General features: G+C 35.5%; 9 protein-coding genes and 2 long non-coding RNA genes across 68 annotated transcripts; 5 read left to right on the top strand and 6 right to left on the bottom strand.

Annotated features, from left to right (window-relative positions):
- Nucleotides 1–953: 953 nt before the first annotated feature.
- On the top strand, nt 954–5658 carry LOC104906473 (uncharacterized). The gene is made up of 4 exons (XM_010695230.4): nt 954–1271; nt 1401–1560; nt 3417–3581; nt 4328–5658. The coding sequence occupies exons 1-4, from the start codon at nt 1084–1086 to the stop codon at nt 5294–5296; spliced, it is 1482 nt and encodes a 493-aa protein (XP_010693532.2). The 5' UTR covers nt 954–1083; the 3' UTR covers nt 5297–5658.
- A 7558-nt stretch (nt 5659–13216) lies between these two features.
- On the top strand, nt 13217–14482 carry LOC104906508 (uncharacterized). Its single transcript, XM_010695274.2, has one exon. The coding sequence runs from the start codon at nt 13217–13219 to the stop codon at nt 14480–14482; it is 1266 nt and encodes a 421-aa protein (XP_010693576.2).
- A 376-nt stretch (nt 14483–14858) lies between these two features.
- On the bottom strand, nt 14859–22827 carry LOC104906470 (protein phosphatase inhibitor 2). 6 transcript variants are annotated; one of them, XM_048640179.2, is made up of 7 exons: nt 22443–22827; nt 21565–21617; nt 20941–21014; nt 18625–18737; nt 18195–18371; nt 16965–17101; nt 15901–16873 (listed from the first exon to the last, which is right to left on the bottom strand). In XM_048640179.2, the coding sequence occupies exons 3-7, from the start codon at nt 20946–20948 to the stop codon at nt 16667–16669; spliced, it is 642 nt and encodes a 213-aa protein (XP_048496136.2). In that variant the 5' UTR covers nt 20949–21014; nt 21565–21617; nt 22443–22827; the 3' UTR covers nt 15901–16666. The 6 variants fall into 6 exon arrangements, with proteins under 6 accessions (XP_010693529.2, XP_048496136.2, XP_048496134.2 ...); XM_048640177.2 differs by having other exon boundaries at nt 18625–18743; nt 22443–22824; XM_048640178.2 differs by lacking the exon at nt 21565–21617 and having other exon boundaries at nt 22443–22825.
- A 4502-nt stretch (nt 22828–27329) lies between these two features.
- LOC104906469 (60S ribosomal protein L24) lies at nt 27330–29349 on the top strand. The gene is made up of 5 exons (XM_010695226.4): nt 27330–27482; nt 28408–28483; nt 28582–28683; nt 28803–28951; nt 29041–29349. The coding sequence occupies exons 1-5, from the start codon at nt 27472–27474 to the stop codon at nt 29189–29191; spliced, it is 489 nt and encodes a 162-aa protein (XP_010693528.1). The 5' UTR covers nt 27330–27471; the 3' UTR covers nt 29192–29349.
- A 781-nt stretch (nt 29350–30130) lies between these two features.
- LOC104906468 (uncharacterized) lies at nt 30131–38638 on the bottom strand. 2 transcript variants are annotated; one of them, XM_010695224.4, is made up of 4 exons: nt 38526–38638; nt 31593–31771; nt 31210–31383; nt 30131–30664 (listed from the first exon to the last, which is right to left on the bottom strand). In XM_010695224.4, the coding sequence occupies exons 3-4, from the start codon at nt 31363–31365 to the stop codon at nt 30440–30442; spliced, it is 381 nt and encodes a 126-aa protein (XP_010693526.1). In that variant the 5' UTR covers nt 31366–31383; nt 31593–31771; nt 38526–38638; the 3' UTR covers nt 30131–30439. The 2 variants fall into 2 exon arrangements, with proteins under 2 accessions (XP_010693526.1, XP_019107913.1); XM_019252368.3 differs by having other exon boundaries at nt 31542–31771; nt 38526–38637.
- Nucleotides 38639–50198: 11560 nt separating this feature from the next.
- LOC104906467 (uncharacterized) lies at nt 50199–53958 on the bottom strand. The gene is made up of 5 exons (XM_010695223.4): nt 52797–53958; nt 51821–51973; nt 51619–51666; nt 51344–51533; nt 50199–50960 (listed from the first exon to the last, which is right to left on the bottom strand). The coding sequence occupies exons 1-5, from the start codon at nt 52881–52883 to the stop codon at nt 50512–50514; spliced, it is 927 nt and encodes a 308-aa protein (XP_010693525.1). The 5' UTR covers nt 52884–53958; the 3' UTR covers nt 50199–50511.
- Nucleotides 53959–59571: 5613 nt separating this feature from the next.
- LOC130590885 (uncharacterized) lies at nt 59572–64282 on the bottom strand. Its single transcript, XR_008968641.1, has 2 exons — nt 63120–64282; nt 59572–62197 (listed from the first exon to the last, which is right to left on the bottom strand). It is a non-coding gene; the product is annotated as an uncharacterized LOC130590885 (long non-coding RNA).
- A 4344-nt stretch (nt 64283–68626) lies between these two features.
- LOC104906466 (membrane steroid-binding protein 1) lies at nt 68627–72672 on the bottom strand. Its single transcript, XM_010695222.4, has 2 exons — nt 72176–72672; nt 68627–69231 (listed from the first exon to the last, which is right to left on the bottom strand). Exons 1-2 carry the CDS (start codon nt 72481–72483, stop codon nt 68856–68858), a joined length of 684 nt encoding a protein of 227 aa, XP_010693524.2. The 5' UTR covers nt 72484–72672; the 3' UTR covers nt 68627–68855.
- A 10167-nt stretch (nt 72673–82839) lies between these two features.
- On the top strand, nt 82840–99782 carry LOC104906465 (uncharacterized). Of its 50 annotated transcripts, none has more exons than XR_008968669.1 (6): nt 82847–85474; nt 86249–96202; nt 96291–96378; nt 96469–96537; nt 96928–97000; nt 97404–98970. It is a non-coding gene; the product is annotated as an uncharacterized LOC104906465 (long non-coding RNA). The 50 variants fall into 50 exon arrangements; XR_008968664.1 differs by having other exon boundaries at nt 82848–85474; nt 96469–96547; XR_008968682.1 differs by having other exon boundaries at nt 82850–85474; nt 86249–97000; nt 97404–97522; ... (1 more) ...; nt 98195–98257; nt 98431–98970.
- A 13281-nt stretch (nt 99783–113063) lies between these two features.
- On the top strand, nt 113064–117189 carry LOC104906463 (hypothetical protein). Its single transcript, XM_010695220.4, has 4 exons — nt 113064–113557; nt 115090–115268; nt 116262–116580; nt 116891–117189. Exons 1-4 carry the CDS (start codon nt 113141–113143, stop codon nt 116969–116971), a joined length of 996 nt encoding a protein of 331 aa, XP_010693522.2. The 5' UTR covers nt 113064–113140; the 3' UTR covers nt 116972–117189.
- Nucleotides 117190–124544: 7355 nt separating this feature from the next.
- On the bottom strand, nt 124545–127301 carry LOC104906462 (hypothetical protein). 3 transcript variants are annotated; one of them, XM_048640184.2, is made up of 2 exons: nt 127213–127301; nt 124545–125153 (listed from the first exon to the last, which is right to left on the bottom strand). In XM_048640184.2, the coding sequence occupies exon 2, from the start codon at nt 125129–125131 to the stop codon at nt 124664–124666; it is 468 nt and encodes a 155-aa protein (XP_048496141.2). In that variant the 5' UTR covers nt 125132–125153; nt 127213–127301; the 3' UTR covers nt 124545–124663. The 3 variants fall into 3 exon arrangements, with proteins under 3 accessions (XP_048496141.2, XP_048496140.2, XP_057249546.1); XM_048640183.2 differs by lacking the exon at nt 127213–127301 and adding an exon at nt 127055–127206; XM_057393563.1 differs by lacking the exon at nt 127213–127301 and adding an exon at nt 125559–127048.
- Between the last annotated feature and the right edge of the window lie 4008 nt (nt 127302–131309).

Genomic DNA, 131309 nt, shown 5'->3' on the forward strand with positions numbered 1-131309 from the left:
TCTAAAATCTATTTCGTCTTACCTTTACAAAATAAAATGTATCTTACCACATATATTCACCAAAACATTAGAAAAAAATAACCAGGCAAAATTTTTATTGGAATCATCTTATTATGTATTTCCATATAAGAAAACAATTCATAAAATTTTCAAAAGTGAAATTGAAAATAATTGAGTAAATATGTTTATTGAAAAGCGTGAAAAGCTAAATTTGTGTAAAACATATGTTTAGGAAAGAAAAAATCTTTGTCTAGTTAGTAATTTAATCGACATATAAAACCACTAGAGTCCAATTTATCATAGTTTATTATTATACTAGTAATTTATGCACTCGATGTATGTCTTATTTTTTAAAACGTAATTCTAGTTTTTTTGGGCATAAGCAAGGATACAATTCGAACATTAGACATGTTTTTTTGGCTAGTTAAATTTCGTTGGTTAAGCCTATATTGCTTAACATGTTAACTCGACTTTTATTTTAATTTAATTTATAGTTTCTTTAAGGTTTTTAAAATTAAAACTGATTAGCGATAAAAGAATGTTATGTAGATTTATTTAGGATTTCTTATATTTTTGTCAGCAAAGTATTTTGTGTTAATTGAATCATTCACTTTGTTAATTGATTCTATTTTCCTGTAATTCTTAATTGGGCATTGATTGATCAAATATTTGATTAATATAATTTAGTTTTTTTTTACTTTTTTTTCAGCATGAACGTAGTGAGTCTTGTGCCTCGTAAAAAAAGAGGGGGAAATTGCGATCTTTCTTGTAAAGGGCGAGAAATTGAGAATCGAACCGCCTTTCAAAAAAGTATAAAGAGTTTCTTACAATCACTAGGCCAATCTTAATTCTCAATCCCATAGTATAATTACATTGATCAATTATCAATGTATAGTGGCTTAACTATCTAATCGGTTTACGATCGAGGGGCCGAATAAAAAAACACACAATAACTTGAGTTAAAAGAAGCTGTATTGATAGAAGAAGCTGTTATCTTTACTGTAAACGCAGAAGAAGAGAAATCGAGGAGCATAGGAAAATCGAATTGGGGAAATTGAGAAGCAGCAACATTAACAAATAACAATGGCGTTGAAGTTTTTGAACAAGAAAGGATGGCATACAGGAAGTCTTCGAAACATAGAGAATGTTTGGAAGGCAGAGCAAAAACACGAAGCTGAAGAGCGCAAGTTAGACGAGCTTCGCAAGCAGATTCATGAGGAGAGAGAACGCGATGAATTTCGCCTTCTTCAAGAGCAAGCTGGACTCACACCGTATTAATTTCCTCTTTTACTCGATTATTATTGCAATTTCCCATATCTTATGCTTCTATTGCTAAATTAGGGTTAGGGTTAGGGTTAGGGTTTTTATTTGATTTATGATTTCTGTTGTTGCTGTTGTAGGAGGCAGGAAAGGTTGGAATTTCTCTATGATTCTGGATTGGCAGTTGGAAAAACCATTTCTGATGGATTTAAGGCACTTGAATCGCACCCTAGTGCTGATAATTCCGCATCGGCTTCGGTATCGGCCTCGGCCTCAGCCTCAGCACCCTCCTCGTCAAATGTGAGCTCTTTTTTCATTGATGGTGCTTAATCAGTTTATATCTAGCGAAGTTGGGTTTTGTTTTTTTTGTCTTTTAAGGAAGGTTTTGCTGTTTCGTTTGATGTGCATTTAAATTAATCCAATATGTTGAGATTGATAGTTACTTGATCATTTGCTGTTCTTTACATTGAAAGTAAAAGCTAGATCATCTGTTGCTGTATTTCTTTGCTATAGACAAAATCCATTTAATTAGACATGTAATCAGTCCACAAGTTAGATTGTTGAGCTGAGAAACTTCATGGGGTTTAGAGATTACCCGTTGCTGAAATCTAGATTGTTTTTTCTATGAAGTCTGACCTGCTTCCTGAGTTAAGATGAAATGAGAAAGGTAGGAAAGTCTTTATGAGGAAATGAGCAACATAAGTACTAATTTCTTCAGCTTCTTGGTCCAATGTTGGGATCGTGTCATTTATATGATAGTAACTATTGGTTTGATCGTGCAACCAGTTGAGAGAATTTGAATAACTTGAAGATATAATTCATTCTGCTAAGTGTAGAAGAGTATCTCTGAACTTGTGCATTTTTTGAGGAGATTGACCAGATTGTTATGTTGGACGAGTTTAAGATTACACTGGACTGGTAGAGAATAAGACAGGCAAGAAATGATTCACATATATATCACTGAACTCGAACTGTTGTATATCATCATAACATGTATACAATTGTCGCACTTTTGGTGATGTTTTGAAGTTGGAGGGTATTGGGAAGTTTGTATCTGGTCGGTTGTTGTGAGGGTAAAGATCGAATTGTAAACTATAGAAAATGATGAGGACTTTAGACTTATGCTTATGCACATGCCCCCATGGTGATGGTTCCACAGAGGTGTGTGCTACTAATGCTTATGACAGAATGTAATGTTAATCCATTTAATTGATTTACCATGATTGTGGTATTTGGGCCTGCCATGATGGTGGTAGATATCCAAGGAATTGGTGCGGGTGTGAAAGGAAGAATATAAGAGGTAATTGGATTGTTTATCCACGTTATTTATGGACTATCGTGATTCATGACGCAATTATTGGAGCGAAGGGACAATCAGTTGTGTAAGCAAACATCTTAAATTGATACTTGTGTGCTGACCATATAGCAACTCTCTCTCATATGATACTGCTCAGGGACCCAGACATAGACTACGTGGAACCATTTAAAATTTGAAAATCTGAAGTTTTATGTGGGACTTTGCTTGGATTCATCATCCTAGGGTCTAGGGGAGTTGTGTCTATGTGAAAGTCTACAAGAGGCAGGATTTTTCCCCTATTGGTGCTCTGATGGGGTGCGCAAGACAAGCTTGTAGTTAATTTGGTTTTTCCTATTGTTCTCTTTCTTGAAATTTCATTGTATCTTATGCTTTCTTGGAATCTTGGTGATGAGACTCTTGCATTTTATGTTCTGTCCTCCATCTGTTTGGAAGAGCAAGGAAGTTGTCCATGGGATCTCCTAGAATGCCTTTGAAAAATTTCAAGTAATTTTATCTCATGTTGGAAGTATTCTTTGTCCTTCTTTCCCTACCAACTCATATCTTATCTCTTGTTGTGTATTTGCTGTTGTGTCCTCTAATCATATTTTGTGGTGCATCATGCATGTTGTTCTGAAACTTGAAAGTCTGATTTAGTTGTTGCTGCATAATGCTTTTTAAGTATTCGATTTCTTACCATGATTGCTTCAACTGTGTAATGGATACTATTTCTGTTATCAATGCATTGCTGCTGTGTTGAGGATAGCTTGCTCCTTTTCTAACTCCCTCCCCCTTTGTGCTTCTGGTGAGATTTGCTGCTGTTTCTGATTAAAGCTCACACATTGGACCCTTAATATTGCAGCAATCAGCTGTTCCTGGAGCTCTATTTGAAGATAAACCGCAGTCTGCCAATGATGCTTGGAGAAAACTCCATTCAGACCCACTGCTGATGATTCGGCAAAGGGAGCAAGAAGCTCTGGCTCGAATAAAGAATAATCCAGTAAAGATGGCTATGATTCGTAAATCAGTAAGCTCTTCCACGTTAAATTGTCATGCTTGTTTTTACTATATGTCTTACAGTCATATACTCGTATGGAAGGTTTGAGTCTGTGTGATTGCTGGTCTGCTAGCCTGTAGCACATCTAGATTAAGTTTCTTGTACTGAAGCTGTGTAATTATTACAGCAATAGTAGAATCAGGATTTTATCATTGTCCTCAGCTTTGTGAAAGTTGGTATATGCACTATACAGCCAGGGACAGGGTTGCATTGGGTGTTATTGTTTTGACTTGATGAGTAGTAAAACTATTTCTTGCCTAGATGCTAGTAAATTTTTCCTGTGTATTAAACTCTGAATTACTTCTTCTTTTGCAAGTATAATAGAACGCTTATCACTTGTCAGTGAGGTTCAGCTAGCAAGTAGCAATAATTGATGATCAGTCACATGTCCTCTTTCGCAGTTCTAATGATTGGTTTGTTGGATTATGTTACTGCACATGATTGATGTCAAGACTTGGTTTGTTTTTCTAATTTTGTTACCCATGATGCAGCAAACGCATCTTTTTGTTCCTTTTTTTCTCTTTTTTTTTGTTTTAGGGCTGGAGGTTTTGGGGGGGGGGGGGGGGGGGGGGGGGGGAAGGGTTGCAGTGTGGGACATTACTTTGCTGTTTCACAATTGCAAGGGCTTCAATTACCTAGCTATATGTTCAGCACTCTGAAAGGAAGTAGTTTCTGTGCAAATATATGACATTCTAACATGAAATTTCTTGTTTCAGGTTGAAACAAAGAATAAACATGACGAATCTCATGCTGGGGAGCGCAAAAAGGTGAAATCAAAACATAGAAAGCACTTGTCCAGACATCAATCTGATTCCGAAACTGATAGTCATGAAGAGAGAGAAAGGAAAAAGAAGGTGAAGCGCAAAAAGAAAGAGTGTGGCTCTAACACGGAAAGTGATGGTGATGAAAAGGGGGAAAGGAAAAGGAGGGTGAAGAACAAAAAGAAAGAGGATGTAAATTCTGAGGAGGACTCTAGAGACAGAAGTAGACATCATAGACATACCCACAGAGATAATGAAAGTGAGAAGCAGCAACGCAGTAGTCCTATAAAGCAAAAACCAGACAGAAATAAAGATTATGAACGAACCCAGAGAGGATTTGAGAAATCAAAGCATGAGGAGTATCGCTCAGACCGTCATATTGACAGATCTCCTCACAAAGATAATGAAAGTGAGAAGCAGCAACACGGTAGTCCTATAAAGCAAAAACCAGACAGAAATAAAGATTATGAACGAACCCAGAGAGGATATGAGAAATCAAAGCATGAGGAGTACCGCTCAGACCGTCATATTGACAAATCTCCTCACAAAGATAATGGGATGTCAAATCAAGGTAGTGATTCTAAGCATACTGCTCTGCCACCTAGGCCAGATTCATACAGACGCCGAGGTAGGGCTACTCAACTCTCTGAAGAAGAGAGGGCTGCTAGGTTGAGAGAGATGCAAATGGATGCTGAGAAACATGAAGAGCAACGGTGGCAAAGATTGAAGAAGGCTGATGCGGATGATGCACGTGAAGCTAGCCAAGCAGGTAATTCTCGGGGAAGGTCGTTCCTGCATTCTGTTCAGAAGAGTGTCTATGGTGCTGAGAAAGGTGGGAGCTCGACAATAGAGGAAAGTGTTCGCCGTCGTTCCCATTTTCTTCAGGGAAGGACGGCTGATGAGGGTAATGCTTTCCGGAGATGATGGGTTTTGTACTAGTGGTTTTCTCCACGAAGGGCCTGCATCTAACCACAAGGATCAAACCATATTTCCCACAAAGAAGCTTAAAATGAAGGCTATATGAGTTTGTTTGGCTGTTGAATCTAATGATCACAATTCTTCTCGTACATAAGATAGTACTCTTCAAGTCAAATGGATACTTTGTTCTTTTTCAGTTGTGTTATGTTGGCTTTTGGTGGTATCTATATATATAGTCCACTTTGACCATCTTGTATGATTTATATTTTATACGCAAAGAAAAACATAGTCACTTGAGATCTTGTTGTTAAATTTTGTAAGAAACATCAACTTTTTTTTACTTATCCATAATTATATGTATTAATTCACGAAGAAAGAGAGTACAATAGCTGAGAGTAGATGACAGCCGAGACGATAATGTTGTATGATAAAATATCGTATTCTCAAATTTCCAAAAGATTCAAAACTTCTGGTACTAGTAACAATCATTGATCCTGTTTAAAAAAACATTTGATATGGCTAGTCCTTTCCCTTTCAACTTTTGATAGATATCCACAAACCACAATCATAGGGAGGCCATGGCCTACTGTCGCACCCCCCTTGACTCCACCATTGATTAAAGAAGTTGGAGCCTATTTCTGTCTTTCACCACAAAGAGATCATACAACACTTGATTCATACTTCCTCCGTTTCGTTTTAAATGCAACAAATGAGTATTATTTGTGAAATATAAAATATTCACTTATTGCATTTAAAACGAAATGGAGGAAGTATATTATATATATATATATATATATATATATATATGAGTCGGGATCCGGTGAGAATAAGAAGTTATGTGAGAATAGATATATATGTGAGAATAAATCACAATAAAAAGTGAAGGGTTGTGATTTGCCTAAATGTTTAACAAAACCCCACATCTCTCACTAAAATCTGAAAACTCACGTTTCTCATCATCGATCAATTGCAATCGAAAATTCGAAGCTTTCTCTCTCATCAAAATTCATCCATCAATTGTTTCTCCAAATCATCCATTCATACTACTTTTGATGCTACTCAATTGTTACTTTCTTCAATCATGAGGTACGAAATTCTCAAATTAAACAAATTTTGATAGAAATTAATTGTTTGATCGAAATTTTTATTATGATATATTAATTAGAAACAATGAAATTTGTTGTCTTAATATTCTGTCATGACTAATCGTGGCACTTATGTTGCCATCTCTGATATTTCTTGTGCTGATACTCTCTATCCTAGGCTGAAATTCTTGTTGATTTTGTCCACTTTAGTTGAACTAATTATTAGTCTAATTGTCAATTTTTGTGCTTGTAATTGAAAAAATGACAAACTGAATGCTGCTTTTTTGTATAATGTAGGTCGATTATTGATGTGTTATTCAATTTCGAGTTTTTATTATGATATATTACCAACAATGAAATTTGTATTTTGTTTGGTGAATTGGTTTATTATACAAACTTATCTCACTTGAACTCTCTACCAGTCTACCTTTAGTTATTGTTGATATTGTGAAGTCAGGTGAAAGGATTTTGTCATGTCAGTAAAGTTTCCACTTGGTTAGAGCAAGGTGTCAAGATTTAAAACTTTGTTAACTTCTGAAGCAAAACCAAACTTGAAATAATGAGTTAGCTTAACAAAGATTAAGAAATTACTCTTCTTCTGCCATTTCCTCTTTTCTATATTTTTTAAAATTTTTCCTTTCTGCTCCTGGTTTTAGGTGACTTCAATTGTCCAAGTTGCTGAGACATTCTTGGCATGCTACTACAAAAATTTCCTCAAGGGAATTGGTGCAGTGGCATGTAGATGATATGCATTATTAACTTGCAAGTCCATTGTAGGAAGTCGTTCAATTTCAATAGGCTCATTATCTTCAAATTATTCTGGGAGTGAATCGAGTTTGCTAGATGAAAGTTCAATTGTTAGCCACTTGCAATTTGCTTCTGTTTCTTCATATAACAAGAGACAGTATTTTGGTAAGTTTTTGTTTATTTATTGCTTATTATTTTATTATCTGTTTCATGTGTTGTTCTGCCATATAAGGTATCAGCATGCTTATAGTAGTATAGATACTTTATACTTTTGGAGTTTTGGGTTAGACCAATGACCATGCCTTATCTCAGTGCTGCTCGAGCGTAGTTTTTGTTTTGGGTAGATCAATGAACCATCCTCCCATTCCTAATTGTCTGTAACAAAATTTATAAGAAAAATATGGGCTCTGTGTTTCCAAAATCAGAAAGTGAGCATGCTAGTGAAGTGAAAGGCTAGCTGAAAATTAGTTTTAGAGATAGAGGTTGATGGCATCATCGATGGCTTGAATGTACATTAGAGATGGTTTCAATGTACATTCACTGATGGCTTCAATGTACATCAAAGGGTATAGTCTCAAGGTTTCACAAAGTGCAGCATGTAGATACACTAACTTATGACGTGAATGTCTATAAATACTTCTCGTTGTTGGCCATCGATGGACTTGTCTAGTTTGTTATGCTGCCATCCTCACTCTCTGACCAAATACCTTCCATTCTATAGTGTATTTTTTCAAGAATATGTCTGCAAGTCTGCATTTGTTTGGCCGAATAGTAGGCATTTGTCCTTCCCCGTAATATATTCAAAAACCAGAAACGAAAGTTTGACAACTGACTTCTAGAGACTGTCATGGCAAAGGCTCTGGCTATGAGCACATAGTTTTAGAGATGGAAATCAGAGTTGTAGGCACAGCTGTAGGCCTAAAATTGCTGAATGTGTTGATTGATGTGGCATAATAACTACTTTTTCTATAACTATAGTCAGTGTTGCTACAACTCTAACCAATACTTGATATAACTCTTATCAAAATGTTGCAACTTGATAGCTTGTTAGCTCAATTGGTGAGTGTTTTGTGTGCAAATACACAAAAATGTGGGTTCAACTCCCACACAAGCTCTTATTATTTTCATGAACCTGTTTAGTTTTTAGGATGTTTCTAATTTTTCTCATAAGCCTTATTTGATGCTACGGTAAAAGAATAAAAAAATGACGACATTAGATTGAGTCACAGTATGATTTTCAACTCTATTCTTAATGTACATAAGTGCTATTGTACAACATGTTCTGCTCTACGTCTTGGCTCTAACTTCTAATAATTGTCATTTTATAACCTATGTGGGAATCGAACCCACATCTTGCGCATAGCACATGCTCTTCCATTTGAGCTAATAGGTTTTAAAGTACAAGTAAAAAGCATAGGCAGGTGCTTATAGGGTACTTGCATGTGATCTCCACTATTGACAATCAATGGGATACTTTGATATTTTCATGGATTATGTATACAAAAGCTTTTGAAATAACCTGATTGAAACTCTTTAATATGTCTAATTTTATTATAACTATGACATTATTCAAAGATTCTCTAATATGTGCATATGTTGCTCTCTTCATCATTGAAACCAAATTGATTTTGCACCCAAAATCCAAACTACATCCATCAAGTAAATAAATGATACTCCATAGCATATCAATATGAATATACTGGACTTCGCGCAAGCACAAATATATGTCCTATAAGTTTTGATTTTCATATATACTAAACCCTACAAACAAACCAATTAATAACTAAGTTTACAAAATGCTCACAGACCAATCACACCAATTTTAATCCAAAAGCAGATAGTACGCATTATCAAGCCCTAAGTATAAAAGTATTAGATCAAGCATGGTGTATACAAACATGGATGCCATTCAAGGCATAGTATGATCTTCAGTACTATAGCGAGTTAACAACTAAGTGAACTTGGATGTTGAGTTTAAGATTGCTAGGAGATTCTGAAAGCATTTCTCATAGGCATGAATTATGTAAAAACATTAAACGTCAGATCAAACATTAAACTCCTTCCTCCATTCACAAAAAATTTCTTCTGTATTTTGAATAAGTCAATCTGTATAAATACCAATACATCATATTTAGCTAGCTAAAAGCTAAAGACACACATATTTGAAAGCCATATACCAATACATCACATGTACATCAAATCTTTACCACACATACATCATAGGTACACTATAAGTACATTGAATCTCATATATGAGAAATTTCAAACAACATTAAACCATTGTAATTTTCAGCAATAAAAGACTCAAAAGCACCTATATATTTTCTTATAGTGTTGCTCCATCGACAATTCAGTAATCCTAGGCATAAACTATAGTAAAAATCTAGAGCCACCAACCTCATGTTGAAGAATATAGTAAAAATCTATGCTTGTCTTGGAAGTCTATGTAACATTGTTCCATCACTATTGTATCATGTAACTTTACCTCTCATGTATTTATTTTTTTTTACTATGAAAAATGTATGTATACATCAGTAGTAATTTAAAAGTACATCAGTGATGGCTTAAAAGTACATCAATGATAGCTTAAAAGTACATCACCTATTAGAAATATTTAGTTTTAAAAGTTTATATGCCATTACCCATAAGTTTACATGTTAAGTGGATGCAATTTATATGCCATTACCCATAAGTTTATAGAAGGCATTCCCATTCTTGTTCTAATTCACTCAATTCTACAGTACTTTCTCCTTCTCCATACTTTCCCCCTTCTTCAACAACTCTCTTAATTCTACAGTTGTAGTAAGCTTCACAGTCTACAACTGCACTACAAATAGAACATTAGCATAGCAGGCACCGTGCACCATAGGAAGACAGACAAAACATATCTAAAGCACCTAATGACAATGGACAAAAGATCCGAAGTTTCATTCCAGCAGGTTCATTCCAGTAGGTTAATTGCGGAAACTTAGATGTTGTCCGCTTGGGTACAAGCATTGCCCAAAAAGCTCCCAAAATTCTTTGGTTTAGAGGGTAGAACTCTAGTAAACTCAGTGGTTCTAGGCAAGCGAACTTCCTAACTTCTGGTTGAAGTTAGAACCTCTCTACTCCCTATAGATTATAACTTCTCATTCCTTCCATTTTATCAATCAAACAACCCAACACTTTGGTAGTGTCCAACAAGTACAAAATCCTACAACTTTATCATGTCAGCCAGATAACCACTTATCTTCCAATACACAGATGTATCAATACCCATAGGCATAGCCAACTAGTAATTGAACCTATCTCATATATCCAAAGAATACCCCAGATCCAAAATGCCACCAAAATTTTATTGAATTTGTAAAAATTTGTACTGCATTGGACTTCCACATTGCATTGGACTTCTACGATGCGTTTCAATGTGTATACATCATGAATATACATCATGAATTGCCTAAAAGCACATCACAAGTTCCCTACAAGTACATCAAAATGAAAATAACTACAAATTTCAAAAGAGACAATGTAATCATACTTACAATTCTCAATTTCAAAAGTCAAACCAATTTATTAAAATCCTCCATCTAATTCCAGCATCGGCAACAACTGTATTTCACACTTAAAACACAAGAATTTCAAAATACATAGACAGAAATGATGCAGGAAGAAAAAACAGAAGATGAAAATCCACTGTTACCCTTAGAATTAGAACATCAAAAACAGCAGCAACAGCAACTAAGTCTAATTAAGGATGTCAATCATGAATCAAAGAAACTATGGAGTATTGTCGGGCCTGGCTGAAATTAAGCATAAATCCAAGAAATTTTCTTCCATGAAGAAAAACCAAACAAAAATTAAGCTTAAAAAATACTACATCATGTTACGAAAACCAAAACCCTAAAATTCAACAAATAACTGAAAAATTAAGCTTCAAAATTCCAAAAAATTACCACTTCAAATCATTTTCGAGCTTCAATGGAGAATTTGGAATCTTGTTCGAGCTTTAATTGAAGATAAATTACTAGTTCTGGATGTTGTTGAAGCTTAAATTGTGGATGAAAATGGCAAGCTACTAAAGGTCGGTAACAAAATTTGACGTTTTTTGGGGATTTAATGGTTTTTTTTTTTTTTTGGATTAATGAAATTCCTAGTTGCTACAGTAGGTCGCTGGAGGAAAGTTAGGAAACACGCTGTTTTCTTTGATTAATGAAAGCCGTTGGATGAGAGTAATCTGAGGGTAGAGATCTATTCTCATATAATTAAGTATTCTCACATAATCATAGTATTCTCACATGAGCCCAAATCTATATATATATATATATATATATATATATATATATATATAAAAGTCCAAATGAGGCAATGAATGACCACCAAGTCCAACACTATCGCGGAAAAGGTAGAATTATGGAAGATCGCCAACGTAACTTGTCATGTTTGGAGTTCATATATTTGCGTTTCATCAAAACCTGGGTCTAACATACATACCTGTTCGTTTATGTATGTGAAGACCATATTAGGGCTGGTAACCTTCTCTCATCATGTTTTTATTTACGTAAAATTAGGTATACGCTGACATTTGAGTCCTCTCATACTCGTATGTAGGATGAGTCTCTATGTAAATTTTGTTTAATGTGTACCGTGGAATGAACCAAATTGCTACCTTGAACATGTGCATTATAAATAATATCTCGAAATCCAGCACAAAAAGATGATCCATAGGACACATGAAGTTCACAATTCATTACATTTTTCTGCAAAGTACTTCTATTTTACAATGTAAAATGAATCTCCAGAAACAAACCACAATACATTCATGTGAACCACTTCTATAATTGCATTTGATGCAAAAGACCCCTATTAAGCAACTTATGTGCCTAAACAACTAAACTAAACCACATAACTGTGTTGATAAATATGTTAACCCTTCTTCTGCTGCTTATGAGCACTCTCGGCCTTGTCTTGAACAGAATCTTCTGCCTAACTCACAATTCCGATCACATCCAATTATACATTCGTCGATGATTCGGAACTCCTGCTTTGATCTCCATCAGAATGTTTAACTTTCTTCAACACCAAAAGTGGCTTCTTCATGGTGACCCTATTGTAAATGTATATGATTCCTGTAATAGTTAATACTAGTCTTCTATCTACGCGATGCGTGCGTCGATTGTTTGGGTCTATTCTTAATAAATTTCATTAAAATATAATTATAAGAGTGATTTATAATTATTGTTATACAAACTACTATAATCTATAAAGTGTCTAGAAATTAGATAAACATTTAGATGTAAAGTTTTGTAGTCAAATTAAATTTGTAATTTTATTTATTGAGTAACTATTTTTCTCATATGTCAAGTTACTTTGTTATTTATTTAGTTTATTATTGGAATTTTGACTCATTTTCAAATTAGAAAAGGATATAATTGTACAAAATCTGAATATCCAATTAAATACTTCCTCCATTTAGAAATAGTTGCACCATTTCTATTTTGTGCACTACTCACATCTTACCCTTAGATTGTCTTTGGAATTTATATTTTAGGAAAAACATAGTCATGTGGGATCTTGTTAGATTTGTCTCGATGTATATTTTATTAAAATAAAATTTTTATAATTTGTACTTATTGATAATTAAAGATATTAATGGTTGAAATTATACATCAGCATGCGTGAAAGTTAGAAATTGTGCAACTATTTCTAAACGGAGGAAGTATATATTTAGCTAAGGACAAAAAAGACATTTAATTAAGGGACACCATAGCTCCCCATTGACTTATATAATAGAGATGTAGTCAATAAATTTTTGGACATCAACAAAAAAAACTATCAACTGGAAATTCATACCACATCCATATAAAAAGAGGCATCACTTTTGAGCATTATCCCAATGTCCCGAATCTAGTTGTACTTGAATAAGGTTTGCTAAGGAACTAATACACATTACATACTCCATATTACTATTCCTAAATCCTATTTCTACTCGATATAGGAATCCTAAATCTACTTTTACTCGGTTCCTAAGTAACATGACACAAACTCATCTGCTAATGCTATAAATAATACACTCATGTTTCTTAACTCATAGATTCATGTTATATCACACATTATGGCAGACGACATGAGTGATATAATTCCTTGCGAAATTGCAAGAAAAATTGCAGTTGAGCATCTTGATAATCTAGACGACGTAGAAAGTTTGTCACTTGTTTGTTCTTCTTGGAGATCTGAAACTAGCGACATTAATTATACCAACTTCTTCCCCTCCAAAAACACCCAACTTCCATGGTTAATGCTGGCTGATTCACCCTCTAGTTTATTCCGACGATTTTACAACCTCTCTAAACGCATGTTTCTTAAGATTGATATACCACCATTCGAGCACGACCTCAACCACAACCTCAACCACAACCACGACCACGACCACCGCAGGTTTTTCTCTTCAAAAGGATGGGTTATTACTGTCACCAGGAAACAAGCTCTTATTAGCTTTTTTGATCCTTTCACTACTACTCTCATCAAACCACCTAGTATCCCAATACTTTGCTTTCAACGCGGTCAATCGTGGAATAACCGTTCTTATTTACATAGTTTTTCCAAATTCATATTCTCAGATAATGCAAGATCATCTTCTTCCTCCTCATCCTCTGATTTCCAGGTTGCTGTGATTTACGATATATATGAACATATCGCTTTTTGGAGATCAGGTCAACAACAATGGATGAAACCTACTTTTGAAGTTAATAATATTGAGGATGTCTGTTTTTTTAAGGGAGAGTTTTACTCCATTGATTATCGTTCAGAAGTTATAGCCTATGGAAGTGAGTTACCAACGAGTCTACCACGAACTATTGCATATTTAGACTCAGTAGGTATTGAAAGTTGCTCTTGCGTTATCCTCAAAACATGGTTTTACATAGTACCTTTCAACCAAAATGAAAGCACATTGTTGATAGTACAAAGGAAGATGTGTAATAAGCCCAACAAAGACGACATGTCTAATATTAATACCAATAATAATAATCCCAAACGATGGTGGGTGGAATCCATCAGCTTAATTGAGCTCAATGTTGACAATGGCGAAACCAAACTTATCGACAATATAGGAAATCGGGCATTATTTGTTGGTTTAAACTCAACTTTCTTTGTAGAGGTTGAAGATGAGGCATTCTCAGGAAAGGATAAACGTTGTTGTAGAGCTAATTCAATTTATTTTACTGATGGAAAATTTGGGGGGAATCACAGGCGTGCTGGGGAAACAGATTTGCGTATATTTTGCTTGAAAGAAGGTAAAATGGTTGAACCATATTATGAAGGTCCTTCTCGATACAACTGTGTCAATCCACCTGTATGGGTGGAGCTTCCTCATCAGTAAATTCTTTTTTTTAACTGTTGGATGATAGTAGAATTACTGAACTACTACTAGAACAATTAACTATACTGTATTTTCTTTATTTTATTTTATGGAATGGACTATTATTATTATTATTATTATTATTATTATTGTTCTTGTTGTTGTTGCAGCAATTTACCTAGTGACTCTTAATTATATAGTAAACAAATAGATAAACGTATTCTAGGAATTGGAGTTTTATGGTGTTCTTTGATCGACAAATTCATGAAGAGTAGAAATTCCTAAGAAGTCCCACTTTTCACAAAATGGACGAAATTAATCACCAAACATTCAGCAATTCCTAAATATACAATTACATGGGATAAAAAAAAGTTCCAATAATTTTGCACTCCCTACATTTGATCAAACAAGCACTTAGTTACTTGATAGTTTTGGGGAAATAAGGTTACAAACCACCAAAAACCAAAAGTTTCTTACTCAATGGTGTTGTTTGTAGTTTAGCTAGTTCTCTTCATGAGATAGGGATTGACTAGCTATTATCCATGTACATGTAAAAAAAACATGTCAGTGCACTGGAAGGTGAGAATTTATCCACTTCTAGTAATGCATGTCCTTAGGTAATATTACAGGTGATCTACAAACAGCAATACAGCAGCATCGCATCAGCAATAGTCTATTCGACCAAACTCCAAATCTGAATTGGCTTAATTCTTGCAAGCTCCTAAATTCCATTATCAGGAGGATGGTTCGCACTTGCACTTGGCTCGCCTTCATGAATGGCAATAGCTTTCACTCCGGGACTCAGTGATGACGAGTCATTCTTCATGCCACTGTTTCTATCCTCATCAAACTCTTCCTCCATGAAAGAACCCTTGCGACGAAGCTCCTTCACTTTTAGAAACTCATCATAATGGGCCCGTCTGTGCTCTTTAAAACTCAAACTCCTATCTGAATCTGGCAATCACAGAATTAAACGTATAGATTAACTCAAACAATGGAACAGCTTTTCCATAACTTGCAAGAAACACTGGATGGTAGAGGATTATCCTGGTGAGTGGTGACTGGTGTAGTGGAAGAAGCTAAACAGTAAATTATGCGAAGATGTGTGATCAATCATCAAAGACACTTGCAGCCATTAGTTTTTTTTTTTGTTAATGACAAAGTCTCTACAATATCTCTCCAGAAAAAAAAAATGGTAAAAGTGGAACATACCATCAAAGATTGAAACAAATAGTGTAGGATAGTTTGGAAAAAAAAACATAGTCTTGAACAATTCCAACCATCTAATACCCCCACTCATCTATGATATATTGACATGAGAAGTCTTTCCCTTTAACTTTTGATGGATAACTACAATCACAGGGAAGGTATTAGAACACAAACATGGAAACTTGAACAATTTCAAACATCTAATACCAATTCCCTTTCAACTTTCAATGGATATCCACAATTATAGGGAGGCATGGCCTATTGTAGCACTCCCTTTATTCCACCATTGTTTAAAGAAGTTGGAGCCCATTTCACCAGAAAGAGATATTATATAATAGTTTAAGACCTGAAGTGATTCAAAAATGAAACCAATGAAGCAATGACCACCAGGTCCAACACTATTGTGGAAAAACTAGAATTGTCCAATACCTGCCAACATAACTTGCCATGTTTAGGGCTCATATAATGGCATTTCAGGAAAACCTAGGTTTAACACACCTGTTCGTATGTCTGTTAAGACCATATTAGGACTAGTAACCTTCTAACATCTCAGCTTTATTTACGTAAAACTTACGTATCTGATGACATTTCAGTTGTCTCATACTCGTATTTGTATTCTGGTACCCCTGAGGAAGCCACCATCAGTGCACTTGATTTTGGTCTTTGTCTTTATATCCTTTCTTCACATTATAAGTGGAAACTTAGTAAACACCTATGTTACACCGACACCTTCATTTACCTCAAAAATCACGTGTGGTGTCCGACACGACACTTCACTTGGATACTTCATTCTAAACTAAGAACTTGAATTTTTCTACAACATAACCGAGTCGGATATCTGGACACCCGTAGCCAAGTTGACACTTAATCCGTGTCTGACTAATATAGGTAAGCACACAAGCTATATGCCAATGTAATCTCCGATACCTGATAGATTGGCCGAGTTGCCCACTTTTCCAGGTCCATGAAAGTCTTTATCGTAAAGAATTAGCATGATTAACACGCCCCCCCCCCCCCACCCCCCCAAAAAAAAAAAAAAAACACCCCACCCAAAAAAGTAAAAAAAAAGCTTCTGATGCAGGTAGGGGCACAAAGAATGAGTGTCAAAACGAGACTAGATTTCTGAACTGCTATTGACAGCTTCAGTTGAAATTTGAGAACATTAGTTTTTGTGTCAACACTCCTAACCATTGATCCGAATTCCTGCAGCAGATATTAAGGAAAATATTGATCCTGGTATAGAATTCCTCTTCCACAATAGACATGTTTGAGGAGAAAGTACTAGCAATCTCACAGGATTCTTTTTCCAAATAAGGCCAATATACCAAAAGCCAAGGGCCCTTTCGATGTCACGAAAAGTCTGCTCCCCAGAAGCTAGAAGAAATTTTATGACCGTTCTAGCCACAAGTTCTGGTTTCCAGATTTCATAATCTGAATTAGCAAAAGTAGCAACAAAGTTACCATCCAAACATATGCATGCAATTGTTGACTTAGAGAAAAACGACCCAAAAATTTAATGAGGTCTAACAAACTCAGTGGCGTATCCAGGATTGAGCCCCGTGGGTTCAAAGTTGTTCGAAAAAAAATTTAAAAATTATTCTTATTCTAAATTACTCTTACATATTATTATATTATAATTTTTAAGGAAAAAGCTATAAGAAGCCCTAAGGGCTGCATATAAGAAGCTAAAAATGGAAAAAGTATGCATTAACTGATCATTTATTGAATCGACTAATGCATAATTTTGTCACAAATTCACAACTTATTTCCATTTAAGGTGATATATTTGTACACCTAATTCAAGGCATTCAATCCTATTATGTACTTCTTCTCCTCTACTTATTCTGTACTCTAAGCAATCTTGTACTAGCATACTGCCCTTAAAAAAATCATACTTAGGGAGTTAATTCATTCGTTATTGTATCAATAATTCAACTCTGAAAAGAAAAAAATGGAAAAAAGAGCAAGTGACAAAACATGAGTTGTAGTTATGGGTAGCAACTAGCCAGACTATTAGGTATGTTTGCTGTAGTAACACGTATTGTAATAAAACAAGAGACAATATGGGAAAAACAAAACATCCCTTAACAGTTTCGAACCTGTGACCTTGAAAGAGTTACTTTAACATGCCACGAGAAGTTACCGCTGAGCCAAGCTGCAGTATCAATACTACAGGACGCATCTTTTTTATATAAGCCTATTTCAGTTTCTTTTAGTTTCTCATTTACGCCCAGTTTTTTGGCCAGATCCTGGTGGGTTTAGTTGAACCCACGATGGATCTGCCACTGAACAAACTCCATGTAAGCCAAAGAAGTAAATTATATCTAGTAATGAAACAAGATATAGTAGCATGACTCATGTCAATAGATGAGTAGTAATTAATACATTCAAGATATCAATGAGAAACTAGCTGGAACTTCTAATAATGTGCAGACTAAAATGACTAGATTTCATAATAAGGACTAGCAAAAAGTAACAACCGTGATACAAACAAAGAAACGTGAGAGTGAGTAAGAAATATTACCTTCATCATCCTGCTCCATAACATCTCCTTCATCCTCAGACGAGGTCCAGCCACCAGATCCGTTAGCTTTCTTGCCACTAGAAGAAGCTACATCGTCCAAGGCATGGCGTATGGCATCAGCATGCTCAGCATCAGCAATACACTCGTCAAAGGCACTACGTATAGGAGACAGAGAACCTAAACAAGTCAAACAGATACAGAACTGATTCAGAACAAGAGACAAAAAAAATAAGACCAGTTATAGCAAAGGTCAATTCAAGATGCTTAGAGACCACAAAAGGTGGACGAATGAAATAGAACAAGTGATCTTTGTCAAGCATTTCTTTGGCTCAGTGATCTTTTGCCTTCGGGTTTATTTTTAGGGTAAAATAGAACAGTTTGTCTTCAATCATAGGGTGATATATAACAAGTATAAATTTAAGATACTTACCATCATCTTCAATCATAGGGTGATATGGCGTCTTTGGCTCAGTGATCTTTTGCCTTACGGGTTTATTTTTCTCGATGTCTCCCAAGTTAGTCTCATCCCACCTTACACGTCCTCTGTTCCTGGAAAGAGTGCATACCTTAAAATATGTGATGCTTACATAATAATATAATTTTTGTAAATTTATTTATTAAGCCCTTATACTTGGGACAGTTTGTTCGGTAGACTTTGAAATTCACATCCTACTCTTTTAGTACTAGTTTTTTTATGTTCTGAGCTTTTGTAATATTTCCAGTCAATTTCTCTCTTCCTCTATCCTCCCATCTAATCCATTGTAGCAGGCACCCCTACCCTTAACCTCATAGACCTTAATGTCCTCTAACTTCAACCATTCTAAAACCTTACAGTCACCATCTAACCCCCAACCATCCAAACTGTTGAACAACATATTCTTCCTCTAATTGATTTCAATATCTTTTCTTTTTGTCTCACTAATCTACAATTTTTAAGAATTAGCTTTGTGAAGCATTTCATTCCCCGTGGATCTCTAATTTTAATGAAGAAAATTGTAATTCCAACTTGATTTGATTTCCAAACTTTTCCAGCTGTTCTTAGATTTTTATTTGTAATTGCACATTGAAGTTAAACAATGCCATCAATTTAGCATCAAAGCAACAGTGTCTTTTCATTTTGTCAGTGTCAATTGCTGCTTGTTAATACTCCACGTGGCGAACTCCATCTTTTTTTTTTTACATGAGAGTTGTTTATTTGGATGCATAATCAAAGCCGTTCTCTAAACAGCTTAATGCTGGAACTTTCTTTTTGCTTATGAGATTAAGTGTTTTGGTAAAAAACAACGAAGCTTCGCTTCTTGTGGACTATGACCATAAGCATATTTTGTCATGGGCCATGATAGGAGGGGGTGGGTGCCATTGTCTGTTGGCTTATTGTATGCAGAGACAAGGGACAATTTGATGCAAAAGTTGATTGAAGGTTATGTGATTGGTCGAGCTTGAAAAGGGTATCACACAATTCACAAAGTTTTGATCAACCAAAAAAGTTGCCAAAAGCAAGAGGGTGCAGTGGTCCATGCTGATTTTCTACTTTGTTCTTTATATAATCACTAATTACTATAACAAGTAAAAATCAGATCAAAAAGACAAATTGCATAAGCAGAGTGACAAACTAACCACGGGCAAACAGGTAATCCAGTTTTTTGGGTCAGAACAATAGCGACCTAAGCAATTATCCATGAATTTCATCTAGTACTAAGACTCACTTATATTTGTGTTTGATTATTGTCTACTTGTTTTAATTAAAAAAAGAACTTTTCGTCCCTTGGCCTTTACTTACCAAGGGATCAGATTCTTTACTCACCAACGGATCAGATTATTATTTGATCATTTGGTTGCATACAGAACAATTCACCAGAAATTTGCACTTCTAATGAAGTTCCATTTCCTAGGGAGATTGCAAACTGTTTGGTTGATTGTAGGAAGTTGTAATTCCTGTAGGAACTTCTATTCACCTAGGAGGACTAGGTAAATAACTTCCTATGTTTGTTAACCAAACAACTTGACATCTTTTGAATTCCTAGTAATTTACATTTCCTATGTGATTCAGCGCCAACCAAACGACCAATAAGTCAGTTCTCACTTCCATGCTTCAAGGCCTTCAGGCTTCACATCAATTTTGTTCCTTGGCACAAAGCACATGCATAGGGAAAGAAAAAAAAATGACAGCAGTATTGCAACTCCGCAATGAACTCTATGTTTCTCTTATTGTCTGCAGTTTCCTTAATTATCTTCGAATGCCTTTTGTCCTTAGCTAATAAGGACCAAGGGTTAGATAAACACAGCTCTCACTTTCATGACTACTAACAGCATTGTGGTACACTGTAGCAAAACACACGCACATAGCACAAGGGAGCACTAAAAAAATACTTAGTCCTCTGATTTTGCCACAAGGGAACACATACACCTTCTTACAAAACCAGGTTTACGTTTATCATATCCCTCATTAATCTAATAATCTCCCTCACCATCTTATCCAAATCCCTTAATCTGCAAACTACTACATAAAGTAGGCAATCAGTTGACCATAACTACACAATGCCAAATATTATGTTACAGTGAATACTCAAACGACAAACCCAAAATCTCCTTTAACCAGCTACATTTCCCTCCTCCTTATACAGAACTACAAGAGGCTGACCAGATATTTATAAGAAACATACGAGCAGTACAAATTTTTAAGTTTAGATATGAACAATGATATGTCACTAACTTAACTGAAAGAATAAAGAGTTTAGAGACATACTTCATCATTCCACACCACCAATCTTCTTGAAATGTTGGCACAACGCAAAGCAGGCAACCAGCAGCTAACTTCCTCTGGGAGACACACAGAATCAGTTATATTACCAATTTTGACAGGAGTGGATTCAGCTCAAATTTAATTTTAGCTTTTTTTCTTACAGGTAATGTCAAAAAAAGGACAGAAATGACACATTTAAATGTCAAAATGCAATACATCAAACAAGTCATACTTGCAAAACACATCAAACAAGTATATATAATGTGCCTTTTTGGTGCTATATGTACATAATATGTAATAGAAACAAGATATAAGTCATATAACAAAACTCCCAAGTCCCCAACCCAGAACAAGAAGTAACTTGCCAACTTAACATTTTCAAAACTCCTGCACATGGTCTTACATTTTAAAAAAAAAAGAAAAAAGTACAGAATTCCAAAGAAAAGCGATATGCGTTTACAAGACTTGTCACACACACAGTGGTAAATCAGAGAACTTGCAGATGGTGGGTCACTACCGAATAATGAATATCGACCACTTGTAACCAATCCATGAATTTTTTTTGAAAAAAATTACTTCAAAAAAATATCATACCCAAAACTAATTCATATTACAATAGACTAGTACCTAAAAAATTGTTACAATTGCGCTCGAAGAGTTCTACATGTTTTGATATTGATCTGTAATATCATTCACATTTCACGCCAACTTTCAAAAATCAAATCTCTTTGTAGAGAAGCAACAACACAATCATTTAACATTGGATCTCCCATCTAGGATTTAGAGTATGTATTGTTTTAGTAAATCTATTTGTAATATTCTGCTGTGTTTTCATTCTAAAATTTATACTAGAGTTTGAAATAGATTTAGCAAGCCAATTTATTCAAAATATTCAATCAATTCTTATATCAAACAATATACAACTCGTTGTCAGTTGTTACTAACAAACCAACAATGCAAAAATCTAATTAAATCAATACTCAATTAGCAAACAATTCGAATTAGAAAACTTAATTATGTACAACTCATCACCAATTCTTAAAGCTCGGAACTTGATAAATTGATTCAGGAATAAAAAAAAAATAACAACCAATTAACCATGAACAACAACTTAGAAACAAGCAATTAACATTATGATTTAGGAATTTAGATTAAAATTACAAATACCTAATTCGAATTTTTGAGTCAACTCTACAACTAAAAATCAATTCTTAAAGATTGGATATCGATAAATTGAGTAAGGATAACAAATTAACAACCAATTAACGTTAAGATTACATTACCTAATTCGAAATTTAGGTATTTAGTATTCACGCATGCATCAGTCTTATACATTCAATTGAATTAGGTCAATGAGATTCAAGTACGAACAATTGAAAAAATCATCAAGTTTTTTTTAATATTGGATCGATTAAATTGTCTTAATCATTTTAATTGAAGATTCGACAAATTAAATGCCCAAAAATCTAATAAAAAAAACGTAGAAAAAGGAAAGACGAAATTACCTGAGAAATGATTTTTTGAAACAGTTTAACCGAAATGACCTCGATAAGATTTGTTCTACAGATTGTGGGTTAAGGGAGAAGAGAATAGATGTAGTGATGTTTAATGTTTTCTCTTCGGATTTGTACGTTTGGCCCTAAACCATCCCTTCTATGTTCTTCTAAAGTTCACCTTTATTCTTTTGCTCTTTCTTATTAGTTCTAAAGTTGACCCATATTTATCAAAAGAAAAAATAGATGATATTTTTGCTTTATGTAGTTGTTTTGATGACTTTGTTTGGTCGTTTACTCGTTTGTTATGTGTAGTTGTAATTGCTTAGATCATGTCTTGGCTCACCTTCGGATATGGGGGTATTCGGTATCGTGTTTGGGATGACGATTTTCTTTTGGATGTTGCTATGATCTAATTATATAATTTTTCTTTTTGTGGGTTTCTCTTAAAAAAAAAACAATCAAAATAGTTAATTGATTGACTTTTATTTTTTAAAGCTAACATAACTTCATGGCGCGTTAAAGTCTCGAGCCAAACCCGAACTCGAGTCCAATCCTCTCGAGGCGAGCTTTAACCGAGTCGAACTCGAATAGTTTATGAGCTACGCATGCTCATTAGCACCCCTACCTATGTGTACTTGATAATAGGAGCTTTTAGGCTATTTTCTGAGTCTTCTAGTCTGAAGACTGAGAAAGTATACTCCCATACCCGATATGGGAGTACTTTTCACATATCATTTACTTGATATGATTAAATGTAGTCCAAATATGATTTAATAGTCCAAATATGATTTAATAGCTAACTGATATGATAAGATAGTGTTAAGATATGATATAAGATTTCAACTAACAAGCCCCCAAAAAAACATATGAAAAAAAATTATAATTTTTTAATGTTACTTTTGTCATAAAAATTAAATAAATGCCATGGTATTGTCACATACCGGGTATGGGAATATCATTGCTCTCTAAAGACTAATGTTCAAAAATCTTTTTTTTATTGATGTGCGATGGATGATAATGATATCTTGCGAATTCATAATGTTTATGAGATAAGGAGAGATTCACTTGGATAATTGGGTGTTCCCATTTATTCTAAACGAATCTAAACTGCTTAATGTAATAGCTTGGTGGAGAAAATGACAGTTAAAATAAGAGTGTGGATTACAAGAAACGTCTCTTATTTTGGAAGAGTGCACCTTGTGAATGTTGTACTTATGAGCATACATGATTATTGGGCTCCGATTTTCATATTGCTTAGTAAAGTTATTAAAGACATAGATAGTGTGTGTAGAGCTTATATGTGGTATGGAAATTATTTCTCCTTTAAAGGTGGATATGTAGCCTGGAATGCGAGATATGCAATAATAAGAGTACATGAGAATGGGGGTTTATAGATGTTTTTTTTTATCCATATGAGTCACGAAGGCAGTACAAAGTACAAAGAAGGGGAGGGGGAATCGAACCTGTGACCTAGTTCACATCACCTTAATCTTAACCACTAGGCCAAGACATTCTTGGTGGGTTTATAGATGTTAAGAATTGAAACAAAGCAAGCTTGGGTAAACATGTGCAGGCAATAACAACAAGAAAGATGGTATTTGGGTAAGACGAGTACATTCAGTGTACATAAAAGCGGAGGATTGGTGGGATTATCATCCTACTAGTTGGAGTAGTTGGTATTGAAAAAGAATATGTGAGGTGAAGGAGTAAATGAAGCAACACTAAAGTAGACAATAAATTCAATAAATCAAAAGATATTTTATTGTATAAGATGTTCTGAATAAAATGGTAGTGTTAAGACAACCTTTGCAATGGGAATCAAAATTACTATATCTGAAACAGGCTCAATATGAAAAAATTTAAACTCATGAATTAGTTGGCCATGAGAGGAAGACTCCACACCGCTGTTAAGGTACTAGTTTATAACAGTACTGCTTTTACAGAGTGTTGGATTTGTGGTATGAAAATTGGAACTTAAGAACATCTCATGTTTACATGCTGCTACAGAAAGCAAAGTATGATCAAGATTAAGGAATGGATGGCAATTGATTCCCCCGATGGAGGATTTGTATGGATTGGTTAGATGGATTTCAAATTGCAGGAAGTCTAAATTTCAACGAGCACCTTATAATACAACCATTGCAGGGGCGGTGTATGGAGTTTGGAAAGCAATTACTAGTGGAAAAATGAAGAAGGGTTGCGCTGAAAAAGGCCTGTAGGGCTGCGCTTTTTGACAGCAGCCCTTTCAGTAGCAGCCCTTCACTTTTTAAGTAGGGCTGCGCTAGAAAAGCGCAGCCCTTCACAACGAAGGGCTGCGCTAGAAAAGTGCAGCCCTTCACAACGAAGGGCTGCGCTAGAAAAGTGCAGCCCTTCACAACGAAGGGCTGCGCTTTTTAGGTAAAAGCGCAACCCTTCTAAGCTTGAAGAGCTGCGCTTTTACCTAAAAAGCGCAGCCCTTCCTACCCAAAAAAAAAAAAAAAAAAAATTCGACATTTTTTTACTCATAATCTCACATTTTCTGAAATTAAACAGAAGAGAAGAGAAACGAAAATGAAAATACTAAACCCAAAACAAAAAAAAGAACGAAACGAAAATGAAAAAAAAGAACAAAAACTAGTATACAAAAGAGAAGAAATTATAGATCTGAAAATACAAGAACATTAATCAAAACAAAGATGAAAATACAAGAACATTAATCAAAACAAAGAGAAGTATATAAGAACATTAATCAAAACAAAGAGAAGTATACAAGAACATTAATCAAAACAAATATACAATAACATTAATCAAAACAAATATACAAGAACATTAATCAAAACAAATATACAAGAACATTATAGATCTGAATATACAAGAACTACCTCCACACATTAACCTAATATGTTTAAATACATAAAAAAAAACCTAATACATAATTAAGGAAAAAAAAAATTCGGAAATACTTAAAATGCCTATTTGGAGGCTTAAACGAACTCGGATGGCTTAAAAAGCCTAAACGTCACGGCGTAGCGATGTGTTTGACTCGTTGGCCCGTTCCGCTTCCGAAAAGGTATCACAATAGGCAATCGGACTCCGTCGGCATGATTAGTGCAAATCATTTCAGGCTTTTTGTCGCAAGTTTCTGGGAGTTTTTGAGAGAGAAGAGAGGATGAGAGAGAAGGAGGAGAGGGAGGAGGGACGTGAGAGAAGGAGGAAAAAGAATAATGAGGGACGTGAGAGAGGATAGAGAATGAGGGATAATATATTTGACGAATCCCGCTTAATATTTGAAGCCCGCGAACTTTTTTATTTCAAATTTTTTCAGGAAGGGATGCGCTTTTTTAAAAAGCGCAGCCCTGAGAGGAAATAGAATCATCAGATTCATGTTTGCAACATTTAGTTAGATGGATAAGAGATAATGTTAGAGGAAGGATCTTCATTGTTTTGTCCAAAAAGGTGCCTATGAGAAATTTAGATTGGTTTTACTCTTTAAGTTAGAATGATTGTGTTTTGATAGCGTATGATTGTTTGTTTGCTTGGCTAGGATTGAAAGGGTCCAACCTAATTGGTTTTTTCCTCCATAGTTTGGATTAGGCTGTGAATTTGGTTGGTGTTAATATATATATTTCTCAATTGCTTAGAAAAAATTAAATTCATTGTTTCATCGCTTATTCAATTGTATCCTTTTTTATACTCGATTGAGCTAGTTACTTGTACAATATTTATTTACATATCTAAAGATATGATATCATCTTTTGGAGTAATTCACATGAAAAATAAAAATATTTAATTTCTTATGAGTGATAACTCGTTTTTCCATGAACAATTTAGTTCCTAAAAACAGTTGTGGAAAAAGTTAACCTCATAAGCATTATACTTTTATTTTTTCATTTAAATTAAAGATTAATTGGTGCCACACGCGAGTTCATAGTAACTAGGCATTAGAAATGTTATTTTCGAATAATCCAACAGACCCGAGACAAACTTCTAGTTTGGGAAAATACGTCCTGATGAATATCGGATATTCGAGATTTTGGATTGGATATCCAATAACAAAAGAAGATAATTTCTTTTAAAAAAAAAACTCGAAAAAAAAATTCAGGCATGATCAGATCACCAAATGTTCACATATCCTATTATTAAACCGAATATTTTTTTTATTTTTTGATCGAGTATCCAAAAAATTCCCAACGCTTCAAATATTTTTGGATACTCGAAAATTAAATTTCCGCATCAAAAAATTCTCGAATACCCCGATATGTATACTCAAACATCAAAAATAGGAAAGAATATCCGACTTACCATATCGGATTGACCAGAACACATAATCAATCGGTTCAAGTATTTACAAACACCCCAACTAGTCAATAGTCATGATGCTATACGCAAAGGCACGTTAAATCGACATCATAACAAAAGGGAACAACTATTCCAAAATACTCAATATATTTATTGAAATTTAATTAAAGAAAAATCACCATTATTAATCAAGTTTAACCACCAGATTCAAATGCTGCATCCCAATTCTACTAATTCAAGATCATTCTTATTTTTTCTTGACCTACATTTTTAACCGCATGAATTAAATACATAAATAATCTATGTTAGTTTTCACTATAACCATCTTGTATTATATATACTTGATGATAAAATTGCTGACACATTATCAAAATTCATTTCTTATTATACTTGAATTAACGATACTTATATTCAAGTTTTTCATTAACAAACGTGCAAAATAAAAATAACATAAGTAAGATAAATTTGGGAGAAATTAGAAATATGAATTACTAACATAAAAACCATCCCAATTCCCAATTTCCCACCCTATCCTACGAAAACAACAACAGAAAAGGCCAGTGAAGAAAATAGGTTTTACTTGTGAGGTGGACATAAAGCCCATGTACCAATATACTGTTTCCTATATTTAGAGCCCAATACTAACTTAGGGTTTTTACGCGTTATAAGTTATAACCACCTCACAATTCATACGCATATTTGGCTCTTTTAGGGTTTCTCAAATCACAGCGGAGATTTCTCATCAGCAGCAACAGCAACAATGGTTCTCAAGTAAGTCTCTTTCTCTCTCTTCTTTCATCTAGTATTCTTGGTATGAAATTCACGATTTTATTTGGAAATGAGTACTTAATAATCTGTTAGTTTGTTTTTTCTCATCATTCATGAAATAAAAACTTTGATTTTATATTTTCGCGTATTGTTTTTGGATTTTTGTATGACGATGATGATGAACTTTGGAGTTGATAATGTTTTTTAGCCGACGATTATGTATGATGCAGGAAGTTAGGGTTTTTTCGCTTTTGTATATTAATAATTAGGGTTTGTCATGTTCAATATCTTTATCATTGTTAGATTTTTCACTTTATTTTTAGAAGTTATTGAATGACCTAAAAGAAGTTCGTATAAGAAGGTGAATTTTTACTTTGTTGAATGTTATGCACATTGACTGTTTTAGATCTTGGTGGTAGAACATGCCATTAATCTCTAGAATAGGTTGAAGGTTAAATGAAGGGAATTTGCATTCCGATTGATTAGGTTTTTGAGTATTTTAGGGTGTTAAGGCGGATCTTCAGCTATATATATGTTAAAAGTATGAAAAACCTTTTGTTATTGTTTGAAGTTGATTGGATAAGCGGTTCGAGTTATTACACGGCTCAGTTTTGTGCTTTTAGTGAATCTACATCACTTTGATTGAGGGTTTCCACATTTTTGAGTATAGATTGGGTGTATTGGCTGAGCAAGATTGTTTGATCTCCTATAATGTGTTATTTTTGAGAATACAGAGTATCTGCTCTTTTACTCTGCTTGTCTATTGATTGTCTTCGTTTGATAGAAATGATTTGCTTGAAGTTGATTTTTGAAAGGGGCACTTTGCTCCTGTTCTGATAGGATTGATAGATAAGATTAGAGCTTATTGCAACTTGGGGAATTTTGGATTATTGATATTTTCTTTGGTGCTTTATTCTTTGCTTGGCAGGACTGAACTTTGCCGTTTCAGTGGCGCCAAGATATATCCAGGTAGGGGTATCAGATTTGTTCGTGGAGATTCTCAGGTAAGCTTAGTCTGATCACTTTTATTATTTCATATCTTGGCTGGCTTTCTTTTATAGAACATGTCAATCTAACTAGTGATTTGATATGGCAATTGAAGGTTTTCCTCTTTGTTAACTCAAAATGTAAGAGGTATTTCCACAATCGCCTCAAGCCAGCAAAGCTTTGCTGGACTGCTGTCTACCGGAAGCAGCACAAGAAGGTCAGTTCATAAATTTATTTTTCTTTTCTCCATGTGATGTTTGAATATGATCAAGTGTTTGCTTGTATCTAGTATCAAGTAGTATAGCTCCTCAGTTTTTGACTCTGTTTCATTTGTAGGACATTTCTGCTGAAGCTGTGAAGAAAAGAAGAAGAGCGACCAAGAAGCCATACTCAAGGTCTATTGTTGGAGTAACTTTGGAAGTCATTCAGAAGAAGAGAAGTGAAAAGCCAGAAGTTAGAGATGCTGCCAGAGAGGCTGCCCTTCGGTTAGCTTTATACTTGTGTTTTGATCTTTTCATACTTTATTAGTATTAGCTTAGAAGTTGATGTGTATTATGCTCTCCTATTTTGTTAGTGAAATCAAGGAAAGGATCAAGAAAACGAAGGATGAGAAGAAGGCTAAGAAAGCCGAGGTTTCAGCCAAGGCACAGAAGTCGAGCAAGGGTCCATCAAAGGGAGCAGCACCTAAAGGCCCCAAGCTTGGAGGTGGAGGTGGAAAGCGATAAATTCATCTTACCTAGTGCTACCGTTGCATTTAGTTGAGGACAGTGCAATTTTGGGTTTTTATATGTTGGGAAGTAGACGTTTCTTATTTGCTACAGATATCTATGTATTTCCAGGATTATTTTGGTTATGCGAGATACAAATCTTTATTTTTATCTAAGCTGTGTGTTATGTACTTGGGTGATTTCGTTGGCGATTATTATTTTTGGTGCCTCACTAATTCTTCTGTTAGTTACCTCTCAAGGCATGCAGGCCTTTACTTAGGTTAAAAACCCTTTGCAACTCTTGTCCACTCAAATTGGATCATTTAAGTTGCATTGCCCATCCCATTCAAATTCACTTTGATTTAAGGCTGTTCTGGAGGAAACTATATACTCTGTTAATTTGTTGATTTAAAATATTTTAAGCATCATCATAGGTCGATTGTTATTGTCCGTGGGCATGGGCGCATGGTGGTAAAAGTGTCTACTGCCCACTTAAATACCATATTCATCAGAACAAAATTCTCATGTTTCAGGACTGTTGCTTTTTTGAGTGGTTTTTAGGTCTGGTACATGGTGTTTGAAGCTGCATGATTTGTAGCAAGTATTACCATCATATTGTTCTATGCAGTGAGTACGGGCATGTAATATTGGCCTTGGTGCATGCTCTTCTCCGGATGATGACCACATTCTCCACATCTGCACGTTTATGGCACTGATCATTGTTGATACCGTATTGGGTGCTTATCAGGGTGCTGAGCTGCTGACTGCTGAGGACTAATAAAAACAAGCACAAATGTGTGGGTTCAAGATACCATAGACAACGTTATCCTCTCCCAGTACCCTCTTATCTAGTCAATGATGAACCACAGTCCATAGGTCCACAACGCACAAGTTGTTATACGTGAATACGTGATTGACCTCACTCTATGCAAAATTTGTATAGTGTGTACCGTGGAATGAACCAAATCGCAACCTTGAATATGTGCATTATAATTAACTTCTTGAAATCCAGCACAAAAAGATGATCTCCCTTAGGGCTTAGGACACATGAAGTTCACAATTCATTACATTTTTCTGCAAAGAACTTCTATTTTCTTTACCATGTGAAACGAATCTCCAGAAACAAACCATATTACCTTCATGTAAAGTAAACCACCACTATAATACGTCTATAACATTGCATTTCAGGCAAAAGACCCCTATTAAGCAACTTTTGTGCCTAAACGACTAATAAACTAAAACCAGATAACTGTGTTGATAAATATGTTACGCCTTCTTGCTGCTGCTTATAAGTGCTCTCGGCCTAGTCTTGAACAAAATCTTCTGCCTAACAATTCCGATCACATCCAACTCCATGTTCGTCGATGATTCGGAGCTCCTGCTTTGATCTCCATCAGAATGTTTCACTTTCTTCAGCACCAAAAGTGGTTTCTTCAATGTGACCTTTGATCCTGTTAATTCGTGGTACCCTATTGTAAACGTGTATGATTCCTGTAATAGACGGAATCAATAATTATCAACAAATACAAGAAACTATCAACTAAAATAAATTCATAAAACATCCATATAAAAAGGGCATCCAACTCATTACACATACGATCACTTCTGATTTTGGTTCCATTCTAATCAAACTTACTTCTTCCGTAACAAAATAGATATTACACTTTTTCAGGAAACAATCTCTCTATATCTGTCTCCTATTACATGGGTCCCTTTTTTTCTTTCTCTACTTCTCAAAAAATTGCCTAGAAAAGTGTATTTTTAAAGGTGTAACATCTTTGTTAAGGAGAAATTATTTATAATAGCTAGAAACATAGCCATCGAGCGATTTCACCTTCCAAAGTGCCCAAATTATACCTATGTAAACTTAAGTTATAACTAAACATGGAAATTGACCTATTATTTAGGGACGGAGGGAGTATCATTTGAGAACGTGCCATTATATCGAATTGATCACTAGAGTATAATCAAAGAAACAAATCAAAACATTATATCTTAAATAAGAAGAAAATGCAAGAATGTGTTGAAAAGGCTACCTGAGAGGAAGGACGGCAAATTCGACCGATTTCGAGGTTTTGAAGATTGTTCTGAACTTCCTCAGATTGAGCTTCAATAACACCTTGCAACTCTATGATTGCCCATTCTTTACAATTCTTTTCCCCACACCTGCATTTCACCTCTATTGGTCCCATTTTTCCTCACTTCTATTTCTTCAAAGAACAAAAAAACAAAGCTTATATTAAAACCAAGAATCAACTCTACAATAATTCCAGAAGAATGAGAGAAAATTTATGTTAAGTAGTATCGATTTGTTCCGATTGAAATTGATATAATCAATTTTTGTTTAGAGGGGAAAGTGAAGTATTACTTGAAGGAGAAAATAGGAGAGAGAGATAAGAAGAGAGGTCGACGACCACACCTGCAATCTCTAATAATTGGCGGCAAAAATTTACTTTTGCGCGCGCTTTTATGCTTGGACCTTAATCGAAACGATGTCGAATTGAGAAAGGTAGATTTTATGAAGTTTGAGTTTTGTCCTTTCTTTTTCAATTGCAACCTTTTGATTATCGTTTACCAAAACTTGGCAAAAAATAAAACCTTTGTTGTGAGAAATAGAGAGAGAAGTTATGCAAATATATCAGAGAGTATTGTATTGCATTGATGTGAAGAACTGATTTCTTACATCGGTATTTATAGGCAAAATTATACTGTTTTTAACATTACATTTTCAACGATTTCTGCGCAGACGAAACTTTCCTAACATGCAGTAAATGCATGGCATGACATTCACTATGCTTGAACAGTGAAATTTTCCAATTCACTGTTTCTCAACACTCCCCCTTGAATGTCCATTTATAATTCATAATAGACGTTATCTTATTAAGAATCTTTGTTAGGAAAAATCCTGTGGAATAATCCTAACTAGGGAAAGAGTATAACTATTATGTATCTTATATGCTTAAAATCAACTGCCTCATTAAAAACCTTGTCAGGAAAAACCCGTGGGATAAAAACCTGATCGAAGGGAAAAAGAGTGCAGCGCATATAATACTCCCCCTGAATTAGCATACATCACGAAGATGATGCCATTTTTCGACTAATTTTCAAATTCTTCGCCGGAAGGGATTTGGTGAATAAATCTGCAAGATTCTCACATGATTGGATTTGTCGAATGTTGATCGTCCCTTCCTTTTGGAGGTCATGAGTGAAGAAGAGCTTTGGTGATAAATGTTTAGTTCTGTCTCCTTTGATGTACCCTTCGCTTACTTGGGTGATGCATGCAGTATTGTCTTCGTAGATGATAGTTGGATTTGTTGTTATTGTTTCCATCCCGCATTCTTCTTGGATATTCTTGATCATTGACCTTAGCCATACACATTCCCTTCCAGCTTCATAAAGAGCAATTAATTCTGCATGATTTGATGATGTGGCCGTCAAAGTCTGCTTTGTAGATTTCCAAGATATTGCAGTACCTCCATAAGTGAATACATATCCGGATTGAGACTTAGCCTTTTGTGGGTCTGAGAGGTAGCCAGCATCTGCATATCCAATGAGTGACGCATTGGGTCTTGACTGATAGAATAATCCGAGATCTTGTGTTCCTCGAAGATAACGTAATAAGTGTCTGACTCCATTCCAATGTCTCTTGGTTGGTGCATTGCTGTATCTAGCTAACAAGTTTACTGAAAAAGCTATGTCAGGTCGAGTATTGTTAGCCAAGTACATTAAAGCACCAATTGCACTTAGATATGGTACTTCAGGACCAAGAATCTCCTCGTTTTCTTCTCGTGGTCTGAATGGATCATCTTTCTCATTCAGGGAACGCACTACCATTGGAGAACTTATTGGGTGGGCTTTGTCCATGAAAAACGTTTCAGGATTTTTTCTGTATAGTTTGATTGATGGACAAAAATCCCATTTCTTAGATGTTCCATTTGCAGGCCAAGGCAAAATTTTGTCTTCCCGAGATCTTTCATCTCAAATTCTTTCATCAAGTATTTTGCAGTCGCTTCAAGTTCTCTAGGAGTTCCGATAATGTTCAAATCATCGACATATACAGCAATGATCGCGAATCCTGATTTAGATCGCTTAATGAAAACACAGGGACTGATTTGATTATTTTTGAATCCTTCTTTCAATAGGTATTCACTAAGACGATTATACCACATTCTTCCAGATTGTTTTAACCCATAGAGTGATTTTCTCAATTTTATTGAGAACATCTCTTTGGGCATGCAATTTTCTGGTAGTTTTAGTCCTTCAGGAACTTTCATATAAATATCTGTGTCAAGTGAGCCATACAAATATGCGGTCACTACATCCATCAATCTCATTTGCAATCCTTTCGAAACTGATAAACTTACCAGAAATCTTAGTGTAGTTGCATCGACTACTGGAGAATATGTCTCATCATAATCAATCCCTGGCATTTGCGAGAAGCCTTGGGCTACTAATCTTGCCTTATATCTAGTAACCTCATTTTTCTCATTTCGTTTTCTCACGAATACCCATTTGTACCCAACTGGTTTTACACCTTTTGGTATTTGGGTTATTTGACCGAATACTTCACGTTTTTCAAGTGATCTCAATTCTGCTTGAATTGCCTCTTTCCATTTTGGCCAATCTTTTCTACGGCGACATTCATCAACTGTATTTGGCTCTACATCATTTTCATCGTATGTCATTTCAACCGCTATCGAGTAAGCAAAAATTTCATTCAAGACAACATCTTTTCGATTCCATTGTCTCTTTGTAGAAACATAATTAATTGAAGTTTCATTGTTGTCTACGCTTTCATGTTCCTTTTCTTCTGGAACACGTTTCTCTTCATTTTTGTTTTCATCATGCTCTGTTGGGAGATTTATATTAATTTCGTTCGTTGTCTCCCCTTGCCTTTTCATTTTTCTCGGTTTTAAATCTTTAGAACCGGGTGGTCTGCCACGTTTTCGACGTGCTATTGACTCATTTTCAATTGCCTTATTGTCATTAGGAATTTCAATCCGTTCCGGAGCATTCGCAGCAGGTACATGTGACTTTGTCACTTTCTTAGAATCTGTGAATGCATCTGGCAATTGGTTTGCAATACTTTGCAGATGAACAATTTTCTTGACTTCTTGTTCACATGAATTTGTTCTTGGGTCCAGAAACGACATTTGCGATGCGTTCCATGTAATTTCCGATTTTATATTTTGTGGGTCCACTTTCTCTCCCCCTAAGGATGGGAATACCGACTCATTAAAATGACAGTCGGCAAATCGAGCCGTAAATAGATCACCAGTTGTTGGCTCTAAATATTTGATAATTGATGGAGATTCAAATCCAACATATATTCCCATCCTTCTTTGTGGACCCATTTTAGTACGTTGGGGAGGAGCAATAGGTACATGTACAGCGCACCCAAAAATTCTCAAATGTGAGATATTCGGTTCTCGACCAGATACTAATTGTAATGGTGAGAATTTGTGATAGGCTGTCGGCCTTAATCTTATCAATGTTGCCGCATGTAATATAGCATGACCCCAAGTAGTAGATGGCAATTTTGACCTCATTATTAATGGTCTTGCAATTAATTGTAGTCTTTTGATTAATGATTCAGCAAGACCATTTTGTGTATGTACATGAGGTACAGGGTGCTCAACAATAATCCCAATAGACATGCAATAGTCATTAAATGTTTGGGATGTAAATTCCCCAGCATTGTCTAATCTTATTTTCTTTATTGTATGATCTGGGAATTGAGTTCTTAATCGAATTATTTGAGCCAAAAGTTTTGCAAATGCAACATTTCTGCTTGACAGAAGGCTCACATGTGACCATCGAGTAGAGGCATCAATTAATACCATGAAATAACGAAATGGTCCACATGCAGGATGAATAGGCCCACAAATATCTCCTTGAATTCTTTCTAAAAACATTGGAGATTCAGTGGCAATCTTATTTATAGATGGCCTGATTATCAATTTGCCAAGTGAGCATGCAGAGCATGTTAATTCATTTGACCGAGGAATTTTGACATTCTTTATAGAGTGTCCATTTGAGTTTTCAATGATTCTATGCATCATTCCTGTGCCAGGATGGCCTAATCGGTCATGCCATAGAGTAAATGATTTTCTATTATCTAACTTCTGGTTAGATATCATATTAATTTCAATCGGACGTATATCTATGCGATATAGTCCCGAGGAAATTGCTGGCAATTTTTCATAGATGTATTTCTTGCCGTTTTTCTCTGCCGTTAGGCATATGAATTCCTCTTTGTTCACTGTCATTGTTTCCAAATGGTAACCATTCTGACGTACATCTTTGAAACTTATGAGGTTCCTTCGAGATTTACTCGAATATAATGCGTCATTAATTATCAATTTTGTCCCATTTGGAAATATAATGCAAGCTTTTCCAGAGCCTTCAATTAGCTTGGCTGTCCCAGAAATTGTACTAACATTTGCTTGGAATATTGTAAGTTTTAAAAATACTCTTTATTTTTCAATATGGTGTGTGTTGTCCCACTGTCCAGGAGACATTGTTCTTTAGTTCCAACTTCTGATGAATTCATATCTTCATAAATAATAAATACGATGATTAGTATAAGAAAAATACGTATTTTTATTAATAATAAAGGAACAAATACATGAAAGTGGATATTGAAGCAGTTGAAATAAACTAAGCACATTAATCGATTGTGATCTAAACAAACTTATTTTCAACTTCAGCATCATCCATAAAAAAATCTGAAACATCAAGGCTGGGCATGGATGTAGTGGCTTCATTAACAAAGTTTGCTTCAGCATTTTTTCCTTTGTTTTTTATTGAAGCTTGATATAGATCTACCAAATGTTTGGCAGTACGACATGTGCGGCCCCAGTGCCCCGGTCATGCCACATCTATGGCAAGTATCATTTCCTTTATAGGACGTCTGCCTTGATTTCCAGATGATTGTCCCCAATTTTTATCAGAATGTTTAAAATTATTATTTCTTGGGGAAAATCGGCCTCTTCCACGTCCACGCCCTCGGCCACGGTAATTACCACGTCCTCTCCCACGACCGTTGTAATTACCGCGTCCACCACTATGTATAGCATTTGCTTCTGGTGGATTAGAGCTTTCTATTGCATTTATCTCATGAGTGGCTGAAGACCCCGTAGGTCTAAGATTATGATTTTTCAGCAAAAGATCATTATTTTGTTCAGCCACAAGTAGTACTGAGATTAGCTCAGAGTACTTTTTGAAAGCTCTGAACCTGTATTGTTCTGCCAATATGATATTAGAGGCGTGGAAAGTGGAGAGCGTTTTGTTTATCATTTGCTCTTCTGTGATGGGATGATCACAATATCTTAACAATGATACAATTCTAAACAATGTTGAATTGTAATCACTGACCGTTTTAAAATCCTGGAACCTCAGATTGGTCCAGTCATAATGTGCCTTTGGGAGAAGCACATTTTTGTGATGCCCATATCTTTCATTTAGGCTATCCCATAGTTCTTTTGGATCATCCACAAGTAGATATTCACTTTTTAAACTTTCATGTAAATGATGTCTTAGGAGGACTAAGGCTTTTGCCTTTTCTTGTACAGTCGCAATTTTAACTGATGCGGCTGTTGTAGTTGCATCCCCTTGTTGGGTTGTCACATCTTTAATTGTATGTTCCAGTCCTTGGGCCTTTAAATTCATTTGGGCGTCCACCGTCCATTCTAAAAACTTTTGCCCAGATAGATCTAGTATGTTAAATTGTCTTTTCACTAGATCTCCCATTCTTTTGACTACAAATAGGTAAATATTTGAAATTAGTAATGATGATAAATCACATATATATTATTATCTCCCCCTGATTTATATCATTATTATTATAGATAAATAATACAAACAAAAAAAAACTAAAATAGCGTACAACAATAATGAAGCTAAGCAAAAAAAACAAGAAAATACCAAAAATAGAAACAAAATACAACAAGTGAATAAACAAAAAAACTTCCTAAAATGCACTTAAAGACAAAAAAAATTGATATTCATGTGCATTTTTCGCCATTCTTCCGGGGGAAATTTTTTTTTTTTGTCTCCTATTTATGTATTAGGAGATATATCATTAATGCCATGAGGAGGAAAAAGAAACCGGCTATAAGAAATAAGTAGAGTTTTATTTTCCTAAAATCCTCTTCAAAAGAGGAAGATGAGGGTGGAGGACGGTTGTCGTCGGCGTTAAACATGGTGGCCGGAAGGTTGAGGAAGAAGGAAAAAAATTTGTGGGTTTAGAGAAAAAAAATCGGAAGAAGATAAGGGATATGTGGTGAAAATGGGGATGGTAATCCGCTTTTATAGAGGGTTATCCCTAACTGTGCAGTTCATATACAGTTAAAAAATATACAACGCAATAAAATTCTAATATTGACAAATATATATTAGAGCATGCTAGTAAATTGGTAATATAATATATGTAACTATAAATGCAAAAAAAAGTAGAAGATTAGAGACAATAATATATAATAATGTTCTGAATGCTTGTTCCCTGCATACATACGACATTATTGCACATATAAGACATAATAATGCTATCATTTCACTAGGCCGTCCATATAGGTGGCAATAAAAAAAATTAACCTGTCCATATAGGCGGTTTAAGAGCAGATAAAATAACGTAAATAAAATGTCCTTGCCCTCCATGAAGGTGGCGTTAAAATTATTTGTTTTCTGCGTTAGTAGTATGGTGACGTTTACTACTAGTTTCTTCCTGTTCATCTCTATCTCTTTTATTACTGGGCGGAGGTTGATTTTCAGCTGGTTGTATAGGAGGGTTATTATTGGTGTTGGGAACAGGGGTTTGTGGGTTTTCTCTGGTATGAGTATTTGTACCGTTGTTACGGTTACTGGGTCGGGGCTGTATTACAGTTCCCCTCGCTGGGTTGGTAGTGAATGGCACATTGTTTCGCTCTATCCAAAATAAATACCCGAGACAGAGACATTGTGTAAAACAATGTTAATCCCGTTACTTTGTTGGTCCATGTTCGGGTAGTAAAAGGGTTGGGCTTGGAGAAAAAAATTTAAACTTAAAAACAAAATGGATGTAAAAATTTTAAAGATACCTTAAAAAAAATTTCCGGTAGAACACTCGTGCTGATAACGTGTTGTGAGAAATAGAGAGAGAAGTTATGCAAATATATCAGAGAGTATTGTATTGCATTGATGTGAAGAACTGATTTCTTACATCGGTATTTATAGGCAAAATTATACTATTTTTAACATTACATTTTCAACGATTTCTGCGCAGACGAAACTTTCCTAACATGCAGTAAATGCATGGCATGACATTCACTATGCTTGAACAGTGAAATTTTCCAATTCACTGTTTCTCAACAACCTTTTGATTATCAGGATTGTCAACACACGTAAAACTGTAAAAGAATTAATATGCCGAAGGTATACATCGACACTAATCTCATACTTGTCAGTTTCTTTTTATATACCGGAGAGTGATAACTTATTTGCAGTCTATTAGATGGATGGACATAATTGTATCAGACTAATAAATTAGTATCAATTTTGACTTATCAACTCAGGTGAGTCTTTCTCTAGGAAGGATAGGGTTTCAGTGTGAGTAGACTTGGGCATGGGCCAGGCCCGCGGGCTTGGGGAAATGGCGGGATGGGCCCAAGCCCGTGAGTGGCGGGTCGGGACTGAAATTTTCAGATTTTGTCCATGGCTCGGTCCACGCCCGTCGGCTCGTGCCTCCTACGGGTTGGCCCGTGTTTTATGTTGTTTTTTTTGGATTTTTGACAGTTTTAGGCTAAAAAACAAAGGAAAAGAGTGTTCGACCCGCGGGCCATCTAGACGGGTCCGTGCCGCTGCGGGCTTGAAATGAAATTTCTTGAACGTGACATGTCCGTGGTCCACGTAGCGGACAACGGGTCGGGCCCGACTTGAGCGGGCTCGTGCCGGCCCGACCCGCGTGCTAGCCCTACCCATGCCCACCTCTAAGTGTGAGTCTCGACAGCCAACCTCGTTAATCTCTCTTGGGATCTGGATCAGTCTTAATGGCTGATCATTTGATTGATTGTGTCTCGAGTATGAAAAATAACGGAAGATGAAGATTTGGTGGTGGAATTGGGAGGAATTCAAGAGGAGTCAACAAATGAGTCGATTAATCTTGCGTTGGTAGGAAAAGTGATTACTTGTAGATCATTTAATTTTAATTTGAAGCCCTAATGAAAACGTTGAATCAAATATGGACAATCTCAAAAGGTGCACTCTTCCACCAAATTGAGAATAGACATTTTGTTATCCAAATTGACCTTGGAATTCTGATAATAATTTAGTGATGTTAGAGGAAATCGAAGGTAGTGTACAACCATCAAATATAGCCCTAAATCGATGCCCGTTTTGGCTTCGACTGTATAATTTCCCATTGAATAACATATTGGAGAAATTTGTGAGGGTAATTGGAGACAATATTGGGGTTGTTCTTGAAGTGGAGTCTGATGGTGTGGCATGGGACATGTCGGCTAGGTTTAAAGTTTTGATCGACGTAACAAAACCACTTCGTCGAATTCAAAAAATCAAAACGAAGGAAGGAGGGGTGGTAATGGTGGAGATCAAGTATGAAAGATTGTCCGTGTTTACGATGATTGTGGGGGGTGATAGGACATATAGAGTGCGACTGCCAAGAGGAAAAAGAGGAAGGTAATAACGTTGAAAAACAATGGGGTACTAAGTTACGTGCTTCGCCGCATAAGGGTAGAGTTAAGATGTCGGATGAAATGAAAGCTTTCTTGCGATGAAACACCTATCCTTTGGGGGCACCTCTAAGCAGGGAGGGGGTGGGTCAAGCAGAGGATAAGTACGTAAGTGGAGGAGTAGAGAAGAGAGTGACCCTTAATGATGCTCAAAAGAGTTCAATGATGGAGGGATATGTTGATGTCCAGCCTCGTTCAGAAGAGGCCTTGATTCAGTTTTAGACTACAAAAGAACCAACATCCTCTCTCTCAGGTGTTGTGGAGAGAGAGATAGACCAAAATAATATTAGGCCCGTTGCGAACCACGTTGAGCAGCCTAGTGGAGAAAGTGAAGCGAGGAGTGTGAAAGTAGTGGCTGGGAGTATAGTATTAGGGGATGTAGGGAAGAAAATGAGTACTGAAGGCCTTGAGGGAGAGGGGGATGGAAAGAATAAGGGGGAAGATGGTATGATAGTGAAGCGGAAAGAGAAGCTAGGGGTAGTAGAGGTGGTAGGGCGCAATAATAATTTTGGTATTGAAATGACAGATTAGGGGGGTTAGTGTTTAGAGGCGAAAGTGGAGGAAATTTCCCCGAGATAAACCAAGGGTTTTGGCACAAGAGAAGGAGGAGAGTGGAGTGGGAAAAAATGGCAATGGTGACAGAAAGGAGGAGGGTGGTCTTGTCGTAGTGAAGAAACGAGTTGTGGATACGGCTGAGTATGAATTGGCGAGCCCCACCTCCTGGGCCCTCGATGACCAATGATGTACATCCTTTCATGGAATTATAGGGGCTTAGGGAATGTTCCTGCAATAAATGCGTTGAAACGCATAGTACAACTTGGACATCCCCAAATGGTGTTCTTATCTGAAACAAGGCTAAAGGTGGGTGAGATGGACAAATAAAACAAAAAATAAAAATGAAAAACATGGTAGCAGTGGACTGTGTGGGAAAAGAAAGGAAAAGGAGAGGAGGGCTTGCTTTGCTATGGGGAGACATGGTGGAGGTTTGCGTGACGTCTTATTCGACGAACCATATTGATGTGTGGCTTAATTCTAGTTAGTATGAGAAGTGACGATTCACAGGTGTGTATGGACATCCGGAGGAAGATCAAAAGTAGAGGTGATCATTTTGGCCCGGCCCGCTGGCCCGGCCCGTTTTTGGGCCGGGTTTTGGGCAGAATTTTTCGGCCCGCGGGCCGGGCCCGACCCGGTCGTTTTTTTTTTGTTTTTGGGCGGGCTTTGGGCAAGCTAAAAACGCCTTTTTAGTCTATTTTTTGGCCCGGCCCGTTTTGGCCCGCAAAAGCCCGGCCCGAAATAGCGGGCTTTGGACACAAAAATTCGGCCCGAACTTAGGCCAGGCCCGGCCCGGTCAATGGGCAATTTTTTTTGGCCCCGGCCCGGCCCGAACACGGCCCGGCCCGAACCCGGCCCGGCCCGAACACGGCCCGGCCCGAACCCGGCCCGGCCCGGCCCATGATCACCTCATATCAAAAGTATAAAACCGGCTTATTGTTAGCACAACTTCAAGAAGATCAACATGAACCATGACTTTGTGGAGGGATTTCAATTTGATGATGATGTCTAGTGAAAAAAAAGGTGGCAAGGATTTTTGGGTTGAACATGCAGAAATCCTAAGACAAGCTGTAGAGAATGCAATTTCGAAGATTTGGGTTACATTGGGCATGAATTTATACTTGGAAAAACAATAGAGGGGGTGAGTATAATATTCAAGAACGACTTGATAGATTTTTTGCTACTCCAATGTGGCGGCAACAATTTTCGCAGGTTCGTTTGTTACTCATTTGTCCAAACGTAAGTCGGATCATCTTTCGATCTTGTTGTGTTTAAAAGGCAATGTTGAAGCGAAAAAGAGGAGGAAAATATGTAGATTATTTCGTTTTGAAGAGATGGGGTTGGGGGATGAAAATTATGGAGACATTGTTGGTAGTGCGTGGAGAGGAGGAGGTGATCTTTGCTCAAAAATTTCCCACACCTCTTGAAACATGAGTGCTTGGGGGCGCAAGAAATTCGAATATTCATGAAGGAGATGGCAGACTGTAGAAAGAGGATGGAGCAACTCACGACAGAAGATCAATTTGAGGAGGTTATTGCTCAAATGAAAGCCCTTGATGACAGGATAAATGAACTCTTGTGACTTATAAGAAAAATGGATAATAGTTGAATCCCCTCTTGTGAAACATATATATAAAAAATTAAGCAAAATACATAATAATTATATTGGTTTTGACAAATTTTGTGTCGCTAATAAAGAAAAGTTTCGTTCAAAGTCCTCATTTTGGACAGATTTTGGATAACTAGCTTTTCAACTTTCATCCTTCACAATGCATGTGAAGATTTCATCAAATGACATGAATCCTGTCATATTCCTCTGCTTCTTTTCACTCGTCACACTTTGACTTTTCACGTTTGTCGATGCATTATTTTGACTATTAGTATCCTTAATTGTGTATTAGATGATATAAAAATATGATTTTATGAAAATATAAATTGAGACGAATCCAACAACATATTACATTATAACATTTTATTTTATTTAATAGTAAATAATGCATGGTCATCGGTCACTGATGTTAAGGAAAATTGTGATGCTAATTTTAGGTGGTGGCAAGTTGGACATGATGTTGTGGAGTAGAACTTACAACATCTGAGATTCTGAGTAGAACTGACAACATAATCACTTTAGACATTTTCTCCTAATAGATTTAGTTATGTTTTATTAATGTCTAAAATGTCTAAAATAAAAAAAAAAAAGATGAGAGAGAAAGCTAGAAAGAGGAAGAGAGAAAAAAGGCGATTGAAACCCCCAAAGCCCCCCCGAGAAACCCTAGTTCTTCAGAAAAAGCCTCTTCAGAATTTGGTCATCTCCCTTTTCTGCTGTAAATTAAGAACTTCTTCTCAGTTCTTTTGTCTCTATTGTCATCTCAATAGTACGGTTCTCCTTTCGTGTTGGGTAATTTATCCAATTGGTTTGCTTAAGGCTATTAAAGTTTCTGCTAGTAGCAGTAATAATCATCTTCTACCCTATAATTGTAGGGTTAGCGTGCAATTAGAGTGCTTTTCTATAGCTTTTAATGATGATTTACAGCCTGGCTGTGGTTATTTGGCTCTAATTTCAGTTGAGCTAGGGTTTTCTCTTAGAATTGGGGGTTTTTATTGGAAATCAGTATTTGGGGCATTTAATGTGTGGCAGGTGAGTGGAGTGAAGGGTGAGTTTAGGAGGGTCTCCTCTGTGTTGTCATTCATTGCGGGTGGCTGTTTCCCCTTAAATCATTTGGTTTTTTGGCGTGCTGCTCATCAAGTCTTCAGAATTTATGCTCAGACCGAAAACCTAGCATTAATGGTGATGGTAAGTGTCTTTGGTAAATTTTGTGTTAAGATCCTTCCTTTAGTTCGTTTGCAAAGGAGGTTCTATATAAAGGAGTTAACGGTATGTGTTTTTTCATCATCCTTTTCAGTTTTCTCTTTTCAAGTTCTAGTATTTAAGACTATTATCTCTCCGTCCTCTTTAGTTTCTCTTAAATTGTTTTGGTTAGCTTTTATGAGTATGAATTTTAAAGAGGCTGTTCTGGAGTCAGGAAACTCTAAGGGAACTGAGGACTCTTCTTTGGTTTCCCCTAGAGTACTTGATGACAGTTCACCCTCAAAGAGACTGGTTTCTGAAGGTATTGCTGGGTCTGTCTCTCAAGACCCTCCCTTTGATGCTGCCTTTCCTAAGGCAGTGGTTGTGGATGAGCTTGCTCAAGTACAGCAAGACATCAAAGAACTTACTAAATCCTGTTTGATTGGTAACATGTTAGGTGAACCTCTTGATGTTCGTACTATTATTTCACGTACAAAATCTGAATGGAAATTTGTGCATGGTGATATTGATTTTTTAGAGATGGGAAATCATTGGATTCTTCTTAAATTTGCTAACCCTAATGATTTGGCTTTAGTGTGGGCTGATAGACCTTGGCATGTCCAAGGTGACTTGTTTGTTCTTCAGGCATGGCGCCCTAACTTTGACCCTTTCTTGGAAGAAATTAAGTGGGTTGACCTTTGGGTTCGCATCCCTAGGTTTCCCACTGAACTCTTGAATGTAGAGTCTCTTTCAAATCTATTTGCAGCTAATAATGTGGGTGTGTTGGTTAAGTTGGATGCTAATTCTCTTTTGAGAAATAAAATCAGATTTGCTAGAGCCTGTATTCGTGTTGATATTACTGAACCCCTGCTTGAATATGCTGAATTGTCTCGAGCTGATGGTAAGAAATGTGGTTATGTGATTTGGTATGAAGATTTTAGTGTGGGTTGTTCTTTTTGTGGTTTTGAGGATCACTCTATTGATGCTTGTCCTTTACTTCATGCTCCTAAGAAGGAGGTTACTGTATCTCTTTTGAAAAGTCCAAAGCAAAAGTGCTTAGCTGAGATGATATCTCTGGCTTCTAGGCAAGTTCACCTTGCTACCAGGGCTGTGGAAGCCAATGTGGTGCAAGCTAAGCCTAAGTCAGTGCATAGAAATCATGGTTCTCATTCTGTCCCTAAAAAGTATGGTGGCTTTGCTAAGTCTATTTCAAAAGTGGCAAAGAAAAAAGAGGTTGGTATTAAGTTTAAAGAAACAGACAATTATTTTAATACTTCTGTTGCTCCAGTGCATGGTAAAGGTAAAGGCAAAGCAATTGTGTTTGCCTCTGCCCCAGTATGGGTCTGATAGTGTTTCTGATGATGATTCTGAAAAGTTGGCTTCCCCTCCTATTTTGCCCTCCTCTGAAGGTTTTCAGGCAGCCTTATTAGAGTATCCTGTTTCTAAGGTTGGTGAGGGTGTAGGTGCTGTTTTTGCTCCACCCTTGGCTGCTGACAGTGGCTTGTCTCCTGTCCCTTTGCAAGTTCTTTATCCAGGTGAGTTTGTGCAGCATAATCAATTTGGTCCTCTGATGCATGTGGAGGACCAGTCATATGGATTTGCTATGTTTGAGTCTGATATTGAAAATGATACTATGATTCTTCCTGAGGATGAGAAAGCTGGTGCTGTATTTACTGCTATCCATGAGTCTTCTTTCCACTCTATTGATTCAGCAAGTTCTATTGTCAAGCATATCAATGCCTTGGGTGTTGAGCAGGAGCTCCCTATGGAACCCACCTCTCTTTCAAGTGCCGCCAAGAGGAGAAAAGGCAATAATGAGGATGACAGTGCCTCTTCAGTTCTGAAGAAAACTAGAGCTTATATGTCTGTTTGCGTGGGTATAATTTTTTGGGATGACTATTTCTAATGTTTTTATATTGAGGGTTAGCTGGTTCAATAGGGAGTTTTTAGATCATTTTGCATTAGCTGTAATCGAAGTTTTTTGGTTTGTAATTATTTCAGGTTCTGTAATGCTATGGGAACCCTCTCCTCTAATGTTCTGGTGGTTGATATGGCATTGGAGGGCTGGTTTCCCATACTTAGTAGGTTGCTCCCCTATTTTTGTTCCCTCTGTCATCCAGGTGTTTGATTTCCTAAAGCAGGTTCTTCTTATTTATGTTTCAATGCTGTTCAATCTAAGTATTCAAGGTTATGGCAATCTGCCTTGTGTGAATTCAGTTTTTGGGAAGTTTCTTTATTTGGCTTCTATTTTTATAATCCTGACTATTAATCGAGGCTGTGACGTGGGTAGTTTTTTATGTATTTTTGTAAGATTGGTTGGCGATTATTTCTCTTTAGCTTGGTATGGCTTATGTAGTTATGATTTTTCACAAGATAAGTTGCGAGTTTTTTTTGCTAGCAGGTTTCTGCCTGCCTCCCCTGCCCGAAAGAGCGAGGGCGTCCTGCCTCTCAGTTCACCTCCTGCATCCTAACTACAAAGATTATAATTAGTTTCCCATGTCTTGGTTCCTTTTCTGGTAATGAGCTGAAAGACTTGTCTCTGGTTGAGGTCAAGTGGTTGGCTATCATTATTCGCTACCATTTATGCTGGCAGCTAGTTGCAAAGAATAAGTATGGAAGGTTTATGTTAATAATATATTTATGAATTTTAGTTTTTGGAATATCCGAGGTTGTAAACGTCATTTAGCAATGGAAGAGGTTAAGGACTTTAGTATAGCTAACCATACTCATGTAATGATGTTATGTGAAACGAAAATACAACTCCCTCCTGGGGAAGGGACATTGCGCCATTGTGGGTATCAACATGGTGATTTTATCCCTTCCTTAGGTTTAGCAGGGGGAATGTGGTTAATGTGGAAAGATAACCCTAGCAATCCGTTCTCTTTATCTATTCTCTTCAAATCTGAAAGATTTATTGCGTGTAATATTGATATTTTATCAATGGATTGTAAATTTGTGGCAATTTTTATCTATGCCCCCCCAAATCATACTCTCAAACAGCAATTTTGGAGGAGTTAAAGTTGTTTTTATTATCTCTATCTTCTCCCTTTATTATTTTGGGTGATTTTAATGAATTAAGTGCCCAAGCTGATAAATTAGGAGGCTCACCTTTTAGATTTTCTAGACTCTCTATTATGAATTCTCTTTTCTCTGATATTGATTGTCTTGAACTCCCCTTTGAAGGGAATTCGTATACTTGGCGGAAAAAAGTACACGGCCCGAATAATATTTTTGAGCGTATAGATAAAGGAGTTGTAAGTCTTGATTGGTTGAATCTTTTCCCTAATTCGAAACTTTTTAACCATATTTTCACTTCATCCGACCATTGCCAAGTATCTTTGAGTATAAAGTGTAGTAATGGTAGAAAAGCTCCTCCGTTCAAATTTAACAAACTATGGACCACTCGCAAGGACTTTGACTGTTTAATCAAGAAAACATGGTGTACCCGGTTCTCGGGTTCACATATGTATTGTTTGATTAAGAAATGTAAACTACTCAAAAGTAGGGCTAAGACATGGGCTACTACGCGTTTTGGTAATATATTTAGACAACTTAGAAGTGTGGAATCTAGGCTAAAATCTATTCAATGTGATCTAGTTCAGAATGGAGATTGTCCTATTCTTATTGCTAGACAAGAAAATTTTTTAGCAAAACAGGTTAAGCTCTTACATTTTCAAGACGTTTTCTGGAAAGTAAAAGCTAAATCAAATCATATAAAATTTAGTGATGCTAATACCAAATACTATCATTCGTGTGCTACTATAAGACGGAATCGTAACCTTGTAAACTCTATTGTAGGGCCCCAAGGGGAAATATTCACTCATCCTCTTCGTATAGAGGAATGTATATCTAGTGCTTTTAAACAACGCTTTATGTCCAATTCTAGGTGCTCTTTCGATAGATAATGATTCAGTACTGGAAGAAATTATCTCTCTTGAAGATAATGAGTTCCTATGCCGAGAAGTCTCTTTGATGATATTAAAGAAGCACTTTTGATTTAGCTCCTGATAAATCTCCAGACCGGACGGGTTTCCCCTTTCTTCTTCCAGAAGTATTGGTCTCTTGTAGGAAACTCATTGTCCGAGCTGTTAAAGCTTTTTTCCATTCAGGCAAAATCCTAAAAGAGAATAAACCACACTTTCATAACGCTTATCCCGAAAATTGATAATCCATCGAACCCAAACCATTTTAGACCTATTAGTTTGTGCTCAACGATTTACAAAATAATCTCCAAGATCATGGCTAATAGATTGAAAGTTGTGATGGGAAAAATTATTCACCCCTTACAAGGTGCCTTTGTTCCTGAAAGGTTGATCCAGGATAATGTGCTTCTAGCTCATGAAGTTTTCCATTCTTTTAAAAACAAAAAAGGAGCAACTGGTTGGTTAGCAATCAAGTTGGATATGGAAAAAGCTTATGATCGATTAGAATGGAATTTTGTGTTTGCTACTCTAGAAAAACTGGGATTTTGTTCAAAATGGATAGAATGGATTAAACAATGTATAACAACAGTAACTTTTTCAGTTTTGGTGAATGGGATTCTTGGGGAGTCTTTCTCTCCTCAAAGGGGTATCCGACAAGGCGACCCTCTTTCCCCATATTTATTTATTTTATGTGCTGAAATGCTAGCTCGTCAGTTACAGCAAGCCAGTCTTGGGGGATCGAGATCTATTGGGGTTACTTTAGGACATTCTAGAATTAAAATTCCTTTTCTAACCTTTGCTGACGATACAATGATTTTTGCTAAAGCGTCTGAGGATAGCTGTCGTATAATTAGAGATATTCTAGATAAATATTGTGTAATGTCAGGCCAGCTTGTCAATTTTCATAAATCTGCTTTTCAATGCACCCAAAATGTTTCAGAAATTGTGTCTAGGAATTTCTCGGAAATTTTACAGATGGAAAAGTCTTTTTCTCTTGGGAAATATCTGGGCTGCCCTATAATTGACACCAAAGTAAAAATGCTCCTTTGCAGATATTCAAGAGAAGGTCTTCTCAGTTGTCCAAATGGAGAGTAACTCTCTCTCCAAGCAGGGAGAACAGTCCTAATTCAATCTAATCTAGCAACCAAAGCAAATTACCAAATGCAGAGCTTCTCTTTGCCTCCTACAGTCCTATCATCGCTTGATAAGTGTTATAGGAATTTTTTTTGGAATAAAGCATCGGATGTCAAGTCTCAAATTTGATAGGTTGGGATAAGATTGTTTACCCAAAAATTGGGGGATTAGGGCTAAGGAAAGCTAAGACTAATAATAATGCTTTGCAGTTTAAGCTTCTTTGGAAAATAATAGATGCTCCGGAAAATCTTTGGGTGAAATTAGTGACGAGAAAATATCTTAAGAATGATGATCTATTTCAATATAAGCTTAAGGCTAATGTTTCTTGGCAGTGGAGGAAGCTGATGGGCCTGCGTAGTTGTTTTAAAAAGGGTTGAGGTGGATAGTTGGAGATGGTGAGAAAATTTCCTTTTGGTTTGACAACTGGATTTTTCCCCATCCGATTTCGGAAATTTGTTCTATTCCCAGGGGTACTGAGCAGTTTAAAGTTAGCCAGTTCATTTCTCAAGAAGGCAGATGGGATAAAGGTCTTTTGAGTAGGTATGTTCCCCCTGATATATGTGTACGTATTGCTGATTACTATTTACCTAGTAACAGAATGCAAGATAAAAGGGTGTGGGGTCTATCCCCGGATGGATGTTATACTGTCAGATCAGGAGTGGACCTAATTCAGGGTTTACATCTAAACTCAGTTGAAACGTGTTCTTTCCAGTGGATATGGCAACTCACGGTCCCTCCTAAGATTAAATTTTTCCTCTGGAAAATTGCCAGAATGGTCTTCCTACGAAGAAAAGGCTTGAGATTAGTAAGGTCTTCTTACCTTTGGAATGTTGTTTTTGTAATTTTCATTCGGAAGATGCAGCTCATCTCTTTTCTAATTGCCCCTTTGTAATAGATGTGTTTGAGGATTGCATGACATCTGGAATTGGGCCCCCCTCTGTCATTGGGAGGGACGTGGCTTTTATGGATCACTTACAGCATCTCAAATCTACTTTCTCATTGCAGCAGCTGGGTTATATTACTATTGTCTGGTGGTTTATCTGGTATACTCGAAATGGGTGGTTTTCCGTCAAGAGTTGTCCTCTCCTGTAAAGGCGAGCTTGATGATCAGAAACTATGTTAAAAATCTTAATATGGAAAGGAAGGAGACTTCAGTTATTGATACGGCTCTTAGTTTGTCTGGTAAGCATTGTATTGGTAAAGCTATTAGAGATAAGGTTGCTTGGTCCCCGCCGCCTGCAGGGTACTATAAAGTTAATTTTGATGGCTCTAAACTTTCGTCTGGTCAGGCTTCTTTTGGTTTTGTTATCCGAGATGGCGATGGTCATGTTAGTCTCTGTGGGGCTGGTTGTTTAGATACTTCGGATTCTATTCTTATGGCTGAGGCTAAAGGTATGCGAGAAGCCATTAGAGGGGCAAAATCTTTGGGTATCTCTAAATTTGTTCTTGAAGGTGATAACTTGGTGGTGATTAATGCAATAAGAAAGATTTGGAAAGTTCCTTGGAATATCTATTCCATTATTCTAGATGCAGATAAGGATATTTCGGGTTTTGATGATGTTCTAATTCGTCATGATTTCAGGGAAGCTAATGCGGCGGCGGACTGGATGGCTCATCGGGGTCATGCAACGGTTAACACAACTTATTGGTTTGATGTTCCTGATTTACCCTTTGCTTTAATCATCCGGAAGGATGCTTTAGGGTGGCCCAAATCTTGGGATCCACCCTAGTCTTTTCTTTCTTTGTTAAAAAAAAAAAAAAAAAAAAAAAAATTGTAATAGCTTATTTTATTGTCTTTGATGTAGTTGAATCAGAACATACCAAACCAAAGGGCTTGGGTTCAAGGATTCTTAAGCTTCTATTCACTCATTTACAGAACAATTAACATCAGATACATCCCCTCAAAAACAAAAAAACATCAGATACATCTATTACAGAAGTTTATTGCAGTTAATACACACCTGATATCAGGTACATCTATTAGACTATTACAACATAGTTACTGTTTGATATATTGTCATTATTCATTAACATGTTACAAGAGAATGAAAGAAGTTACATCCTAAGTTCTAACTAGTGTTACTTGGAAAATTTAATGATCAAAGGAACGAAACCAAACCAAAGATCCTATTCTTTCAAATGAAAGATCTTCCTTACATTTTCTTTCCTCCACATTGTATTATACCTAAGTGTTTGAAAGCTCGAAGTAGCAACCTCTTAAACGCCCAAAGAACTGTTGCCAGTGAGAGTTTTTATCGCAAAATCGATGCATGGATCATCGAACAAATCCACAAAACCCGGGCATTCCTGGCCTTCTTCCTTTGGCTTACTCTCAGTAATGCTCATATTGCTGCACTCTAGTGGGAATGGCTCCAGATGATAAGGCCTTGTAACGCTTCTGGACTCCCAATCTTCATTCTTTACAAGGGAATCAGAAGGCATACAAGACTGCTTGTTGGAGTTTATACCATTGTCTTTGCATATGTTGACAGCAAACTTAGGCTTCTTGTTGCTGTTATTAGTCCAGGTGTCTGACAGTTTTTCTCCAAGAAGGGATCCAATGGCTGGAGCAGAAAGATAGACTGTTTTAGCTCCATCCTTTTCCTTGAGCATTGAATCTATGATTTCTGATAGATTCGGAATGCTGAGTCCGCTGCTGTCTTCACCTGCAACACCAAAGCAAACATTTGATTATTCACCACATTTTGATTGTTTTATGCACAATTTGTAAGCTAGAGGTGGCCACTGGCTGGGCCGGGTCAAGAAGTTACATGATTGCAATAGACACTAAGCTTAGTAAGCTATGTTATGCAGGTAGATGGGTCACTGAAAAATTTGGCGCAAAATTAATTGGGTTAAACAGGTTGGGTCAACATTGGCCAGGCGGACCAGGTGGTGAGCTAGAAGCTCGACCGTGGAATGGTACAGGCCAGGATGTGCCCAGGCCTGACCTACGTGACCCGATCCCAAACTGGCCCTGGTGGCTCAGGTTGACCTGGCCCTGTGGCCACCTCTAGCAGCCAATTTTTTTCTTATTTTAATAGCATACAGTGATCTGGATCAAGTATAAAGAAAGGAGTGGAATCTCTTCTCCTCCTTTGTCTAGAAGTACTTCTCCCTCCTTTCGAAGATCTACTGATCGTTTTCTTCTCTATCTCCTCCGAGTCTTTAGCTCCGGCTCTTTCTCTCTCAGGTTTGCTCTTGTCTTTTTTCAGTCCTTGAGCAGCAGTTTCACATAACTAGTACAGAAATGTGAAATCTGTAAGTGTTGACTGCAACATCTAGTAGCACCATAGCAATAAGTTTTCCAAGGGAGAAAATTACCTTTTTGCCTCCATTCGACTTGATCGATTTCTTCTTTTTTGGTACATCCTTTCTCAACAGCAAAGAATCAACACAATTAATATACTTACAAATATAAGTAACAATAAAATCTACTCTAATCCAGAACTTAATGGTACTCCCTAATAAACATACATCAATATCGTATATTGTGGACATCAAAGTTGCTAATTAGCATACTTACAGTATGCTGAATAGAAATCATTTCCGTGCTGTCGCTGTCTAAGCCTTTCGGTTTGTTCTTGGTTACATGCTTTCCTAACTTTCCTGATAGAAGATATCGATCAATGTCCTTTAGAGACCGGAATATATACCCATTTACAGGATCAGTGTAGTACTGAAAAATGAAAAGATGCTTACATTAGATTTTGCTGATGAACTCAGGAGCCCAGTAAAAGGCAAAATAGAATATACTAGTCCATAGACCTACAAAATGTGCCTCTAATCTTCTCAATATGAGATAAGATGATTATGATCATGCTAAAACAGTAACTTGCTAATTTACCCAAACAAAAATAGACATGAAACACTGAAAGTAACAATTTACATATGTTAGAATCACTAAACCTTTTTCTGTACTCCATTTGTTCCATATTGGCTTACATAGTTTCTATTTTGGTGTCCAAGACACATTTTTGACCATCTATATCTTTAATCATGTATGAATAAAAGCGAACATTGAGACAAATTCAACAAGATAACCCGAATTTCTATGCTTCGTTCTAAGTACCAGTAATTTCTTGGACTAATTACACTTGAACAACAAAGAATCATGAGAGAAACAGAGATACAAAATGTCAGTCAAGTGATCCTGGTCTAAATGTTATGTAACTAGTTTAGTGGCTTAATTACTATTCCATTACACCACATATTCATTTAATTTACTATATATCAGTTCTTCTAAAACACATTATCCATTTCAATGCTGGAATACTATTAATCATCATCTAAACTCTATTGCATGCAGCTATTAGTTCTCACTAATCCTGTAAAAAAAACTATCTTTATATCAACAAAAAAAACACCCATAAAATAAATGAAGCATTAATGCATGTATCTAAAATAACTAAATCTAACAACAACAAAAAAAATGGTCACATATTATAAGCATTGAAATTAACAAGAACTTAAAAAATGGAGATTTAGAATTTAAAGTTTACTCTATCTTTTTTGCCACTTTTTCTAACTCTGATCTCAATCTTCCATCCTTCTGGCAGCCATTCTTCACTCCTAATCTGTTCTCCCATAATTTCTTTGTTTTTTTCTTGGATAAATTTACAATAAACTCACTCACTAAATCACTTAAATCTCATAAATTTCTTCCCACTTTTATGCTTATTTCTGTCTAAAACTTAGGAACACCGCTAAAAACTCAAGTTTGTTTAACTCAAAAAATTCCACTTACTTACTCACTCACTCTCTTTAGTTCACTCACTTTGATCAGGTGCCCTGTTTGTTTTTTTCCTTTTTATAGTATTTTTTTTGTTTGTTTTAGTGACAGATAATTGAGCAGTTTTATAGAACACCAAGAGAGTTGATATCACACGTGGATGGTACCAAACTCTTAGTACCAGATCACACAGAATATCTCTCACTCACTACCCCACGAATGTTGTGCATATGTGAGTTGTCCCACATTGAAGAAAGTATCACAATATAAGCGAGAGGAGCTACTCCTATTATTGCCAATTAATTTTAGTATGGAACCTCCTTTAAACTTGTATATATATGGACCGAAATCTCCTTCTCCGTACTGAATTGTCTTAGACGACTTCCAGTTATATCAAATTTATCATACTCTTTCTCTTTTTATCAAAATTCTTTTGTCAAAGAAAATAAAGAGTTTAAGTTCCAAGGAAAGACAAGAGCATCGTTGCTCCACTATCTTTTGCAACTTCTTTCTCTCGTGTTCCTCGCTCGATCAATATAATCTCATCAACTCAGGGGTGCGCCAAAGTTTGTGTATTATGTCTTGCTTGCCAATTGTCGTGTTTGATTTCTTCAACCATAATGCCTTCCTTAAACGTGTCTTATGTGACCCATTTCTTTTTCTATTAGTACTTTCTAATAGACTAATATATAATAATATATATTTTTTGACTTCCTTTTGGGAATTTATGGTAAGATGAATAAATATCCTTTGGACTGCCCTCGCACAGGGCTACTCCCCCAGAGGCCTAGTACTTAACCAGAGGGAGTTGTTCATCTTACCACATGCTTAGATCAACTGACAAGGGAGTTGTTCTAGCTTAACCAAAGGTTTCGGCTTCGAGCTTTGAAAACGCAGCCGTGTGTGCTGGAATAGCTTTCCCCTATTGGGGCCTGACCCGGCTCGAATCCGGATTAGTCGGATCCAAAAATAGATTTCGAAAAACTGCATAGGATTCACAAAAAAAAGTAAATAAAAACCGAGGGAGTAATATGTTCGTCTTCTTAAACATTATTAGTAGCCTTGTAGTCATTTGATGAACAGAAATGTGATTTATCAATACGTTGTCTTCAATTTGCATATATATGCACACATTATAGCAGTAGGCCATCTCAACTGTTTGCACAAGTTGCAAATGCGCATATAGAGATATAGTAGTTTCCTAATTCAGCTCAACAACAGTAACAGGCACTACAGTCTACAATTAGGATTTGGACCATAGTGTTAGGTGAATAGGCGAGGATTAGTTCACTTGTAGCTGTCTTATCAAAGGAAAAAAGAAAGCTATTACATGTTACATGAAAGGGTAATTAAAGAAGCTTAACTTGAGATGGATATTTTTTAGAAAAGTGAATTTTGGAGTTTCTTGTATATGGTTTAACTAGAGGTCGATAATACTTTCTCTGTTTCTAAATAAGTGCAAGGCTTCTTGTTTTCACGTTTGCCAATGCATTATTTTAACCATTAATATTTTCGATTATCAATAAGTAAAAATTATAAAAAGTTGATATAAAAAAAATTCACATTTAGACGAATCTAACAAGATCCCACATGACTATGTTTTCCCTAAAATTTAAATCACCAAAGCTAATTAAAGTTTAATTAAACTGTGAATAGTAAACACTATGCAAATACTGCACTTATTTAATTATGGAGGAAGTAGTTCATTGCTTTTTTGAGGATAGGAAAATAATTTTTTGTGACAACAATTCCAAACAAAAAAAGCAACATAAACACACACAACTTACTCCAGCTCATTTCGATCTCCTTCCTAGCTAAAATGATAGGTAGTAGGCTGGTTGTACCACGTTTATATTCTAAAAGAAAACGCGTCAAAAAACATTTTTCCTATTTCTCCAACCTTTTTTCTGTAAGGAATTCATAATTGTATTTTCTCTTGAAAATGCAATTGTTTCTATAGAAATTGTTTTTTCATGGAAAATCTTTCTTAGATTAGCAAATCGATAAAGTCGGTTTAACACTAGTTACGTTCAATTTTATTATAGGTTCATTTTCATATTAAGCCAATTTTAGCTCTCGTTTCAACTAATATTTAAAATTCAATATGTAAATTGAGTTCAAGACCCTACATTTTCAGACAAATTTGATATATTGATGATAAAAATTTGCAATGCAAGGCTTTATAATGGCACTTGTAAAAGTGAGCCATTTGTTTTAAAGAAAGTAAATGTCTAACATATTTTTTTTTTTAATTTATTTCATTTCATAAAAAACTCAAATTAGAGTTATGAGCAACATCAAAACACCAAGACTACACACCCCTACTATCATGACAAAGATAACCAACATCTACATCCAAACAATTCCAAAACGACAACAACCCCGAAATAACATGAGCACTAGAACAAGATAAACAACACACTCCTACCAATTCCATACACAAGCAACAACACCCAACATTAACGACCACCACAAAGCTAGGAAGCTCAGGACAACATAAATGAAACATCTAAGAGCTCAAAAAACCCATAAAATATTTTTAATGACATGAACACCATACTAGCTAGCCACTAGGATATCTCTTACTAGTTACTACACCCTCTCTTTACTACTTGGACCCCATTTCTCTTCTCCATTATATGATGGAACTCAGGATGATGAAGAATTTGAGATTGATCATTCTTCTCCAAGTTATGATGGAGTCCTAAATGGCGAAGTAATTGACATTGATTTTTCTTCTTTGTCCGATGAAAAGGAGAACTTGGCACAACATTACTCGAATTTGATTCAAACAACAAAAATTGAACCATTACTAACATCATCCGCGGAAACTACATTCTAAACATTTCCATTAGCACAAAGAAACCTTATTTCTATCATCAGAATATGATTTTTCATTGATATAAACATCTCATTTGCAGATAAAAGGATATTGGCATCGCTATCTAAACCAACACACTCCAACAACCTCTCTGGAATTGGAGACACCTTCTCATTGGTACTACTAACATTAATAATATGATCACTGCTCAACAAAGCAATATAATCACAAGAGACATTTTGCTCCTTAACATATCCACCCTCACCCTCTAACTCAAAACTGGAACCAATTTGCAGATTTTCCCACTTCAGTAAAGCACCCACTTCTAACTTGAACTCACTATCATGAGAGAAAGATAAAGTTCCTCTACCAAACATAACAAAAGACTCCAATAAACAGACTCTTTGAGTGACTCCAACAACAACAACATCAGGTTGCTTCAACTCCTCTTGAGCAACTTGAAGAAAGACATTGACAAAATTCCTCCAAGGATTAGCAACAATCATGACAGGGACAAAAATTGAATACAAAACACCATTAATCTCAACACTTAGCTTCAAATACCAACCCCATCTATTAAAACCAGATTGAATTTTCCACCAAAGATGACCACGTCGCGTCGTTTAGAGTATTTGAATTCAATCAACTTTGAGCAACCATTTAGGATATGGGAAACCATTCAATTAACTTGATCGGATAATTAGTCCACCTTTTTTTATTCTTAAAGAACTCACCAATTTTTTTTTTGAAAAAACCATTGCTTAACTCCATTGAAAAACCTTACCTTGGATTTGAATTCTCATACTTAAACTCCAAATTGACCAGCCTCTCAAAAATGTCCACGGAAATACCACGTGAAATCCCCCAACAGCAACCCAACCACTCCAAAGAAGGGGAATTATGATAGTTACGCCTTGAGAATTTTGATTTAAATTCTAATTGGAGAAAACTAATTGAGAGAGGAATTTTGGAAATTGAAATAAGAAAGAGAAACTAGCTTAGGGAAGGGAGTGAAAAAGATGAAACGAAAAGCATCGGGAAGGGATGTTGACCCTGCGTCAGCGCACGCCCGAAGAGAGAAGCGCGGTCGTCACCGTCTCAAGGGAAGCCGGAAGGTTTAGGGTTTTGATAGGGAGTCTAAAAGGAGGAGATGAAGCTGAAAAGACACGGGTTCGTTCTCTTATATGGTCCTAAATGTCTAACATGTTAGTCACTTTACTACTATATTGAAATGACGGTAACATGTGAGAGTTTAATTGACATATTAGAGATGGAAGAGGAGGATAATTGACATGAACTATAAATTTAACGAGTTACTCAACCTATTATCAATTGATTATAACATGAAATTCTACCAATATTGTACGTGATGAAATTTCCTCCATCAAGTTATCCGAATGGGAGGTCTCATAAGTAGGGGTGAAAGTTCGGTGTACGGTTTGGATTAGGGCCTAATCCAATCCGATCCGAACAAAATTTGGATTTTAATTTTCCAATCTGAATCCAAACCAATTTGAGTTTGAATCCGATCCAATCCAATCCGAATTTTCATACTCTAAATTGGATCCGATCCGAAAATCCGATTTTTTTAAAACTCTAGTTTCTCGATGAAATAAATCAAGCACAACGGTAGCCTAGTAGATTTAGGAAATGAGGAATTAAGTTTTGTTAGGATTCTAGGGGAAGGGTGGAAGTGCTACGCCTACTAAGCTATGGACTATGCTTCTTTTTAGAAAAAAAATAGTTAAGCACTTAAGCCCAATCAAGATACATAATACAAGACATATTAGTATTTGGTTATATTGGATTTTTGGATCCAATTACCCTCAATCCAATCCGATCCGAAGATCCAAATTTTCCAAAAATCTTAATCCGAATCCAATCCGAACACATTTCAAATCCGAATTACTAATTCGGATTGGATTGGATTGGATTTTGGATTTTATCCGAATAACTTTCACCCCTACTCATAAGCTTGTTACCAATTCCAAAAAGGGAGGCCCCATCAATTTGAATACTTGTAGATGAAAAGGATTTGAATGTCTTTGTGGAGCACAATTAATAAAACTATATGATCAACGTACATTTATATGCGAACTAATTAATTACACCCTTGTACAAAGAATCTTCCGGGAATACAAGAATACCACACATAACCCAGTCATGCATGTTTGTATTTTATACATAAGAACGTATGAATATTAAAGAAAATAACTAGACAGCAAATCAGCCAAAAATTGCAACACTACTTAACATTGTTGCTTTAACACTAAATTTTCGCTACATAAAGCTGCAAATAAACTGTTGTTGAAGATCGATCATGATCCATGAGTCCATGACCATCAACTTTCATTAAACAAAAAGTAGCAATCAAGGATCCGTTTGCATTGGTAGGGCGTAAAACGTTTTCAGTGTAAAATGATTTTCATGGAAAATAATTTACAATGAAAAACACAATTCCAAAATTAGTTTTCCATTGCTTGGTTCCATGTAAGAAAAATAATGAAAGTGAAAGAAATATGAAAGGGAAAGTAAGGAGGTAGTGAGAGGAGTGTATAAGAGCGACAAGAAAAACAGTTTTCCCTTCATTTTGAAGGGAAAATGGTTTTCTATCATTGAGAGTGTAATTTTACTCCAAGGGAAAATAATTTTACACTCCTTTGCCAACCAAACAATGTAGAACTGAAAATAGAGGAAAACAATTTTCAAGAAAACGTTTTACGCCCTATCAAATGGAGCCCAACTTTCAAGTTTTCTTATCAATTGTGAAGCGGATTTGGACCTCCTGGGATCGATCTCCTACGCGAAACTGTATGCAATCTATGCTCATTGTTCATGAAATTATCGCGGTTGCCTCTCGAAAAATGCAGGAGCAATACTAATATGAATGTAAATGTGAAAGTGTAAATCAATGAAGTTTTTTGTTTTATCATGGAGGCAATCAGGAAGAAGCTAGGAAGGAGAATGTTTTGGAAATTAGGAAGATTAGTAAATTAATGCATGCTTTTGTAGGCTGTTATATAAGATTTGTTGCGTTACGTTGTCGTCAAATTGGACTGAATGCATTATTAGTACACGTAGTAAGTTGTTAATTTAATGAAATACTTATGTAGAACCATATCATAAGGTACATGCATGAATGCATGATTGATGCTTTCTTGGAGGATAAATGATTGATCTAAGTTTTTCCCATCAATCAAATGTTTGACTTTAATTCATTAAAGTACTATATATTATAGACGAATTAGAATTGAGTTTGCAATTTTGAATTTGTCAACAACGATTATGTACGAGCTAAATACTAACCAGCTTTTGTTTCTTACTCGAATAGTGCATAATACTAGCTAGCTATCTTCGTTTTGATTCGAATTAGAGATAGATCAACACGAACTCATGAATTAATGATTACTTACATTTAAAAGATGGTATTGTGTGAGACTCGTCTGACAAACCATTTTCGTCGGACGTCACACACAGAAAACAACTGACAGAATTTACACAACAACTGAAAGAATACAAGAATCAACTGAAAAAATACAATAATCAACTGAAAACATTAAAAAATCAAAGAAAAACAAAATCCACCGAAAACAAATACACTATTACCAAATAAACACACCAACTGAAAACAAATACACCATTACCAAAAGAAAGGTAGTAATATGTAAATACCAAATAAGCTAGAAGCTAAATACTAAACAACTTAAACACATAAAAAATCACATGAATCATTAAACAAACCAAATAAACAAATTAAGCAATTCAATAACAATCTGAAAGAATTTACACACCAACTGAAAAAATACAAGAATCAACTGAAAGAATACAATAATCAACTTAAAACATCAAAAAATCAAAGAAAAACAAAATCAACAATACCAAATGAAAGATAGAAATGTCTAAATGAAAGAAAAACAACATCAAATGAAAGCAAAACATATGTGAATGATACAAAACAACAATTAAAACACACCAAAAAAAATATGTAAATGAAACAAAGACAGCATCAACTGAAACAAAAACATAATAAAATGAAAGAAATACATATCTAAATGAAACAACAAAACAAATAAAATGAAAAACAACATAAACACTACGAAATGATAAAACAACAATACCACCTGAAAAAACACTTAATTAAATGAAATCAATACAGCTACTAATGACAACAACATCCATCACAATCAAAGCAAAAAAATTAACAAAGTAAACAGACAAAAAAACAAATGAAAAAAAGCCCGCGCGCGTTAAGTTGGGCTCAGCCCGTCCGACGGAACCTATTGAATCAGACGGTCTGACCCAATAGTTTCACAACATTTAAATTAGATTATACCAAATAACTCATCATCAAAACATAATTTAAATTTCAATTAACATAATGAACCATTTGTTTGCCACCTCCCCCAGCAAGCATATCTATTTTGAGAAACTTGCACATATTAAGCTTGTGATCATTGTAGTCCTTACTAGACATAATTTATCGCGCTTACTACGTAACATGTCATGTTTTTTTTTGAAAATAAGAGTTTCAAATGACCACAAATACATACATATAGTGTAAGATAAGAAGAAATAGAGTTTGGGTTACAATAATAAACTTTAGCATAGTAATAAGTCGATTATAAGTTTTAATATATATTCTGAAAATTTATGACTTTTGTAACATCGGAAAGTATTTGAAAAATACTTCAAAACAAGATTCATTTATAATAAACTTATCCAAAGAAAGATTCATTTATAGAAGAAATATTTACAATAGTATTGTATTAAAGTAGCACATGAGATCGCAACATTTGGCGTCCTTATTAAATGTCATTTCTCGCGTTTATTAATTGAGTATCATGTTATTATTTTTAAAAATAAATAAAGTTTTAAATTACTAAAAATACATATATATAGTTTGAAATGTGAAAAATAGAGTTTCTTTACATATATATTGGGGACTATAAGGGTGATGTTCAAGTATTTAATACCATATAAAAAGGAACATGATGAAGATGACATCTCAAGTCCAAAACATGAACCGGTGTTCCATTTTTTTTCCAAGTACTTTTTGTTAAAAATTATGTCATGTTCAAGTCCAGAAAATTCCAAACAAGTATTTTTCTAGTATATCCTCGCTTAAACACTGGTATTAGTTGGCATAATCCTTATTATTATCTGTTCAAAAGAAGTTTATACTTTAAGACAAATCATGAAGATGTCAAAGTACATACGTGTCGTTGTCTGGCAGTTGTTATAGAAAATATTGTAAATATGGGTGGTTACAAGTCTTATGTGCTTGGACTTTCGTATATGTTACTTCTTATTCTATGAAAAAAAACATCTAATCAAGCTTTAAACTCCAATTAGAAATGAATCAAGCTAATCAGGTTACAATTTAAATGCCACCTAAAGGACAAAATTGTGCATTGAGATTATCTTACTATTAGATTGAGTTATTTTCTATTGTGTGACACATAGAGTTTGCTTCCTTTCCATTTTCAAATCATTGGAAAGTCAATTGATGGTTTTGTCTAGATGTAAGAAGTTTTTTTTTTTTTTTTTGACAGGTATGTAAGAAGTTAATTGTTTAAGATTTTTCAAATTTAAACTTCATTTTCATCTAAAGTGGCACAAATGTATACTAGTATATGTTTCACAATAATCTATTATTATTTTAGAGATATAATTCTCTTTGATGAATATTATTTTGTATATACTATACATTATATTTTCTATTACCTAGTGTTTTTTGATATCGACCGTGGTCCTTTATTATCATAAATTTACTAGGGAACTCAAATCAATCTATTTAAATTGCAAGTTTGAGGTCATGTGAGCAATGCTCAAACACATAAAAATTAGAGTCTATTTTAATCTTTGATAGATGCTAATAGAGGTGGTCATTGGATACACAAAACAAAACCCAATCTTGAACTAACCTTCAAGAAAATCGGAGAGGACCGGACCGTCAGATGATTGGGCCTGAACCAGAACCAGACCGAAACCGCACAAACATAAGGGTTCTCGTGGCCCAATTGATGGCGGAAGAAATCGGCCCGACTCTAGCCCCGAAACAGACCGTGAACCGCACTCAACGCGAAACGCATCGTAAACCGTCCTCAACCTTGAATCGAACCGTTAAACCAGTTCTAAATATGCATAAAAGTTCTTCAACTCGGCCTACTTATTAATAACACTAGCGTACATGGAAGGTATCGAAAATTACTTATTGTAAATACTAGTGCATGTGCAATTAAAATTTAAAAATCAAAATACTTTTCCATTTACAAAAATATATTGGACCAGTGAACCAAATCTGAACCGGACCGAGCCCTGAACTGGTTCAGGTTTGAGAAGATCCAACCCTGAAAGGAATTTTAGGCGCAATCAATCAATAAAAGAAGAAAATAAAGTGCTAGGTGCTGCGTCTTGCCTTATGTGCGTAAGACCGAAACTCAAAGGAATTGACGGGCCTGCACAAGGATGGAAACCTGAACTGGACCGGATCGATCAGCTAATTGGCCCGGATTCAACCCAGCCCGACCCGTGTCCATGTTTAGATGCTAATAGTACCATATATACAACTTTGTTAAGGTATTAGTACTAGAATTATCATTGGAATTGATAAAGAATATATGTGAATAAACCTACAAGGAGAAAAGTTAATATATTCTCTATTAGGAACATTTTCTAGTACTAAAGAATACCAAATTTTGGTTCTTTATTGTATACATAGGTGCTACTACAAGATTTTTGGTATTATGAATCTTTCATATGTATTTTGAATCTTGTAATAGTACTATAAGATCTTTCAATTGGTACTCTAACTATTGGTGATTAGGCCTTTCTCAAGATGATCTATCCTAGCCATCAGTAGTTCATTACAACTCTTTGTTGAATCCTATGGCTAAAATACTTTGCTCTCATATCTGATTCACTCATACTTTAACCATTATATTGGTTCAGAGATCTCTACAGTAAACAACTCTCAGGTCAATAATTGAAGTTGTATAAAGATGCATAGAACGAACTGTCTCATATACAGAACAAAAACTGATAAAAATAGATAACATATGTCAGAATGTGAACATATATTAAACAACCCAGAAAGAGCAAAAACATTGACTTGTATTTGTATACTCTATCAACATACATACTGTAACATCAAGACAAAAACTGGTAAATTTTCTATAAAAACTTAGCAAATTGATGAAAACCCAATCAATTATGAAGTGGGTTAGGCCCAGTTGGAGTAGAATTATGTGTGACAGCATGAAGTGTTTTTACCTCAGTTTCATTTACTTCCTTTGAGCTACCAAACTTTACATAGTTTTGAGTCTGATCAGATGATTGAAGCAGAAATTTTCTTGCAGATCTTTCGATTTGATAGGAAGTTCGCTGATCGAAAAAGAGCGAAAACAAGATCAATGAACTGCCAAGAATCACTAAAACAACCCAAAGTTTTGTACTAAAAGAACAACTTTGAGTTGACATGTTGAAGTACCAAAAACTTTGGTTAAAAACACAGGAATTTGGCTTATAACTTTATAAGTATTATGTTTATTCTCTATGTTAGAATTTTGGTAGGAGATTAATAAACCAAAACATCAATGGTAAATACTATAGGTCTAAAGGTATGTCATTTAGTGTAAGAAAGAGACAGCCGCAGGTCTCATTCTCATAATTCATATGCATATGGTCCCATGTATTGATTGAAGAGTCTGACAAATTGTCAAAGATGATAAATTGGGTTGATTAAGTGATTATCCATAAAACAATTAGAAAAGGATTTGAGTTTAAGCTTGGAATTATTAGAGACTTAGAGTTTTAAGCTATTGGGATTTCTGGGAATCAATGGGTGATGAAGTTGTCAAATTGCTGATTTTTGATTTGAAAATTCAAAGTTTACAGATAGAATTTTTTGTTAGAAGGGAGCTTTTAAAACATTTAGGTTGTGAGGAGAGAGCCCAAAATAATAATTGTGAACCACTACCTAATAAGTAATAATATCATATACTTCCTCCGCTCCACGAATAATACAACACGTGAGTTTTCAAGGTCTTCGATGCACAACTTGAACCATAAATATTAAAATATATTTAATTATTTATTAACAAAAAAAATTCGAAAAAAATACACATTGACATGAATTCAACAAGATTTCACATGACTATGATATTATAAATATAGCGGTGGAAAGTCGTGGTAAAAAAATTAATGACATATTTAAAAAAAAGTAAGAAGAAATTCTCTTAAATGCCCTTGTACGCGCATATATCCAGAGGCTCATTACAAGTTAGACACCCCGCAACCCCCTTCTTCTCTTAAATCCCGAGTAAATACTTAGGTAGGATTTAAACTCTAGACTTTATTAGAGAAGATGGAAAAGTTTAGCACTTGAGCCAATTCCAATTTTTAGGGTGAAGACATTGTTTGATAGCAATTTGCTATTCAACCCAATTGCAAATCCTTCAAGATTGAGTAACCTAAGTACCACTAAAAAACTAAGACAACACTAGAAAACATTTTTGCAGAGATTAGAGGGGTTGTGCGTGAGAAATCATGCAGGTCTTGTTATCTTTCATAGTGCCTATCTTCAAAGTGATGGAACCCTACAGAGAAATTGAATAAGATTTTTTTGTTGCATTATAAGAGCAAAACAAGGGAAAAAAAAGATTGGTGTGACGATGCCTTAACTCGCACGAATTGTCCTTTTGTCCACAAATAAATGGCGGGTATACTATTTTACTCGTAGTAAGTCCTACGTAACACTATCTTATAATAACATTATGATAATACCATATTACGTTGTTTCCTAAAAAAGATTACTTTATAAGTATAAAGGGTCACTCTATAAGAAAAAAAGAGTTATTATATACGATTTTTTCATGATATACCTACGACAATTTTTTTTATTAACTATATAACCCGACTTTTCAAAATTCAATATATACCTTTTAGTTAGTAAAAATACATACATATAATGCCTTTTATGACTAACAGTGGTTAACACTCGCCTTGACAAAGCCAAATCGTCCAATTGCATAGAAAGAAGATCAGATGTGACGAGAACTCATCCAATGCGGTTTTGTTTTCTCAGTTAGACAATATGTCGTTCTCAGCAGTAGTTAATTAATCATACCCTTGAATATTGTTACATAATTAAGTTAAATACTTTTGAAGAAAGGTCACCAGAGTTTTGAGTGTCCATAAAAGAGGGACAATCAGAAAAGCCATGATAATCAGGGAAAAGTGGTCATCAGGAAAAGTATGGATGCCACGAGAGATCATTAATGAGTGTCATGGGAGACGATTGTCCCCAACATAAAGTGGCATAACAAAATTTGAGTGTCATGGGAGACGATTGTCCCCCAAGAGAAGGTGACCGCCATATATCATAAGGGAACGTGTACGACCAACATAATAGAAATACTGCAAGATCCGTCTTTCACTTTGATTTATCATGTTTCATGAATTTTAAGTATATTTCATAATAAAATTTGGGTTGGGAGTGGTGCGAGCTCGACTAGTTGGTTTCCACCTGTCGTGGGTTGTTTGAAAGTTAATTTTGATGCACATGTGAGTGGTAATGGGGAGGTTGGTATGGGTGTTGTTATGCGGAATAGTGATGGCAAAGTGGTGTTCTTAGCTACTAATCGTGTCGCGGCAAAATGTGAGGTGATGTTGGCTGAAGCTATGGTTGTTAGATATGTTGTGGAGGTGTATGCTCGATTCGGTTATGATAATTTGGTTTTTGAAGGTGACGCAAGCACGATTGTCAATACAATGAAGAACAAAGTTGTTGGTGTGGCCCCTATTTTTCGAGTCTATGATGATATTTCTAGTGTAGTTGGGAACTTTGCTTGTTTTTCTTTTTCTCATGTTAAACGAGCGGGTAATGTTGTTGCCCACCTGTTAGCTCGTGTGGAGTGTCCTAGTAACATGGAGATTGTATGGTTTGGTTTCTTTCCCCTAAGTATCACTACTTTGGTGGACATTGATTTAATATAAGTTCCCTAGCTTTTCCACTAAAAATAACATCTACAACCGATCTGACTTAGTTTATTTTTATTAAAGACTTGATTTCATTTTATTTCAATAATTTAAAGGAGTAATTAAGTTTTATGATAACCTTAAATATAAACTTTAAACAATTTTTTTTTGATAAGTAAACTTTAAGCAATTTAATTAGCTTATTAATGTTAATCAAGTTTAACTTTTAAGGATATTACAAAAAGATTCACATTTAGTCATTAATTCCTATTAACCATTAAACAATACTATTAAGCATTAACCTTTTAATAAACTTATCTCTATTATATAAAGGAAGGGGGGCAATGGTGTCCTCTTTTGAAATGCCTATTTTGCCCCCCTTCCCTTTCTAAATTATAAAAGGAATGTCAAAATCAAAATCGACACTCAAGAAAAACTACCGAAAATTAATTTACAACACTCACTCACAAATCACTTAAAAGAAGAAACTTTACAAATCACTCATACAATTGACAAAATCACGTAATAAAAATTACGCAAGTCACTCAAATAATCAGGAAACTTTATTAAAACTTAAAATTAATATACAAACTAAAACTAATAACCTAGAACGTCAATGCATACAAAAACATTTACAAAAATTTACTTACAAATCAGTACTGTACTTAATTAAAAAAATCAACTAAAAAATTATAATATTAGAAATCATAAATAAATTCAATAAAATTTCTATTATGTTTATAGAATTTAACTTTGAAAAGTAAAAATAAAAACTAAAAGAATGGTGAGAGACTGAAGTGACATAAACTAAACCAATTAAATTTTGCATCTAAAAACAATTATACTTCGCATGTTTAATGTTCAAATTTTGACTTTTATGCCGAAGAAAATCGAGTTTTTGTTTCGAAAAAAATTCAAGCACGCATCGCGTGCAAAAAATTCTAGTTTGATATGTTATGTCACTGGAGTTGTTGCCCTACCGCCATTGATGCTACTAAGCATAAAGAAGATTTGCAAATACCGACATTTTGTGTATATTTTTAAAAATTGAAGGATATATGGTGAATATTGAGAAGTTGGAGGGTATATGATGAAAAAAATTATCGGAGATATATGGTGAAAAAACCACTTAATATAAACGGATCACTTTATATCTTAAATTGAACACCTTTATCTTAAGACTAATTCTACTATAATTGAATCCTTTTAGGGAATAAGTTATCATCATCTCACCATAAATAATTAGTAAACCGGTCTTATACTACTATGAGCTAAGAATCAAAATCTAAATTTCTTTACTTCTATGTAGAGGTGGCATGGATCGCGCTAGCACGCGGGTCGGCACGGTGTGGGCCTGGGCCGGCCTTAGCCCGCTCAAGGCCCGACCAGGCCCGCCGCCCACTATATGGGTCGTGGACCTACCACGGTCAAGAAATTTTATTTTTGGCCCATCCCACCGTTAGCCCGCCTATATGGCCCGTGGGCCGGCCCACGGACTGAATGTCCCTTTTCTTTGTTTTTTAGTCTAAATTCCAAAAAAAAAAACATAAAGTGCAGGTCAGGCACGGGCCGGGCCGTGGACAAAATCTGAAAATTTCAGGCTTGGCACGACCCGACATTCATGGACTCGAGCCCAACCCGTTGGTGCCAAAGCCCACAGGCCAAGCCGTGAAAAGGCCTGACCCGTATCCAGGTTTACTTCTACGTTATCTATGAAAAAGTTAATAGTGATCTTAGAGCTTGTTTGGTTAACATTCAAATGCATGTGAAATTAAAATTTCTAGGAAGTAAATATATGTGTTGTTTGATTGGTAAAAACATGGGAAACAGAACTCTCTAGGAAGTTCTATTTCCTAAAAAATGGAGGAAATACTTATTTAGGTCCGCCTAAGTAAGTGGAAATTCTCATGGGAAATAAAATTTCCCATGTTCAACGAAACAAAAAAATGTACTTCATAGAAAAAAAAAATTCATATGCAATGCAAATTCATAAAAAGTTATACTTCCCAATTTCAACCAAACAAGCCCAACCAAACAATCCCATTTAAAGATGGAGGGGGTGTTAAACAAATCCCTAAACCATAAACATACTCCAAACATTGTCAGGGTTTTGACAAGCAGGACCTTTGTTTTTTCCTGACAGAAAACGTTTAATTTCAGTGGATGATATGATGAGACAGAATACTCATTTTTTCCTCTGACAGAAAACATTTTATGGCCCAAGATGAATCACAAATGACAAAAACGAGAGAGGTTACGGACTTACGGGGCTAACCCAACTTTGGCGACTTGTACGAAAGTTGCCTTCAATTATAAATGACAACTCACGCAGCTAATAAAGTCTTTGGGGGCCAAACCCCAAATTATGATGACGGCATAATCAGGCAAACACAAACTTAATTTCTAGTTGAAAAATAGCCCCGAACAAAAGATTATCTCGGACCTACACCGCCTTTTCTAGGATCCTTTTTTTTTCTCTAAAGCATCACCAGCACACGAATTGCAAAAATCTTTTTACATGATTTGTGGCTAACTCTTTTAGATTTAATTGGTACTTGTCTTACCGCCAAATCGTCTGATCCAACGACTTTGTCAAAGTCATAAGGTTAATACATGCAGGCTAGGCCGGGTTAGACGAAGCCACAACCAACCAGCAAGGTGACCAAGCTACCTAGGCAGAAAAGTGACCAGAAGTGAGCAAGTTGGCTGAAAAACAGACCTATTGTGACACTGCCCTTTCAATTCAGTCATCAAACAGATAGCATATCAGCCATAGCATATGATGAAGAGGAAATGACGAATGAGATAATTTCAGCTGTATTCCCAATCATAATTATTCAATGGAGTCCACACGAGCATATGTTCATTTACAATAACACTTGAAGTAAATAAGTTCTTGTGTGAAGGACCCAATCATGACAGCATTCCACACAGTATTAACACCATTCCTAAAATGCACCCCTTCCCATGGCTTTATGCTCCATTAAAAACTGGATTTTCAAAACTCGGTACATGGCTAAAGACGTACATTTACTCCTCTTTTTTCTCTGCATCAGTAAGAGATGTTTCTGCAGTCTCTGCTATTGGCTTCTCTAAGGGGCTGTCTTCTGGCTTTTCTGATGGTGGGTGTTCTTCCTGCTTTGGAGCCTCTCTGTCAGTAGCTTCAACGGTTTCGTTAGGAGAGGACTCATCAGTTGCTGGAACATCCTTTGTCTTAAGAGTTCCAACCTTCACATATTTACTCATGAACTTGTATTCCCAATCCTGTAATGCCTCGAGCTCGAAAGGACCAAGGCCAGAGATATCCCCCGTCAAATCGTTATCTTCAAAGGACATCTTTGCTAGAGCTCTGCTGGCATCCTTGCCAGCAAACAATGCATAGGGTCCACCTGGACCATAGAACATCCTGAAACAGACATGGCAGTGGTTCCAAATGTTAGCAAACTTTTGAGTTGGTTCCATAAGTTTCTGGAACTACACAAACATTGATAGTTGCATAAACATGTTTTATGAAGAGGAAGCTAGTATTCGGTAAGTATAAAATAGGAGGTCTCACAGGTGAATCACAATGAAGTCAGGCTAAAGTTACCTAGAGAACATGAAGGTATCTGTCCAGTAAAGTGGAATTGGAATAACTTGAAAAAACATTCGGAAACAGTCACCAGCAAATTGTTTATAAAACCACAAACAGCTAGACAAAACAAGCAAATTCCAAAAGCAAAGCAGCAGGAAGATCTAAAAGTAGCACTATGTCGTGCAATTTGTCATTGATTAAGGTGTAAAATCATAGAATTGGTAAACTCTGATACATGAGATACAAGAAAATCATGTCTTCCTTTAAAGGTCAGGCATCCAAAATATATAAGTTCAGTTCAGAAACAAAATGACGCATGGAAATGAAAGCTCCCTTTCTGCATTTAGGAAAATTGCACCAGCCTACCTTCAGCTGGAGGAAAAGGGTTAATATTCTCGGCCTAGAATACAAATGACTATCAGGAAGCTGAACAAACTTCAAACTTCCCATACACCAATATTTGTCCAATGATGAGTACACAAGGCAACAGATCCCTCATGACCACTCTAAGAGTATGTACAATGGGGCTCTCCAACTAGCTCTCCAACTAGCTCTCCAAGGAGAGAGAAAATGGAGAGCCACCTCTTACCTAACAATGGGGCTCTTGGGTGTGTCTTGGGTGTCTCTCCATGGAGACACTTTGCCAAAGGGCTCTTGGGGGAGATACCATTTGGGTTGATGGAGAGATGGCTCTCCAATATGTGGGACCCACTTTTTATTGTAATTACTTCAATTCTTTTTTCTTCATGCAACCATTTAATGATCTTTTCTATAAAAATTAAAAAAAGATGGTAATAATTATTATGCCAACAAGTATAATTTTCCTTTATCTATAAAATGAGCCTAATATTGGATATTTAAAAATTAGTTTTTCATGTTGTAGGTTAATTCTTCATTCCATGCCAAATTTATGAAAATTAAATATTAGCACTCATAATTATATTGTTTTTTAAAAATTCTACTTTGCTTAAATTATGAAAAAGATTAATTTGTAATTATATTTAATTTATATGAATAACATAGGCTATGTTCAGTCTACCTTATTTTTGCTTATTTCAGATCTAATCAGATCAGAAAAAATAAGTTCAGATCAGATCAGTTCAGATCATGTTTATATTTAAAAATCATTATATCTTTCATTACATATTAGTAAAAATTATAATAATTGAATATTAATAAAGTACTCATTGAGACGAATCAAACAAGATCCCACATGACTATATTTTTTTCTTATGTATTGAGAAAAATCTAAAAGATAAGATCTTGTAATCAGATCAGTTCAGATCAGATCAGATCAGAAAAAATAAGTTCAGATCAGATCAGATAAGTTCAGATCAGAAAATTTCAGGTGAACTAAATATAGCCTTAATTTATATAACTTTGATCATAATATGAAATGAGGTTCATTTATTGACATGGGGACCACAAAATAATGAAAAGTTGAATGGAGAACTCTTTAAAAGGTTTTATTGTTGTTGGGTGTTTTTAGACATGGCTCTTGAGAGTAGCTTGAAGAGAGAGAATAGGAGAGAGAGTGTGGAGAGCTAGTTGGAGAGACACCAACCACTGTACATGCTCTAACTTGCAAAACCACTTCCAGTAACAATCAAACCGGTTAAGGACACAACATAGATGCCAATTGCAACTAACATGATTGCAATATGATGTTTATAAGTTCAGCGAACACAAATATTATAATGGAACATGAAACAACATTGGCGCCACTGATGGGACAGGGGAGGTTAAAACTATACAGCTTACCCCTGCCAGGCAAAGAAAGAAGACTATATTAGGATCACCGCAAAGATCACAATAAGAGAAACTGCATATGCAACAGCATGATCCAGCACTATAACATATAACGTTGTCTTTGTTGCAGCTCTAGAAGAAACATATTACTCAACTCAGTGCACTTGTGTTGTACATGGGTAAGTGTTCAAGTGTTTGACTCACCTATTCTACTAAGATATTTCATGATTTTGACCCATAAATGAATTGTCAAAGTGTAGATATCCATGTCGGAATGTTGAGGATCCGACACGGGTACTTGAGCCAAAATGAAGGATCCAAGTGATAACATGTATGAGAGTTTAGAGCGATAAAAATTCGCAGCTCATAAAAATCAAATGACAGATAGCAGATCAATCAGAAGCCGAAAACATCATAGCATGATAAAACACTTTTCAATGGTGTGAATGTTCCGCGGCAGGATCAAACACTATTTCTTTCCCTCTTGCTCCTGGAATAATGTTCAAATGCTATTCTGATTCCCAATTCTTTTATACAACCATGTGATACTGATATATCAACAACAGCAAAAATAATAATAGTAATAATAAGTATATCAACAATAGAAATCAGATGAAGGCTAAGAAAAACACAAGGAAAAGCACACTTTACAAAAAGTCATGTTACACTCCCCAGTCCTCAGATGGAGAACCCCTAATTATCCCTTTACCCAAAATCCAAAAAGGTGCAGCTTTACACCATTTAAGCACAAATTAACTCCATACACTGATTCAACCAATACAAAGTAACACAATTTACACACACCTAAACCCTAACTCATCCCAATTAGCATCAAAAGGTAATCCACCCCCAAAAAATTCAATTAACCCAACAAATCTTCAAAGTTCAAAACTTTAATTAGTCATAAGATCACCTTCAATCAAACCCTAAAATCTTCCAACAGTAAAATTTGACCCAATACAGTAAATATTAAAACCCAGAAAATAAAAATAAAATCCAAAAGAAAAGACATAAAATTGAACAAAACCTGCTCTGAGAAACATCATAGATCTGACCCTTGATAGCCATAAGCAAGGGTTTCTTGGGATCAGAACCATCATAGTTTTTCAATTCATCCTCAGTAATTTCACCCAACTGAACTGGAGGAGGCAACGGCTCAATTTCTTCCATAGACCTAGGATGTTGATGATTCTGAGAAGGAGATGATCCAAACAACCCAGAAACCATATGGTAGAAAGCTAAACTTAGAGCAATTACAGTGAAGAACGTTGCAGGAGAAAGACCTGTATATGCTGTTATGGCTTCCTTAAATGTTTCCCATAGTTCTAAAGCCATTTTTTTGTTGATGAAATTTCTCTTGTTGAGAATGAAAGGGTCTTTGAAAGCTCTGTGTTTCTAGTTCAGCAATTCAACTTATGGAAGTGATGAGAGAGAGAGATAAATATCGGGAGTTGGTAGGAGTGATGAATGTTGAATTGTTGATGTATTGGGGAGAAAAAAGGTAGATACATTTTTGGTACTTGGGCTTGATTTCGCAGTATTCTATGTTCTTTTTGTGCAGAAAGTGCTACTAGCCTATTACTAGTATGAATTTCTTTTTCTTGATTTTGTGTCCCTAGTAGCCCGTCTTTGACTTGCACCCTAGCCCAACAAGATTGAGAGTTTTCTTTTACAAGTACACCAACTCAATGGTTTGAGATGGCAATAAAGCTTGTTACTTTTGACTTCATTTTAGTCCAGTTCAATTCATTTTAGTTTTGGACGTATTATGTTCACATCTTTTTATGTTTTTATTTGAAAAAATGAGTAACCTCTAATAAGTTTAGATCAGTAAAAATAAGTAAGTTTTAATAAGTTCAAATTAGTAAAAATAAAATATAACACTTTATAAAATAAGTTTATATAAGGAACATAAGGTCTAAAGTTTAATAAAGTTCAAATAAACAAAAAAAATTCTCTAAAAATTCCAGTTCAATTTATTTCAGTTGAATTCAATTCAGTCCAACAAAAAATGGCTTAAAGCAGGATGGTCTAAAACATGGTACGACCTTGCATAATTTTGGAATGCATGGCTCTGATACCATGTCAAAGGACCAACTCAGCCAAAAGCTTAAAGGGTTCTTACGTGACAAAAAGGTTACGGGTTCGAATCTCATCCACCCCTCCTTTCTCAGTGGAATATTTAACGCCAGGTATGAGGGAGGCATGTGCTGCATCCACACTTCAAGACCAAAGGGCTCTTGCGTGAGGGGGCGTGATAGAGTATAGATCTATTCCTGAGGCCTCAACCATAAGCTTAAGCTTTTGGCTGAGTTGGTCCTCTGACATGGTATCAGAGCCAGCGTGACAAAAAAAGGTACGGGTTCGAATCTCATCCACCCCTCCTTTCTCAGTGGAATATTTAACGCCAAGTATGAGGGAGGCATGTGCTGCATCCACACTTCAAGCCCAAAGGGCTCTTGCGTGAGGGGGCATGATAGAGTATAGATCTATTCCTGGGGTCTCAACCATAAGCTTAAGCTTTTGGTTGAGTTGGTCCTCTGTGAGGCCCCAGGAATAGATCTATACTCTATCAGAAGCCTTAAAAGGCACTTGGTTTGATCAATCTTAAAATGTAGACTAATGCTTAAAGCTAGTCTTCTAGCACGTAACATGTTGTGGTAGAATTAATATCATTTGATGTAAATACAAAAGTATGTAATTAAAAATATATTTACTTATTATTGTTTATTACTTAACGTGTACATGAAATATATGTATATATTATATATATACTTCATTTAACTTTTATCGGTTGTAATGTTTTGACTTTTATAATATATATGTTTATTAACTTTGTCTAGGAAGGTCTGGCTCATATAGTACAAAATTTTTGTTTTCAAAAATAATTTTAATTGAAGTTTTCTTTTTTTCTTCTTCTAATAATGAATTAAAAATGAATAGTGTCAAAATTAAAGTATAGCCGTTATTTAAAAATGAGGACATTATTAAAAAGATTATTGAACTTATCTCAATGTATATTTACAATATACAAACCTTTCAATAATACACTATTAGGTCATCAAAACTCTTAAAAGTCAAAGTTGATAAAATATTAGAATTTTAGTATAAACTAAAACAAAAGCCATTAAAGTTTTCTTTTACATGTGAAACTTCCCTCCTAAATTTGTCCTTTTGAAATCCCTCATGAATGAATCAACCATTAATAAATGAGTACATAAAAAATGTAAATAAGGGGGTTTAATAAGTTGCTTTTTTAATTATTATTTTGGTCTTGGTGATTCCCCGAATTAGTAGTTATAATTATCAAACACTAGTCTTATGTGCACGTTGTATGTTCGTAGAATGTAACTGATGTTATGCATATTTTCTAGGGATCGATAGATCTTTTTTCCCAATCGGAGGACTATAGTTTGTATTTTTTTTTAAGTAGGAGGTATATTAGTAAAAAAGGTGGACATCAAAATTCTCAATAGTTCTCATATATAATAGAGATATTATTATTTATAAATTCTTTTTGATTGATTTTATTAGCTTTTTGTAATTGTTTGTCTTGTGATAAATTAAAAAATGGACATTATGACAAGATAAGTTGTTTAGGGAGTTGGAGATAAAAAAAGTAACAATTTTAACAGAATTGGGGTAAGGAGAATGTTATTACCTAATAGCTTAAGTATTAGAGATCAAAAAACTTGTCTCTGTCTTTATACTTACATGTAATTGTAAAACTTAATTTTGTTTTACTTTCAAATATTAAACATTGAAATTACATTGGATTGATGGTTAAACTCATTTCATTTTAAAGGTCATGTGTTTGATTACTAGTAGCTACACATTGTTTATATTTTTGTTGAAATCATAAACATATGTATTAGAAGCTACACATTTTAAAGGTCATGTGTTTGATTACTAGTAGCTACACATTGTTTATATTTTTGTTGAAATCATAAACATATGTATTAGAAGCTTGATAATAGTGTCACGTAGCACCGTTTCTTTAATGGAAACGCCTTTTTATATATTTGTATGGATATAAATAGAAGTTTCCATTTTTCTATCAATGCATTAAAATGGCGATGATGGCTCGAGAATTATCTAGTAAAAAAAAACTCAAATAGACTTGATCCACATCAATTTTAGTGGACCTAATGTGATACCACATGTAATTATTGGTGGAAAATAGTGTCTATGAAAAAGAGCACTAACTTAGAAAATAACAAATATAAAATAGGAGTAATTGTGGGTTGTGTAGAATGACTATGTAAAAATATGTTACTACTTTAAAATGGGTAAATTATACGTTAATATAAAAAAATGATCATTGTATTATAAAATAGCATGTATTAAGGTGAGTAATTATAAATTGAAAATGGTCATTATAGGAAAAACAGAGGATAACTATACTTGAAAGGCTGGACAAGATTTCTAGTCTACACTAATATTAAAATGGGCCAAATTCACGCAAGTCGTTAGTACTATCCACCATGATAAACAATTTGCTAGAATCTCAAGTCCAAAATTCAGATAGCATGTCATCCTCATTTGAAAGAAACTAAACTAAACTTCGTCTTACTCATGCTGACCTTCTTTTCGCTCTTACCATAGAAGGAGGGTGTTTCGGTATCGAAAACGGTGTCGGACGCCTTGAGATGTGTCCGACAAGAGATGGATGTCCGTGAGGGATCTGCAACAATGACAAACGTGAGCTACCCTCGGGGGTGTTTCGAGGAAACCCCCTCCGACGCTCAAGTCAGCTAAATGCTTAAGAGAATTCTAGAGAGAGAGAGAGCTTAGAGAGAGAGAGAGATAGGCTATTTTTAGTATGAGAGAATGTACCTGCAGGAATAGTACTGGATGGTTATTTATAGGCGTACTATTCACCTGACAGGGCGTGTAATCTTATGACACTTGTACTGTTGTGATTAATCTGTCAGAGGGAAGATTCCCGTTGCTTTGTCGTTTCCTGTGACCGCGACGGCAGTCTCGGCCCAAAGGTTGAAAATGAGGTCTCCCCTTTTGTAAGCCCACGTCATCTTGGTTTGCTCCCGGCCATCAGTTACTGTCCGCTAGCAAACTTGGGTAACACCCATACAGAGGGGATGTTGGTGAGTTATTCTCTTCAACTTTGCGGCCGCCTACGATGCAGTAAGGCACTACCTGTTGTGCCAGCATGTAGATAGCCACTCTCTTCTCAAGGGACCGTACGTGATACTTTTGCTTCTTGATACCAACCTTTCCTCGAAAAGCATCTCCTAGTTGGTTCGATAAGATCATGGAAGATCAATTATTTACTTTACATCATAAGAGTTATAATCACAGCGCAACAAACAAACAAACAAAAAATTCCCTAATCCCTACTTACTATTTTGTAATCTATACTAATATATTAAAAGACGTTCCTAAACAAGGAATTGTGCCACGTGACACTATATTGTATAGCTCATTCCCATGACATCAAGTCAGTATATTAAGTCTTAACCACTAAACCAAATAATGTTTGGTGTTATAATTTTAAGGTAAAATATTAATAAATGAAACATAATTACTTGGGACATAACTGTAATCTCCACAATTTTATGAATTTCATAAATATATTCTAATGTATATTTATATATATTTTAGTATTGAAATAATTTATTTCTTCGAATGTTGACTGTTAAAAGTCAAAATGATTATTTAATGATTTTAAGTAATTAAATATTCTATTTAGTCATACTTTGAAAAAAGTTACTTTATAATTAAACTAGTGGAGATGAAGTAAAATGATTTTAATATTGGGTTAGAAGAGCCCAAACCATATAGTTTTTCCCATGAACATTATCATTAAACTAACCCACCAAAGCCCAACTCATTATCGGACCTCTAATGGAGGAACCTATAAATATCCTTTATTACACAATTTTCCACACATTAAACACATTTTATTTTCTCTCTCTTTCTCCCCCAAAATTACGGCCTTCTCTCTTCTTTTTCTTCTTTCTCTCTTTTCTCCTTCCTCCACCCGGTTTTCTTCTCTCTCTCTCGGACCACGCCGTCGTCGCTGCCAGCCATTCCTCCTCCCTCTTCTCGGTAGTCGTGCCTTTTTTTCCCTCTCTCATTGGTTATTTCTTCCTTTTCAAGTTTTATTTAATGCAAAGTTTATATTTTTAAGAATTCTTTTAATATTTTTATGATTATAAGTCATAGTTTGATGATTTAAATATAAACGTAATTTATATAATAAAATAATTTAATTTCAGATTTATTTATTATGTCTAAATTAAAATTTTAAGTATCAAAGCATGTATTTTTAGGGTTTTATGAGTTGGAACTTAAAATCATAGTAGTATATTATAGTTTATGAAATTGAGTATTCTTATAATTTTATAAATTGATGGAAATTTTATAAGTATGTTTATGATGGAGTTTTTATGATCAAAGTATGAGTTTTTAAGGATTTTTTTAACAACTAATCTAGTAGTACTATACTATGAGGCTTTAATAATTAAGTTTTAAGTATGGAAAATGTTTTAAAACACTTTTCAAGAGGGGTTAAAGTTTTTTAATATTGATGGAAATTTTTAGAGTATTGATTTGTGGTTATGTTGCTTATCATTAGGCCGAGAATTCTCTTTAGGCGACTTTTAAGCTTGTTAATGTGGTCTCGAACTTTGTCTATACAAAGTAAGGGTGCGTTCTATTCAACTTATTGGCCCTGAACTTATTAGACCTTATCTGAACTGAACTTATTGAACCTGAACTGAACTTTTTGGAACTTATTAAACCTGGTTGGACCTTATTCAACTTATTGGACCTGATTGAACCTGATTGGAACTTATTGGACCTTATTGACCTTATTGAAACTTATTAGACCTTATTGGCCCTAATTGAAACTTATTAGACCTTATTGGACCTGATTGAAACTTATTAGACCTTGTTGGACCTGATTGAAACTTATTTGACCTTATTAGACAAAAACATTGATCATGAATAACATAAATATTACCAATAACGTAAATACTACCCCTCAAAATTTTTTATGGAGTAATAATTATTATAATTCGTCCTTTAAAAAATAATGATTATTAATTATCTCTTATGATAATTAATTTAACAAAAAGATTAACTATTTATATATTTGCCTATACATAACTTTCACCACTTATATATCTAATAGTCTTGTTTTGATTTTATAAAACACTAGTAGAAAATCAAAAGTTTTGTGACCTTATTATGTTTATTGAACATTGACTATTTGGACGTTATTGGACCTTATTAGACCTGATTGGAACTTACTGGACCTTATTAGACCTGATTGGATCTTATTGCACCTGATTGGAACTTATTGGACCTTATTGCACCTGATTGGAACTTATTGCACCTGATTGGAACTTATTGGACCTTATAAGACCTTATTGGAACTTATTGCCCTTATTAGACCTTATTGCAACTTATCTGAACTTATTGGACCTGAAACTTAATTTTTTAAGTTGAACAGAACGCACCCTAAGTACATACCTATGTGTTGGTTGAATTAGTATCATGTTCTAAGGATGAGATTATTTAGTATCATGTATAGGTTGATATTTATAGTTCATATGTGATTTATATTCAATTGCATTTGCAAGTTTTATGCGTTGTTTGAAGCATGTTGATTATGATGATTATATTATATTTGTATGGATGATTGATGCAAATATATGGGATTTGAGAACTTTGTGTTATTAATTCACATGAGGCATTAATAATTATGTTGGTATTGTATCATGGATTGGATCATGTTGTTCCCTACCGATGGTCTTATTTGGTAAGTTGGTTATTCACCTATGAAAGGTTGGTTTGTTGTTGACTTGGTTCAACAAATAAAATAAAGGTTATGGATTTAATATTGGAATTAATCTTTGGTTGTTAAGTTGATGATCACCCTATCTAATCATAAGATAAAATTGGAAGTTTGTGTATCTTTGATAATTATATTACTTGTCCTACTTGTGAGTCATAACAAGTAGAGGTGGTTATTGGACAGGGTAGTCCAATGGTTAAAGGGTTAGGGTCAATTTTATAGGGCTTTTATTGGACAGGGCCATTATAGGGTCAACAAAGAAACCCAATAATTTTAAAAAATAAAATAAGTTTTGTAAAAATAATTAGATATTCGGATTCGCATTCATTTATACTTACTTTTGGCTCTTTTTGTTCCTTGTTTTTCTTGCTCGTTTACCAACCCGTCCATTATCGGCCCGCTATAAGCCCTCTACCCATTTGGCCCGACCCGCTACGACCCTTTATGAGTCGACCCTATTATGACCCGACCCGCTTCCGACTCGCACTGACCCTGACCCGACCCATCCAATAATCAGGTGTAATAACAAGTAAATAAATTATTAATCACGTAAGCGGAAAGTGAATAGCAAGAGCTTTAGACTTGTGAACGTCTGAAATGTTGGACTAGTATGAGTTGGAGTACATAGTAGTAGCCCATGACTTTTCTTGGGATCAGATTGATCACTGTGTCCTATTTTTATTGAAAAGATTTCTCAATATCGTAGGTCAGGGGAGTATGGAGTCGCGTCCGTAGTTCGTCTTATAGATTGAAGAATGGTTTGGTTTGGACAACTTTTTCACCAGGTACCCATGAGGTTTCACAATATTCACCTGGTACCCTCGCGTTTTCAACAATTCACCTGGTGTCCCTGAGGTTTTGAAAAATACTTAGAATACCCTTAATGACTAACGGTTGTCAACTTCGTTAGTCATTAAGGTTAAATCAGTCAAATTAACCTCTAACTAACCTAATTGACACTAATTAATCTTAATTAGCTCTAATTAAACTTAATTAATACTTAAAAAACCTAATTAACCTATCTCTCTCCCTAACCCCTAACCCCACCACCTGACCCCACCTTACCCGAACCACCCAAAACCACCACCTGACCACCTGACCCTAACCACCCAAACCCCACCACTCTTAACCTTCCCACCACCCCTGACCCTCCCCGCCGCAGCCCCTCCCTCACTTCCACCCCTCGCGGAACGCCTTCCCCCACCCCCACCCCTCGCACAGCGGTTCTCCCACCTCCCATCGAATTCCGCGGTCCCCTCCCCCCACCTCCCGTCGAGTTTCACGTTCCCCTCTAATTCCCATTTCATTACCTCGTTGCTGCAACACCCCCTCTTTTCTGACCTCCAACTATGGTAAATTCGATGGCTTTCTCTCTCTCCTCTTCTTCTTCTCCTCAACTCAGCCCTAAAATTTCACAAAAATACCGCTTAACTCAGCCCCAATGTCCTATGCTTCAAACTGACATCGGTGGGGTTGGGGGAATCTTTGCGCTCCTCCCCACCTAGTCGATTTTTCGCGCAGCCATCCACCTGAATTCGACAATAGTAACCCTGAGTCAGGGGAAATCGCAAGGAAATTGACTCAGGGGGTGGGGTGGGGGAATCGTTGCGTGAGGGCTTGGGTTGGGGAGGGGCTGCGGTGGGGAGGGACAGGGGTGGTGGGAGGGTTAGGGGTTAGGGTTAGAGATTAAGGTTAACTAAGTTTTTTAGGGTTATATTTGACAGAAAGTTAACGGTAGGGTCACGTCAGGTATTTTTCCAAATCACCGGGGTACTTGGTGAATTTTGGAAAACGCGAGGGTACCAGGTGAATATTAAGAAACCTCAGGGGTACATGGTGAAAAACCCGATTAATTAACTCAGTAAAAGTAGTCTGCTATGTTATTATATTATTATTTATCCCTGTTAATGTTTATTAGTATCATGTCAGATTTCATATATTTTTTACTATGTAGTACTCAGCTTTACTGATTACGTGCTTTGTGTGTATGTGTTGATCATGTCTATGCCTTATTGATCCTATGATGACCCAATTGGTTAGCATTCTCTCAGGAGCAATAGAGCATCGTCGTTCACAGGTTTGAAGATGATGCATCATTGGTTCGATAATTTGGAGAGTTTGCGTTGATTTTACATTTATTAGTTGACTTTAATTTTGAATTATGTTGGTTTGACTTTTAGAGTTGACTAAGTGTTATTTTCAAAGTTATTTTTTTTATTATTTACGCTGCAAAATTCTGAATAAGCCGATACATACATTATCATACGGGCGATAATAGTTTGATGATTCTTTAAGTTTTATATTTAAAAAATATTTTGAAAAATATATCGATGTGTTAAAATAGCCAAACCTAAAAACTAGTCTATACAAACATATTAAAAGGCGTGCGAAAGAAAGTCTATGTGCCACGTGAGTCGCGACGCTCTCCCTAGGGAGTTTTAATTCATATAATCCATGTACAACAATTTTTTTTTAGAAATTGCGTAGTATAGAATTTGATCCCGAGACCTCAAGTACATGTACTAAAGTCTTAACCACTAGACTAAGTTGTATCTAGTGTTATTATCATAAAGTGTTATATTAATAAATGAAATTTTTTCTTACCTGGGGGCATAGCCCGAGCCTAATAACTCGTTTAAGTTTAAATGATGTTGAGCAAATCCATTGGGCCCATATTAAATTCTTCAGGTTTAGAATGTATGCTTTTATTCAATGTCAAAAAAAAAAAGAAATCCATTGGTCCCCAAAACTTGGATTCTTCGGCCTTATTAGACCTTAAAAATTAGGATTTTTGGTTAAAACACCCTTATGTTTGGTGATTTTTAAAACAATCCCCCTTTTGTTTTGTTTTTTGAAATGAACCCCCAAACGGTTTATAAAATTTTTGGTTGCACCCCCAAAATCTAACTTCCGTCAAATCCAGACGTTTGTGGGCCCACCTATGCTATTATATAATAACCACTTCATCCCCAAATCAGGATATTCCTTGTCTCACAACGGTCATTTTCCGACGCCCTCAAATTGAAGTTGCTAATCCAAAATTTCGAATGAAAAATTGCAATTCCACTCTCAATTGACAATTTCTGACATCCTTCAAATCAAATAAGTGTTACATTCATTTCTAGGCATTAAATTTTGGGTAATTTTGCGATTATAGGGTTTGTTTGCTTATTTTAATTTGGGTTAATTTTTCAATTAGGGTTAATTTGGGTTAATTTGAGAGGCGTTTCTATGCCTGCAAATTCTCAGATGTTCATACTGGAAGAGAAGGGGTGTGGATTCTTTGGATGGGTTGACAAGAATCAAGAGGAGTGGCAGAAGGTAGTCATTAATGAACTGGTGCTGAAGAAGAGGTTGTTGACACATGAAGTAACGTTTTTGAAGAGTGAAATCGCAAAGATTCAAGACACTAAGCCAAAGGTGGAAAATTTGGTGGTGTTGACCAAAAAATCAGGAGCATAAAAAAGGCAAAGCGCACCAAAAAATTGTGGATTTATCGCTGGATTTCACCCAAAACACAGTGAATTACCTATTTTGGGCACCATGCTCTTGTTTTACCGTCCATAAAAGTTTCCCCTTTTCTGTCATTACAGAATTCTCCATGATGACAAGAGAGAGATAGAGAGCTGGATGAGAGAGACTGAAAGAGAAGATGAAAAGGTGTAGATGATGACAAGAGAGAGATGTTGAATTTCTGACTGAAGCAAGTAAGAGAGATGAAATCAGAAACGAAGGAATTGAATTGAATGAGAGGTTAGTTGAAGGGTTTTATTACCCAAGGATAAAAATGTCATTTCACGCAACATTTAGGAGGAAAAATGAAAAAAAGGCCCCCACAAACGTCTAAATTTGACGGAAAGTTAGGTTTTGAGGGTGCAACCAAATTTTTTATAAAACGTTTGGGGTTCATTTCAAAAAAAAAAAAACAAAAGGGGAATTGTTTCAAAAATCACCAAACATAAGAGTGTTTTAACCAAAAAAAATCCAAAAAATTAAAATAAACCTTATAAGGAAGTCAACAAAAAGACTCACACGCTGACCCACTCTCCGAAACCGCGTCAAATTTAATACCGTTGTATACCGCCTCATCATAACCGACATACTTACCGCTATTATAAATAATCTCCTCCCCCCTCCTCCTCAGTCCTCACTGTTTTTTATGCCCTAATTTTATAGGTACGCCTTCTTTCTGTCGTAATTAATTTCATCTCGATTTCTGAATTTCCGATTTGCGTTCTTGCATCGCTCCTTCAATTTACGTTTTCGATTGATGGTTATATTTTATTCTCGCATGATTTGTGATTGGAAAATCGGCAAGTTTTCTCAAGTAGTTTCAAGTGAATTTTGTTTTTCATGGTTCGAAATTCTGCGGATTTCTCTTCGATTTGCTGATGATCAAGTTTCTTTTTCCTCTTTATGAAATTCTGCGGATTTCTCTTCGATTTGCTGATGATCAAGTTTTTTTTCCTCTTTTTGGAGAGTTTGGCGTATGTTCGTAATTCGTTTTATGATGTTGCAGTAATTTGATAATGTCATCGATTTATCTTTTGTTCTACGCGATTCTGGAAAATCATAAATTCGATTAAGAATGGTAGTTGTTTTTGTTTGCCACGGGAAATCATTATAACACAATATGACTCTTGGATAGTAATAAATCATTATTTGGATGATTGTGGTCGATAATGGTGATTTGTTACTATTTGATACTCATATCGTGTTACGGTGTAGGTTGTTATTTTTCTATTAGCGTTCGTATTTATTAAACTAAGCTGTTTTGTGTTGTGCAGTGTTGGATATATATTTACTGTTGCAGATTGATTTTGATCTGGGTATCATATCTTGTTAACGAGGGTTTAGTTCTGCTACTTTTGCATAGTCCATGTTTCATGTCTGCTAATTTTTCTCAAAGGTAGTTAATGTTTTGGAATTAGTGATTGATGTTTATATGTGGTATTGGTTCTGACTTCTGAATAGCTATGAGCACTTTGGCGGTTGATTCTTATTGCTTGAGTTCTACCCTACCAATAAGGATATATCTTTTCCCTTGATTTGTTGCATCGTTTTTGTTTTTTCTAATAATCTAGAATCACTCTTCGCTCTCTTTTAACTTCCTGTAGTACGTGTCCTGTCATCCTATTGTATTGATGATATTTTTATTCCATTTGGTTTGTGTATGGTGCTGGACTATTTATGTAAGATTTCTTGGATCATTTGAATCACAATTACTTGCTTTCTTGTATGCCCAATATTGATGTCCATTATGTTCTCCTTGTCTTGCTGGATTGAAGTTTCGTAGTAAGAAATGTACTTGAGTTTCTCTTTTTGTTTCAGTTTCCTCGATCAGGTTTAATTGTTTGGTGTGCTTGTAGTTTCTCATATGTTTTGGTCAATGACAGCCTTGGTGCTGTCACAGAACCATGACTTGGTCTTGAAGCATATTATAGAGGTGGACTTGAAGTGTTAACAATCGACTATGCTCTTGCAGCATATAATTGGTAGTTGAAGTGATGTGTGGTACAAGCTGTAAATGTTTCTCTCACCGCCTGCGTTCATGTTTCAAGGACTGTTGTGTGAGTTGTGACTTGGATTATTTTTAATGAGCTGATCATTTATTATTTAGATTACTTGTTGGGATTTCTTGTCTTGCATAGCTTATGATATTTGTCCATTTGATAGTGGGTCAAGTTGATCTTATGATTACAGATCTTTTGCTTAGATTTCACTTGGCATATTTAGTGGTCTTGACTCTTGAGTTGATGCTACGTGTGGGATCTTACTGCTTTTAATTTTACAGGTCTAAGACTTGTGATTTAAAGGTTTTTTTTAATCCTGTTACTGTTTGCCCTGGCCAAATATACTTGCTCACCTTGACTCTTGAGTTGATACTACGTGTGGGATCTTACCGCTTTTGATTTTACAGGTCTAAGAGTTGTGATTTAAAGGTTTTTTTTTTTTTTTTTGATCCTGTTACTGTTTGCCCTGGCCAAATATACTTGCTCACCTCTAGATGTATGGATTCATCCTTTGACTTCAGGTATGATAGGAAATCTGTAAGTAAATCATTTTTTTTGGGGCTTGTATTGGACAAGATGTATGGATTCATCCTTTGACTTCAGGTATGATAGGAAATCTGTAAGTAATTCATTTTTTTTGGGGTTTGTATTGGACAAAGCTGGATGTCTCAAAATTTTGAATCTTGGACTTGATTCATCCTTTTGCGAAATGTTATGGAGTCATACTCATGCTGTGGGACGCATAGTTGGTATGTGTACTATTGTCTACTAATTTTTCTTTTAGTGTTGAACATCTAGGGTGTGAGATGTTTTATATATGGGTTTGGACTGCTTATCAGCAGTATGCACTTTCTTTCTCACCTACAGAATTCAGGTGTTGGACTTTGCAACATGGAATTTACATGCAAGCTGGAAATGAGAATATTCGTATCGGTACTGTCCTAGGCTGACAGATGTGGACTCTGCTATACTTGGCAATCTGGCACGACGGGTATTGATTCTTGAGCTTTACGAATTTGCTCGGTCTTAGTGTTGATGTATCATTTTTAGTTGAGGAGATATGGGGTACATTTTTTTGGAACACATGCTCGGATTCTTATTCTTGTGTTCCTTCTGGAAATGGTTGTCAACTACGAAATTATATGATTCCAGATTGTAGGCTTCTTGATTTTACTCGGCAGGGAATTCTTTTTTCTTATGTCGAGGTGCATGCTTCCTTGATTTTCGTGAAAATTCTAATTGTTCGAAGGCTATATTGGGGTGGTTTTTGGCCCGTGCTTTCGCAGTGTGTATGCTTTTTGTTGGACTTACGTCCTCTTTATCTTGCGAAAAAGAACATAATTGCTCCAGCATTTATATTTATGCAGCTTATGGATGTATATATATATATCTCTGACATCGTGATAGTGTGGGTGGGCAAATGATTTTTTTTTTCATTTTATTTGCCTTTTGCTTTCCATAATTTTGTCATATGCTTTAAATTCTGTTGTTGGCTTATACCAGCAATTTTTCAGGGTTCATGTGTCCGTCTAAGTGCATTTTAAGGTCTTCAGATTTTTTTTATCTGTCAGACTCATATTTTTCTGTTAAAGATCGATGTTGATTTGGTAGAGAATTTTGTTGACTAGTCTTCAGTTATGCTACTTTTTGCACAGTCAACGTTTCATGTCTGCTAATTTGTCTCCAAGGTAGTCTAATGTTCCGGAATTCTTGTTTGATGTTTATATGTGGTCTTGGTTCTGAATAGTTATGAACACTTTGGCAGTTGATTCTTAATGCTGAAGCCTGAAGGAGTGGCTGGCCTTCTACCCTACCAATCAGGATATTTCTTCTCCCTTCTGTTGTTCTAGTAATCTAGAATCATTTGTCGCTGTCTCTTTTAATTTCCTATAGTACGCGTCATGTCATCCTATTGTATTGATATTATTATGTGTTCTGTTTGGTTTGTGTATGGTGAGTCCAGATGGTAGAAATGAGAAAGTAGAAAGAGGGTCGGGGTCTTGGATCTGCTGGACTATTTATGTAAGATTTCTATGTTTTTTAATTTTTATGGACTTAGGAAGTTAGTGTAGTTAAATACTATTGATTATTTCGGTCACAATTACAGGCTTGATTTCTTGTATGCACAATATTGATTTCCATTATGATATTCTCGTCTTGCTGGATGGAAGTTTCATAGTAAGAAATGTACGTCTGTCTCATGGTACTCTCTTGTCACTTGAAGGGAGGTTACCCTTCTACGTGAGATTGAGTTTCTCTATTTGTTTCAGTTTCCTGCAAGACCAGGTTTAATTGTTTGATCCACATGTAGTTTCCCATATTTTTTTGGTCAATGACGGCCTGGTGCTGTCAGTGTCGTGACTTGAAGCATATTGCTGGACTTGAAGTGTTAACAATATGCAATTCCTGCTCTTGCAAGTTGCAGCATATACTTGGTAATTGCAGGGATTTATTCATGTTTCTATGATTTTGTGACTAGGTTGTTTTTTATGGGCCGACAACGTCCATAGACAGGTTCTCTTAATTTGAATTCTGCTGTCTGAAGTTGAGCTTGCTATCTACCATGTGCTTCAATCATGCCTCAGGTTTTGGGTGAGCTACTAGTTTGAGCCTTACTGCAAACTCTTGACAATATCATATGTTCTAGGTGACTTAAGAGTTTTGACTGTCTCCAAATACCCCATGACTATCGGATTTCATTTTTTATCCAGTGTATGCAAGTTGTTCTTCTGTTGTCTTGTCTTGCAAAAAAGAAAAAATGCTCTAGCATTCATATTTATGCAGTATATTGGATGCAATGTCTCTGACATTGTGGTATATTGTGGGTGGGAAATGATTCTCTCCCTTTCTTTTCCCCTTAATATATGTCATATGCTTTAAACTCTGTTGTTGACTTTTACCAGTGTTTTCAGGGTTCATTTGTCAGTCTAAGTGCCTTGTAAGGTATTATGACGCCTCTTGATGTTTTTCTCTCTGTTCATTTCCGTTCTTTCAGACTCATGCTTTTTTTAGTTTTTGTTGGACAATTGTGTATTTTGGACATGAAATTGCCTGTTGGAAATTGTTATCTTTCTATGACAGCAGGGGGGTTCTCTCTAGTAGTAGAAATGATGACGTAGCAAGCAAATTGTTGTGTGGGATTTCCAGCTGCGGGAGTTCTTCTTTAAGTTCTGAATGGCTTTAGAAAACTTATGTGGAGTTTAGAAGTTAGTGTAATCAAACACTATTGTTCAGTTCCTTCACAATTACAGGCTTACAGCGTTACAGGATCAACCTCTTGTATGCTTAGCATCGATGTCTGTTATGTTATTCTAGCCTTGCTGGATCGAGCTCGCATATTAAAAAGGTGTACGTTTGTTTTATTGTTGTTGGTTGCCCTCACTTGTAGGGATGTTATTTTTCTTTGGAAGATTGGGTTTCTCATTCTGTTTCATTTCTCACAAGAGTTTTTCCATTAATTATTCCATTTTCATTGTGATGCTTGTCTTGGTGCTTTCATAGCTTCAGAGGTATATGAAATAGCTGCACTTGAAGTACTGCATAGACCATGCTCTTACCGTATATAGTTGTGAAGTTGTGGGAATTTGTGGTACAAGGTTTGGAGTCCTAGGTGTTATATATTTTGCTACTTCGAACATGAATCCTTTCAGATTGGTGATTTAGTTTCTCAATTTGTTCTATTTCGTGGTTTCCAGTACTTTTGTGTAACCAGATGGTTTATGGACGAATCGGTTATTTATATATGAAGTTCTTGTTTAGTGTAATCATGTACGAGATCTGAACTGTTACATACGGGTAAGCTAAGTCTTCTGGATACTCTTTCCTTATTCAAAGAGCAGCATGTATCTTTTGGCACAAGTGTTCTCTAAGCTTGAAGTTTGTTGTCTCAACTTAAGTTTGCTATCTAACATCATGACATATGTTGTTTGGGTCATGCCTCAGGTTCATGATTATTTTATGGGAATCTACTTTCAATTGTCCCATTAGGTGCGAGGTTGTGTTTTGAGGTTATAGTGTTTTCTATATGTATGCGCTGAAGTAAATTGTTGGTTTATCTATGTTTGGTAGCAAAGTGAAGCATTTGTGATTAAGTGTAAATTGTCGTTTTTTTTGGGTGGCAGCAAATGTGTTATGTGGGATCCTCTTGAAGTTGTTAAGTGAGAGTGGTGGCAGTCTTTAGCCACCTCATCCTTTCTACTGTTCTATTTGGATAGCGATTACAAATTATAGAGTGCTTGTTCGTCTTTTATTCCATGTTAACGGTCTGTTCTTCGCTTCTGATATCCGATTGATTTTTCTGAAGTTTGCTAGTACATTTATATGGTGCTAATGGATTCCTGCTTCATGGTCCGTATTTGGTCAGTAATGTGGAAATATTTTCTTTGCGGTGTCACTTTGGTGTTCGTACCTGAAGCAGAAGTACAAACTTGAAATATGCATCCAATATTCAAAACTAATATAGCTATATATCGAAAGAAGCTGAGCAGAAGTATTCTGTAATCCACCAGGGTTGAATCTCAGAATCACCATTATCATATGTCAACAAATGCAAGGATACACAATATGATATATCGGAAGAAGCTGAGCAAGAGTATTCTGTAATCCACCAGGGCTGAATCTCAGAATCACCATTATCATGTCAACAAATGTAAGGATACACAACATGACACATGAAACTCATTAAACTAAAAACGAGGAAGAATGTTTGGCCAATTGATTTTGCTTTCCTCTAGATATTAGTGAGCTATTACTTACGCACTCTTTCAAGGGTGGCTGCTTCTAGGCAAACCTCCTGGCTTTCTCTGCACCCCTACCTCCTTTATCACTGAGCGGTCATTTAGGGGCCTTAGCTGGTGATCCAGGCTGTTCCCTCTTGACGCTGAAGCTTATCCCCCATCATCTCACTGGCCGTTATTTGGAGGTCATATCTAGTATTACTCGACTTGGTACCGCTCTCGCGGTCCGCACCGAAACAGTGCTTTACCCCTAGATACGCAGTCAACTGCTGCGCCTCAATGCATTTCGTGGAGAACCAGCTAGCTCTAGATATGTGGTTTTTGATTCTGGTTTCGTGAAATGATGAGAAATCTTTATGTTAAGCATATGTTGGGGGCTTGTATTGGGCCTTTGATTCTTGATTCTCGTTGTTTTAGTGTTTAGAATTTTGCTTTCTTTCGCTGATTGATATTCTCTTGGCTACCACAGTTACTGCTTCTCCTTATGATGAATGTGAAGATATATGCCGTGAGATTTTTTTGGCGACAGGTTTGGGCTGTTCAGTCTTTCCTATAGGGTTTTATTGCAGTTCCTTATGTTGGACAACGCTGATGCCACCTTCTTTCTTTACATTTTAATTCTCAGGTGTTGTTGGATTTTGCATGGCTTGTATGAAGCTCACATGCAAGCTGAGAAGTGAGAAGTTAAAAATTATTGATTGTGATTTTGTACATACACATCTTTTTATGGGATGGGTCTTCATAGTGCTTGTTCTCGAAGGACTAGTTTAGCTGGGGCCTGGGTGTCTAGATCTGACATCAATAGAGTTGGGGATTAGATGCTGGTTGGAACAAGATTTCTTCCCCCTGTTCCCTCCAGTAGATGGCATCTTCATCGAGGATAGTCTGTTGATTTACATCTTTCAGATCTTTGATTCGACTCAGCTACATTCCTTTTATTTCTATGTTCGAGTTGCTTTTCTTATATGATTTGATTGAACAACTAATTATTTGGCCCATTTTTTTGTAGTGCATTTTCTCTGATATAGTGTTAACTTTAGTTGGGAAGTTGGTGTGTTAGTCCTCTGCTACAATCTCTGTTCAGTAGGTACTCTTTATGTTCCTGTCTGTTGTATTGGAGTTTCTTTGATTTATGAAGAGGAATATATGTTAACAATTTGTAGTGAACTTTTTCCTTTTTTTTCCAGGGGTGTTAAAGTCAAGTATTGCTCACTTTCTATAGGACATTATGTAAGCATATGCATTGTGAGAATCCATGTATCTGGATGATTTTCCTCCTGGTAATTCTTTTTGGACTAATGACTCATGCATTGTGAGAATCCATTTATCTGGAGGATTTTCCTTCTGGTTATTCTTTTTGGACTAATGACTGATGCATTGTGAGAATCCATTTATCTGGATGATTTTCCTTCTGGTAATTCTTTTTGGACCAATGAGTGAGATTTTATTGGTCATTGGTGCATTTTGGAATATGAGATTGTCTTTCAGATATTATTCTATCTTCAGGATTGGGAGTTGCATCAGGAATGATGGGAATGGTGAAAGGGTTGGAATTTTGGATTATCTTGGATTTCGTAGTTGCAGGATGGCTTTGGATTTTTTTTGTAGGAAGTCTGTGTAATGAAAATGTGTTATGTAAAGTATGCACAATCCATTATGGTATTCTGGCTTGCTAGATTGAGCTCTTATAGCAAGCAGTGCATGTGTAGTTTGTCTGAGGGTTGTTAGCCGTGGTTGATTAAATGCAGGCATCCTTCTCTGCCGTAAATAGTTTCTCACTCTGTCTGAATCTCCTCTAGTAGTTGTTTGATGTGCAATATATGAACAAGCTGTCATAGACTATGTTCTTATAGCATATGCTGGGTATGTTCTTATAGCATATGCTGGGTAGTCCGGGACCTTATGGTAGGTTTGTACTTTGGAGTCTCATGTTCTAGATTTTTGTTGGCCACTTTGAACATGAAGATCTTTCTAGGTTGGTGTGTGCTATAGTTTTTCTTTTACATCATTACAGTAATGGTGTATACTATGTATCTGTATATGTCTCCAATGCTGTTGTATGACCAGGTTATATCATAGGCGAGTTGACTATTAATTTTTTAACAGGAAAAGCTGCTCGCTATGGTGATTGGAGTTCATGTGGAGTGTATGCGTGAGGTTTATTTGAGAAGGCTAATTCATTTAGATTCTGTAGATTTACACCCCTCTAACTAAAGACCAACCTGGCTAATTCATTTAGATTCTGTAAATTTACACCCCTCTAATTAAAGACCAAACTGGCTAATTCATTTACATTCTGTAGATTTACACCCCTCTAACTAAAGACCAGGGTGTATGTTTGGTTGAAAGGTTCTCTTAAGTTTGAAGTTCACTTGTTAACTTCAGTTTGTTATCTATGATGCAGTATTTGGGTCATGCCTCAGGTTGATGATTTTCTAGATACTTATAATATTTTTGGAATATGAGGTTGATGTTTTGAGGGTCTCATGTTTTTCTGTCTAAATAAGATTTAGAGTACTTTGGGTATCTGCAGAGTGTCATTTTATCTGTAGTTGGCAGCAAATGATAATGAGTCTTAAGAAAAAGATGTTAGTCTTCAAGACCGCTAAATTTGTCCTGCTTCAATTTCATATTGTCATGTTAACTTTTCAGGGATTCAAGTGGTTGCATATACTTTAGGGTACATGTTTTTAGGCTCTATATTTTGTTTTGAGGCCTACCAACTTAAAGATGTTCGTCTTCCAGACCGTTAAATTTGTCCTGCTTCAATTTCATATTGTCATGTTAACTTTTCAGGGATTCAAGGGGTTGCATATACTTTAGGGTACATGTTTTCAGGCTCTATATTTTGTTTTGAGGCCTACCAACTTGAGCAAAACTTAATGCAGCTATATCGTATCCCAGCTCCTGCTCTGAGGGCTACAGCTTACTCTCTGCAAAGAAATATTTCTATCAATATTGGACTCATTTTCTTATTGAGTTCTGATGTTGATTGTATAGGCTTCATCAATTTCTAGGGTTATACATTTTTAGCATTGGTTGCATTAACGTTTTATGGTTTCTTGTCTAATGGGACGTCTTGTACATTCTTCATTGATGCTATACTCTTGAATTTTCAGTACCAATTTTAGATATGCTCTTGGTACATTTGGATTATAATTTTTTATGGCTTTTGGCTTCTCATGTGTGCATGCACGACATTTTTTTGGTTGGTTTTCTGTCAGGAAAATGTAGGTTGCTTTGCTGATTGGAAGGAACTTTTTGTATTATCTGGCTTTCAAAATTAGGGTTTACTTTCATGTCATATGGTCTATATGCCATTTCAGATGTCATATTGGTAGGTTGTGTTGGACTTGTACGGTTGCTGATTTTGTGCTCCTCACTGTATCGATATGGTCTTTGTAGTGTCATCAACTATTGGCTGAACGTGATGGATTTCGAGTGGTCTTGTGCTGATTTAAGCTGTCTATCATTTCTTTTGGGGATGATCTGCTAGTATATCATCAGCTCTTTGGAGATCTGCTGTACTAATATGGAAATCGATTTTCTTTTTGATATTTCAGCTGATTCTGGACCTTGCTTTGTGCTTCATGTTCATCTCAGATGATTTTAGATTCTTCACACAAAGTTCCATGTGAATGTGTCTCAGATATGTGTCATAATCTTACAGTTGTTGTCATGACTATTGGAATGATGTTTTGGATTTGGCTGGACTTTGCTTGCAAGCTGGTTTGTTCACCAAAGTCATTTAGTTATAACTTGTATATGCCGTATATTATCCTTGAATTCGTTAACATGTGATGGTGACATCGAGCTGCAATGCTGATGGATCAGAAAACTTTGCTCAACTTTTGAAGTATATAACTTTGTATCAGTTTGTATTTTGATATATTTCTTTATCGTGCACCAAGTTCAATCTTCTGCTTGATGCCCATGTTGATCTTGATGTTACTGAATGTTTAACTGAGTATATGGTGTCGGTGTCTTTCTTTCCCGCTTCTAGCTGTGTTCATCTTATGGCTGATCTCATTGATTAGCCTTCACCCATGTGGCCATGTTATGATTTTGTGACGGGAAGATTCTTTACTTTGGTATCTACATATTTGGTTCCCGTTTTAGGTTTTGCTTCAGTAGATATGTTGTGGTGTACTGCTTAATTGGGCTTCAGTTATCTATGTCCCAGTTTTGGAGGTCCGTCCTGAATTTATCTTTTTGCAAAAACTACCAAGTTTACCATGTTTTTAATATAGTCTGGAGTTTGGACTGTGTCTTTCTGCTTCCAGTTCATATTTATATTACTTTTTGTTTGATTACTGCCAGCGGCGCATGTTATTAGTTGAGGGACTAGAAAAGAGGAGCCTTTTGCTTTTAACTTATGGAGGAACTGTTTTCTTTTGTGGTTTTTTTTGGTTGCAGATGTTGTGCTCCTTGATATTTGAGGGAGGCTCGATGGGAAATAACAGCCTTAGCTCCTTCTAACGTGCTGTTCTCTTCATTCGTTAATAGTTCTCCACGACTTCACTCCCTTTTCCACATGCTTTTGGTTAGTGGTGGATCCAGCGAATGAACAAACTGAACCCACACGGATCCGGGTAAAAAACTGTGAGAAACCAAAAAATAAAGGAAACTAAATTGATGGTATATATAAAGAAACACGCGTGATATCTTATAATATGACACTCAGCGTTGAACTTTGGTCTTTTGGGTACTTGTGTTCGCTTATTCGGGGTCGCGGGTTCGATCATTGAAGGATGTTTTGTTTCATTGCTTCTTATCTTCTTTTTCTTTCCTTTTTCTTATGTTTTGTTTGATTTCTTTTTTTTTTCTCTTTCCTCTCTTTCTTGAGGGGAATTGTCTTCCTTTATCTTATGTTTAGTTTCTTTTATTTTTTCTTTGTTCACCATTTACTTTTTAGCTCTCCTTTTTATCTATAGATCTCTCTCCCACCCGGTACAAAAATAATAGAAGGTAATGGTTAATGAATTTGGTTTGATTTCCATTCTCTCCCCATTTCCCTTGGTTAAGCAATAAATTAATCATGCATTTAGTCCAAAAAAAAAAAACTATGTTGATTACTTGATTTAGTGCTCAGATATATTTATGAGTTGTGTTAAAATGTGAATGATAAATGTTCTATATTCTTGTATGCATTTTATAAACTTAATGTGCAAATATTAATTGGAAGAATTTGACACATTACTTCTAAAACAAATTATTGACAAAGCTTAATATCACCCAAAATGCGAAGAGCTTATTAGTGTTATTGTGTTGATTCGTTGTCAATTAGTCATTTAAGATTTCATATTTGTGCTAAGTTGTTAATATATATATATTTTTTTCATGTTTCATATCATGGATGTATAATTTTTTTTAATGTAATAAAAAATGGAATCTCCACTAAGTACAATTGTTGAAAGCTATCCTTTTCTTTAGGAATCGAATCTCTAGATAGTAAAATGTTATTTAGAATTTATATTCGAACAACTTTGAACCCATGTGGTTTAGTTCTTGTATTCGCCACTGCTTTTTGTTGATACACAATTATAAACAACTTGATTGATAAGAAAGATGCTTGGGAAGGATGTTGTTCATTCCTTTTTGTTTGTTCCTATTTCTTTTTGTGTTGCAGCTTGATTGATAAGGAAGAGGTTTGGGAAAGGACGTTGTTCATTCCTTTATGTTTGTTCCTATTCCTTTTTGTGTTGGTTGCTAATATCTCTACCTACATTTCTTCTTTCCTTGATAGTTGATACTTATATTTTTCTGTATTGAATATCGACTCGCACTTCATTTGTGATTCTTTGTGGACGTTTGAATTCTTATTTCAGCATATTAGAAGAACATACTACAGGTGTATGCTTTCATACTATTTTCGTATGCTCTCAGTCTTGGGTGACATATCTAGTATTCTTGTATTTTGATCTATGTTGAGTTTGAAAGGTCCCTAGTTTTTATATTTATTGGTTTACTGGTTAATTGGTCATATCCTGATGTTAAATTTGTCAGTAGTTTTACTTGGTTGGGCTCTTACCTTGTATGGCTTCTGGGAAATCAATGTCGATGGTCAACTAGTGATTTAAGCTCATAAATTTCTGGCATATTTTTGTGATTCATTTTATGATGATGCACGCGATTAGTTATTTATTAGATATTCCTTGAGTCTTTTCTTTGGCGCGGACTGATTACCTTGTAATTCTATCTGCTGCATTAATTTTGCAGCTTCATGATCATTTTGTCGATTTTTCTTCTGTTCTACGCGATTCTGCATTGTAGCCTTGGAAGTTCTTGATTAAGGTTGTAGCTGTTTTGTTTTCATGGGGAATCATTGGAGCACAATACGACTCTTGAATGGTAACAAATCGTTATTTCCAATGTTTGCTGGGATGATTTGATAATAATGATATGTTACTATTCAATTCTCATATCCAAGGGTTTGTGTTGCATTAGTAACTTCATCCGTTGACAAAGCTGTTTTCTGTTTCTTTTATTTGATTTTTTATTTTGTTCTTGTTTTTGTGTTAATTAGTTCTTGTTGTAAAGCATTTGGTTGCTGCTAAATCCGTTGGCTCGGGGATATATTGTTGGTAAGAGGTGTCTGCAAGTGTAGAGGGAGTTGTTTGTCCTGTTAGCCTCCATTTTCTTGGTATACTCCATACATATGCTCCGTTAGATTGTTTTTTTCTTGTTGCAGATTGTTTCTGCTATGATGGTGCTCATTTGTCAATGAGGCTTCAGTTCTGGTACATTTGCATAGTCTTTCAGTCGTCTTAAGGTATTTAATGTTTTGGAATTCACTGTAGTGCTCATGTCTGGTCTTTGGTTCTAAACAGTTTATGAGCACTTTGGCAATTGATTCCTATTGCTGAAGAAGTGGATGTGGTACTGTCAACTGTGTGCCCTACCTTTGTAAGAGCTGGATATTTTCTTGTTGCAGATTGTTTCTGTTATGATGGTGTTCATTTGTCAATGAGGCTTCAGTTCTGGTACTTGTGCATAGTCTTTCAGTCATCTTAAGGTATTTAAATTTTCGAATTCGTGATAGTGCTCATGTTTGGTCTTGGTTCTAAACAGTTTATGAGCACTTTGGCAATTGATTCCTATTGCTGAGGAAGTGGTTGTGGTGCCTTGTGTCCTACCTCTGTAAGAGCTGGATATTCTGGTTAGCAATCAGAAAATTTGTTTTCCCTTATGCTGCATTTTTTGTTTCGGGATTCGTGGTAGCGCTTATGTCTGGTTTGGTTCTGAATAGTTGATGAGCACTTTGGCAGTTGATATCTATTGCTGAAGAAGTGGTTGTGGTGCCTTTTATCCTACCTTTGTAAGAGCTGGTTAGCAATCAGAAAATTTCTTTTCCCTTATACTGCAACTTTTTAATAATTTAGTACTCCTGTAGTATGCGATTTGTCATCCTATTGTCGCTGATGTAGTGGTATAGACATATAATTTTTCCTTCTTTTTCCTTACCATTTCTGTCATATATGTAAAGGTATATGCTTTAAACTCTGTTGTTTACTTCTACCATTGTTTTTTAAGGATCATGTTACACTAAAATAGAATATCATGTAAGTGCACCTCACATCTCTCTTGATGTTATGTTCTCTGTTTATTTCCCTTCTTCAGACTAGGTTTTCTGTGATGGGGTTTTTTCTAGTAGTAGAAATGATCAAGTGACAAGAGGATTGAAATTTTGGTGTTGTTTCTACTGTAGTTCTTCAAGAGATACAGGCTTTAGGGAAATCATATGGATATTGGTCGGTTGGGTCAAAGTTACGGCCTTACAGGTTCGACTTCCTGTTTTCACAGCGTCAATGTCTATTATGCTATTCTCGCCTTGCTTGATTGATTTCTCATGGCAAAAAAAAGTGTATGTTTGTCTTGTGGTTGTTAGTTGCCCTTGCTGGGCGCCCTCTTTGAAAGATTTGAGTTTCTCGTTCTGTTTCAGTTTCTCATATATTATGGTTAATGATGGTCTTGATGCTTTCACGACTTGAAACTAGCTGAACTTGAACTATGTCCAAGTTGCGATAGAATGTACTTTTACTGTATATACTGGGTAGTTGTGGGGATTCGTGGTACGAGTTTAGAATCCTATGTTTCTTTAGCTTTGCTATTTCAAACGCGAATCCTCTTGGATTGGTGAAATTAGTTTCTTATTTTCTTTCTAACCCATTTACATGCTTCCAGCATTGTAGTGAGACCATTTTGCTTTGGGATGAGCCGGTATGTATGATTAAATTTCTTGTGGAGTGTGACTATGTAGTACACTGTACACGATTTGGACTGTTCCTGTGAGGCTTATTTGGGTAAGCCAAATCTTTTGGATCTTGTAGTTTTACTTTTTCCCTATTTAAAGACCGGAATGTATGTTTGGCAGATTTGTTCTCTTAAATTGAAGTTTGCTGTCTTAAGTTGCTATCTAAAATGTGGTGGTTGGGTCATGCCTCAGGTTTGTGATGATCTTATACTTGGTCTGCTCATGGGGATGTAGCTTTATGTGAATCGAATCAGGTTCATGTTCTAACCTTTGTTTGTGGGTCAATACTCAATACTGTCTCCACTAATGTTTTGGTTTTCTTTTGACTCCGAGTAGTCTTCACTGTTAGTTATTGATTTTCAGTTTTATGTTGTGTGTTTGTCGTATTAAATCCTCGGATTCATCGACATGAGAGTGGTTACTGGTGTTATTTTGTTTCTGCTTCTGATTCTCGGGTATATAACTATTTTAGTGTTTGAATATCTCATGCATATTCCAAGTTTTTTCTGCTTTAGGGGTGTGTGTTGATTTTAACGTTACTGGTTGTCTCATCTATCATGCATATTCCAAGTTTTTCCTGCTTTAGGTGTGTTGATTTTAACGTTACTGGTTGTCTCATCTATCATGCATATTCCAAGTTTTCCTGTTTTAGGGGTGTTGATTTTAACGTGACTGGATGTTTACTGGTGTTTTGGTGCTGCCATCTCTCTTTCGACTCCAGGTATTGTGCTTATCTTATGGTTGAGGTCATTGGTCAGCTTCTCACCTGCTGTGATTTTGCGATGTAAATATTTTCTTTTCTTCTTTGCAGATATATTTCACCTTTTCAGTTTTAGTTAAGCAGGTTCCTTCTTGAAAAAACAAATTTGAATGTGATGCTATGATGGTGGTATTACAAACTGAGCTTTTGCTTATCCATATTTAGCTCTTGGTTTTGTCCTGAATTGGTGTGTGCAGGCACATGCCGTGTTATGGAGTTGGACTTTTCCTACTTCCAAAATTCCGAACCCAATCGTTTCTGTGCTACTGAAGCCTAATTGGCTGGATCGGGAGGTTTTTCTGATTCAGAAATATGTCGTTTCACTGCGTAAACCCTTCCTGCTTCATGTTACATGATGTTTAGTTTAGTCACAGGAAAGTTGGCCGACTTTCTTTGTGTTTACAATGGCTTATATATACTACGTTATTACTTATCTTGCTAGACGAAATGTATGTGTAGTCTGTCTCTTGGTTGCTAGTTGTGGTCACTTAATGGACAAGCCCTGCTCTGCTCTATCTCAACTTCTTTTAAGACTAGGTTAGCTGTTTATCTGCATCATCATGGGTGGTGCTTACAGCATATATTGTGTACTTCGGGAAATTGTGGTGTGAGGTTCGAAGTCCTATGTTCTGGATATCTGTTGGCTACTTTGTACATATGTTGTTTGATGGGAGTGATTTGGAGCTGTTATGATCATTTAATTTTGATTTTTATAGATTTACTCCTCACCTGTGAAAGATCAGCAATGTTTGTTTTGACCAAAGTTTTCTCAGATTTGAAGTTTGTTCCCTTAACTCCAGTTTGCTATCTATCATGCGGTGTTTGATTCAGGCCCCAGGCTAATTATCCTCTGGGCACTTCTTAGAATACTTTTGGCATATGTGAGAGGCTTGATGTTTATTTGCCATATTTGATATCATGTTGGTCATAGGTTGTGAGGGGGGATTAAGGGTTCGTATGGGTGCCTTCATCATTTCTTGCCTTCATATATACAAATATTTTTCTGTATTGAATTGGTTTCCTTTGTGATTCTGGTTGTGGACTTCTGGATTCTTATTTCAGGGGGTGTTTGGTAAGATTAATGGAAACGGAATGGAAAGGATTTTGATAAGGAAGATGGAAATAATAATCGTTACCTTTAATAATTGTTTGGTATCTTAGTGGAATGGAAAACAATTGAGAGGTTTATGATTGAAGAAGGAAACATGATTTGTTTCTACTAGTTTGATAAAGGTAACAAATGGGGGGATTATGTTTTTCTCCGGAAACGGTATTTGTTACTTAATACTCATACTAAACAATTGGAAACGGAAACGCTTATTTGAATCCGTTTCTTACATCGAAAGTTTTCATACCGAACACCCTCTCAGTATATTAGGTGAACATGCTTCAGGTTCTAGTCACGGCTGAGTATTCACGTGTAAGGTTTCTCCTATTATCCTATGCGTTCAAATTCTAGTCACGTATGAGTGGTAATTTTGTATGTTGATTTATGTTTTTTTTGGCATTTATTTTTACATATATATATAATATATGTTCTAAAACCTATTATACATAAGAACTTAGACTATTTTTTTTTTTTTATTTTCGCAAATGGTTTACAACATAGGTCCTAAGGATTATTTAATGAGGCATTAAGTGGGGGAGGATTGGGATGTCTGGGCCTATAAGATGAGGGTTGTAATGGATTATAGAATCATGCAGGGAAAGTAGGGGTTAAAGTCTGAGCTGTCAATAATACATTTTATGCCTCGGTTTGTCCAACACATAGAGCCTGTAACATCCCGATAATTCTCTCTTTTTAGAAAGTATCTTTATAATAAACAAGTAGAGAATTACCCAGCATTATCGCGGTTTGTCCAAGACATAGAGCTTGTAACATCCCGGTAATTCTCTCTTTTTAAAAAGTACCTTTATAATAAACAAGTAGAAATTACTCAAGTATTATCGCCCGTGTGATAACGTATTGGCTTATTCAGAATTTTGCGGCGGAAAGCAATATACTAAAAATCAATTTTATTAAAACTTACTAAATAAATGACAAGTGTTTGAAACTTAACCCAACTTAAATGAACAACTATCTGAAATAAATATGTTCCTACGAAAACAGAAATTAAACTACGTTAGATATACAATCTCTCCACTTCAGATTCCCAATGAGATGCGCATTTACGAAGCTGTAATGTCAATGCAATATTGACTCTGTTCACCAGAAGGATCATCACAGGATCAATAGGCAAAGCTATGATCACACATACAAATAACGCACGTAATCACCAAAGCTGAGTACTACATATTAAATATAAGTAATCCTAAACATGATACTACATAAATAACATGCAGGGATAAATAACAATATAAGCATATAATAATTTGCAGACAATTTTTATTGAACTAGACTCTAAACATCATTTCTTCCTTTAAATGAAATAGTTTATTGGACGAGTTGACTTATCTACTAATGTGAAATACAGGCGCGACTCCGTACTTCAAAGTGACCTGCAATATCGAGGAATGTTTGAACTAAAAGAGGGATGGTGATCAATCCATTCCTAGAAGAGCCATGGGCTACCACCATGTACTCCAACCCTTAATGTCCAACTCTCGACGTGCACCAGTCTAAAGTCTATAACTCATTCTCGTTACACTTTACGTTATTTACATATTATTACTTGTGTTGACACACACATACAAATAACACATAAATAATAACCAGACAGTCACAACTGAATTTCTTTTATCTTTGGATCTAACAAGTGATCACAACTCACAATTCAATACTACTTTAATTCTTTTTTATCCTAAATTTTTTTTACTTGTTGAACCTAGCCAACAATAATCTTACCTTTATATAGGTATAACTTGTAAACTTACCAAATAAGGTCCACAGTCCTTACAAGATATTAAAATAGTACTTCTCAACGAAACATAAATAACATGATTCGCTTTATAACATATACTAATTCTTATACGAATTAATAAATAAACTTTTTGACATGTTTGCATCAATTATTCCACACAAACATATAATCCAATATTCATACTAAATTCCAAGTCACATGTTGCACACAGGCATAAACATGTAAAACAATTTCAGAAATCAGATATATGAACAAAGTAGGCTCCTATACATGATACTAAAATTTAAATTCTCTTTAGAACATGATACTAAGCCACATAGCACGTAATTATGCACGTACTTCGTGTAAACTAGCATGTAGGCCACTTTTAACTCTCTAAAAGTTCCTACGATATATTCTCCGCCTAGAAAACAAAGTAACTAAAATTAATAACTTAAAATAAAAATTACAGCAGCTTTAAATAATTTAAAACCCCTTAAAACACGTTTTAAAAATCGGTTTTAAGTATCAAACTTGAATTATTTTTAATTTCTAGTATAGTACTACTATTCTAGTAATTAAAAATCTTTAAAAACTCTATAAATAACCCTTTTATGAAATTACAGCATCTTTATAATCTAATAAATAACCTTTAGGCTCAATTCATGGCATTTCTTCTTCACTTTTTAAAAATCTAACACGTATACCTTGTAGATGACATGTCAAAGATCAAACTCTACTATTTGCATGTGAAAATTGGTGAAGAACGAGGGAGATATGAAGAGAGAGAAGATGAAGCTCACATTTCCTCTTCTTCAATGTGTTGGTAGCAAGGGGAGTAAAGAGATTATTTGTAAATTGAAAATGAGTGTGCGTGGGTGAGGATGAACAAAGATGGGTTGGGTGATATACCTCTTTCCTTAGTATAATTACTCTTTTGTCCTTGATTTTGCCCTCAAAGTAAAGATATATCGGTCTTTCTATCCTTACAAAAAAAACAGAGTATTCATACTCTTTCATAATATGATAGTTCCTCAAGTAATATTATTAGTCATATTGTTCATGCCATACTATTGCTTTCTTACTTATCGTTGATTTAATTGCATTTTCCCCAAGTATATATCATTAATCATTTATTGATTACTCTTATTCAATCTCTTAATCTCTAATAAATTTTCTACTTTCAAACGACGAATATAATAAATTATATATAATAATAAAAATATCTTACTTAGTACTTGAAAAGTAACTAGAAAGACAAGTTAACAATTTTAACACCTTAGACAATAATCCTAAAACTATATTAATAATTTAAGAATCAAATTTTGGGGTGGTTATTACACCTTACCCTACTAAAAGAAGTGTCGTCCCAAAACTTTAACACGCACATTAAAACTAGGACAATCAAAGTAGGTCAAGCCTCATATGGATATGTGCGTAAATCAATATGGTCAAGGTTTTCCTTTTGAAAAAAAATCTTTAACACAATTCATAGTTTATACATAATATAACCTATATATTAATTGATCATTAACAGACTCGAAATCCTAATAACTAGCTAAGTAAGTTAAAAATCACAATTTATTTTCTTTTACTTCTTTCAAATAGTTCGCATACAACCATATTTAAAACTCAACTCAAATTTCATAGGATAATTCCAATCAAAAATCATAATGAACTAATTTGTCAAAATAATACTCCAAAATATAGTGCAAATCTTATCCAAGTTATAGTTTAGTCATAAAATTGCTATAGCGAAAGTTACGTCTATGTAGAAAATAAACGGAGGCCTTGTTAGGAACAATATACTAATCCATTCAACTTACTTAAATTAATAGTTTAAAAGTAAATCAAGAAATATATAATGTATAGAATACCATATATTCTCATAGTAGTATTATATGTGTCTTAGCTTAAAGGTATTAAAAAAAATCCAACAAATTTCAAGACAAAACTTGCCTAAGTCTAGTGAGTAATAATTTTTTTTTTTTTTTTTTTTTTTTTTTGGTAAACATGGCTTTCATTCATTAACTAATAAAGTTGAAAATATTACAGTCCGAAAGTAAATGTTCCAAACAATAGCTAGGGGGATTGGGGAAAATCCTAGTTACAATACTATCACCAGCCATGTTCCTACACTCCTTGGCCAGAAGATCCGCCACATTGTTGTGCTTCCTGCTACAGTACTTAATCTGGAGATCCGGTCGTTTAGTGATCCACTGCTTGCACATATTAGTCAAGTTTGAATATAGGTCAGACTGACCCCCTGTGAGAGTAATAATTAAAACCAATGTATTGGATCAACCTTGATAAATTCGGATATGTACTTTAGGGTTTTTGATATAAATAATTCAAGTACATATAGCTTCGAAATAGCAAGTCAAACTCATATATGCTTTATAAGTTAATAAGAATGAATTACTTTTAAAAATAATTATTTCTTTTCACAACTTTGCATCGGCAAAGACCTTTATATAACCAAATATTACCTATCAATAAAATCGAAAACGGTGACTTATAACACGTCCTTCATAAAGTGATATAAATAATTCAAGTACATATAGCTTCGAAATAGCAAGTCAAACTCATATATGCTTTATAAGTTAATAAGAATGAATTACTTTTAAAAATAATTATTTCTTTTCACAACTTTGCATCGGCAAAGACCTTTATATAACCAAATATTACCTATCAATAAAATCGAAAACGGTGACTTATAACACGTTCTTCATAAAGTGATATAAATAATTCAAGTACATATAGCATCGAAATAGCAAGTCAAACTCATATATGCTTTATAAGTTAATAAGAATGAATTACTTTTAAAAATAATTATTTCTTTTCACAACTTTGCATCGGCAAAGACCTTTATATAACCAAATATTACCTATCAATAAAATCGAAAACGGTGACTTATAACACGTCTGAAGGCCAAATAAGTATTTTGTCTTTTATAAAAGTCATTTATCCAAACTTAGAGAATAAGTATATGGAAGAGTTCCAATAAAGAATAATGTTTCAACACAAAACAATTATACTCATTTATCGCAATATTAAAACTTCTCATTAAAAACTTGCAGGAAGAGCTTTTGAAATAAGCATTTATAAACTCAATAGTTGATAAATATTTGAAATATTCCTACCTAAAAACTCATAACTATACTTTCATAAGTGGCAATGACTTCAAATCATAAATATTTTCCCGGACAATATATAATTAGCTGTTTATAAACTTGTATGTTCTATATCAAAATTTCCGAAAAATTAACTCATTTCAAACAATTATAATCCAAGCACTAATTAAGATTAATTATGATCAATGTATAAGGTTATCAAAATAATATACTTCCTCCGTTTTTTTTAGATGTTACACTTTTCTTAAATTGCATGTTTCTAAATAGATGTTACACTTTTTTTTATTTCCTAAATTGGAAAGTTTTATGCTGTAAAATTACTTACTTACCCTTACTTATAAGGATTAATCAAAATTAAACTAACTTAATTTAACCTTATTATATACTAATCCAAAATTAATTAAACCTCCTCCCTTCTCTTCCACCACCCCTCCTACACCACCTCAGCTGCCCCATCCCTTCCCCCCACCTCGCAGCCTCCTTACCCACCACCACATAAGCCCGGCGAATTCCCACCACCACTCCACCACCCACCCGAAATTGCTACCCACCCAAAATGCTACCCACCCACCCAAAAATCCCAACCACCCACCCACCCACCTGAAAACAAGACCCCCACCCACGAAATTATTCCCCACCACCGGAAAACTAGGGGGAGCAGCGACGACCAAACGAGCCCTGATGGAACGAAGGAAGAACGACGAAGGTGCCCCACCTACCTGAAAACGCAGCGACCTGAAAACGCAGCGACGAAAAGGGCCCCACCTACCTGAAAACGCAGCGACGAAAAAGAACGACGAGACTGGGCGAGCGGTTCGCGCGACGAGGCTGGGCGAGCGTGTGTGGTGTGTGCTGGGGTGCGAAGGCTGGTCGAAGGTGGCGACGATGTTCGAATTTCAGGTGGGTGGTGGGGTGGTGGTTCGAATTCGGCGGGTGGGCTAATATGAGCGGGTTTTTCGGCGGGTGGGGTGGGCTTTTTGGTGGGTGGGTGGGGTTTTCGGGTGGGTTGGGTGGGGTTTTGGGTGGTTGGGTGGGTGGTTCGAATTTCAGGTGGGTGGTGGTGGGAGTTGTCTGGGCTGCTGGGGTGGTGGTGGGGAACCCTAGTTGGGGTTCTCTTTTCTCTCTCCTCCCTTCCCTTAAACCCCATGTTAATTCTCCCCTAATTACTCCTCCAATTTTTGCCTAGGGAACCACAATTTTTGAAAGTGTAACATCTAAAAAAAACGGAGGAAGTAATAAAATCATAAGAATCGTAACATATCGGTGAATTTTCAAAATTTGAATCAAATCCTAATTATGTATGATTTTTTAAACAATAAATCTAAGAAATTATTTATTACATTCTTTTCAAACCTATATAAGATAGTAGTAAAATGATAGTTCTTTTGATTTGTTTTATTCCAATTAATATTTAGTTGTAACTTGTAAGGTGAAAAGTCTAACTCAATATACATAAACATGCATATAGTTAAAACCAGGGGCGGATTTACTATGGATTCACTGGGTTCAGGTGAACTCAATTATTTTTGGAAAAAAATTGCCCGGTTTTTTTTTATTTTTAAATTAAAAAATATTTTAGATATTAGATATATACTATATGCGTGCAAAATAAAACATGAAAGAAGCATGTGTCCTAGTGGTTTTGTGTCTCATGGGCCGCGGGATTTGAAGTTTGAGGTATGGGGTTCGAAACCTCGTTTTTTTTTCCCGGCTCCCTGGATACGCCACTGGTTAAAACCACCAACTTTACTAGTGAATTCTATTGAAACCAATTAATCCATACTTCACATAGTTTAAGTTTTGAAAATTGAGACCGCAAATACTAAACATGTTGTCAATTTAAACATATTTCAAGGTAGCTCAATCAAACTAAGCTACTATACATATTGAAAACAATCTTGAATAACTAGTTTTACGGAAACATAAACTTCTATATGTAATACATGTAGAACATTTATCGTAAAAAGAAATTATATAAGCAAAGGTTCTATACTAGTAATGGACGGACAATGGACAATTGTATCATTACTCTTCATCAACCAAGAATCACATTATTGCTCAAATTCCATAATTATGCATTGTATTCACGTCAACTGTACTAGGATAACATGAAACCAATCAATAAGCATTATCAATTTCTCACTACATTTCACTTGAAGGGACTAATATGATTAAGTTCTCTTAACATAAATCCTTTAACTAACTAAGTATCCTCAATGGATTTCAGTTGATTAATTAATGAAATACCTCAAGAATATATTAGAGTTGCCCACTTACAATCTAAATAATACTGATTTTTAACCTCAATGAACCAACACGAATACCTAAATTCTCAAAATAACTCATTCCTTGTATTGTCCCAGTCCCACTATAAGAAATAAGTAAAGGAAGTAGATTGAAAATTCAAAATCATAATTTCAAATGTTCAAAATCAATAGCTTATCAGGTGGTAATCGTGGTATCATGCATAGGTTAATTCATTTATAAAAATTAAGACAAGTAAATTATTATGATATATTGATATGTAAACCCTCCATGTATGTTACACCATAAGGAATTTAGGTCTTCCATTTTAAATAGAATTAATTTTAGAAAAGTATAAAAACAGAAAAGCTTCGTGATTCCACATGAGCAGCAGCTTAATAAAAATGGCAAAAGCAGCACTGAGATTACAAAGGATATAAATCCTGACTCACATCTTCAATTTGAGTGATTTTGAGCCTAAATTCAATAACTTCTCGAGATCTACAACTGTCGTGAAGAAACAATTGTCTATATTTGACTTCGACTGTATAGTGAAGATAGTTAAGCAAATAAAGGCTTGTGAGTTGCGAATATAAAGGACATAAATAACATGGCTTTAGGCTTTTAATAACATGAGATTATTTCAGAGGGGAAATAAAAATGTGCATACTACCACATAAAGAAAATCTTGACACAAGAAGATCAAAAGGGAAGCATCACTGTAGTTAGTTCTCATGCCACCACATAAAGAAAATGGTGAGAGAGGAGAAATGAAATGAGGTCTCTCAAAACAGTAACCTACAAATACATTTCATTTACTTGAAACACATCATAATTTGTAAATGATATAAAAGAGGTTGTTTTTCAAAAAGAAAAAAAAATCAGTACCACCACGACAGAATGCAAATAATTAAGAAAATCATGTTTAATTAAATAATCAAAATCCATACTACCAGTTAAATGAAAATTAAAAACTCCCAATTTTCACTCAAGCTAATTATAAGTATTAGTTAGCAAAATTTAAAACAGGTTCTCTAAAACAAGGCTATTACCTACTAAGGGGTCGTTTGGTTCATTATTTTTGAGTTTCAAGAAATGGAATCAGTTACCGATTCCCTTTCTTTTTGTTTGGTTCAACCCCACATCAATCCTTACCATTACTTGATGTTAATGGATTCCCCCAATTTATTACCTTCTCCTCCCCCTCAAGTAACAAAATTCATTACTTATAGGTAATGGTTACCCTTCATCTCCATTACTTGGCTTGAACCAAACATCCTTACACTCAATAAAGGTAATCATTTTTATTACCATTCCCCTCCTCTATTTGTATCCATTCCTTTTTCATTTCATGTATTGAACCAAACGACCATAAAACAATCTTGAGTGGAAACCAAATGAAACGAACTCCTATCTCTTTGATAATATTCCATGAGGTCGATCTCTAACCAAAAGAATGATAACTGAACTCTAATTTCATTTCCTTCTTAATCCCAAAGTGATACAACTCATACATTTACAAACATTAGCTTTTACATCTTCCTAACGCACGACTGCAATGCTACATCATAACTAACTCTTATTGTGAACATTGGATCAGGAAATTCGAGATGCGATGTTTGATTTGGCTAGTAATAAATCACCGGGAATTGATGGTATTCCTGCTGACTTTTACAAAATTCATTGGGCAACTATAGGGCCGTCAGTTTTACAAGCAGTAAAAAGGTTTTTCACTACTGGCCATCTTCTCCATGAATGGAACAAAACACTGTTGGTTCTTATTCCGAAAGTTAACCCTCCAGAAGAGGTATGTCAATTTCGACCAATTAGCCTCTGTAACGTCATCTATAAATGTATAGCAAAATGTATGGTCAATCGAATGAAGGGACTTCTGCCGAATCTAATAGATGATTACCAGAACGCTTTCATTCCAGGGAGACACATGGATGACAATATTTTGATATCACATGAAATCACACACATCATAAATAAGCAAAGGACGGGGGTTCGTCATCTGGCAGCACTAAAACTGGATATGAACAAGGCTTATGATAGAGTAAGCTGGTTGTTTATTCTAAAGGTTCTGAGGGCGTATGGGTTTCCCAGGTATTGGATTCAGTTGATTCACCAATGTATTACCACAGTCTCGTATAGAGTTCTGGTAAATGGAACGGCAACCCCAACGTTTTACCCAAACTGTGGATTACGTCAGGGAGACCCCCTGTCTCCTTATCTTTTCCTCTTCTGTATGGATATTCTTTCTCGCATGACAACGCTGGCTACAGAAATTCGACAGATTCAGGGTATTAAGATTGGAAAACAAGGCCCGACAATATCTCACCTTTTCTTTGCAGATGATGCTCTCTTCTTTTTTCGGGCTTCTTCAGATACCTGTTGCGCTATCAACACTTTAATTTCAAGATTTTGCAATATATCGGGGCAGATGATCAATCGCCAAAAGTCCTTTGTAAAATTCAGCCCTAATATACCTATGGATCAGCATCAAATATACAAGAATAATCTTCAGCTGGATGATAAAAATTCGCTTGGTTCATATCTGGGGTCCCCAATTGATATTCAAGGCCCAAAAGTCGAGCACTTTACCCCTCTTCTGGATGTTGTCTCAAGGAAAATAGCCACTTGGAACCATACATTGCTTTCTCAGCCGACTAAGCTTATAATCATTAATCCAATTCTGGTGGCTACCATTATGCATCATCTTTCCATTTTCCCGATTCCTATTACTATAGCTACCAAGTTGGACGCAATGATTGCTAGATTCTTTTGGAAAAATAATTCTCAAGTCGGGATTCATTGGAAAAGGAAGGAAGTTTTACATCAACCTCGAGGTCAAGGCGGCCTTGGTATCCGTAATATTGGTATGTTTAATAAAGCTCTATTCATGAAACAAGTATGGCGCATTGTCCAACACCCTCAATTGTTGTTATCTAAGGTCTTTCAGTCGTCGAACCAGCATAAAACCTGGATTCGTTCGTCGAACTACAGAATTTCGTTGGGCCGTCGCGGTCTTCTTATGGCTAGCAAGACTTTGCAAGAGACATGTGCTTGGAAAGTGGGTAACGGCTCAGACATTAGAGCTGCAACGCAACCATGGGTTGGTGGAAAAATTCCTACTTTTAGAGATGTGGTAACACTACAAACCGCGACAAATACTATGGTTGCGGACCTTATTCTCCCTCATAATCAAGGCTGGAACGTTCGTCTCCTTCATAACCTTTTCACACCGTCTGATGTTCGCATGATTCGAGGTATGGAACTTCCTTCTCAGTTGGATATTAGGGACAGATACTACTGGCCTCTAGTTAGTTCTGGAAATTACACTACAAAGTCGGGTTATGGTTTTCTTTTACAACAACAACAACAACGAGAAAATTACAGCATGACAACCCCTAAGAATTCGAAATTTTTTCGTCAACTATGGGGATTGAACATCATGCCTAAATGGAAAATGTTTGTCTGGAAATTGTGGCATAATTGTTTGGCCACGTCTTCCAACCTCCATCATCGAGGTATCAGGGACATTCATCACTGCAGGATATGTTTACATGAGATTGAGGATGACCAGCATTTATTCAGGTTTTGTCCTCTTGCTTTGGAAGCTTGGGAGGGGAGCGATCTCCCAATTCGGCCATCAGATCACCCCCTTAGATCGTTGGCAGAGTGGCTTGAGTTCTGGTTTGGAAAATTTCTTAAGGAAGACGGTTATCAGAGTACTCGGGTGCCAGTTTTCCTAGGTACCTTGTGGGCAATCTGGATGACTAGGAATGATCAAGTGTTTCGCCAGGTTAGAGCAACTTTAGAGCTTCTCAAAGTTTATGCTACGGAAAGCAAAAATCAACATGCTAGATTCATTGTGGAGGAGACTCCGACAAGGCCGCCTCCGATCCCCCAGCCCCCAACTATGGTCATCCGCCGGGCTTCATCATAGCAAATCTTGGGCAACATCAGCTGGTTGCCCCGAACATGACAATTCAGATAGACGGATCGTGGGATAGATCTACTGGAAACGGTGGCCTTGCTTGGGTTGCGATGCAGGCAATGGTCCCTGTTTCGCTTCAAGGGACAAGTATATATGCGTCCTCGGCTCTTCAAACAGAGGCTATGGCATGCCTCTCGGCACTTCGGTGGGCTAGCTCTATCAGTGCTACCAGTATTATGATCATTACGGATTCAGAACTTCTTGTTTGATACCTGTCAAATCAACTATCTCCAGACATCTCCATATGTCATACTATGCAGGATATTCGAGCTATCTCAGCTACTTTTGTTTGTTGTCATATTATGAAAGTAGGTAGAGATCAAGTTCACCAGGCTCATATGATCGCTTGCCGTTGTCGTATCCAGAGGTTTAATGTAGAGTAATTTATTTCTGTACGCTAATTTGATGTCAAAAAAAAAAAATTAAAAAAAAATTAAAAATAAAAGTTGTGATTAATATGATCTAAAACTGCTTATAAATACAACCTATTGCATATAACTAGTACATTAAATTCAGATAGACAAAGTCACATAATGTCTCTTCTCAAGACATCACAATTCAATACAACTAATTCTAAATTTTCAAATTTTAATGCTAAATAAGTTTCTCTAACCCTGCATCTCAAAGACTCGACACCTAATTTAGAACTTTTGATCATTGTCCAAATTCTTTTTGTACCTCTAGTAACTTAAATAAAATATTCAATTTGGCTACCAGTAAGGATGAGGAGCTAGCTCATGTGGTAGAGCACTCCCCTCTGATCTCTGAGGTCAGGGGTTCGATCCTTTCCCCCAACATTATATTGGGATATTTCTTTAGCATGCTTTGCATGCAAGGCTAGTAGTCTTGGTAGGGGTTAGCCCTTGAACTGACTTATATCCAGTTCTTCATGTTCAATGCCTAATGTCTCAAATTAGTCTCTAGTTTATTCAACTTGCCACTATGAATCACTATCACATGATTAACTTCTTTCAACTAAACCAATAAACTTCAAATCCAAAACACACACTACCAAGTAATATCTCAAATTTCTAAATTCAAATTCACTTCATCTGATTCCTAGACAGTTCCTCTTTCGTCCTCTTTGCATATTCCTATTACCTTAATTAGGTCATGTTCCTCCATAAAAGTATTTTCCTTCTTTTGAACGTAGTAAGCATAGTTACTCTAGTTAATCATCTACAATATCATAATTTACCTCAAATCCAATCGGAACTTTTAGAATTATTTTATGACCATAAAATCACATATTCATCTACTACTTAATTTAAAGTAAGCTCTCATTTAGAATCTAATTTTGTTGGTCATTATTCCAACATCCATAGAAAATTTTAGACATACAATAGGCTATGGGTGTAGGATTACCATCATACTCCACGTTTCTACAAACTTCAATTTAATCATTTATATTTATATTATTTACAATATTAAGAAAATACTTTTACTTCCTCATGAACACAACTCATGCCATTACACATCCTATTTTCATTTAACATTCATGTTAAGTTACCATTTACTTTATCATCTCCAACCCCGCACTTATAACCACAACTCACCTAATACACTTATCATGCATTTCAAGCTCCACAAATGAACATATTCACGTTTTCTATCATATACACACATACTCGGCACCCACACAATATTCACACGACACACATAGACAACACACACTCACATCTCTCAATCTTACGCTTTCCGTCATAAATTTCAATTCATCCATAATAAAAGGTACATAACTAGCTCCATACATGACACTTCTAACCACTATTTATGTCATTCCAACATCTTTAGTTCACTATTCTATACTTCTTTATTCATATTCTACCTCCCGAATTTATAATTTCATTGTCACATCTCACTTTATTCAACTTACACATATTACATGCATTATCTAATAACACACACCTTTACGTCATACACATATGCACATTCACATTTCACACATTGCACCTTTTTCATAAAATTACAAATTCTCACTTCCTATCCTAATTTTTTTTCAAATTTGCGATCTTTCAAATGTTCTTTTTTTAGAAAAAAAAACTTTGGCTCTGATACCAAATTCACGGTTTGGGCGGGCTGGTCACGGATTGAAAAATCTTGGCCCACACTAGTCTGTTAATGATTTTCACGGTACTGGCGGTTCGTGAGCCTAGCGGGTGGATCGCGCTGACGGTTCAACATGAGAATTTTTTATTTATTTTTCAAAATTATGAAATTATTGATTATTGTTACATAAAACCTCTAAAATTAATTAAAAAATAAATATAATTATTAATATTAATGAATAATTTCATTATTTTTTAATTTGATTTAATTATAATACTAATTTGATTAAAATATATACACTTTGATTAAAACATACATAATTTGTTTAAATAATTACATGGGATGGGTTGATCCGATTCAAAGGTCGGGCTGGACCGATATCATGGACCGAGTTGGACGATTTTAGTAGTAGGCTTTTGTGTGTGGGGCTAAAAAAAATTGTGCCCATAACCTATGCACCAATTTCATGGTTCGAGGTAGATTGAACCTGGCTTTATATGGGCTCGAACCACCCGACTTACAAGATGAGCCGGGTTGAATTGACCGCATTGTTGGCGATCTCTGGTGACTAGTAGGCTCTAACTAACATTGAACTGAGGCAGAATTCTACTTTATCTCTTCTCTTTCTCGGTAAGATAAAATGAACCAAGGAATTCTGCAATGGAATCCCTCTTCTCCAAACACACACTCTCTCTCCTCATCCTTGCTCTCATCCATCCCATATATCCCCAAATTCAAACGCTTTACACTAATCTCAGCAACCATAAAATCTGTTGAAGAAGAAAAGGAAGAAAAATTACCCGCAAGAGAGAGAAGAAAGCTCCGAAATGAGAGGAGAGAGAGCAAAAGTTACAACTGGAAAGAAGAAGTAGAGATGAAACTTATCAAAAAGCCCAAGAAAAGATATGCTTCTTGGACTGAAGAGCTCAATCTTGATACATTGGCCCAATTGGGCCCTCAATGGTGGGTTGCTCGGGTTTCTCGGGTCAATAGTCAAGAGACTGGTGAACGTCTTGCTCGTTCTCTTGCTAACAATTATCCAGACATTGATTTCAAGGTATAATTTTGAAGATTATGAAGGAAATTTCACATTTTTATGTTATTTTGGCTTTTGGGTTTGTGAAAATTTCAAGTTTTTTTTGCTGGGTTTGATGTTACAATTGTTTTTATGATATGTTTGTATGTAAAATGATGATGAGATTTGGGAAACTAGAGCTGTTTTCATCTATAAGGGAGTGAAAGGGCAATTAGTAGATTATACACCCAGGTGTAGGATGAGCATCCTACACCTTGTCCAAAACTACGTAGTTTTGATGGTTTTAGGGGAAAGTTTGGGTAAATTTTGTTTCTTTGGTTATTTTATTGGACATTATGACAAGGTTAGCTTTGCCTAATTTTAATAGGGGTGGAACAAAGATTGGAACTTTGTTGAAATCACATAACAACCTGCAATCAATTTTTGTATGCAACATTTGTATGTTTTTATGTAATATGTCATTTTTTGGATTTCTTATACAACATTTGTTATATATCATACAATATTATTATTTCATTAAACAGTATCAAGTTTTTTTTTTTCAAAAAAACATGCACCTTCTATTTACAACAATGCAAGGGGTTGAACTAGGAATTTCTCTAAGGTTATGCAACTTTCAGTATTGCTTTGGTAGATAATCAAGTGAAAGAAATGTCATATTATTTTTGCAGAAGATTCTTTACAATGCCCAATGGATGGTTACTTATGAAATTTAGTATTGTAAGTGATCGAACTTGGAATCTGATTGGGTTATTTGCAATGTGAAATTTGTGACATGGGAATTGGGAAGTACTAGATACTAAGTGTGGTCGTCAATTGCCTGCTATTCACCTATGGTGCATCATTGCAGAATCTTCAACGACCTGTTTTGCTTTGAAGTATCGTAGAGATTTACCGGGTTGTTTAGTGATGGGAAGCTCCTGGAGTATTCGCCTTTTTTCCTTGGCATTTGAGAATGGCAGCCTTGTTTTTTGTGAATGTCTTTGCAAAGTTCCATAAGCAACATAAGAAAAAACAATTAGCTTATCGGAAATTGAGGAAAGTTACAATCCAAGTGCATTGCAGTGAGTATAGACTAGGCTTTTGCATGCATCTTAATTCCTGCTCCGTTAAGTTTCATGTCTGGAAGTTTGATTGAAGAATTTCTGTTAACAGTCTTCCTTTAGGTAGGTGTCCTATGAATTCGAGTTATATGGAGGTATTCTTGCCGTCTTCAGCTTTATTCTTCCTCAACTTCTAAAAGTAAGCATCAGAAAGTAGAGTTTCAGATAAGTTATTCTAAGGGTTAACACGTTCCGATAGGCAATAAGGGTTATGTTTACATAAGGGCCAATTAGTTAAATAAGAAATTAAGTTTAGATCTAGGTTCTTAAAGTAAAAAGAATGTAACCTGAGTTTACAACTCTCTTTCTGTGTAAATGAACATCATTATCTGTAGATTAGAGCTGAACTTGGATACTTGATGTTGAAGGTTCTGTGTCTGCGGTAAAGTACAATGAAGAGTGATGTGAAATATTTATATTCTTTCTAACAGTTCTTATTTTTATTTTTAGCTTTATATGCCTGCAGTACAAGAGAAAAGAAAGTTGAAGAATGGTTCTTATTCCATCAAGTCAAAACCACTGTTTCCTGGATGCGTCTTTTTGAGATGTGTGCTGAACAAGGAGCTGCATGACTTCATTAGAGAAGCTGATGGCATAGGTGCATTTGTTGGATCCAAAGTTGGAAACACGTAAGCTATCTGCAACGCCTTGTCCGCTTGATGACAGCGTAAGCTTTTTGCATAAAATCAAGTGGATCTTTCTCTGATGTGGCGCTTCTGTTCTCTTTCTTCAGAAATTGGTTTAGTATATGTTGGCTTCTCAAAACTTGAAGGAATGCATAGAAAGCCACTCATTGTCTTCAAGTTCCATGTAAACTTGAACCATTGTACATCAATCCACTCATAGTAGCACACTGCACACCACTCATCTAAATTATCTTGAAGTGTTTGTGCTTTGTTTCTAGCATTTATGAGTTATGACCAGTTACAATCATCTAAGATACATGTTGCCGCATCTAAAAAAGTTGATGGACTGATGTATTACAATCATGTTTTTCGTGCTAAAAACCTGGTAAAAAGTCCAAACTATGTTGTAGTATATTAGTTATGCCTTGGTTGTCTGCTACTTGATTTTCCAACTGTAAAATGTGATGGATTTATTAACCAAAACACATTACTCAGATTCTGCATGTAGATCATGTAGACCAGAACTTAGTTGGTTTAGTGAAATGCTCCTGCCCATTCACTCACAAATAAGCAAAGAAGGAATTACAGAAAAACAGATAACAGAGTAACAAGGATAGTTTGATTGATTTTGAAGATAACATCTGAGTTTTCGAGAGGCTCAGTCTCTCCAGATACATGATGTCGCAAGTAAATAAATCTAAGCTTAACCAGGTTTAACTAGAGTTATTAAGCCGCTTTATTTGAACCCTTCTTTCAAAGTGTAAAACTTCAATTTCTATGCTTAAAACATAGGGGAAACAATTTATCTTGGGCACATGCTTGAAGAGCTTCATTGAAATGTATCAATGTATTCGTAACAAAGCAACTTTGTTAAATTTTGCATCATATTTTTCTTGCTGAATGAGAGGATCCTATGTTTTATTTTTCCTGTCTAGGGAATTACTAGGTACATGTCCAGACACCAGCCGAATTAAATTTATTACACCATTTTTTCAGGAAAAAACAGATTAACAAACCCAGACCAGTGTCTGAAGATGATATGGAAAAAATATTCCAACAAGCAAAAGAGGAGCAGGAGAAAGCTGATCTAGCCTTCCAAGAAGAGCAGAAACTAGTGATTCGTCAGTCTGAGATGGGTGATCTCGAAACACTACTTGATACAAGTCCAAAAAGCCGAAGAAATAAGATTCCAGTATCTGCCCCAAAGGAAAGAAAGAAAAAGCTCGCCAAAGTTGGTTCAACGATTAGAGTTGTTTCTGGGTCCTTTGCAGAGTTTTCAGGCATTCTCAAGAAGGTGGATAAAAAGAATGGGATGGTATGATATTTTGACATTGCAATAATATTTGGTTAATATGGGAAGTAAAATTTCCTAGAAAGTGGAAGAACGTAAAGTTGTTTGGTTGTGTCTAGAATGTAGAAAGTTGGCCATAGGTAAGTAAAACTTTCCATGGGAATTTTGCTTCACGTGATCAATAAAACGACTTTATGCACTTATAAAACTCCAGCGGAAAAACAACTTAGTAGGAAATGTTATTTTCTATGATCAATAAAATGACCACTTAATGTTGTTTTCATTAATCTTTTTGGATCTAACCATATTTAAAAGAACGCCTTATTTGCTGCAGGTGACAGTCGGATTTACACTATTTGGCAAGGAGACCATAGCTGACTTAGACATCAACGCAATTGTAGAAGATGCCGAGTAAATGGCGAGTGTATTTCAAGTTTAACCTTCAATCCGTCCGTCTCGAGGCTTTCTCATGTAGTATAGAGTTTGTGGACTTTTGGTTATTGTTTGTCATGTTTAGATTAATGAATGTACATTACGAGTGTAAATGTGAATAGACACTATGTAACGTTAAGAAGCAAAAGTTTCTCATACATTCATATTCTCTTTTACAAGGTTAACCTATATTGGCTAGAAGTACAACTTTCTACATTGGTTATGAACTCCTTGCCAATGGCCCAAAACAGGCAATACTCTTACTAAAGTAACTTGAGTGGTGCTCCTTTTCCCTAATCAACCATCTTAATCTTTTTTAGGTGAGCGTGTCTTTCTTTCTTGAGAACCACCACATATCTCTATTATGTAAGGGAAGGGCGAGCAGGAATGTTGCTTCCACATATCTCTATAATTAGTGGAAGATTGCAGCAGGAACGTTGCTTCCTCATGAGATAATCTCGTCATTAAATGATGATGAAAATGGTCATGAAGTTGCCGAGCTTCAGTGGAAGATAATGGTGGATGATTTAACTAGGAAAGGGTTAAATAATTGTATGGCAATTTGATGTCTCTGGCTCTATGATTGGGGATCCAATGGAAGTTTCTGGCTCTATGAATTGAATTTAGAGTTGGTAATTTGTCAATAATAGTTAATTTTGTGAATTTTGAAGAGTTATGTTCTGTGTGAATATAATGTCAGTGAACTATAATTTGTGTGAGGCTCTAGTAAATTGCGTTTTTTTCTGAATTTTTAATTGTGTAAATTGTTAGTGAATTATGATTTTTCTGAATTGTTAGTGATTTTTTTACAGGAATTGTTAGTGAATTTTAATGTGTGGGTTATTAGCGAATTATTTTTGATGGGAATAAATTTAGTGTTGTTGATTTTGTTTTTAGATGTAAAACTTGATGGTATTCTAAATCGATTCCAAAATTTTAGAACTTATTGTGAATAATGGTAATATTCTTTTATTTAAGTAAAATTTCATATGATTGTAAGTCGGTTCCAAAATTTTAGAATCATAGTGAACAATTGTAGTTTTCTTTTATTGAAGTAGTTGTATATGGATTTTGTAACATTTTGTATTTAGCAGTTATGATTTGTTTACTTTTTTCGTATTTAGTAACGTGCAATTGCACTACCCCTCACCAGAACTCTTGGATCCGCCCCTGAATCAGAGAGAGTAGGAACAGAGAAAGTGAGAGGAGGCAAGGAGGAGAGAGGAAAGGGAACAACAGTTGAGTTAGGGTTTGTTCACTGCTACACACTTTTCCTTTTACTTTCTTTGCTCTTTCTCTCTTTTCAAAGAGAACTCAGTTTTTTTTAAGAAAACAGGGGTAGCAGATGCTACCCCTTGTGACTTACTGGCTCCGCCAATAACTATATTAGAATTTCCGCAAAGATCACAATAGGAGAAACCGCATATGACAACACCACGATCCAACACTATAATAACCCCCCCTCCCTCCAGGTTTCGTTCCTTGAAACAATATTTTCAGACTATTATTGTTTTATCCTGACAATTTAAGAAAGCATATCTTGTACTGTACTATCTTGTACTACCTCCTCCGGTCTTTTTATTAATGTACCCGTATTCATTTTTGGGACGTCCCTTATTAGTTTACCCATTTATTTTGTTTCTATTTTTGGAATGTGACCACTAACTTTGCATCACACATACATTCAATTTTAACATAAAATAATAGTTTCTCTTTCTTTCTATGTCCCACAACATTGTTTCTCCTAAAATTTTGTGCAAAAGAAACGGGTAAGCTAATAAAGATCGGAAGGAGTACTATATAAGGTGTACTTATCATACTATTCAAGATAAACTTTCTCATTATCTCTATCAAAAATTCCTCCAACTTGAGAAATGGGTAAGATTGGAGTACATCGGAGTCTATAGTTCATCGACTGATTCTCATTTCAAGCCTACGCCTTGTTTGGTAAGCGGAGTAGGATCATATTACTCCTCTCTTAAAACAATACTAGATTTCTAAACACGCGATGCGTACGACAATAATTTTTTACATGCGACAATTTTTTCATTGTGGAGTCTATCGTGCGACAACAATTTTTACATGCGATAACAATTTTTTCATTGTGGAGTCTATTTTTTTGCTTTATTAATTCCAAATTTGATTCAAATTTATGTTCACCATAATTGCAAATATTATCTTTATATCTTTGTGCTCTTGTTTGTTTCTTTTTAATTTTGATTTATTTGTTAACGATTTTCAATTCTAACTACTACTCCCTCTGTTTTTTTTTATCATTCTCACTTTCTCTGTGCGCGTCTCCCAATGCACTTCTTTGAACTTAAATATCTTTCATTATATATTAGTAAAAATTATAACGATTGAATATTAATTGAGACGAATCAAACAAGACCCCACATGACTATATTTTTTCTTATAGATTGAAAACAATTGAGAAGATTCTTTCTATATATAAATAGTGCCAAGATTCTAAGTGAGAAAGATAAAAAAAACAGAGCGAGTATTATCTATCACCGATCGTATAGCTAAAACTTCAAATGTAATACGTTGTCTGAATCTGACCTTACTATCCTCTATGTAATTGACTTACATAAACTGAAATTATATAAACCCATTAATATTATCATTTCTTTACATGACTACAATGTTGTGGAAGTATAATACTGATTTTTTATATTGACAAGTTTTGTAGTTTAATGTAAGATTTTAATATTTATAAATGAATTTGTTATCTTTGTTTTTTAAAAGCTTTTTCATTCTTTCCTTTCTTTAAACCTAAAATTTAAGTTATTCTAATTCTAGTTTTTAAATATGACAAATATTTTAATTGATTGATAACCCATCTATAAAACCCAAAACAAACAAATGTTATACTGTCACATATACTCTTCCCTCCCCCCCTCCCCCACATAATCAAATGAGACACTAAGTAATAAAAATATGTGTTCCAAAAATCGAACCCATGACCTTTCATTTGATATGCTAATGCACTAATCAACTACACTACAATGCTCATGTTGGTCTTGGGGGAAAAAAATCATTTAAAGACAAATATTTATGTTTTTAAAGACTTCAAATGCACACCAGTAAATAATGCGGGGCGTATGGCCCAAGACAAGAATTAGTTATTATCTTAAAAATTTAAACAAAAGTGATGTTTAAGGATATTATAGTCATTTAATAAGGGGACACCATGTCTCCACTTCACTTATATAATAGAGATTTTCATATGATCTGTCGAAATTCAAAGGATGGAGGAGAAGGGTAGGAGATGATCGTATTATTTTGAAGACATTAAGGATATGTGCAAATTAATAGGTGCAGACGTACGTATGATGAGTAAGGTATGCACAAATGAACATCAAGCACTAGGTTATGCACATAAATACCAATACCAATGAACATATACTAATAGAGTTGTACATATGTTCATTTGGCTTGTTAGTCATGTACATGTGTTTATTTGACTTAGGGTGCGTTCTGTTCAACTTAAAAAATTAAGTTTCAGGTCCAATAAGTTCAGATAAGTTCAGATAAGTTCAGATAAGTTCAGATAAGTTCGGATAAGTTGCAATAAGGTCTAATAAGTGCAATAAGTTCCAATAAGGTCTAATAAGGTCCAATAAGTTCCAATCAGGTGCAATAAGTTCCAATCAGGTGCAATAAGTTCCAATCAGGTCTAATAAGGTCCAATAAGTTCCAATCAGGTCTAATAAGGTCCAATAAGATCCAAATAGTCAATGTTTAATAAACATTTGTATTATTGTCCACTATTTTGTTATTCATAATTTCATATCACTATTAGCGGATTATGTTATTATTAGAATTTTAATTAAAGTACCACAATGATTATATAGTATTATACTTGTATTAGTGTCTATTATTTTATTATTTTTTGTATTATGTCTATTATTTTATTATTTATTTGTATTATGTCTATTATTTTATTATTCATATTACTATTAGCTGATTATATTATTATTAAAATTTTTTATTAAAGTACCACAATGTATAGTATTATACTTGTATTATTGTCTATTATTTGATTATTCATATTGCTATTGAATAATATTATAATCATGGTCAAATAATTAAGGTTAACAATAATAATAATAATTATTATAATTACAAATATAGGTGTTGAAGCTATTGTGTTGAGAAGAAAGGAGAAGAAATCTGAGAGGTGTTAAAGCTACTGTGACTTTGAACATTTTTTTCTCTTTCTTCTAGTAACATTCAAATAAATGAAAGGTGAAGAAAGCTGAAGAAATGAATGAAGGAGTTGTTGTTAAATAAATGTTCAGCTTATTTTCATTGATTAGGAAAAGGAGAATCAGGCCCATAATCAAGCCATTTACAATGAAAGTTCACTGCCTTTTGCTCAGCTTAGATTAGTAACTACTACTCCCTCCGTTTCATTTTAATCTACCCACTTACATTTTTCACGCATGCCAATGTAAAACTTTAAGGACATATATCTTTAGTTTTGTATTTAAAAAAATTATAAAAAGTACATATTAATAAAATACATACTAAGACGAATCTGACAAGATCCCACATGACTATGTTTTTAGTCACGTATAAATCACTAATGAGGGTCAAAGTGCAATTTGTGAATAGTGTAAAATGTCAAAGTGTGTAGATTAATATGAAACGGAGGGAGTAGTATTTTATAAAATTAATTTTTTGATTTTCTACTAGTGTTTTATAAAATTAAAACAACACTATTAGATATATTAGTGATGAAAGTTATGTATAGGCAAATATATAAATAGTAATTTTTTTGTTAAATTAATTATCATAAGAGATTATTAATAATCATTTATTTTTAAAGGACGAATTATAATAATTATTATTCCATAAAAAATTTTGAGGGGTAGTATTTACGTTAGTGGTAATATTTATGTTATTCATGGTCAATGTTTTTGTCTAATAAGGTCAAATAAGTTTCAATCAGGTTCAATAAGGTCTAATAAGTTTCAATCAGGTCCAATAAGGTCTAATAAGTTTCAATCAGGGTCAATAAGTTCCAATAAGGTCCAATAAGGTCAATCAGGTTCAATCAGGTCCAATAAGTTCCAATCAGGTTCAATCAGGTCCAATAAGTTGAATCAGGTCCAATCAGGTTTAATAAGTTCCAATAAGTTCAGTTCAGGTTCAATAAGTTCAGTTCAGATAAGTTCCAATAAGTTCAGGTCCAATAAGTTGAATAGAACGCACCGTTAATATTCATGTACACTTAGCTTGTTAACTATGTACATGTGTTCATTTGACTGTTATTCATGTACGTTTGACTAGTTAGCCATGTACATGTATGCACCTTACTCACCATACGGACATGTGCACGATCTAATGGGATTGCCCGGAGCTGACATGTATTCCGCAGTCCGAAAGTGGAAGAAGTAGACTTGAAAAAGTTTAATAAAAGACTGCAAATAATAGAAACTACAGAAAGGGATGAGAAAGTACGAGATGTTGCTCCCTCATCTGCATCCTGTAATTACATTAGCAATCCTTCTATGTCTTGGTCTTCTTTTCCTGGAAATTCGACCAGCAGTAGTAGTAATTCCATTCCCAATTTAAGGGTGACAATAGACAACATGGAATGGTTAAATTTGCAGCCCATAGAGGCTTTCGAGTGTCTTCAAATCCTGGAGATACGCTACAACAACAAGGTGGAGAGCTTGAGAGAAGTTGGGCTATTGAGCATGTCAGAGAAGAAGCATCTATTTGCCTTGGGAGGAGTTGATTTTACATAGTTGTGATAATCTGATGCTATCAGACGAAGAACAAGACAGAGAAGCTGATATTGGCATTGGCCTCATGTCATGCCCGTCCCTTCATCACTCCCTCCATCCCTTGAAATTGAGTTCTCTTCCACAACTGGTGAAGCTACCCAACTGGATGCAGTTCTTGACCGCTCTCCAAATCCTTCAAATTCAAGATTGTACAGCACTGGAATCAATGCCGAAATGGATGCCCAAACTAACATCATCCGAGAAACTTGGTGTTTTCCAGTGTTCTGAACAGCTGAAGAGAAGATGCCAAAAAGAAACACCCTCGCCCCCGGACTGGCCCTATATTCGACACATCTCAGACATTGTATTTGAACACTGCGGCTGATAGATTAACCCCCACCCCCGAACCTCCTCCTCTCTTAGTCTCTTTTCATTGATTTTGTCAAAAACTAAACGTGTTACGCAGTAGGAAAGATTTACCTCTCTTCCAAAACAACAAAGTGAAAGTTTCTCCATTTAATCCATCATCGATGTTTAGTAAAATCTGAATTTGCTGTTCTTCCAGTCTTCACCAACTCACCTAAAATTTGTAACAGTTATTCATCCTGATGTAAATCGAGATTCATCCCCACAAAGCTATCTTTTACAGGCATGCAGCTTATAAAAGCAGTAGATTGCTGAACTTCAAAGAAGCAACAAAAATCACATTTTCAGAAAGAGAAGGTTACAGGATCACAATATTGTATATAGGGGGAAACTAATATATGGAAGTATGTACAACTAGCGAGTTTGTAAGCATCAATAAGTCGACCATATGTGAAACCCATCTTGAAATTGTTCAGAAGGGCAATGGGAAATGTTACCTTAGATCGTGCATTTAGTATGGGTTGAAAAAGTACCTCATGCATTCTTTGTAATTCTAACTATTGGAAAGAAATATACTCTTACGTTGTATTACATTCTCTGAATCATTATTCTTTTGAGTTTCTTGAAAGACAAGCAGTCAAGCATTACCTTATTGTTTCAATCATCAAACTAGAATAATCACAATATTGCCTTTCAACACCAACATGGATGCTTCACCCTCAAGCATTTGTGTTCGTTTCTCATCTTACACTACCTTGCCTAAATTGCAATGCAAGATCTTTGAACAGAACAGGGTGATAGACCTTGAGATGTCAATGGAGCAGTATAAAGTTTTCTATAAGACGATATAACTGTTAGTTAAACCAAAAATAGATGTGTTGAGCCACAGAATACCAAATTCAGCACATCTGATCAATCTTTAACTTTGCTTAGACCATTTACGAAATTTAGCATTATCGCCCATTTGGTTAGTGGTCATAAATGGTGGTTATGGCAATGTAATTTAGTGCAAATTTATAAACAAATTCTAATATCTATACCCATGGTAATGAAATTTCAATCATAAAACATGAGTTTTCCTTTATAAATTTTCATTACCACCCAATTTCCAAGTGGTGATGGATGATGGTAATGAAACTTTAGGAAGAAAAAGGAATTCGGTGGATGAGAGAGCATTTCCATGGGTAACATGGGTTTTTCATTTTCTTCACAAATTTATACTACAAAACCTTGCCATTACCACTACTTATGACCACTAAACAAACGAGCCGATAGTCTTCAGAGAAAGTGAATTGCATATTACAGATGGACAAAACAACTGTATACAAGCTTTACAACGGTCGTTCCTGTAGATGGGATGCAAATTCATCCCCAGAAAGCAAACTTTTACAGGCATGAAGCTTACAAAAGCACTGGATTGCTGAAGTTTAGCTAAAGCAAGTAGGATTCAACTTTAAAGAAGCAACAAAAATCATATATTCAAAAAGAGAATGTTTCAGGATCACAACATTGTATTTAGGGGGGTTCTAATATCTAGAGGTATGTACAACAAAGTATCATCGACACCAAGGTCAACTAGCAAGTTTGAAAGCATCAATAAATAGACCATATGTGAAACCCATCTTGAAGTTGTTGAGAAGAGCAATGGGAAATGTTACCTTAGATCGACTATAGTAAAATTTGGTTGCATATTCAGTAAGGAGCACACACAAGACCGCAGCAATAACATCATTGACACCTAAAGCTCCAAAGGACAACGAAATTGTTTGTGCCACATAAAATCCACCTAACAAGGCGATTCCCCCAAAGAGCGCCCTTCGAGAAGGTTTCTTGAAATAGTTGTTTGATATATCTGGTATAGTGCGAATGATGTCTACCAATCTTCTAGGTCCCACATTATCTTGCACAGCTCGGATAGGACCGAACTGAACTGAAGACGTCGAAACAAGAGAATCAGATCTTCCATATGAGATCTTGTAATTAGGACTTAAACCGTAATTAAGGAGCCCAATATGGCTCAAACCCACTGCATTCGCCATGGAGTTGAGGGAAAATTGTTCCCTGCATGAATAGCTAGCTATGTTATGCCAAAGAGCTAAACACAGTACACAGAATGTTGTTACTCATCTTTCCATCATTAGTTCACTATTAAAAGCATGCTGCAAAAGAGACAACCAATTCCTCTAGAAGTTACTGCTATTGCAGTAGTAGCCACGTCATGCAAATATTTTGAAAATTGGGAGAAGCGGATGCATGATTTGAAGCCTGAACGGGATGCTCAAACATCAAGCCAGTCCATGCTTAGGTTTATAATGCACACATACTCTGAATATTTGGAAATCAGCAAAACATCCCGTAGAAAAAATAAAATTCAGCAGAGTATCAGATAATCCTCCTGCTGACCTGCATAACCCTATATAGCCCTGAGTACTGCAAAGTAAATCACAAAAGTAAATTTGCACTCACGTTTCTCATTTCCTGTCCCTTGCTTTTACCCCTCGCTATCTCATGGTCGTGGGGCAGGGAGGTTAAAACGAAGTCAATTAGTATGGATTTGAAAACCACCGCACCACACCATCTCTAAAGCTATGCAACATAACGTAAGTAACAGTTTAAATGTTTTACAAGAGTATTTGAAAGAAAAAAGGATTTGTAAGATGAGTGATGGATTCAGATTTCCTTATTTGAACAAATTGGTGGAAGAGAAAGGAAGGGAAATGCAGGGAACCAATTTCCTTTTCCTTTATAAACTAAACCCTCCCAAAGTTGGAAACTTTTGAGGAGAAAACACATAACTCACTTCTCTCTCCCCTCCCCTACCCTTCTTCCCTGCATCATTGCTATTATGCTACCTAAACGCATGTAATTCTTTGTAAGATGAAAGATGCTAGACAATTAGAAAAATCGGAACATACAACAGCATAGCAGTGGATTGCTTCCTGATCCCAACACTACCAAGCTTCAGTGTCTCACCACCAATCTGCACTTCATCATTTTCTTTCCTTTCCTAATGAAAGCACTAAGGAAAGCTACAAGGTAATTCAAATATTAATATCAGATCCCACTATCAAGATGGTCCGCAAGGAGCACCAAGTAGGTCTATATAATTTTTAGTCTTATAATCTATGTCAAGAACAAAGTTTTTCGTCCTCCAAGTAAAACTTCTTCCTCATTTTCCTTAGGCCCATATTAGTTCACTCCTTCTCACACCCACCTTGCAAGACATTAGTTGTTAAGTGATCCAAATGGTGCAAAGGGGCACTCGTGGATATGGGCTAATCGTGGTCTCACACAGACTTACCCCCCCCCCCCAAAAGCTAAATGTATTATTTTAGTAAGATACTACAAATACATTTTAGTAAGATACTACAAAGCAAAAGCACCTAACCTCAGGAAATACCCTGTTTAGCTAGAAGTACAATATTTTCATAATTACAACAATGTACAATTATATACTATCTGATAGAGAGATCAACTAATCTTGATAGCAGCAATAGGTGCCACAAGTCATCCGATAATGATATATAGTACTAAAATTCTTCAATGAACTAAGAGTAAGAGATCAACAGAGAAAATACATTCTTAGCAAGGGATATACTCCCTCTATTTTTTTAACTAATAATCTACAAAGCACACAAAACCTTTGTTCCCCCGGTTTCGAAAAGTTCCTCAAATCTCTCAGCTTTTGCATCTTCCAAAACCAACAATTATAACCAGCAAAACAAGAACATTATAATAAAGATGAAATATGATCGATCATCAGAAAGATAACGAATTTGGAATGCACATTGAACAATCTCCAAGCAAAGTTTGAAAACAATTTATTAACCGATTATTCAGAATCCATTCAAATTGATACTACGAAAACTGAAATTGAAATTCACAACAAAAAATTTGAAACCCTAATGCGCAAATGTCACTCGACATTGGCCAAATTAACGAACAATTATTTACCACTCCACCTTTAAAATTATGCCAGCAACAAAGTAATCGCGAAATCAAAAACCGAAGCTTCAAAAGGATAGAGAAATTGAGCAATGAAAGTAGATCATAAGATAGTTGTAAGAGAGACTAAAACTAATAGTCTTTTGAACGAAGAAACAAAGTACTAAGTACTAACCTTGGCAGGAAAGGTAGGCGAAGAAAGAGCAAGTCAGCTTAACTCTTATGGATTTGCTCTTCATATTCTTTTTCTTTTTTTTCTTTTTCTATTAAATTATATTAATGTCCTCGTACATGACATGACATGACATTTAAGAAGTGCTCTCTGGTTTTTTTTTTTTTATTATTATTATTATTATTATTATTATTATTATTCTCACTTAAAATTTTGACACTATTTATATTTAAAGAGAATTTTTTAAATTTATAAGAAAAATAAATAGTCGTGTGGGGTCTTGTTTGATTCATCTCAAATATTACTTTATTAATATTCCGTCGTTATGAATTGAATCTCCCTCTCTATCTTTTTCTCTCTAAAACCCTAGCCTCCCCTACTCCTTCTTCATCAGTTAGGGGCTGCCATGGATACTTTCATCCATGGTAAGCCCCCTTTTTCCTTTTATTTTCAGTTTTTAGTTTATATTCTTGTTTTGTTGAATAACTTAGTATCTCTTTATGAGATTTCTTCAAACCTTGTTATGGGGTTTTTAGTCTCTGTTGTGGAGATCTCCTTCTCCCCTATGGGAGTTGTGAGTGTGGTTGTTTTGTTTTTAGGTATGAGAAATTGTTCTTATTGGTTGAAGTTCAAAACTCAACATGAAGGTATTGGAATTTCGGATGCGGTTAACATGGCTTGATCAAGAATGTTCTTCCCAAACTATGTCAGAATGATAGACTTCCTCATCAATAGCTGTTTGATTCAGCAAATACAAGGGGGTTGCGCTGTATTGCTCGATCTGGTTCATTATAGTTTCTTCGAAGACGAATTTGATTTAACCTTGTTTAATTGTATCTTGTTTTTCTTTAATATCTATTGTAGATGCCGTTTGGCCTTCAATTAATGAAATTTCTCTTTCAAAAAAAAAAAAAAATATTCCGTCGTTATAATTTTTACTAATACATAATAAAAGATATTTAAGTTAAACGATGTGCATTGGGAGACGCGCACCAGAAAGTGAGGAAGATAAAAATAAAAACAGAGAGAGTACAATATATCCCAAATCACTCCCAATCTCCTTTCATAATATTGACTATGAATCTATGATTACTGAAGAATCTTCTCACGGCCTATGAATGGAACGGTGAAAGTCTAGAAGATGAAAAAGCTTACCACCCTTCCACTTCCATCTTCCTCATTCTCCCCTCCAAATTCTAACAAGACTATTTTTCCTCTTTGACGTGGGTACAAACTAGGGGGTGAAAGTTCGGTGTACGGTTTGGATTAAGGACTAATCAAGTCCGATTCGAACAAAATTTGGATGTTAATTTTCCAATCCGAATCCAAACCAATTAAAGTTTGAATCCGATCCAATCCAATCCAAATTTTCATACTCTAAATTGGATCCGATTCAAAAATTCGTTTTTTTAAAACTTAGGTTTTCGATGAAATAAATTAAGCACAACAGCAGGCTAGTAGATTTAGGAAATGAGGAATTTAGTGTTAGGATTGTAGGGGAAGGGTTGAAGTGCTACGCCTACTGGGGTGTGGGCTAAGCTTTATTTTATAAAAAAGAATCTAGTTAAGCACTTAAATCCAATCCACATACATAATACAAGTCATATTACTATTTGGTTATATTGGATTTTTGGATCTAATTACCCTCAATCCAATCCGATCCGAAAATCCATTTTTTTTTTCAAAAAAAATTCAATCCGAACACAGTTCGAATCCGATTCGGATTACTAATTCGGATTGGATTTTAAATTTTATCCGAGTAACTTTCACCATGATACATATTACGATCTTGTTAGGTCAAAATAAGTTTAGCAAAAAAAAATCGAGTTGTTAGGTGTTAGTAGTCAATATAGTTTTTAGAATAATTTATGTTGGGTATGTATACTAATAGTACTAATTAGTGATTTGATTAGTAAAAGAAGGGTTTTGCTAAACAACGCCCTAGAATTTCCTAGTAACACCCTAAGTACATTATTTTTATACCGTATTTACATACTTGTATATCTTTCTCTCTCCTCCCCTTGACTCACTTTTATAATATATTCTCATTTTCAAATTTTCTCCCCTTCTTCATTCACTTTTCCTCCCATCTTCTTCCACTCACCACTAGACACCGGTGCCGCCTCACAACCACCGCCGGACCACCACCACCGCACTGCTACCCCCGTCACACCACCACCGCATACCTCCACCATCACCCCCTCCTCTGTTTTTTTTCATTTACAGTGAATTTTTTTTATAAAAAAAATTAAGGGAGGCGTCCACCATGGACGCCCCACCACCGGGAGGCGCCTGCCATGGACGCCTCCCTTAATTTATTTTAAAAAAATTTAAAAAAAAAAGGAGGATCAGCACTTCTCGAACCCGAAACATTGAGAATGTTTAAATGTCGACTGAAACGCTGCCATGATGACTCAGCTGCTGTTATGTTGAACTCAATCTCATACTTCTTTATATTTGTCGGTCTGTATGCAAAGTTGGGTTCAGGAATCGGAGAAGGAATAACCTGGACATAACCCAACTGTCGTAGTACCCGATCCGTGTTGTACGGCTCAACAATATCTCGGTAGCGTATGCAACTGACATACAACGTTGTCGGCACCGTCCTAGCCGATCATCCCCGTACGACGTCCAAATGACCTGAAAAATAGAAAACGTGAATTAATTTGATTAGTTTAATTTACAACTAATATTGACTACATTAATAAAAGAATAAATTGCGTACCTCTGAAGCCTCAAGGGTGTCCAACCGTCTGCGTATCGACTGGAGTCGAATAAGATCCTTGCTGACAATGTGATTATCCCACTTTCTAGACCGGGGATCGTGATCAGACACCGCTAAACTATCTCTCTGAGGCCGAAAACATGGGAAGTACTCATATATCTAAACCTGTAAAAGTGTGAGACACCTAGCAATCTATTTGGCCGACTGCCTAGTCGCCACCCCTAACTGACGATATAGAAAAGCCAAAGTCGTTGATCCCCATGAATACCTATGTACTGACTCAAGGTCATCCAACTCAATAATGTTCTAGGGCGAGAGCCGGGTACTACTCTTATCAGTGAACAACGTACATCCAAGTATGATGAGCAGAAAAGCGCGAATCTTCACATCAGCGGGATGACCACCACGACCGCATCTGTCAAAGATCTCGCTAACACTAACGCCACCGTTCTTCCAAATGGGTGCTGGCTGAGTACTGAAATAACTCATCACGAGTAACCTGGAGTAGCTCCTCAAAGCGAACGTACAAATCATCAGATGACAAAGCACCACCCACTGTGCGACCATCAATAGGATCTCGTATAATTTGCCAAACGTCATGCAACATGATCGTCATCTACTTGATAGGCAAGTGAAACGTGTTCGTGTCGGGCTGCCAACGTTCTATAAGCGCTGAAATCAATGGAAAGTCAAGGTACGAACACATAATGAACGGGAGATGGCTAATACAAGAAGCATGTACACGCAACTGCGGATTGAAGTCCCAACTCTTCAAACTATCAACCACACTAGCACGCACTAGTAGAATAAATGCTATTTGCTGCGGTGATATTGCTGCGGTTTTAGCCATACGCCGCAATATATCACGTAAAAAAAATGTAAAATATGAAATAAAGATATTGCTGCGGTTTTTGCTTAAAACCGCAGCAATATAGTGTAAGCAGAAATTTTTTTGAAAATAGTTGACTATTTGACCAAATATATTGCTGCGGTTTTTGTCAAAAATCGCAGCAATATATTAAAATAATATTTTAGTATATTGCTGCGGTTTTTTGACAAAAACCGCAGCAATATTATTAAAAAAATATATATAAAGACGTGATTTCACTTAGGGTTTCACTTAGGGTTTTTTTTCATCTCTCAATCCTTTCATCTCTCACGCCTCTCTCTCCTTTTCTGATCCCCTCTCTCTCTCCTCTCATCTCACACCTCACTCCTTTCATCTCTTAGTCGCCTCTCTCTCCTTCTCTCATCCTATCTCTCTCCTTCTCTCATCCTATCTATCTCCTTCACCTCGTCGCCATCATCAACCTTCTCTCTCCTTCGTCGCCGTCGGAAATGGTTCGAAGTAGTTTAGTTTCGTGTGTTACTCAAA

This window comes from Beta vulgaris, chromosome 3, assembly GCF_026745355.1.
Source record: "Beta vulgaris subsp. vulgaris cultivar EL10 chromosome 3, EL10.2, whole genome shotgun sequence".
NCBI lineage: Eukaryota > Viridiplantae > Streptophyta > Magnoliopsida > Caryophyllales > Amaranthaceae > Beta > Beta vulgaris.

Bases quoted from the DNA above. Each gene is read 5' to 3' on its own strand.
- LOC104906473 (XM_010695230.4), top strand. From the start codon at position 1,084: ATGGCGTTGAAGTTTTTGAACAAGAAAGGATGGCATACAGGAAGTCTT. The intron at 1,561-3,416 runs GTGAGCTCTTTT...TTAATATTGCAG, and splicing joins CAGCACCCTCCTCGTCAAAT to CAATCAGCTGTTCCTGGAGC. The intron at 3,582-4,327 runs GTAAGCTCTTCC...TTCTTGTTTCAG, and splicing joins TGGCTATGATTCGTAAATCA to GTTGAAACAAAGAATAAACA.
- LOC104906463 (XM_010695220.4), top strand. From the start codon at position 113,141: ATGAACCAAGGAATTCTGCAATGGAATCCCTCTTCTCCAAACACACAC. The intron at 113,558-115,089 runs GTATAATTTTGA...TTTTATTTTTAG, and splicing joins ATCCAGACATTGATTTCAAG to CTTTATATGCCTGCAGTACA. The intron at 115,269-116,261 runs GTAAGCTATCTG...CCATTTTTTCAG, and splicing joins GGATCCAAAGTTGGAAACAC to GAAAAAACAGATTAACAAAC.
- LOC104906467 (XM_010695223.4), bottom strand. From the start codon at position 52,883: ATGGGAGAACAGATTAGGAGTGAAGAATGGCTGCCAGAAGGATGGAAG. The intron at 51,534-51,618 runs GTAATTTTCTCC...TTTCTGTACTAG, and splicing joins AGTCGAATGGAGGCAAAAAG to TTATGTGAAACTGCTGCTCA. The intron at 50,961-51,343 runs GTATGCTATTAA...TTGGTGTTGCAG, and splicing joins TATACTTGATCCAGATCACT to GTGAAGACAGCAGCGGACTC.
- LOC104906508 (XM_010695274.2), top strand. From the start codon at position 13,217: ATGGCAGACGACATGAGTGATATAATTCCTTGCGAAATTGCAAGAAAA.
- LOC104906468 (XM_010695224.4), bottom strand. From the start codon at position 31,365: ATGGGACCAATAGAGGTGAAATGCAGGTGTGGGGAAAAGAATTGTAAA. The intron at 30,665-31,209 runs GTAGCCTTTTCA...CGTCTATTACAG, and splicing joins TTTGCCGTCCTTCCTCTCAG to GAATCATACACGTTTACAAT.
- LOC104906462 (XM_048640184.2), bottom strand. From the start codon at position 125,131: ATGGCGAATGCAGTGGGTTTGAGCCATATTGGGCTCCTTAATTACGGT.
- LOC104906466 (XM_010695222.4), bottom strand. From the start codon at position 72,483: ATGGCTTTAGAACTATGGGAAACATTTAAGGAAGCCATAACAGCATAT. The intron at 69,232-72,175 runs GTTTTGTTCAAT...TGTCTGTTTCAG, and splicing joins TATGATGTTTCTCAGAGCAG to GATGTTCTATGGTCCAGGTG.
- LOC104906470 (XM_048640177.2), bottom strand. The intron at 18,372-18,624 runs GTAAGTATCTTA...TGACTTGTTTAG, and splicing joins CCCTATGATTGAAGATGATG to GTTCTCTGTCTCCTATACGT. The intron at 16,874-16,964 runs GTGAGATTGCTA...TATCTGCTGCAG, and splicing joins TTATTTGGAAAAAGAATCCT to GAATTCGGATCAATGGTTAG.
- LOC104906469 (XM_010695226.4), top strand. The intron at 28,484-28,581 runs GTAAGCTTAGTC...TGGCAATTGAAG, and splicing joins TTGTTCGTGGAGATTCTCAG to GTTTTCCTCTTTGTTAACTC. The intron at 28,952-29,040 runs GTTAGCTTTATA...CTATTTTGTTAG, and splicing joins GCCAGAGAGGCTGCCCTTCG to TGAAATCAAGGAAAGGATCA.